General features: G+C 40.0%; 9 protein-coding genes across 14 annotated transcripts in view; 3 read left to right on the top strand and 6 right to left on the bottom strand.

Annotated features, from left to right (window-relative positions):
• The window catches only part of pacs2 (phosphofurin acidic cluster sorting protein 2), a 75,852-nt gene extending 22,567 nt beyond the window's left edge, over positions 1 to 53,285 (bottom strand). For 2 of the 3 annotated variants that reach the window (XM_034129074.1, XM_034129076.1), the window contains exons 1-14: positions 52,978 to 53,285; positions 12,088 to 12,175; positions 10,913 to 11,002; positions 10,061 to 10,186; positions 7,501 to 7,663; positions 6,503 to 6,576; positions 5,739 to 5,819; positions 5,354 to 5,413; positions 4,529 to 4,683; positions 3,081 to 3,171; positions 2,376 to 2,447; positions 1,892 to 2,016; positions 1,481 to 1,613; positions 192 to 296 (exon numbers count right to left, since the gene is read on the bottom strand). In XM_034129074.1, the coding sequence (XP_033984965.1) occupies positions 192 to 296; positions 1,481 to 1,613; positions 1,892 to 2,016; positions 2,376 to 2,447; positions 3,081 to 3,171; positions 4,529 to 4,683; positions 5,354 to 5,413; positions 5,739 to 5,819; positions 6,503 to 6,576; positions 7,501 to 7,663; positions 10,061 to 10,186; positions 10,913 to 11,002; positions 12,088 to 12,175; positions 52,978 to 53,096 (1,482 nt within the window). In that variant the 5' untranslated portion in view covers positions 53,097 to 53,285. The remainder of the gene's footprint in view (positions 1 to 191; positions 297 to 1,480; positions 1,614 to 1,891; positions 2,017 to 2,375; positions 2,448 to 3,080; positions 3,172 to 4,528; positions 4,684 to 5,353; positions 5,414 to 5,738; positions 5,820 to 6,502; positions 6,577 to 7,500; positions 7,664 to 10,060; positions 10,187 to 10,912; positions 11,003 to 12,087; positions 12,176 to 52,977) is intronic. The other variant, XM_034129075.1, reaches the window with a different exon arrangement.
• A 3,404-nt stretch (positions 53,286 to 56,689) lies between these two features.
• On the bottom strand, positions 56,690 to 64,943 carry srsf5a (serine and arginine rich splicing factor 5a). 2 transcript variants are annotated; one of them, XM_034129007.1, is made up of 9 exons: positions 64,836 to 64,943; positions 63,809 to 63,861; positions 62,801 to 62,932; positions 62,641 to 62,711; positions 62,151 to 62,333; positions 61,787 to 61,865; positions 59,192 to 59,265; positions 59,004 to 59,108; positions 56,690 to 57,894 (listed from the first exon to the last, which is right to left on the bottom strand). In XM_034129007.1, exons 3-9 carry the CDS (start codon positions 62,930 to 62,932, stop codon positions 57,330 to 57,332), a joined length of 1,209 nt encoding a protein of 402 aa, XP_033984898.1. In that variant the 5' UTR covers positions 63,809 to 63,861; positions 64,836 to 64,943; the 3' UTR covers positions 56,690 to 57,329. The 2 variants fall into 2 exon arrangements, with proteins under 2 accessions (XP_033984898.1, XP_033984899.1); XM_034129008.1 differs by lacking the exon at positions 63,809 to 63,861 and having other exon boundaries at positions 64,836 to 64,937.
• Positions 64,944 to 70,607: 5,664 nt separating this feature from the next.
• LOC117481409 (deubiquitinase DESI2) lies at positions 70,608 to 77,575 on the bottom strand. Its single transcript, XM_034129080.1, has 5 exons — positions 77,327 to 77,575; positions 74,392 to 74,464; positions 73,037 to 73,130; positions 71,810 to 71,951; positions 70,608 to 71,172 (listed from the first exon to the last, which is right to left on the bottom strand). The coding sequence occupies exons 1-5, from the start codon at positions 77,363 to 77,365 to the stop codon at positions 70,957 to 70,959; spliced, it is 564 nt and encodes a 187-aa protein (XP_033984971.1). The 5' UTR covers positions 77,366 to 77,575; the 3' UTR covers positions 70,608 to 70,956.
• Positions 77,576 to 78,557: 982 nt separating this feature from the next.
• Positions 78,558 to 84,930, bottom strand: synj2bp (synaptojanin 2 binding protein). Its single transcript, XM_034129086.1, has 4 exons — positions 84,751 to 84,930; positions 83,230 to 83,366; positions 81,628 to 81,723; positions 78,558 to 79,922 (listed from the first exon to the last, which is right to left on the bottom strand). The coding sequence occupies exons 1-4, from the start codon at positions 84,806 to 84,808 to the stop codon at positions 79,782 to 79,784; spliced, it is 432 nt and encodes a 143-aa protein (XP_033984977.1). The 5' UTR covers positions 84,809 to 84,930; the 3' UTR covers positions 78,558 to 79,781.
• Positions 84,931 to 85,514: 584 nt separating this feature from the next.
• lgals3a (lectin, galactoside binding soluble 3a) lies at positions 85,515 to 95,515 on the bottom strand. Of its 3 annotated transcripts, none has more exons than XM_034129022.1 (7): positions 95,335 to 95,515; positions 92,053 to 92,070; positions 91,407 to 91,671; positions 90,721 to 91,316; positions 89,113 to 89,201; positions 87,975 to 88,131; positions 85,515 to 86,811 (listed from the first exon to the last, which is right to left on the bottom strand). In XM_034129022.1, exons 2-7 carry the CDS (start codon positions 92,065 to 92,067, stop codon positions 86,656 to 86,658), a joined length of 1,278 nt encoding a protein of 425 aa, XP_033984913.1. In that variant the 5' UTR covers positions 92,068 to 92,070; positions 95,335 to 95,515; the 3' UTR covers positions 85,515 to 86,655. The 3 variants fall into 3 exon arrangements, with proteins under 3 accessions (XP_033984913.1, XP_033984912.1, XP_033984911.1); XM_034129021.1 differs by having other exon boundaries at positions 90,721 to 91,466; positions 91,497 to 91,671; XM_034129020.1 differs by having other exon boundaries at positions 90,721 to 91,671.
• A 1,036-nt stretch (positions 95,516 to 96,551) lies between these two features.
• Positions 96,552 to 105,797, top strand: gmfb (glia maturation factor, beta). Its single transcript, XM_034129018.1, has 7 exons — positions 96,552 to 96,645; positions 99,158 to 99,254; positions 100,475 to 100,524; positions 100,666 to 100,715; positions 102,103 to 102,185; positions 102,285 to 102,358; positions 102,826 to 105,797. Exons 1-7 carry the CDS (start codon positions 96,643 to 96,645, stop codon positions 102,895 to 102,897), a joined length of 429 nt encoding a protein of 142 aa, XP_033984909.1. The 5' UTR covers positions 96,552 to 96,642; the 3' UTR covers positions 102,898 to 105,797.
• Positions 105,798 to 106,105: 308 nt separating this feature from the next.
• Positions 106,106 to 115,831, top strand: cnih1 (cornichon family AMPA receptor auxiliary protein 1). Its single transcript, XM_034129072.1, has 5 exons — positions 106,106 to 106,299; positions 108,320 to 108,388; positions 112,587 to 112,699; positions 113,202 to 113,345; positions 115,493 to 115,831. Exons 1-5 carry the CDS (start codon positions 106,219 to 106,221, stop codon positions 115,518 to 115,520), a joined length of 435 nt encoding a protein of 144 aa, XP_033984963.1. The 5' UTR covers positions 106,106 to 106,218; the 3' UTR covers positions 115,521 to 115,831.
• A 2,905-nt stretch (positions 115,832 to 118,736) lies between these two features.
• cdkn3 (cyclin-dependent kinase inhibitor 3) lies at positions 118,737 to 126,095 on the bottom strand. Its single transcript, XM_034129071.1, has 8 exons — positions 126,037 to 126,095; positions 124,888 to 124,984; positions 123,584 to 123,639; positions 123,437 to 123,481; positions 122,241 to 122,463; positions 120,934 to 120,965; positions 120,739 to 120,842; positions 118,737 to 118,912 (listed from the first exon to the last, which is right to left on the bottom strand). The coding sequence occupies exons 2-8, from the start codon at positions 124,965 to 124,967 to the stop codon at positions 118,820 to 118,822; spliced, it is 633 nt and encodes a 210-aa protein (XP_033984962.1). The 5' UTR covers positions 124,968 to 124,984; positions 126,037 to 126,095; the 3' UTR covers positions 118,737 to 118,819.
• A 1,211-nt stretch (positions 126,096 to 127,306) lies between these two features.
• Positions 127,307 to 140,436, top strand: LOC117481359. The gene is made up of 11 exons (XM_034129016.1): positions 127,307 to 127,477; positions 128,106 to 128,150; positions 130,414 to 130,578; positions 133,442 to 133,527; positions 133,617 to 133,735; positions 136,273 to 136,393; positions 137,534 to 137,672; positions 137,751 to 137,846; positions 139,025 to 139,106; positions 139,870 to 140,009; positions 140,365 to 140,436. The coding sequence occupies exons 1-10, from the start codon at positions 127,307 to 127,309 to the stop codon at positions 139,902 to 139,904; spliced, it is 1,059 nt and encodes a 352-aa protein (XP_033984907.1). The 3' UTR covers positions 139,905 to 140,009; positions 140,365 to 140,436.
• Positions 140,437 to 144,179: the final 3,743 nt, after the last annotated feature.

Here is a 144,179-nt window from a genome sequence, read left to right as displayed (position 1 = left end):
TTCAAATTCTAGCGATCTCGAGCCGGTTTCTCAAACTTACCTACCCTACCTTTAAGTTATCCTTGTTACTTAAAAAATGTATAGTATATACAATATAATTTCAAGTAACAATTTGAATATGTATCCATCATGTTAAGAAGAACATTTAATAACGCCAGCATTGAGACGTAGGTGGTGCTTGTTTTCCTCACCTGGCCCTGCCAGTCGGAGGTGTTGATGAGGATGATGCTGTCGGGGAGCTGGTTATCAGAGACCAGGATGTGATTCAGCTGATCGTACACCGTCTTCCTGGGGATCTACGGAGGGAAAACAACCTGTAACTAACAGGTATCACAAGGGAACCCCTGACTTCATTACTGACATTAACACAAGTCTTTTTATATTATTATTATTATATTTTCTGAAATGTTCTGTTTAAATATGCAAATGAGGAAGGATCTTATTGGATACGAGCTACTTTGCATTCATTTCCGTCACAGAAATGTGAACATTGGATAAAACCAGGTTCAAAATCCCTGTTTTTTCGTTTTGTCGACATATTAGAGTCAAAGGTTTTTACAGAGGGGATTCTGGATATGTCTCGGTATCACTCCATTAAAATACTGCCAGTAAAAGTGATTTTCTGCATGTTTTCAGTAATAAAGTGTGTATAAATTAGTGTGTGAATGTTGTGTAAATCTTCAGAGTATATAGAGAGGAATGAAGGCGGACAGCTGGTGTCTGTTAGAGATTTCTGTTGAGAGACTAGGAGAGGAAACAGCCTTTAAAGATCTGGATGGTCAAATTCACACATGTTGCACACACTACATGTGAATAGGGTAGAACATGTACCTAACAGATATCACCATGAAACTTCCTCACCTAATTACTGACATTAAAGGTCACCTATTATGCAAAATCCACTTGTTCATGTCTGTTATACATCATCATGTGTCCCCTCTGTGTAAAGAGACTCTGAAAGTTTCAGGAACAAAGATTCTCTCTCTTTTTGTCCTGATCCATTTATATAAAAACCTGTCTGAAAATGAGCTGATCAGATTTTGGCCACTTTGTGATGTCATAACGATGTTTTGTCTTGTGTAACCATTAGCCAATCAGCAACCAAGGTAACCCCCCCACCTTATCACCTGAATCTCCTCCTAGAGCACCATTGAGTTCTTTTTAACCAAATATCTCTCAGAGGGGCGTGGGGAGGGGCTCCTTATTTTCATCTAAAGTAACAGACAGAGAATCAGCACTTTTGAAACAGGGCTGAAACAGAGGGGATTATGGGATGCTGCAATGATCTGTTTGGTGTTTGGAGCCAAACAGATCAGAGACATGTTTTGTATATATCTGAGACCTTTGATATATTGATGAAAAACAGTATAATAGGAGACCTTTAATTTTCTTTTAATGCATGCTTCTTAGTTAACATTAAGCTGGCTATTGCCCTCTGTGGGAATAATAAAGGTGATTCTGATTGTGTTCCGACTCCGACCTGCAGGTGGCAGCGTGTGTCCAGCGACCGCTCGTTGTCCAGACTGTTCGCTCTCTCGTTCTGCGGTCGGCTCGGCTGGCGCTCCTTCAGTGACGTGCTCCGACCGCGACGCCCCGCCAACTTCGGCTCCTGCCTGGAAACAACAACAACATTCAACACACAAATTGTAATTTAGGAAACAACATGTAGATATATAATACTAATAATATACATACACTTATGTTGACTAATTTATTTCCTATTTCTCCCCTTTAAATGACATTTATTTATTGAATAAAAAACCTGAATTGAAAATGTTTCCTATATATACAGTATATACAGTATACATGTCAGTTAAATGTCAATTTACCATCTTTAAATGTTTTTAATAAGCATGTTATATACTGTGTTATAGTTATATATGTATTTTACCTGTTTGAGGAGATTATTAGAGACTCTGTCTTCGTCATCTTGCCGATGGGAGGAAGTCTCTCCAGAAACGTGTCCATGTTGTCCATCTCCAGCTCCGTGGTGGGGGTCACCGCCTCCGGCTCATCCTGAGGGGAAACATGGAGAAAAAGAGATGATTTTTAGATAAGATAAGATAGAAATGTATTAATCCCGAAGAAAATTGTTGTGCCAGAGTTACAAAAATACAATAAACACAGCAGGATATATCTACAGGAAACATAGACAGACACATAGTTAATGTAAATATTAACAGAAAGTGCATTATTCCTTTTTCACACCTTAAATGTCATTAATGACTGCAGACCTAACTATTAACGGCTCAATAGGGTCTTCTTTCTGTATGTGACTGAATTTCTGCAGTTTTAAATGCTAAAAAGTGCTTATTTTCACTTGTTATTACATGACAAGAATAATGGTCTTGAGTTTGAAGAGTTAATATACTCACAAAGGAGATGATATCCGACACGGCGTCATCTGGAAATTTGAGCCCGGCACTCTTTGTTTTATCTGGGTCAATCTGCAACCACACGGTGGGAAATATAATAAACCAGAAGTTTTAATTTCACAGAACAAGTAAAGAGTTTGTTTATTTAAAACCTTGTGATAGATTCCTGTACAGCAGAAGCCTTGAGGTTCCACAAATAGACGTTATCAGGTGATAAATGGTGGGAAAATCTGGCTTTACACTGGTTACACAGATCCAGCTTGAACTTTATCACTGTCTTATTAAAGGGGCCCTATTCTGATTTCAAGGATTTTACCTCACCTGTAGAGTGTTCTGTACGTTTTTGTGCATGTCAATGGTCTGCAAAGGCTAAAATAATAATGGCCATAGAGCTCCAACACATTGTACGTTCTATGCTAAGGGGCGGGACATCTCTAAGCTGTTGACCAATCACAACAGAGCCAACTGGAACATGTTTAAGTATTATTTGTCTCATACTGTCTGTCTAAAAGGCTAAATGTTTGCGTCTTTACGCCCCCCTCCCAAAAAAAGGGGGTAGATCTCAAGCTGTCAGACTATAGCCTGCATAAAGTATGTGTTGTTAGGGACTCCACATATACAAATGCTTTATATACAAGCAATGAAAAAGTGAGTTTTTCATTAATGTCCCTTGAAAAAGTTGTATTAACAGCAGTGGTTTCTCACCGGGCTCGGGGGCTCTCGGTGACTCCGGACGCTGTGGAGGCTGCCGATCTCCGTCTGAGAGCTGGAGAGAGAAACACCCTCGAAATATGGCCTGAAACACAAGAAAACAGAAAATAAATTACTTTAAATCAACATGAATGCTCTTCTGAGTCTGAGTCATTCCTCATTCCTGAAGTTCTGTGGACAGGAATGAGTCCTAAACCCTGATATGACTCAGCATTTTGTACTGTAGTTCCTTTATAGCCCAACATTAGGCACCTTTAGCTTAGCGGTGGTGACATGAAGTCATGTGACCGTGCTGTAGTTCCTTTATAGCCCAACATTAGCCACCTTTAGCTTAGCGGTAGTGACGTGAAGTCATGTGACCGTGCTGTAGTTCCTTTATAGCCCAACATTAGCCACCTTTAGCTTAGCGGTGGTGACGTGAAGTCATGTGACCGTGCTGTAGTTCCTTTATAGCCCAACATTAGCCACCTTTAGCTTAGCGGTGGTGACGTGAAGTCATGTAACCGTGCTGTAGTTCCTTTATAGCCCAACATTAGCCACCTTTAGCTTAGCGGTGGTGACGTGAAGTCATGTGACCGTGCTGTAGTTCCTTTATAGCCCAACATTAGCCACCTTTAGCTTAGCGGTGGTGACGTGAAGTCATGTGACCGTGCTGTAGTTCCTTTATAGCCCAACATTAGCCACCTTTAGCTTAGCGGTGGTGACGTGAAGTCATGTGACCGTGCTGTAGTTCCTTTATAGCCCAACATTAGCCACCTTTAGCTTAGCGGTGGTGACGTGAAGTCATGTAACCGTGCTGTAGTTCCTTTATAGCCCAACATTAGCCACCTTTAGCTTAGCGGTGGTGACGTGAAGTCATGTGACCGTGCTGTAGTTCCTTTATAGCCCAACATTAGCCACCTTTAGCTTAGCGGTGGTGACGTGAAGTCATGTGACCGTGCTGTAGTTCCTTTATAGCCCAACATTAGCCACCTTTAGCTTAGCGGTGGTGACGTGAAGTCATGTAACCGTGCTGTTGTTCCTTTATAGCCCAACATTAGCCACCTTTAGCTTAGCGGTGGTGACGTGAAGTCATGTGACCGTGCTGTAGTTCCTTTATAGCCCAACATTAGCCACCTTTAGCTTAGCGGTGGTGACGTGAAGTCATGTGACCGTGCTGTAGTTCCTTTATAGCCCAACATTAGCCACCTTTAGCTTAGCGGTGGTGACGTGAAGTCATGTGACCGTGCTCTAGTTCCTTTATAAAAATCAGAAAGTGGTGTTAATATGTGGAGATTATCCTGCTGAACAAAACGTGTAAGTAGGCTATCATAAACGTTTGTTGGACACAGAGATTACTTCTGACATAATTCAAAATCACAACCAGGGAGATGCTGCCTTCAGGGAGCAACACAGAAACACCACATTCAGGTATGTTCAAACACACTCAAGTGAACACACACTTGAGTTTGGGTTTGGGCGTGCTCAGGACGCTGTCGTCGTCGTCCAGCTCCGGCCCGCTGTCGCTCGGGTTCTCAAACTCCACGCTGTCCAGATCCAGATCCTCCTCCTCCACCTCGGGGGGGGGCTCTGCAGGGTCCTGCTCTGAGTCCAGCACCTGCACACACACACACACACACACACACACACACACACACACACACACACACACACACACACACACACACACACACACACACACACACACACACACACACACACACACACACACACACACACACACACACACACACACACACACACACACACACACACACACACACACACACACACACACACACACACACACACACACAAAACACAGTTAGGGATCTAAACTTGAAGAGCAACACAAGCAGTGGTAAAAAGTAACTTTCACTTGAGTACTTTTTTTCAAGTTTATGCTACTTTCTACTTCTTCTCCTTGCAATGCAGAGGTGACTTTAAGAATGGCACCTATCCCTCACACTGCTCCCCATTGCTGTATAATAGCGGCTGCTCCTAATGTCAGTGTGGGGGCAGTGCTGTGTTTGGTGATAAAACGTGGATTTAATATGAATCCTATGCAAAAGAGTTGAAAGCACACAAAGAGTTATTTACAGCTTTAATAAGGTCCATTGGGTTATGGACGTGTCGCTGCAACTGTGCATTTATCCAGTCGTAGGCTCACTACTTCCCAAACATATGCATTTTTCCTATTGTAAAAAAAACCTGCTGTAAAACACCATGAACACTTTGAGGTAGACGGTATTTATTTTAGTAAAAGATCTGAACGCAGAAACACTCACCTCTTCTGAGACTCTGAAGCGCTTCAGCAGGGCGACGACTCTCTGCTTGAAGTTCTGCTGCTAAAACACACACACACATACACACACACACACACACACACAGTTAAGTGAGTGTGAGCCTATTATAATTTACTACAGTGCTCAGCTACACACAGCTGCAGATTTAACCGGCAGCAGAAGCCTGTATTGATTTCCCTGCATGTGCTCATGTGAGTCAATAATCAGAAACATCATCTGCTTTCTGAGGGTTCTGCTTCTACTGAGCTCTATAGAACCATGTTATTCACATACAAAAACACACGACAGCTGTCTCATCAAAGCTCATGTTTCTATGACTTTCTATTACTGTTTTCTACTTTCTTTAAACTCTATCTTGGTCTCTTACTCTGGTGATGGACGTCGTCCTCACGATGGACCTCCTCTGCTTCTTCGGCTTCCTCACGTCGTACTCGTCATCCTCCAGATCCTGAAACAACACAGGGACGTTTAAACACAGCCTCTCATGAATAGAATAGAATAGAATCCTTTATTGTCATTATACAGGTACAATGAGATGAGTAGAGCTACTCCTTTTTTTAAGGTGCCATCAAAAATACAAAAAACCAACAAGAGACGTAGAACATTCAGGAGAAGACAACCATGACGGCTTGAAGTTTGCCTTAAATGCTGCAGTGCAAATACAGATGTTGTATCCTAGCAGAGTGCTTGAAAGGTAGATTTGGTATTTTCCTAATTTGGACTTAATTTCGTTATGTTTTTATGTCCTTAAAATGTTGACTCAGTTAAGGAAAATTGATTTATGAGAGGTGTTTTCTTCCCTTAAGTTGCTTGTTAGTTTCAATTACTTAAGGGTGTTTTGGTGTCACTGATTTTACCTTAAGGAAGCTTTAACATTACATGACATGTCACTTGTTAGACGCTTTTATCCAAAGCGACTTACATACTCAATACTGTGGGCAATCCCCACAGGAGCAATTTGGGGTGAAGTGTCTCAGGGACACAACGACATGCTGACTGCAGTGGGGTTTGAACCTGTGCTCCCCTGATCCGAACACCAACGCACAACCCACTGCACCACACGCCTACCCAACTTAACTTAACCCGCACTTAAAGGTGAGTCTTAAGTTAAGGTGTTTTGTTCGGACTCACCTGTCCCTGCACGGCGTCGTCGCTGGCCTCCTGCTCCGAGGAGAAACTCTCGTACTCTTCCTCTGAGTAGTTATCTGAAGACGAGGAGGACAGGAAGAAGAACACGCCATTATACATACTTTAATTTCTCTTAAAGGTCCCCTATTATTCTGTTTTTCATCAATATATCACAGGTCTCAGATATATACAAAACATGTCTCTGAAGTGTTTGGCTCCAAACACCAAACAGATCATTGCAGCATTACCCATAATCCCCTCTGTTTCAGCCCTGTTTCCAAAGTGCTGATTCTCTGTCTGTTACTTTAGATGAAAATAAGGAGCCCCTCCCCACGCCCCTCTGAGAGAGATTTGGTTAAAAAGAACACAATGGTGCTCTAGGAGGAGATTCAGGTGATAAGGTGGGGGGGGGGGGGGTTACCTTGGTTGCTGATTGGCTAATGGTTACACAAGACAAAAAAACATTATGACATCATAAAGTGGCCAAAATCTGATCAGCTCATTTTCAGACAGGTTTTTATATAAATGGATCAGGACAAAAAGAGAGAGAATCTTTGTTCCTGAAACTTTCAGAGTCTCTTTACACAGAGGGGACACATGTTGATGTAGAAGAGACATGAAGAAGAGGGGACACATGTTGATGAAGAAGAGACATGAAGAAGAGGGGACACATGTTGATGTGGAAGAGACATGAAGAAGAGGGGACACATGTTGATGTAGAAGAGACATGGAGAAGAGGGGACACATGTTGATGTAGAAGAGACATGAAGAAGAGGGGACACATGTTGATGTAGAAGAGACATGAAGAAGAGGGGACACATGTTGATGTAGAAGAGACATGAAGAAGAGGGGACACATGTTGATGTAGGAGAGACATGAAGAAGAGGGGACACATGTTGATGTAGGAGAGACATGAAGAAGTGGATTTTGCACAATAGGTGACCTTTAAAAGGCTCTGAATGTGCATGATGAAAAGGACACTTATGGGAGTATAAGAGTACCAGAGCATTTGATCTTGGGCCCCTCGCTGAGCGCCGCCTCCTCGTGGTCGATGGGCTGGCTGCTCAGAGAGAAGATCCAGATCTCCGCCACCTTCCCCTGGAGCTCCTTCTGATGGGAGCAGAGCGGGAGAACCTGGCCTCCCTCTGGGGGGTGCTGCATCACCTGGGGAGGGGGGGGGGGGGAGATATCCAGTCACTTTGCATCCCAAAATCATGCAATACAGACCTGTTGGAAAAATGGCTGTTTAAGAGCTTTTCTACATCAAAAATGCAGAAATATGAAGTTCTACAGTACACCCTATGAAAGACTAAACAGTTGCTTCTTTAGTCCTTTATGAGTGTGCCTGTAAATTGCAGATATGCAGATAATTATTGACATCATGCAAATTGAACCACGCACAGATACAGAGAAAAAGGCAACGAAATATGTTGTATTTTATTATGTAACATAACAGAGAAGTCAAAAGCATTCAAAGAAACACCAAAAATATATTTGTGTTTTTGTGGCTTTTTAATGGGACTAGTATATATTAGATTATACAATACCTGCTTTATGTTTCCTTTGTGCACACACAATGAGGTGCTTCTACAGACAGTATTTCAGCAATAACTAATAGAAAAACAGCTGTAATTGCACACAGTTTCCATGGCAGTGGCTGAAGTAAAACCTCCTCCCACACACTTAATTCGTTATCACCTCGTTTTAATACAAAAGAAAAAGCAATAAAAACAGGGAAAAATATGAAATCAATTCTTTATTTGACCACCTACAGTCCTTATTATTATTAATAGACTGATAATGACTTTCTGTTAAAGTCTCTTTTGAGTTTTAAGGTGGATAAATCTTTCTCCTCGTACCTCAGCTGCTGATTGTGACCTTAATTATCTCCACTGAGCTTTGGGAGCCACATGGGGTCTGATTAGTGCATCGGAGATTCAAGATACAAGGATTTAAAGGCGTTATAGTCACATGAACAACAGATACTGAGTAGTTTGGCAATGAAACAAAGCAATATACAATATACTTAAAGGGAAAAGTCAAAATAGTGCAAGAGAGACAATGTGCCAAAAAGTAAATAAGTGAACTTTGCACATGTAAAACTGAATAAAATAGAACAGAATGTCAAAATGAAATCTGAGCGACTTATCCATGCTTTCATTTCCTCCCCCCTTGACTACTACAACTCCCTTCTCTACGTCATCAGCTCACCCCTCCCTCAATAAAATCCAAACGGTACAAAATGCACCCCCCCGACTCCTCACACACACAGTACAAATACTTTGTTACTGTACTTATTTTTCTGGTATCAGTACTTTACTCCACTACTTACGACTTTTTACTTTGACTTCTTACATTTTGAACACAAATACCTGTACTTTCTACTTCTTACATGTTGAACACAAATACCTGTACTTTCTACTTCTTACATGTTGAACACAAATACCTGTACTTTCTACTTCTTACATGTTGAACACAAATACCTGTACTTTCTACTTCTTACATTTTGAACACAAATACCTGTACTTTCTACTTCTTACATGTTGAACACAAATACCTGTACTTTCTACTTCTTACATGTTGAACACAAATACCTGTACTTTCTACTTCTTACATTTTCCAAACAGGCTGGTTCCTTTAGTTTGAATGTGTGTTTGGTGGCGTGATCATTATTATTTAGAGTCATTGCGTGCCTATTGATTTGAACACGATCCGTGTATCCATCATTTCCTGGTCTTCTCTAAAGAAGAGGGACCAATGAAAACGTTGTCATTTTGCCGTTGTTCAGCATGGAAACATTCATTAGCTAACAATGACATTATTGTTCTATTAATATAAAGGGAGGTCAGGTACTCTTTAAAACAGCTGCTAGTTATGGGTACTTTTTACTGAAGTACATTTCAAAGCCCTCTTTACTTTTACTTGAGTAAAGAAGTTTAGTCAGTACTTCTACTTTTACCAGAGTATTTTTAAACACGAGTATCTGTACTTCTACTTGAGTAAAGGATGTGTGTACTTTTGACATCTCTGCCCAATCCTCAAAAACCTTCAACTACAACATACTGGTCCTCACCTACAGAGCCCTCCACCATCTAGCCTAAAAAAGCGCTATCAATTTATGTTAGGAAAATCTCACTGGTCACCGGCTTGAGCTTCAAAATCAGGATCCATGTATTTGTGATCCTCTCCAGAATGGAAGTAGTCATCACATACAGAGCATCAACTAGTTCCTGAACAGTGTCCTTCACATGCTGATATCCAAGAGAGGGAGTTACACAGTCACAAGATGGAGGAATAGAAAGCAGTATTCAATGTTTACTTCAGATTAGCTCCACGTCAGAAATGATCATGCTTGTCATATGTCTATCTCCATAGAGGCTGAATCATCATGTTAATCACATAGCTATCATATGCCTAAAACAGTCCTGATGCTCTTCGAGGTAATCATACATCCTGTCATGTACACAGCTACAGTTGGGATACCTTTGTTATCATGTGGACTCTGATATTGGAAGAGGACATTCAGTGTTTTCCCAACAATATATAATATATTATTATTACCTCTGCCATGTCGATGGACCCCCCCGCGAGCGTCTTGTACCCCAGGATGGTTCTGTTCTTGTACCTCTTCCTCCTCTGCAGCAGGATCTGCAGCTTGTTCCCCTCGCGCTTCAGGAAGTGAGGGTACTGAGGGTCACATGACAAAGAGAAGCTGAATATCCTCTTATTTTAGAAGCTAGAATCAGATAATATCGGATGTTTGTTCTTGGAAAAAGACTGACAACGATTATTTGTATCTGCATTACAGTAGGCATGTATTCTTCTGTTGATTGACCAATCATTCAGCTCTATTCAAAACTAAAAACAGGTGTGTCTGATCTTGATTTGACTGACAGCAAAAAAGGAAATAACTGTCATACAGTTTTGATTTAAATGCAGATAATTAAAATGACATTTTGCAAATTGAACCACGCCGAAATACAGAGATAAAGGCAACTAAATGTAAAATAACCAAATCTGTTTAAAAAAGAGCAGAAAATATATCGTTTTTTGTATTATTTAACATAGATGAGAAGCCAAAAGCATTTAACATATGTGTTTTTTGAGCTTTTTACAGGACTTGTTAATAATAAAAACTATATATTATGTTATATACTACCTGCTTTTTCCTTTTAACACTTGTTCCTTAGTGCACACACAATGAGGTGCTTCTCCAGGCAATATTTCAGCAATAAACAATTAAAAAAAACAGCTGTAATTGCAAACAGTTTCCATGGCAGTGACTGAAGTAATACAGAAAGAAAAAGCAATACAAACAGGCAAATGTTTAATATTAATAAATGGTTTATTTGACCACCTACAGTTCTTGATTATAACTTGACTGATAATGAGTTATTTCATTTTATTGTGTACCTGCAGGGAGAAGGTGAGAGCGAGGTCGGTCTCCACGGAGCCTCCGGGCGGCAGCACAATCTCATGAGAGCGCAGGATACGCTTCGAGCCCTGCAGGAACATCATCAATTATAATAATTATAATAATTAGTTGGAGTGAGCCTTTCCTCTGGACGTTTTCTGCATCCCTGCTGATGTGTTGTGCTTTGTTATATTATGTTAAAGGTCCCCTATTATACTGTTTTTCATCAATATATTATAGGTCTCAGATATATACAGAACATGTCTCTGATTGGCTGAAACACCAAACAGATCATTGCAGCATCCCATAATCCCCTCTGTTTCAGCCCTGTTTCCAAAGTGCTGATTCTCTGTCTGTTACTTTAGATGAAAATAAGGAGCCCCTCCCCACGCCCCTCTGAGAGAGATTTGGTTAAAAAGAACACAATGGTGCTCTAGGAGGAGATTCAGGTGATAAGGTGGGGGGGGGGGTTACCTTGGTTGGTGATTGGCTAATGGTTACACAAGCCAAAACATCGTTATGACATCATAAAGTGGCCAAAATCTGATCAGCTCATTTTCAGACAGGTTTTTATATAAAAGGATCAGGACAAAAAGAGAGAGAATCTTTGTTCCTGAAACTTTCAGAGTCTCTTTCCACAGAGGGGACACATGTTGATGAAGAAGAGACATGAAGAAGAGGGGACACATGTTGATGAAGAAGAGACATGAAGAAGAGGGGACACATGTTGATGTAGAAGAGACATGAAGAAGAGGGGACACATGTTGATGTAGAAGAGACATGAAGAAGAGGGGACACATGTTGATGTAGAAGAGACATGAAGAAGAGGGGACACATGTTGATGTAGAAGAGACATGAAGAAGAGGGGACACATGTTGATGTAGAAGAGACATGAAGAAGAGGGGACACATGTTGATGTAGAAGAGACATGAAGAAGAGGGGACACATGATGATGTAGAAGAGACATGAAGAAGAGGGGACACATGTTGATGTAGAAGAGACATGAAGAAGAGGGGACACATGTTGATGTAGAAGAGACATGAAGAAGAGGGGACACATGTTGATGTAGAAGAGACATGAAGAAGAGGGGACACATGTTGATGTAGAAGAGACATGAAGAAGAGAGGACACATGTTGATGTATAATAGGTGACCTTTAAGAGAGCACATTATACCTGTATTTTGACGGCGATCACCACTGAGATGAGCTCCTTGTCGATTTCTCTCATCACCACCAGCTTCTTCAGAGTCAGCGTGCACAGCCTGCAGAGAAACACACAAACACAGGTTTAGTATACACAGCTGTGTGTTAGAAATATGTACACACACACACACATGCGTCACTCACAAACTCACAAACTCACAAACACACACACACACACACACACACACACACACACACACACACACACACACACACACACACACACACACACACACACACACACACACACACACACACACACACACACACACACACACACACACACACACACACACACACACACACACACACACACACACGCGTCACTCACAAACACAGCTGTGTGTTTATTAAACACAACAGAGTGAAACACACACAAAGCACTCCTACTGTAGCTTTCAGAACATAAAACTCAAATGTCTCCTTATTTATGCTTTCATATTCACACATTAGAGAAATTCTTTAATGTATTTTAACAGTGGCTTAAAAGCGGCATTCAGGTTCAGGTTGAGGTTATTTATTGGTACTCGTAGGTAGATTTAGTTTGCAGATAAAAACACAAGGGATCCATCCCGACACACATTCTCAAAACAACAAACAGACTCCTATAAAAGTAAACCCTGCTCCGTCACCTCTGAAAACATTTAAAAAATACAGTAGTACAAACAAGGGCATTCGAAGTTAATCAATATCGAGACCAAGAAAGAAAAAGTTTTCAAATTTCCTTTTTTTTTTTATCACACAAGTCTTTAGGGTGGTATAAACATAATGACTAACAAAAACTAAGTACAAGTATACAAGTACAAGTATACAAGTACATTTAGACAACATTAGAGCACAACAACTCAATGCAACAAATACTGAGCCCTCATTTGTAGTACTCCATCCTTTTTTGAAATGCAGAGATACATCTGACACTTGAGGCACTTGATGTATGTGTTCCCCGTGCATCCGTCTGCCATGAACCCTACAGAAACCTACGTGTTAGTTTGGCCCGTAGTGGACTCCATTTGTGTTGTGTAAAATGGGGGAATAAAAAGTTAGCAAATCCCCATGTCCTCCTCAGAGGACATTCATAAAAACATTTAGTTTTAGGTCAAATAATTATTACACTAACTCCTAAGATGTTCCTTTACTATAATTAATTAAAATATTGACCTCACAACACTGGTAATTACAAAATTACAAACTTACCATTTCTCTTTCTATAAATAGTGCTTGTGTTGATGGACGCCATTTTGAAATACAATACACCCCCACATATGTCACATGTCTGAAAAGCCCAGGAGTACAATTGGACTTAATGCTGTGGCATGTATAACCTCAAAGTAATGGACCAAAACCCAATGTGCTCCACAGAGGACAAAAATGAATGGGTGGGTCTCTGGAGGATAAATAAATAGGCATCTGTGTGACACTGCTACGACTTATTCCTCTGTGCGATAGCTGCCGATATAAAGCTGTTTTTATTATTTTGATCAAAAAGTGCATTTTGCGTGATAGGTCCCCTTTAATATGGCTTTTAATTTGGGTTAACTTTCAATGCTCAATAGTATCATTGTCCATGTTTTACTGTATTTTTTCTGTTTTGCTTTTATTTTACATTTTTAATTTAATTTTTTTAATTGTTTTATTTTAACCTATTTTAATTTCTTGTCAGCTTTCATTCAAGGGAATTTCAATAGGATGTTTTATCTTGTTCTGTATTGATTTTAATATTATTTTAATATTGTTGTTATGTTTTCTGTAAAGCATTTTGGGATGCTATGTGCATGAACGGTGCTATACAAATAAAGTGTATTATTGTATTTAGTTCTGCTACGTATTCTTCTTTCTGTGTCTCTGTATGCACCTCATATATAAAAGCAAATTCCTCCGAATGTATTGTGGATAAAGACAAACCAAATGTAAAAGACTAGTTTAATGTGTTAATGCATGCTGAGCTCATCCCTCTTCCACCATCATATGGGGGAGGGGGGGTTATCGTTGGGGCGACACGCTGCTTTAACACACCCGTCACGATTTTTTGAGAAACTTCATCAAAAGAGCAGAGTGAGAAACAAACAGAGGCTTTTCTTCTGAGGGTCTTTTGACTGAGTCCTGCTGTGAAGAGGCCATTTATCATCCGCTCTTTATCTACGGCAAGATCTCTAGAAACGCTGGAATGACATCACTGCTGAAATATTTTGGAGCAAAACAACAAACTATTCAGTGTTTTCTATCAGTGGGAAAAGATGTCCAACAACAGCAAAGGGTTATTTTACACAGAATGAAAGATGTTGGTCAAAGAGGACTCTTTAAGTAGAAACACTCCATACTGATATACACCTGAACATCAGCAGGAGAGGACTCTTTAAAGTAGAGACACTACATACTGATATACAACTGAACATCAGCAGGAGAGGACTCTTTAAAGTAGAGACACTATATACTGATATACACCTGAACATCAACAGGAGAGGACTCTTTAAAGTAGAGACACTACATACTGATATACACCTGAACATCAGCAGGAGAGGACTCTTTAAAGTAGAGACACTACATACTGATATACAACTGAACATCAGCAGGAGAGGACTCTTTAAAGTAGAGACACTATATACTGATATACACCTGAACATCAACAGGAGAGGACTCTTTAAAGTAGAGACACTACATACTGATATACACCTGAACATCAGCAGGAGAGGACTCTTTAAAGTAGAGACACTACATACTGATATACACCTGAATATCAGCAGGAGAGGACTCTTTAAAGTAGAGACACTACATACTGATATACACCTGAACATCAGCAGGAGAGGACTCTTTAAAGTAGAGACACTACATACTGATATACACCTGAACATCAGCAGGAGAGGACTCTTTAAGACTTTTAAAAACTAGCGAGCACCTTAATTTCACTTCACTGAACTTCAGATCCCTTCAGACCGTTTCATTTTAAAGACAACCAGCCCTACTTGACTCTTGCACCCAGTGACCTTAGCAACATGTCCGCCATGCAGCGTTCAGAGTGACATAACGCTGAGGGGCAGCCATCCTCCTGCAGAGAAAACATAGGGACATGGAGGGATAACAATGGCCGGTTTGAAGACTCCCAGCAGCTGAATGAAAACCTTTCTCTCCTGTAGAAACCTCAGGAACAATGGACACTCACCACAGAACGCTGCATTGTCTCCGGCCCTCACACGGACAATACGCAGCACTGTTTTATCCACACTGTTCCCACAACACCATCTATTCCAGTTATGCTAGGTGGCTGATGTTGGTTTGCAGAGGCGGGGAAATGATATCTGCTCTGTGGAAATCACAATGGGGTTTATCGTACGAGTACTGAGTGTGCCCTATGAGCCAATCTGCAGAAAGAAGCAGCTACAGATGTTATTTCTCATGAAACAGCACTTTATCTGTAAGAGGGTCTGTGCTGACTTACTTATCTTTGGTTGGAGGCGTAAAAACTCTGAGATGAGAGCGACTTAAAGGACACTTTGTTGACGTTTTCAGGCTCCAAACTGAATTCAACTGGTGTTCATTTTGTCAGCTATTTTTATTTAACCTATCCCTGTGTCAAAGGTCCTTAATAGTTTTAATATATTAGTACAGTGCCGGTTGGGGATGTGATTGCTTCCTTTCGTCTATGTACGTGTTAGCGATAGCATCTGATGAATGATTTGGACGAAAATCCAAGTTCAGACAAAGAGTCTCTTCGTCATTTAAAGCCACAACGTTGGATAGGAACTGTTTTAGTGATCAGATTATATTGAACAAATGTGCTTATTCTCCTTCAGTGCTGCCACTGTAGTCCTGATTTACTTATCTTTGTTCATAAATGAGAGCGACTTAAAGGTTTGTTTTAAGCTTCAATGATTGTAATGTCATGTTCAATGTCTGTTCCCTGTGTGTGTGTGTGTGTGTGTGTGTGTGTGTGTGTGTGTGTGTGTGTGTGTGTGTGTGTGTGTGTGTGTGTGTGTGTGTGTGTGTGTGTGTGTGTGTGTGTGTGTGTGTGTGTGTGTGTGTGTGTGTGTGTGTGTGTGTGTGTGTGTGTGTGTGTGTGTGTGTGCGTGTGTGAGTACAGACACACACACTCGACACACAGCAGCTGTTTCTGTTCAGCAGGAGAGCAACATGCTCAGGATCAGCAGGACTCTTTTTAACAGCAAACAACACTTCTTCTGCCAACAACAACAAAACTACAGGAGGCTGATTCAGTGTCGCCGGTGCAGGACAGGACGTTTTATGTAAATTAAATCAAATGCCAAGTGGATGAATAGCTGCACATATGTCGTATTGTCACTGCTACTTTCTTAAACCTAGTTTTTTAGTCAAGTTCTGCACATTCCTGCAATTTTTAGATTTGTTCATGCATGTTTATACTCCTATTCTCACTAAAGGATATATTCGATTTAAAATGAATGCAATTAATATTACTTTCAATGGTGGGAAATAACTGAGTTAAAACTTTAGGTTTTTATAATTTTCTTGAGCTTTTAAATTCGATGCTACTTCATAAAGTCCTCATGTTTCTAGGATTTAAAGACTATAGCTTAGTGTTGGTAATAGAAATCTCAAGTCCAAGCTCCTCCGACAATGCAAATCACAATATAGTTAAAACTTAAAAATTAAAAAACATATAAAATACTGCAATAAAATACTGCAAATGAGAAAATGGTGCAAATAAAATGCATGAACACAGTCAATCCTTATGCATGTCAAATCCAAGCAGATAAGACAGTCTGTGAAATTGAATACTGTAAAGTTGCATAAAATCCGGTATATTGTAATAACATATGAAATAAATATATGTATTAAAGCTGGAGACAAGGCAGCCAACTAAATTAAGTATTTAAATCTTATTATATAGTTGTTTTATGAGGGATAGTAGCTATAGAGAGAAGAATATAATATAATATATCTTTATTGTCATCATACAAAGTACAACGACATTTCTTTGGCAACTCTCACTGCAGTGAAAAATATACACAATAAATAAATAAGAGTGGTAAAAGCAGAGGTAGTGGCTGCAGTCTTTGAGGTGTGTGTGTGTGTGTGTGTGTGTGTGTGTGTGTGTGTGTGTGTGTGTGTGTGTGTGTGTGTGTGTGTGTGTGTGTGTGTGTGTGTGTGTGTGTGTGTGTGTGTGTGTGTGTGGTTGGGTTAGATTAAATGTGTGTGCGTGTGTTTGGGTAAAATTCAGTGTGTGTGTATGTTTCGGTTAGATTCAGTGTGTGTGTGTGTGTGTGTGTGTGTGTGTGTGTGTGTGTGTGTGTGTGTGTGTGTGTGTGTGTGTGTGTGTGTGTGTGTGTGTGGTTAGACTAAATATGTGTGTGTGTGTGTGTGTGTGTGTGTGTGTGTGTGTGTGTGTGTGTGTGTGTGTGTGCCTGAGTAAGATTCAGTGTGTGTGTGTGTGTGTGTGTGTGTGTGTGTGTGTGTGTGTGTGGGGTTAGATTAAATGTGTGTGTGTGTCTGAGTAAGATTCAGTGTGTGTGTGTGTGTGTGTGTGTGTGTGTGTGTGTGTGTGTGTGTGTGTGTGTGTGTGTGTGTGTGTGTGTGTGTGTGTGTTCACAGTTGTTGTAATGTGCTCTGAGGCTAGACAGGGATGTCAGTTGGATAACGTACAATTTTATCTCCTGGATTTGTTCACTTCTGTCGATAGTGAGGTTTTCACACTTCAGATAGAGCTTCCTGTTTTTCTGCCCGACCCCCCCCCCCCCCCCCCCAACACGAAGGCACTTAGATGCTTGGACACGATGTAAGAATTGAGTTAATGGAATATCAGATATCCTGAGAGGAGAAAATCAAAGAGAGAACGTCTGATACCCTGATGCAGGACTAGAGGTGTTACTCCATGAACCAGAGCAGTTTGTTATAGAGAGCCGAAGTCTCTCCCTTTCCGGGGGACCTCCATGGGACATTATTTCGGAAACATTATGTATTGAAGTCAATGGGGAGAGAAAGATTATCTCTCGATCCCGTTTGAATTGTGCCACGAATTACACATATGATGTTTGTCAATTTAAAAGATAATTTTACAAGTCAAAAAAATTAAAATGTGTCGTAAAACTGTGAAGTAACACTTGTTTTGTGTGAAACCGCTCAATGAACTACATCTCCCGTCTTGCACCACACACCAAGACGGCCGTCACGTTGGCACATTTCACTTCTTTCTTTCAGAATGAGGCGGAAAGTATTAAAAGAGGTGAGAATCACTCCAAGTCTGGGCATGTTGAGAGCTGTACATACACACAAGGGGAGTTAGTCGGTTCATAAGAGCCAGCATGCGGGACCGGGATTCTGGGATTTGTAGTCTTTCTAGTTGCGTATTTTTCATAGTCTTATATTTCAACAGTTTTACGACAAACTGTGACTTTTTTTACATGGAAATGATTTTTTAATATTGACAAACATCATATGTGTAATTCGTGGCACAATTCAAACGGGATCGAAAGATAATCTTTCTCTCCCCATTGACTTCAATACATACTTTTTCCGAAATAAGGTCCCATGGGTCGGAAGTAGATGGGCGGGACTTCACCTCTCTATTGTCTGAATCTGGAGGGAAATAAGTTATATTTTATGTGAGCTAAAAGGCTATTTTAAAACACGCTAAAGAGATGAGAGTGATGGAAAACAACAGAAAGAGCGCAAGAAAAAAAGTTCAAAAGAAAGTGAAAGAAATCCCACATTAAGTTAATATTGCAGAAACAAACAAACATGCAAACCTATTCTGGTTTATAAGACACGTTGAAATGGTTGTCTATAAATAGGCAACAGAACAAACAAGACGATTTAATATATTGTTTTATCTCTGCATTATTTCTGATTACAGCAAACAGCTCGAGGTGTTATTTCAGATCTGCAGCGGTCTGTAATGGGAAGGTCAGACTTCATCACAGAAGTTTTTTCAGCCTTTCATTCTCTGAAAGAAAATCCAATTTCTGAAGTGAAATTGGATTCGGACTGACGCTGTTCAACGAGGCTCTGCAGAATAAAGACGGACAAGAAAATGATATCAGCGCACAGCAGTCCTTCCTGACCTCCACAAGTTATTCTGTCCTAAAAAAAAAAGGACATTTGATCTTGTGTAGAAAAAACTAAATGATTCAGTTTTTCCTGGCAGGATTTCTCAGTAACTTTCATGTCCAATGTTCAGGTTCTGGCAGATTTGACGATCCACTTTCATTCCAGCTCGCAGTTTGTTTTACTTTGTCAAATATTCCCCAGTAAATGTTTAGCGATTGAAGGAAAAATCCACACTCTTATCTTTGGAAACGTGCAGGTGTTGTTTGACCCTTTTGCATGCATTTTGATAATGTGCAAATACAAATCCATATGTAAAATAATACATAATGTAGGCTATATGTACCCAAATCCTACCTCACTCTCTGCATATCATCATACAGTAAGAATGAAAATTGCACGTTATTTATTGATAATGTTCAATAAATAACGTGCATGTACGTAACTACCACTACGGTTTTTGCACTACTAAATACTGTTAATATTTACATTAATTATGCGACCATCTATGTTTCCTGTAGTTATTGAATTGCTCTTTTTACTGCACTGTTAGTGTAGAGTTTTATTATTATTGTGCTACTGTGTTTATTGTATTTTTGTAACTCTGGCACAACAATTTCCTTCGGGATAAATAAAGTCCTATCTTATCTTATCTTAAAATGGAAATAACAGTCTAATGGCGCATTTCCACTGCAGGGCCTCGCACGGCTTAGTACGGTATAGTTAGGCCTTGGTAGGCCAGGCTCACTTTATGCTGCGTTTCCATTACAGTTTAGTAGCTGGGGCAGTAACTATAGTAACGCAGTGTAGGCGGAGCCGTGACGTCATCTTCAATGTGAACCACAAAACCAACATCAGCCGTTAGCTGTTAGCACTCAGAGCTCACAGCTCCTCATATCTGTTCAGAAACTAGACAAACGTTAAACAAGTACAAACCACAGACTGCCTGTGTCATGGTGAATACAGTCGCTGGTTTATTTATGTCTGTATAGGCCGTTGTTGTGAGTGTGGAGGGTCGGAGCATATACTGCGTTAGCTTAGCCAATCTCCATTCAGAAAACACGCATTTTAAAAGGTTCTTCGCCTGCCGTCTGTCTGCAGACTTGTCAAAGCATGAATTCATGGTTTTTACTAAACGGTATCAGTATGTTGTTACTTCGGCATCATTTTGAAACGTGTATTACAATTAAATCACGGTCAAATATGTTCATTGTGTTGTAGTTGCCAGCGATTCTCTCACTAGTTTAGCATACTCAGCCCGGTTGTTGGCCCGGAAAGAACCTCGATTTTGGAGTGCCAGAAAACTGTGAAAAAGTACCCGCTAGCCGGAACTACGCCTAGTGGAAACGCAACCAAAAACGGGCCGGGCACGGCACGCTTAAACTGCGCTGTAGTGAAAATGCGCCATAACTGACTCCAGATCAGCACACAAACACTACATTAAAAAAAACAGAATTTAACCCCTGGGAGAAACATTGCGCCCAATAGCGTGCAAAATACGGGCATAAATATAAAAAAGAATGAAAATGGAAATAAAGACTACAGTAAATGCAGTTAACAAGTAATGTTTTCCAGGCAGAGAAGAAGAGGAACACTGAAGAAAAAGTGTTTTAGTGATTGCCTTATACTTTCATTTTTTTTATGATAACATACTATATCTATCGGCCTTTTTAAGACCTCGGTGAAAGAGAAAACCGCTTTCTATGCTGTCACACTAAACATTTATGCTGTTACTCTGTATTTATAATTCATTTGGCAATGCTGTTGGACTTTAAAGGCTGTGTTTATGGTTTGGCAGGGGAGCGTTTTGAGATATGGGTTTGACACTCTCTCCTAGATTACACACAGAAAACTGGCATGGCTTCGATCTATGTTTACGATTGTTTTCCTGCTTTAAAAAGTGTTCTTTCCTCAAAGCTGTGAGCCAGAGGGAATGGTTTTCCTCTGCAGATCTTAATTGTACTGCTATGGAGAGCTGCAGGTATGTTGTATTTCTGTAGTGGACCCTGAAAGCAGCATCTCCCTGGTCCAATGGGATTTCTCCATGTGATTTTGGATTATTGCAGAAAATAATTTCTGTGTCAAACAAACGTTTATTAATTACACGTTTAGTTCAGCAGGATAATCTCCACATATTAACACCACTTTATGATTTTTGAAGTAGAAAGCTAACTTTAGGCTATAAAGGAACTACAGCACAGTCACATGACTTCACATCACCACCGCTAAGCTAAAGGTGGCTAATGTTGGGCTATAAAGGAACTACAGCACGGTCACACGACTTCACGTCACCACCGCTAAGCTAAAGGCGGCTAATGTTGGGCTATAAAGGAACTACAGCACGGTCACATGACTTCACGTCACCACCGCTAAGCTAAAGGCGGCTAATGTTGGGCTATAAAGGAACTACAGCACGGTCACATGACTTCACGTCACCACCGCTAAGCTAAACGTGGCTAATGTTGGGCTATAAAGGAACTACAGCACGGTCACATGACTTCATGTCACCACCGCTAAGCTAAAGGCGGCTAATGTTGGGCTATAAAGGAACTACAGCACGGTCACATGACTTCATGTCACCACCGCTAAGCTAAAGGCGGCTAATGTTGGGCTATAAAGGAACTACAGCACGGTCACATGACTTCACGTCACCACAGCTAAGCTAAAGGCGGCTAATGTTGGGCTATAAAGGAACTACAGCACGGTCACATGACTTCACGTCACCACCGCTAAGCTAAAGGTGGCTAATTTTGGGCTATAAAGGAACTACAGCACGGTCACATGACTTCACGTCACTACCGCTAAGCTAAAGGAGGCTAATGTTGGGCCTGATGGCATTTAGTCGTCTCATTTAGACACTTGTTAGCAACTGCAGTTTTTAAACTCACCAGTGGGGTATTCACTGACGTATACTATGTCGTAGCATAACAATCTTGTGTTAACCACAGACCTTATTTCAGGCTAACGACCAAAAACACATTCAGAAAACCATTGACTTCTAACACATCCCTATGGAACACTCGCACTTCAATTGGCTAGTGCTCCAACACTAAAAACTAATATGAACCTGGACGTCAGCAGAATATCTCCTCTTTAATATCCTTTACAACACAGTGGCGACCTTTGGGTCACTTTGACGTTTCCACACTCAGAGCAAGACGAGCAGAAGGATCTGATTACCGTTACATCTGAAACACAAGACTGGATGCACATGAAGCAATCACACACTCAGAGCAGTATATTATGAGAGGACACACACACACACACACACACACACACACACACACACACACACACACACACACACACACACACACACACACACACACACACACACACACACACACACACACACACACACACACACACACACACACACACACACACACACACACACACACACACACACACACACACCACACACACACACACACACACACACACACACACACACACACACACACACACACACACACACACACACACACACACACACACCACTGGGAGGGGGCTAGCAGTGCTTTTGGGATTCGTCAATGTGAAGAAAACTGATTAATTGATCCAAACGGCACAGGCCCTGATAATGTTTCATTCAGACATAAATTATATATATTATTAATACTTTGGTTTGCTACTCACACCGCTGCATGGATTTCCAGAGGTTGCCATGGAAATACTTTATTTGTTCTCCTCTTCTGAAGTAGGTTAACCATCAGTCATGAATAAAGTGTGTGTGCGTGTGCATTTCTTCTGTACTGACATTTCCATCAGGGCTGAGATCTCGAGGGAGCAGCTGCAGCTCGACATCCATTCACTGCCACATTTTAACAGCTTCTTTTTCCAGTGTCTCCCTTTATTCTGCAGTACAAATAGTGTCCAATATGAGCAACAAACTGACGTAAATTGCCAAGGATTTTTAGAAATAAACCTATTGGGAAATGTTATTCCGTCTGTGTTTTTTTTTTTTAAAACAGTACACAGCTCTGTATTACATTGGACTGATAACAGATGCCACACACTGTGCTTCAAGCAGGAAGTGATGTAAGAACAAATATCCTGTAGTTTTGATCGGATTCACGATTTGTTCTTATCTTGTTTGCAATGTTGTCGAGGATTCACTGTTTTCTTATTTGAGTGATCGAAAGCACTCAATAACCAAGAAATGGAAAGACGTATTAAATATGAAAAACATAAACAAAACAACCCATGACTATCATATAATAAGATTTATAGCAGAGATAAAAAGGCCCTATTCTTCGTTTTGGGGTGTCCCCTCTCCTGTAGTGTGTTCTATAGGTTTTAGTGTATGTAAATGGTCTGCAAAGGCTAAAATCCCTGTGTTCCTTCCAGAGATAATTTCTCTACCTACACTCGCCTCCATTGGACTCATTTGTTTACTCGCAGAACATAGTGACATCACCTTGGAACACTCATACTCCTATTGGCTTGCTCATACAACACATTGTACGTGATAGGCTAAGAGGCGGGACATCTGTAAGCGGTTGACCAATCACAATAGAGCCGGCCAGCTAACCAATCAAAGGAGACTGGGCTCTGGTTTCAGACAGAGGGTGAAAAGAGGTGCTGCAGCACAGGCAGGATGAGAAAAATAAAGAGCTTTTGAACAGTAAAGCATGGAGACATGTAGAGACACTACATACTGATATACACCTGAACATCATCAGGAGAGGACTCTTTAAAGTAGAGACACTACATACTGATATACACCTGAACATCATCAGGAGAGGACTCTTTAAAGTAGAGACACTACATACTGATATACACCTGAACATCAGCAGGAGAGGACTCTTTAAAGTAGAGACACTACATACTGATATACACCTGAACATCAGCAGGAGAGGACTCTTTAAAGTAGAGACACTACATACTGATATACACCTGAACATCAGCAGGAGAGGACTCTTTAAAGTAGAGACACTACATACTGATATACACCTGAACATCAGCAGGAGAGGACTCTTTAAAGTAGAGACACTACATACTGATATACACCTGAACATCAGCAGGAGAGGACTCTTTAAAGTAGAGACACTACATACTGATATACACCTGAACATCAGCAGGAGAGGACTCTTTAAAGTAGAGACACTAAATGCTGATATGAAACCAAATTAGAATAGACATCATAAATTGCACGGGTATAAAAGCATGATGCAAGTTAAAACAGATTTCATCATTACTCTGTAGTTTAACATTTTATGGTCCAACAAGTGCTGAATGTGTAAAAGTCATAAAGTGATTGAGGAAGGTTCAGAGTGATGATCCGGCTCTTTGCTCTTTATTTTAGGGATGGGTTCGTTCCCAGACTGCAACCAGGAGCCAACAGTGAAGGAAGAACTCAGATATTGTAAATGTAGAAACACTACAGTGTAAAAATACTCTAATACAAGTAAAAGTCCTGCATTCAAAATCATACAATTATCTTCATATATCCTTATATATATATATATATATATATATATATATTGTAAAAGTACTCGTTGCATTAGCCTGCCAAATGTAACAGGGTAAAGGTATAAAATAGTATAATTTCAAAATACATTGAACTTTTAACTTCTATTTGTGACGGAGAGTGAGTTTTAGAGAGTCAAGAGACACAGCAGAAAGCGATGAAGGTGTGACATCTGCAGAAAGAGCAGCTTTTGCAGAGTCACAGCCTGATGAAAAACGCTATTTTTTATTGATCTGACAGGCGGACCGTCTCTCTGTACGGGTTCTGTTGTGAGGCGCTGACATCTGCCACAGAGAAAAACTCCCAATTAGTGCCGAAGCTGCAGGGAGGCAAACACTTTCTTTTTTTTCATTGAAAAAGTAGTTTTTACTCAGAGAGAGAATTAATCATTTTTCTGGACTGTTGCTTTGATTTCTGTAGTAAAGCTAAATAATGTTGGGCTGATTAGATTTTTTTATAAATATGTAAATAGTCTCTATACAATTTAAGAAATCGAGAGAATGCAGGTTTTAAGAACTTTTTGCACGTCACGGTTGCCGTTTATCTGAGTGTGTGGGAGAGAAAACTTCCTCTGGAGGGAACACAGGGAATTTAGCCTCTGCAGACCATTTACATGCACTAACTCACTACAGGAGAGGGAACACCCCAAAAAGCAGAATATGGCGTCTTTTTTAGACCCGGAGGTTGCCGCTTGATTAAAACCCAGATTTCTGCAGACATGTTTTGCCATATTAACTAAAAAGGTGATAACTTGTAAGTGTTTGCAGTTTAAGGCACCATGAATGTGCTCCTGCTGGTTTAAGAAGGATTTTGATTTCAGGACTTTTTCTCTCAGTATGATTGAATTGCAGCAATCTATTTGTACAAGTTCTTCTCCTCCCAATGAACTGAAGTAGATGAATCTCTTGTGCATGGTAACACATCTGTGCACAGTGTAGCCTTTCTATTCTCCTGGGACTCATGGTGCGTTCAGGTGTCGCCTTTCTCTCCGGTCAGATCTCTAAATGCTGGCATAAACGTCTTGGAAGAAAATGAGTTCAAGCATTTGTTTGTAGTGGGAGAAACCGGAGGTGTTGGTATGGCATGTCGGTCATTCCAGCCTGAGGAATGTACAGAGAGAGAGTGTGTGTTGGTGTGAAGCTGAATCAGCTTAAACCTCCTGCCCAATGAATGACTCATCAGAGTATATACTGATTATACTGTCCAGGGGTTTTTCAGACAAATACAGTATGAGGGCAATACTGTGGCGCTGATCTTCCACATAAGATATATCAATTCTCACAAGACCATGATACAAGATGGCGCCGCGGACGTAGGAGCAACGCGACGTCGAAGCTCCGTAAAAACAAAGCTGTCTTTGCCGTCTGGCGCTCTATTTGACACCATTTACTATTTTTGGAGTAATTATACAGTTTTTGACGAACATTAATATTGTTTTCTGGCATCACTTTAACATTTTATGGGGAAAATCTGCATTTTGGTACGAGGGAGCATGCCATATATATATATATATATATATATATATATATATATATATATATATATATTAGGGTTAACGCGTTAATAACGTAAAAACATTTTAACGTGCGATTAACGCATGTGTATTTATCCTCGGCCCGCCCCGTAGTTTCAGAGCCCAAAGGCTTGACGTTGTTGTTGTTGTTGTTGTTGTTGTTGTTGTTAGTTGGATGGTGGGAGATTCTAGCGAGAGATATGGATACAAAAAAAGGTGTTTTAAACAGCAAGCCAAGCACACAGCTGATGCTGACAGCCCCGCTCCTGCCGCTCGCTTGCGGCAGACCACGCTTGAAAGTTTGCCGGGGAGACGCCTGGACAACAACAGCGATAGCTAAATGGGTGGCTACAGCTGCGTTAGATCATTCGGATCGCATCCAACGTGTCGACTGCACATCACAGCGCACTATTTTGACCCTAGATGGGAACTTCAGTCTCATGCTTTGACTGAAGATGAAGACAGAGGAGCGGCATTTCGCCGACAACTGTAAACAGGCTTGTCTGTTTGAGCAACTGGCTCAGTGCAGAGAAGTACACAGGGTTGGGAGAGAGAGAGAGAGAGAGAGGTTCCAGGTTGTTGTATTGAGAATATTCATGAGAATATTTGTCATTGTTCCAATGATAATAAACAAACATTTGCATAATGCATATTTGTCTACTCATATGTTGATAAGAGTATTAACAACTTGAAAAATATTCCTCTAAGGTACATTTAGAACAGATAAAAAATGTGTGATTCATTTGCGATTAATCGTGATTAAATATTTTAATCGACTGACAGCCCTAATATATATATTTGATATATTTAGCCATTAACTGTCAAAAAGAAAATCAGCCCTTTTCTCTGCTGTTCCCTTCACATCTGCAGTAAATTACAGGCTTTATAGATGTTTTTCTGCAGCCTCTGTGAGAAACTGAATCTGATTATAATGGCGGCACTTTAATATTACCATCAAGGTGTGCAGACCGTTCACACGATCAGGTTTTTTCCAGGTGGGTTTTCATGCACAAATAAGTAGGGTACTTAACAAGAATAAGAGAGATATATTCAAAAAAAATCCACTAGAGTGTCAAACTATATTTTAAAGTGTTTTTTGTAAAAAAATAGTAAAAACTAAACTGTGTTTATGGTTATGTTTTTAAATGAGTCCGGTCAGAAAAATCTGTGAAAAAGTTAAAATACTGACATTGGAAAAATAATATATCTATTTTTCAGACCCCCCCAAAATACAGCTACTTTCCCCCTGCACTGAATCCATTGAATGCTGTCTTTAAAGCCCCCAGACTCCATTGATAAACTCTAATGTAAGCTTGCAGAACAATGCCTTGCTCCTCTGCTGCTGCGCTGAACTAAAGTCACACAATTTAGTTCAACTTCTGCAACAAATAATTTCCCAAATTGGGATAAATAAAGTATCTATCTATCTATCTATCTATCTATCTATCTATCTATCTATGCATCTCAATAACTGCATGCAAAATCTGCTGGGTGTTCCTCTGATCTGACATCTGAATATAATCATGTTTGGCTCTGAGCCTGCCGCTCATGCAAATCATATTTTCCCCTGTTATGAGCAGAAGTGACCTGATTTCTACCGTCTCCGGGGATCCTGTTAATGCTTCACTTTCTCTGATGCCAATCATCTCTCACTGTGTGACTCACGGAGGAACAACGTGAAAAACAATCCACCGGAGACACTTTGTGAAACTACTCCTCAGCTGCACAAAGTTTACAGTGTTTTCAGAAAAATGTTTTCAAAGCGGAAACTTGGAAGCAGCTTTGCAGGAAGGAGGGATATTGTCCCTGCCAGTGAATTCAATCTGTCACCTGGTACACACAGAGGCAAAACAAACTCTCTCTGCAGACATCTGCAGGAATTAAGGGTTTTGTAAACAAATATTTCAGAGCTGAGGTAACTTTCAGGAAGGAGCAAAACACTACTTTTGTTATTCAGATGCAAGTCATTTTAATAGCAAACAGAGTTTTCAGAAATGTTCAGGTTCATATCAGTATGTAGTGTCTCTACTTTAAAGAGTCCTCTCCTGCTGATGTTCAGGTGTATATCAGTATGTAGTGTCTCTCCTGGGACATGTCTCCATGCTTTACTGTTCAAAAAGCTCTTTATTTTTCTCATACTGCCTGTGCTGCAGCACCTCTTTTCACCCTCTGTCTGAAACCAGAGCCCAGTCTGCTCTGATTGGTTAGCTGGCCGGCTCTGTTGTGATTGATGAACCTCTTAGAGATGTCCCACCCCTTAGCCTACAATTAAGTGGAGCCCAATAGGAGTGCAAGTGCTACATAGTGATGTCACCTAAAAGCATAATAGAGCCTCCTGACAGTCTCACTCAGACATGTGAAACAGAAATATTGATTATTTACAAAATTCCCTCAGGAAATCTAATGGTTTATCAGAGATGTCACAATAACGCTTATTCATCTTTGACAGGTATAATCAGTGATTTAGATGTCAATTTTTTCTGATCGAAGAATCACATGACGGCTGCAAAAATGACTTCTGTCAAAATGGATTATTATTGAGTGAGGAGACGGCTCAGGCTTTAAATCAGACAGAAGAATATCCCAGAACGTCAAACTAACTTCAAAGATACTTTAATGGATGAGACCGATTTAGATTTCCGTTGCCTCTTTAAATCTTGTGAATCACAGTTGTCCTTGGTAATGTCCTTAGTGGAAATGTATGCATACAAGCCATGCCATAAAATGATTATATTTTTATATATTTTTCTACTTTCACCAAGAAATATCTTTCACTGTTGATATGTATATATTTAAAGTGCACTTGTTTCATGTGTAAAGTTACATGGTGCTGGTTACATGGCAAAGCTAAAAACTACAACTCCCATGATGCTACGCTGCACATCCACCACACTAAACTCTAGATTTAACTATTGTATTTCACTAAGCGGTTATATATTGAACCTTTAAGTCTCGCCTTAACATGTGGAACTGTTTCTTTAAGAAGATGCAGCACCTTCTTTTGGCACTAGATGAGCACATTAGCATATAGCTTATTATCTGTAGCCCCAGAGGGAGTGGACCTTCATCCACTGCAGAGTTAGCATCACTGAGCTAACACACACACACACACTTCCCATTGTTCAGACGTGTGCCGGGGGCTCTCAGCTGCTCTCATGCAATATTTAACTGTGTGTGTGTGTGTGTGTGTGTGTGTGTGTGTGTGTGTGTGTGTGTGTGTGTGTGTGTGTTTAGTAGATTTGAGTTTAACCTATCTGACAAGAGGAGACAGCTTTGACACAATGAGTGTAAGTCAGTAAATGAATGTATGCTGAAGTGCAGAGTCCACACACACACACACACACACACACACACACACACACACACACACACACACACACACACACACACACACACACACACACACACACACACACACACACACACACACACACACACACACACACACACACACACACACACACACACACACAATTTTCCAACTTGTTTTTGCCATTTTGCTACATTAACATATTTTTTATTAATTCATGCAAAGGTCAAGTGTTACAGTTAAATACATCATGCATGAATCAATGTTTTTCTCCTTGTTTTCCATTATCACACGCACTTCATATGCACTTTTCATCCCTTAAAACCAATTAGGAAATACCACAGCGGATATTTCTACTATGTCCTTTAAAGATAACAGTTTGAAGTTTCATTTTCATACAGAATCTCCTCCACATAAGGCCAAGGCCAAACCGCCCCCTCCACACTACCCCTCCGTTTGCGCGTTCCCGCGGAGGGTCCTCCACATTAATTGCTGTTCCAAACCAACGAGTGTGGAGGGAGAGTTGGTTATCAAGCCCTCAAACAGAGAGTCTGCATCGGTCCTGACTTCACGTGCTGCCCTACCCGACCGGACTCAACGCTGTGTGTGTCCGTCAGGGAGCAAGCTGTTCCGTGGAAACATTCACTGATAAACTGTACAACAAGAGCTATTTAATATCTTCATACAGATGTTAACAACTTCATGGTTACCTCGTATTTGTTTAAACTTAGCATCATTTACTCATGTCTAGTCTAGAAAACGGTAGAAGTTGTGTATATTCACACAGACCTTTGCTAAAACTAAGCGGCTTACATCAGATTTTAAAACAAAAATATGTTTACAAAAAATATATGCCATAAAAGATTTTTAGAGTTTTATTTTTGTTATTTTTAATCCAAGAGATGCTGATTTGAAACCGTTATTATGGCATTTCCTGTTTCAGCCGGAGAGAGGGGAGTTCGTCCCAAAGCTTGCCGCTGTAGCTACACCCTCCATCTGAAAGAAGGAAGCCTCGTTCAGCTGCGAGTGTGACTACAGACGGAGTTCACTCCATCACGGAGGGGGAGTGGGGAGGGTGTGGTTTGGAATTGGGCCAAAGTCATCCTGTGTTTGGTGCCTTGCAGGGAGGAGCCTCCACCTACCCTTTCAAAATAAGAGTGTGTTGTTGTTGTTGTTGTAGCCTCTGCAGCAGAGCGGTGTCTTTGTCCTTCAGAGATGAATCATTTACTGAGACACATTCAAAGAGCAAATAGGATGAGATTTAAAGTAAGCGAGTTTAGACTTTGCCTCCAGTTGTTTATTATTCAGAGGGAGTCTCACAGAGAGCGGGTACATGAGTACTTTTATTACGTGTTGACCTTCAAATGTTTAAAGAGACACTACAGGGGAATACAATTAACTAACAGTTAGCACCATGAAACTTCCGCACTTCGTGTCTGACATTAAGAAAAATCCTTTTTATATTACAAGTTTTCTGACAAGCCTCTACTGGGACATGTCTCCATGCTGATGTTCAGGTGTATATCAGTATGTAGTGTCTCTACTTTAAAGAGTCCTCTCCTGCTGATGTTCAGGTGTATATCAGTATGTAGTGTCTCTACTTTAAAGAGTCCTCTCCTGCTGATGTTCAGGTGTATATCAGTATGTAGTGTCTCTACTTTAAAGAGTCCTCTCCATGCTGATGTTCAGGTGTATATCAGTATGTAGTGTCTCTACTTTAAAGAGTCCTCTCCTGCTGATGTTCAGGTGTATATCAGTATGTAGTGTCTCTACTTTAAAGAGTCCTCTCCTGCTGATGTTCAGGTGTATATCAGTATGTAGTGTCTCTACTTTAAAGAGTCCTCTCCTGCTGATGTTCAGGTGTATATCAGTATGTAGTGTCTCTACTTTAAAGAGTCCTCTCCTGCTGATGTTCAGGTGTATATCAGTATGTAGTGTCTCTACTTTAAAGAGTTCTCTCCTGCTGATGTTCAGGTGTATATCAGTATGTAGTGTCTCTACTTTAAAGAGTTTTCTCCTGCTGATGTTCAGGTGTATATCAGTATGTAGTGTCTCTACTGGGACATGTCTCCATTCTTTAATGTTCAAAAAGCTCTTTATTTTTCTCATACTGCCTGTGCTGCAGCACCTCTTTTCACCCTCTGTCTGAAACCAGAGCCCAGTCTGCTTTGATTGGTTAGCTGGCTGGCTCTGTTGTGATTGGTCAACCGCTTAGAGATGTCCCGCCCCTTAGCCTATCACGTACAATGTGTTGGAGCGCTAGCCAATAGGAGCGCACGTGTCCGGAAGTAAACACAGGAGTCCAATGGAGGCGTTTCAGGTATCTGCTGATATGTTAGTATAAGTGTGTGTGTGTGTGTGTGTGTGTGTGTGTGTGTGTGTGTGTGTGTGTGTGTGTGTGTGTGTGTGTGTGTGTGTGTGTGGCTTTGTCTGCAGACTAATGGCTTCTTCTATTAATAAAAGATAAGCAGTCAAAGTGTGCGTGTGTGTGTGCGTGTCCTTGGGGTCTATATGCTCCCACTCTCAGGAGACCATGCTCTCCTCCATCTTTATCACCTTTAGTTAAAACTCACCTCGTCACACACTTTCATTTATGTGTAATTGTATTTGTTCAGTTTTTATTCATCTTTTAATTTACTTGTCATTGTCACGTTATTTCCCATCCTCCATAAGGGTTCCCCCTGCTTGACTTCTGTTCTAATTTAGTTTTGTAGTTTTAGTAATCTAAGTTTATTCTTAATTGTTGTCACTGTAGTTGTTTTCTTTATTCCTCTTTGAGCTTCATTTTCAGGCTTCTCTTATGTTTACGCCTCCTGGGGTTATTCCTTCTGAAGCTTTCACAATTCCTCCTTGTGCTCATTATCACACCCACACACACACACACACACACACACACACACACACACACACACACACACACACACACACACACACACACACACACACACACACACACACACACACACACACACACACACACACACACACACACACACACACACACACACACACACACACACACACACACACACACACACACACACACACACACACACACACACACCCTCTGGTCTCACATTATGTCCTCTTGATTAAACACAGAGGTGTCTCGTGTTGTTTCCGTGTTACTAAGAGAGATGGAAATCATTACCAAGCAGAAATTTAACGGCAGCTTTCCAAAAACATCTCCATAAAGTTTCTTCCTTTAAGATCTTAGTTTTAACAAATTGGTAAAACAGGAAACAGGAGAGTTTTCCGTCTGATATAAAGAAAGTGTTTCATTTTGATGTTTTTGCAGCCAGAAATAAAGCAAGAGAGACAAAGTGAGGACAGAAATAGACAAGAGACAGACAATGATCAAATGGAGAGTGTTGTAAGGCAGCCAGGTACATCAACATCCTGTTTTGTGTTTGTCAAAGTTCTTCCTACAGTTTCTACTTTTGAAATGCTTCAAATCTTAATTTCGAAAGTGTGTAGTTAGGGGCAACTTTTTCCAAATTGGATTGTAAACCCATTCTATGTCACTCTTTTTTTTTGCAGGAACGATCACGGTGGCCAACAGGTGCAAACCCGTTCCAACGGCCCAAAACACATCAGGAGAAACACGCCGCAGCTTCAGAAATGATGCTAATATAAAAACACAAATGTGCAAAACACATGAAAAAACATCTTCAGCAACTTGACAACACATGCAGCATTTAGCAAACATTCACCAACTTGAGGAAACATGCGCAGCGTTTACTAAAAGCTGCAGAAACCAAACACTGCAAATACAAAACGCTGCAAGAAGCTCAAAACACAACGGAGACCAGGGGACACTAAAGAGTGACGCACACAGCTGGGAGACCAGGGCCGTTTCTCAATGTCGAGTATACCTGCTGCAGAGCCACTATTTCAAGAATACTACGTCATTGAGTGGCGCCGAATGCTGGGCATTTAACATGCATTTAAACAGTCCTTCGGCACCACTCGATGACGTAGTATACTTGAAATAGTGGCTCTGCAGCAGGTATACTCGACATTGAGAAACGGCCAAGGGAACACTAAAAAGTGACGCACACACCGGAGCGCTTGATGACGTTCAGGATTATAAAGCTGAACAACTGTCTCGGAGTTAGTCGTCTCATAACTGTAAGTGTTCGTCAGTATATCTGAAATGACTAGGTTAGCTACGTTAGCTAACTAGCTTATAGCAGATCTGCAGTAACATCAGAAGGAGTCATGTGATCGCATTGTTAAAATAAGCCCATAAAACATTTTAGGTAAGTTTCCAACAACAGAGACAGTTGTCCAGCTTTATAATCCTGTGTGCGTCACTTTTTAGTGTCCCCTGGTCTCCCAGCTGTGTGTGTCACTCTTTAGTGTCCCCTGGTCTCCCAGCTGTGTGCGTCACTTTTTAGTGTCCCCTGGTCTCCCAGCTGTGTGCGTCACTTTTTAGTGTCCCCTGGTCTCCCAGCTGTGTGCGTCACATTTTAGTGTCCCCTCGTCTCCCAGCTGTGTGCGTCACTTTTTAGTGTCCCCTGGTCTCCCAGCTGTGTGCGTCACTTTTTAGTGTCCCCTGGTCTCCCAGCTGTGTGCGTCACTTTTTAGTGTCCCCTGGTCTCCAGCTGTGTGCGTCACTTTTTAGTGTCCCCTGGTCTCCCAGCTGTGTGCGTCACTCTTTAGTGTCCCCTGGTCTCCCAGCTGTGTGCGTCACGCTTTAGTGTCCCCTGGTCTCCCAGCTGTGTGCGTCACTTTTTAGTGTCCCCTGGTCTCCCAGCTGTGTGCGTCACTCTTTAGTGTCCCCTGGTCTCCCAGCTGTGTGCGTCACTCTTTAGTGTCCCTGGTCTCCCAGCTGTGTGCGTCACTCTTTAGTGTCCCCTGGTCTCCGTTGTGTTTTCAGCTTCTTCAGCGTTTTGTATTTACAGCGTTTGGTTTCTGCAGCTTTTAGTAAACGCTGCTCATGTTTCCTCAAGTTGCTGAATGTTTGCTAAATGCTGCATGTGTTGTCAAGTTGCTGAAGATGTTTCTTCATTTGCATGTGTTTTGGGTTTTTATATTTGCATCGTTTCTGAAGCTGCATTTTTCCCCATTGTCAAATCGAATGACATTAAAAGCATGTATAGCGATGTTACGGCCGCCGCCTTCTATCTGCCCATTAACCTGTCTTTGCAGCTGTGTATTATATATGTATATGAGATGTGCCGTTGCCCAGACGCCATTGGATGCCAGCTTCCTGTCCCTCCCCCAGTAGGCGTGACCGAAGATCTGGATTGGAGCATTCCGGGCCCGACTCTCCAATCCCCGCACACACCTTCCGGGGACAACTACAAGACCGTGTGCACCGTGTTAGTCGACAGAGGTCTGCATCTGTGGCAGACGTCTCTCTGCACTCTCCCAGTATATTATGTGCTTAACAGTGGTTAACTAGGTTGTGTGTGTATTTGTGCTTGTTAGTGTATCTTGTAATACAACATTAAAGGTGGGGTAGGTAAGTTTGAGAAACCGGCTCGAGATACACTTGTTGTTATATTCCATGGAATGCTCTTAACATCCAGATAGCAATGAATATCTTAAGTGCTTTGACAAAAAATCCATAAAAAAATATCATCTGTGGAAGCCGTGGCGCTGTAAAAAGCACGACCAATCATCTGAGCCGGCCCGGCTAAAATAACTGGATGGCCTACCTGCCTGTCAGCCTTCCATCTGGGCACAAACTTATCTCGTGCCCTCATTGGTCATGTGCGCGTTCGTGTGTGTTGGAGGAGGGGCTCTATAAGGAAGTGGCAGATTTTCTCCGGCTGTGTATTTTCAAATTCTAGCGCACTCGAGCCGGTTTCTCCATTCTTACCTACCCCACCTTTAACTGTGGTTAACTTGTACCCAGGCTGTGTTTTGGTAACTGCCTATTTTTGTTAGCCTTATTTCTTTTTATCCCACTTTAGAAGTGAGGTTTTCTTTAGTTTATTTTGTTGTTAGTTATTTTGTTTATACTAACTCTTATTTAAAGAGTCTCCCTTAGTTCTTTTGTTGTTTGTTTAAACTGGTGCCTTTGTGGCCTTTTGCTTTGATTGTGGCTGTTTGTTGCCAACTTTATTGAGCACTCTCAATAAAACAACTTCCAATTGACCAAGTCCAACTGGTTATATGTTATTTTCCACTTTCCACGAGCCGGGACGTAACAAGCTATATGACTTTACCAACGACCTGAAGAGTTAATGAACCAATAAAAGAATCAAACGTTCTGGTGGGTGTTTTTAAAAACAGAGGCTGGCGGGGTTTACGGCCTGTCGCCTGCAGACGCTGCTGCTGAATGAAACCCCACTAAAGAGAGGATCTTCCTCCAATAAAAGCTGTGCAGAGATAAAAGCTGAACACAGACCTGCTGCCTCGTTTCCAGACGGGGATTAACCTGACTGTTTACTGTAGACGGAGGGTGAGAGTCAGGGCTTTAAAAAAATGGTTTAATCTTAAATGATGTGATAACTGTGTGGTCAACTATTTCATGGAGGGCCATTATATTTGGAAAAGATCATTATACCAACCGTTGTTTTTAAATTGAAATCATTATTGTACATTGTATGTCAAGGGACGTAACTATTAACCCTTGAGAGACACACACACACACACACACACACACACACACACACACACACACACACACACACACACACACACACACACACACACACACACACACACACACACACCACACACACACACACACACACACACACACACACACACACACACACACACACACACACACACACACAACCCGATCAGTTTAGCCTCCAGCTGACTTTCCTCCTGCCTGTTTTTATTTTCTGTTACTATTTCCCTTCAGACTTTATTTCATTTGCGTTGTGTAACAAGAAATATTCAAACTGTCAGATTTAAATGCTGATAAATATTTGCATGTGTGTTCCTGAAATACTGGTGTACACACACACACACGCACGCACGCACACACACACACACACACACACACACACACACACACACACACACACACACACACACACACACACACACACACACACACACACACACACACACACACACACACACACACACACACACACACACACACACACACACACACACACACACACACACACACACACACACACACACACACACACACACACACACACACACACACACCAATTTTCTAACACAAAGAAAAACATCCTTCAACCTGTAGGGCAGCGCGTCTACTCATCAGGATTTTTCTTTTAGGCTAATTGGTCAGCATCAACTCCCTATTGTGCCTCAGAATGGACTCTTCCTGTTCACTGTACTTCCTCTTCTTCCTCTTCCTCTTCTGTCTGTATAAAGTGTCGCTGTGCGTGCTGCAGGCATTAAATTAATGATGCACGAATAAAATAAAACATCTGATGCAGAAATTGAAAGTAACTTAGCACACAGCGGATATTGAAACACACTAATAGATAATAGACTGGAAACGGTGTGTGTGCATGTGTGTGTGTGTGTGTGTGTGTGTGTGTGTGTGTGTGTGTGTGTGTGTGTGTGTGTACACTTTAATTTCCCTTCAGGTTCAGTAAGGTGCATTCAGGCACTTAGAGGTTTTTTTGAATAACACAATGTGTGTTTAATGCATAAGGTTCCCGTTTTGAACTAACAAAGGATGAAAAACGTTGCTATTAGTCTGCAATAAATTAGAAACATGTCGACCTTGGCTTCTTGTTTGCATTTTATCTGCAAAAATATACACTTTTTAAGAAATGCACAACAAAAAATCTCAATAATAAAATCTCTACAGCCTTTTTTATCCGTGACCATGACGTCTGAGTGGGAGGAGAGGCTAAGCCAGGAAAGGAAAATTCTTTTTTTATGTATAATAAATGCAGTCCATTAAAAATGCACGACAAAGAGAATTTAATTTTCTCCATCAGCTCAGAGTAACACTGACCTAGAAACCATTAAAGCCTCAATGGGTAGTGATGTTTCTCGCACACAAGCGTTTAGCACATTGTGTGAGAGAAATACAGGAAAAAGCAGACGAGAAAGACGCGGAGCAGGGAGGACGTTTCATATGTTCTTAAGGAGAGTGTTATCCACTTAAGAATAAACGATGATGGAGCAGCTTTGTATGTGCAGCACGACATTCCTCCCATGATGCAACTCTGCTGAAGGACACACTTTAACAATCTCTAAAGCAGGAACCTTAAAAAGGCTGAAGGACTTACTTGAGAGGTTTAAACAAAACCCTTCAAATGTTCCCTTAGTTAATGGTGCAATATGCAGCATCCAGTTATTGTGTTGAGGAGATGTCTACTAGTGTTAGCATGCTTACAATATATATGTTTATATAAGAACATCTTAACTCAAGGTTTTTTGTGCAACTAGTTTTTTTTTTTAAGGAAACCTTAACTGGGACTTAAGCAAAATCTTAACTTAAGGTGTTTAATGCAACTGATTTGAGTGTACGAATTAAGATATTAGGGTCAATCTTAACTTAAGGTGTTTAGTGCAGTAAAATCGGTTTTAATGCAGTGAAATACTTAATTAAGTGATTAATTAAAGAAAACCTTAAGGAGAACAATTAAGGCTTTTTTGTGCTACTGTTTTTTTTTTTTTAAAGGAGCCTTAAAGAAAAACTCTTAACTTAAGGAGTGCTATGCAGCAGGTCACAGGACTTTTATGAAGTTGTTATGAAGTGTGTTTACGTTGTGTAACAACAAATATTCAAACTGTCAGATTTAAACGCTGATAAATATTTGTATGTGCGTTCCTGAAATACTGGTTCACACACACACACACACACACACACACACACACACACACACACACACACACACACACACACACACACACACACACACACACACACACACACACACACACACACACACACACACACACACACACACACACACACACACACACACACACACACACACACACACACACACACACACACACACACACACACACACACACACACACACACACACACACACACACACACCTATTAGTGAAGCTTTCAATATCCGCTGTGTGCTAAAACAAATGTGGATTAAATAATAGAAATGTCTTCAGCTTGTGTTAACCACAGACCAGGCTATTCCAGGCTAGCAACCAAAAACACATTCGGAAAACCATTGACTTCCAGACTAGGGGACAGGAAGCGAGAAAATGCTGAGTCATGTCAGGGTTTTGGGACTCATTCCTGCACCCTGTATTAAAATGTGTGGATTTTATCTGCAGTCAGGTTTATGTTGACAGGTAAAGCGATGCTAATTTCTGACTCCCAGACATAATTTATGCTCATTTTGAAGCAGTAAAAGGTTTTATCTGCAGATGCAAACGTCAGGATTTTATCTCCCATGTCCATCTGTCCGGTAGAAACCGTCATAAGACTCGCAGCAGCTCTTTAATTACTGCAAAATGTTAAAGCGGCTAAGCTCTGCACTCTGCGCTCTGCTCGAGGCTGACCTACATTTCTGTTCCTCGCTCTGCATTCAGAGAAAGTTCCTCTCAGCCTCGGCGAAAACTGAAATAGAAACTCATGTTTTTCACACCGCCTGCTGCAGAAATCCAGCAGGGACCTTACTGCAATTAACCAGAAGGACATGAAGGTGAGTGCACGGGAGATTATGGTACATTAACAGAGAGTTAGAGGATGACATTATGAAAGATTTCTTACTTTTATAGAAGTAGTAAAAATATTTATTTATAGATGTTTTCTTATTTGTATATATTGTTTTGTTATAATTTGTTATAATATAATGGAGCAACAAAACCTAAGTTACCCCACGATAAAAAAAGTATTCTGATTCTAAAAATACTACATTGCAAGTAAAAGTCCTGAGTGACATCACTATGCAACACTCACGCTCCTATTGGCCACTGCCTGCATCACATTGTACGTGATAGGCTAAAGGGCGGGACATCTATAAGAGGTTGACCAATCACAACACAGACAGCCAGCTGACCAATCAGAGCAGACTGGACTCTGGTTTCAGACAGAGGGTGAAAAGAGGTGCTGCAGAAAAATAAAGAGCTTTTTGAACATTAAAGCATGGAGACACTACATACTGATATACACCTGAACATCAGCAGGAGAGGACTCTTTAAAGTAGAGACACTACATACTGATATACACCTGAACATCAGCAGGAGAGGACTCTTTAAAGTAGAGACACTACATACTGATATACACCTGAACATCAGCAGGAGAGGACTCTTTAAAGTAGAGACACTACATACTGATATACACCTGAACATCAGCAGGAGAGGACTCTTTAAAGTAGAGACACTACATACTGATATACACCTGAACATCAGCAGGAGAGGACTCTTTAAAGTAGAGACACTACATACTGATATACACCTGAACATCAGCAGGAGAGGACTCTTTAAAGTAGAGACACTACATACTGATATACACCTGAACATCAGCAGGAGAGGACTCTTTAAAGTAGAGACACTACATACTGATATACACCTGAACATCAGCAGGAGAGGACTCTTTAAAGTAGAGACACTACATACTGATATACACCTGAACATCAGCAGGAGAGGACTCTTTAAAGTAGAGACACTACATACTGATATACACCTGAACATCATCAGGAGAGGACTCTTTAAAGTAGAGACACTACATACTGATATACACCTGAACATCAGCAGGAGAGGACTCTTTAAAGTAGAGACACTACATACTGATATACACCTGAACATCAGCAGGAGAGGACTCTTTACAGTAGAGACACTACATACTGATATACACCTGAACATCAGCAGGAGAGGACTCTTTAAAGTAGAGACACTACATACTGATATACACCTGAACATCAGCAGGAGAGGACTCTTTAAAGTAGAGACACTACATACTGATATACACCTGAACATCAGCAGGAGAGGACTCTTTAAAGTAGAGACACTACATACTGATATACACCTGAACATCAGCAGCAGAGGACTCTTTAAAGTAGAGACACTACATACTGATATACACCTGAACATCAGCAGGAGAGGACTCTTTAAAGTAGAGACACTACATACTGATATACACCTGAACATCAGCAGGAGAGGACTCTTTAAAGTAGAGACACTATATACTGATATACACCTGAACATCAGCAGGAGAGGACTCTTTAAAGTAGAGACACTACATACTGATATACACCTGAACATCAGCAGGAGAGGACTCTTTAAAGTAGAGACACTACATACTGATATACACCTGAACATCAGCAGGAGAGGACTCTTTAAAGTAGAGACACTACATACTGATATACACCTGAACATCAGCAGGAGAGGACTCTTTAAAGTATAGACACTACATACTGATATACACCTGAACATCAGCAGGAGAGGACTCTTTAAAGTAGAGACACTACATACTGATATACACCTGAACATCATCAGGAGAGGACTCTTTAAAGTAGAGACACTACATACTGATATACACCTGAACATCAGCAGGAGAGGACTCTTTAAAGTAGAGACACTACATACTGATATACACCTGAACATCAGCAGGAGAGGACTCTTTAAAGTAGAGACACTACATACTGATATACACCTGAACATCAGCAGCAGAGGACTCTTTAAAGTAGAGACACTACATACTGATATACACCTGAACATCAGCAGGAGAGGACTCTTTAAAGTAGAGACACTACATACTGATATACACCTGAACATCAGCAGCAGAGGACTCTTTAAAGTAGAGACACTACATACTGATATACACCTGAACATTAGCAGGAGAGGACTCTTTAAAGTAGAGACACTACATACTGATATACACCTGAACATCAGCAGGAGAGGACTCTTTAAAGTAGAGACACTACATACTGATATACACCTGAACATCAGCAGGAGAGGACTCTTTAAAGTAGAGACACTACATACTGATATACACCTGAACATCAGCAGGAGAGGACTCTTTAAAGTAGAGACACTACATACTGATATACACCTGAACATCAGCAGGAGAGGACTCTTTAAAGTAGAGACACTACATACTGATATACACCTGAACATCAGCAGGAGAGGACTCTTTAAAGTAGAGACACTACATACTGATATACACCTGAACATGTGCGTCATATGTCAGTAAAAGTATTAAAAATACAACATGATAAAAGTCACAAAGTTCTTAATCTGCAGAGTGGCTACATTTCACAAGTGTTATATTAATGTAAAAGCAGGGCTGATTTTAACAAATGTATATATTTTATCTGTTTTTCACCATGTTAATATTCCTCTCAAAGGATCAATAACTGTGATTATGTATTTGAACGCTCTCCTTCTTTCTTTTACTTGTCTTTTGTTGGTGTTGCTATCTAGTTCACATTACATTTGTACTATTAATGAACAACCAAAGTCAGATGCACTAGATGTTATTGTTCTCCTGCCAAAGTGCACAGGAACACAAACACTGCTGCAGGGAAATCAGTGACTATAATGTGTAACAAGGAATCTCTCTGGAAGTCAATGTTTCCACACATACATCAAAACCACAGAGGCCTAAATATAATATTTAAACATCCAGCAACAATTACACACCTCTGCAGGAGAATTCACATTTCCACCAGCAAGATGAATCAGAACGAGAACGAGAGGACAAATCAAGACTTGAGGAAATAAATCAGAAGCACTGCGGTGAATAATAAAGCAGACTAAATGCCTCAAGTGCAAAATGTAAATGTCAGAATAACAACACAAACAGTTCAGGGTGGCAATTTAGCTGTAGAATAACAAGTGAGATGGAACATTTAATTTGAGCCACACAGAGATAATAATAAGGGAGAGTAAATGTGATTTATTTCCCGTGCATATGTGTAACAGTGTAGACTAAACAGGCTTTTCTGGATTCATTTACACCAGTGGCATTTACTACAAACAGGAATATCACACTGTAAAACGACTCCTGCTTTAAAAATCTTACTTAAAGGTCCCCTATTATACTCTTTTTCATCAACATATTATAGGTCTCAGATATATACAAAACATGTCTCTGAAGTGTTTGACTCCAAACACCAAACAGATCATTGCAGCATCCCATAATCCCCTCTGTTTCAGCCCTGTTTCCAAAGTGCTGATTCTGTGTCTGTAGCTTTAAATGCTAATGAGCTGCTGCTGGCCACGCCCCTCTGAGAGATGATTGGTTAAGAAGAACACAATGGTGCTCTAGGAGGAGATTCAGGTGATAAGGTGGGGGGGTTTACCTTGGTTGCTGATTGGCTAATGGTTACACAAGACAAAAAATCGTTATGACATCATAAAGTGGCCAAAATTTGATCAGCTCATTTTCAGACAGGTTTTTATAGAAATGGATCAGGACAAAAAGAGAGAGAATCTTTGTTCCTGAAACTTTCAGAGTCTCTTTACACAGAGGGGACACATGTTGATGTAGAAGAGACATGAAGAAGAGGGGACACATGTTGATGTAGAAGAGACATGAAAAAGAGGAGACACATGTTGATGTAGAAGAGACATGAAGAAGAGGGGACACATGTTGATGTAGAAGAGACATGAAGAAGAGGGGACACATGTTGATGTAGAAGAGACATGAAGAAGAGGGGACACATGTTGATGTAGAAGAGACATGAAGAAGAGGGGACACATGTTGATGTAGAAGAGACATGAAGAAGAGGGGACACATGTTGATGTAGAAGAGACATGAAGAAGAGGGGACACATGTTGATTTAGAAGAGACGTGAAAAAGTGGATTTTGCATAATAGGTTCACTTTAAGTAAAGAAAAGAAACCAGCCCCTTTGATTTTGAAGCTAAAGTCTTATTTTTACTTTAACATTAATACTAATGTATCAGCTGGTTGAGAACGAGAAATCAATCAATAGCAATACATAGTTAACTTGGAAAAACTAAAACTAAAAATTGAATAAATTATAAATCGAATATATATATATATATATATATATATATATATATATATATATATATAAGCGTTTGAACCGGACATGGGAAAATCATTGTGCTGTTTTCATAGGATTTTCAGGACTTTTATATTGCAGTTAAACAAGGCCAAAGTTTGTAAAATATGTTGAGTAAAAACACTCGTTCCTGTGTTGCTGTGCTGTTTCTCAATAGCTTCCTTTAAGCAACATCCTTGATCCTTGTTTATGTCTGTATTTAATCAGCTGTATGATATCAGGCCTTCACTTCAGACAGTCCAAACACATGCTTCACTAAAATCACTGTAAACTATCCCATAGTGTATGGGCTCAGAACAGTCTCATAATACACACATGCACACAGAAGGATTCACACTTGTATTTCCGGATCCACACTTGTGTTTTTCAACGCACACACAAATGTGTTCCGTTTCATATACATGTAAATAAAATCCAAATACAGAAAAAAGTTTTACATATGTATTTTTGATCCTCACATATTTGTTTTCCGTTTAAAACCGCTGCACCTACAAACACAAACCGCTTTCTGTGCATGGATCGCTGTGCATTCGTGTGTGGGATTTTTGAGACTCCCCTGACGGTCACCCGATTCGTACTTGTAATTTTTTCTATCTATAGCCAATCAGATGTCTCCTCAATTCTAAGCCAATCACATGAGCGCGCCCCCACGAGGGCAGATTTCTTGCGTTCATGACATAGCGCTTCATGTACGCATTTTGCGCTGTCCGGAGCAGGGTTTCCGCGGACAGAATTTATTTTACCGGACAAATTTGAAACTTACCGGTCCATGTTTCAATGATAATAATAAGAATAATAAGAATTGTGTAGCAGAGTATCCGTTAGCAGGTAATTACCGGACTATGACCGGATATGGCTAATAACACGGGAGTAAGGATCATCTCTTTTGTCCTCTCTCCCTCCCTCTCTCCTGACAGCCCGTCAGTTTCTCATGCAGCTCGCTAAAACTTCACTCGCGTTTATGTCCATATCGATCAGATCCAGCTCTCCTGATCGGCCTTTATAGAGAGCACCGATCAAACTATTAAGAGTGAATATCGGCCGATAATGACCGGCGGGGCTCCCCCCCGTTGACAGTTCACTGTCTAGCACTGGCTTCATAGTGCACTGATCGATTAGGCTAACCTGTAGCTGCTCCCTCCACACTCACAACAACTTCATACAGACATAAATAAAGCAGCTGTATTCGCCATACAGGAAACACACATTTAAAACGGTTTTGCCTGCCGTTTTTGTGTACACAAGCATTCATTAATGGTTCGGAAAGTGGCACTGTACCTTAATAATATAAAGGCTTGTATTTGCGTGCATTTCCTGCTCGGAAAGTGGCAATGTACTGAGAGTGGAAGTGTCCTGAGATTAGCGCCTGCAGGCAGGCTCCATGGACCTGTCAGCTCCGGACAGCGCAAAATGCGTACATGAAGCGCTACGTCATGAACGCAAGAAATCTACCCTCGTGGGGGCGCGCTCATGTGATTGGCTTAGAATTGAGGAGACATCTGATTGGCTATAGATAGAAAAAATTACAAGTACGAATCGGGTCACCGTCAGGGGAGTCTCAAAAAACCCACACACGAATGCACAGCGATCCATGCACAGAAAGCGGTTTGTGTTTGCAGGTTCAGGGGATTTAAACGGAAAACAAATATGTGAGGATCAAAAATACATATTTAAAACTTTTTTCTGTATTTGGATTTTATTTACATGTATATGAAACGGAACACATTTGTGTGTGCATTGACAAACACAAGTGTGGATCCGGAAATACAAGTGTGAATCCTTTTGCGGATCATGAAATACAAGTGTGAATCCTTTTGCGGATCATGAAATACAAGTGTGAATCCTTATGTGTGCATGTGTGTATTATGAGACTGTTCTGAGCCCATAATAGTGTGCCTGTGTTTTCAGAGTCATTGTGGATTCATATAGCAGCTTTATTTCTGCAGAGATGAACTGAACAGATATGATCATATGGTTATTTAAATGAAATAAAGTCTGAAGGGAAATAATAACAGAAAATAAAAAACAGACAGGAGGAAAGTCAGCTGGAGGCTAAGCTGATCGGTCTGCAGTGTGTGTGTGTGTGTGTGTGTGTGTGTGTGTGTGTGTGTGTGTGTGTGTGTGTGTGGTGTGTGTGTGTGTGTGTGTGTGTGTGTGTGTGTGTGTGTGTGTGTGTGTGTGTGTGTGTGTGTGTGTGTGTGTGTGTGTGTCCTGTCTGTCCTCCAGGACACGCTGCATCAGCAGGATGGAGGATATCTGGATATCTTACGTAACGCTCTGATTTACAAAAAGGCAAATTGACAAAAGGAAGTTATCAGCAGAGACTTTTATACTGAAATATCTCAACGACTGTGGGACATTCATGATGCCCAGAGGATAAATCCTACTGACCTTGGTGACCGCTTGACTTCATGAGCAGTTAAAGAAGAAGTATTCAGAATACCATACTGTGAAAGTACTCTTTAAAAGTAAAAGTCCTGCCTTGGAAAGGGCTTTTAAAGGTCACCTAAGAGACTTCTTCATGTCTCTTCTACATCAACATGTGTCCCCTCTTCTTCATGTCTCTTCTACATCAACATGTGTCCCCTCTTCTTCATGTCTCTTCTACATCAACATGTGTCCCCTCTTCTTCATGTCTCTTCTACATCAACATGTGTCCCCTCTTCTTCATGTCTCTTCTACATCAACATGTGTCCCCTCTGTGTAAAGAGACTCTGAAAGTTTCAGGAACAAAGATTCTCTCTCTTTTTGTCCTGATCCATTTCTATAAAAACCTGTCTGAAAATGAGCTGATCAGATTTTGGCCACTTTATGATGTCATAACGATTTTTTGGCTTTTGTAACCATTAGCCAATCAGCAACCAAGGTAACCCCCCCCCCCCCCCCACCTTATCACCTGAATCTCCTCCTAGAGCACCATTGTGTTCTTTTTAACCAAATATCTCTCAGAGGGGCGTGGGGAGGGGCTCCTTATTTTCATCTGAAGTAACAGACAGAGAATCAGCACTTTGGAAACAGGGCTGAAACAGAGGGGATTATGGGATGCTGCAATGATCTGATTGGTGTTTGGAGCCAAACACTTCAGAGACATGTTCTGTATATATCTGAGAGCTATAATATATTGATGAAAAACAGTATAATAGGGGACCTTTAAGTGAGTATAATCAGCTAAATGTACCTAGAGGTATTCACACCCAAAAAACACAAAATTATTCAAAATAAATTACAAAACCATGTTTCCAGTTGTATTATTATCTTTCAAACTGTTAATTGTTTAATTGCCTAAGCTGTTCTTGTATAAACTGTTGATTTATAACAAAATGTCAAAGACATTGACCTCCAGAGCAGGGGACAGGAAGTGATCAAATGCTGAGTAATGTCAGGGTTTTAGGACTCAATCGTGCAGCTTTTTAAAACAGCAGTGTAAAAATACAGAATATGAAAAAGGACATGGTGCCAAAAGTGACTCTGTTATTACTCTACTTTACTATAATACTACACATACTTTGCAAATCAAAGAAATATGTCTCTTTTATTAAAAAGGGAATACAGTAGCAACAAGAACATATGAAAGTTCCTCAGATCCATTTCGAGGAGCGTTGTATCTTTTGATATACGTCTGAAATCTCATCCCCATTACCAGCACTAACCTTTCGGTGAGCATTTATCCCCCATGCCGTTTATTTCAGAGACTTCTTGAAAAGCTGTTTCATCATTCTAATAACTGAGATGGTGAACTTTGAATTTTTCCTGAAGCACCCTGATCTATGACAGTAAATCTGCTATCAACAGCATGTTTAAACTCCCGAACTTTGCTAGAGAACAGGAACAGCAGAAGTTGAAACAAAGGGATCTTCAGGTCCTCTTCCTACTCTAAATTCCCGCAGTGTTTGCAGCGAGGACACAAAGCAGCGAGTGTCTCTGCAGCGAGGGGACGTCTCTCAGCCTGAAACACGACGTCCAGCTGCTGCTCGAGGGCCCTTCAAGATCCCCCCCGCCGTCCCCCAGATCCCCCCCGCCTGTGGGCTGATGTGCAGAAATGCAACCGCTGCCCACTGCAGAAATACTGAGGAAAAACGCCTTACTCAGTACTTTCATTTGAGTTTGATGCTTTTATTTATGGACACATGATGATTGCTTAATGTGTTCATCTTGGTTCTCTTGCTTTGAGGATCCTATTCTGTCAGCTTCCCTTTCCACCCTTTCACAATAAAAGCACTTGATATTTAGCACTTTGGACAGTAACATCAACCTGTAGTGTCTCGCCTTAAAACACAGTCTTTGTCTTTTTATATTTACTTTAAACTAAATTACAAAGAAAACTTGACGTCCTTAGGCGCTTTCACACCGCAGTACTTTTCCCACAAAGGTTAATCAGAACTAAGTTCATGAGAACTCTTTAGTTCTCATGAACTAAGTACAGATCGCGTTCACACCGGAATAAGTCCCTGGGGGAGGATTAGGCAAATGAAGCCGCTGACGTCACTTCTTCTTCTTCTGCTTTGGGGTTTACTGGCAGGCCGCAAACCACTTCACGGCGTATACTGCCACCCGAAGTCCCCGGCCGGAAGTCCCCAGAGTAAATCGCCAGAACGCCGACACCTCCTCATCTCCACCGCTCCCATGTTTTATTTTGTGTTGCCATACGTTAGTCTCTCTGCGTTTGTGTGCTGGGCTAATGCTAATGCTAATAATGCTAATGCGAGGATAATAAAATGGCGGCTTCACAAAACTTTTTGGGAGTTTTACGGGGCGTGGTTTGCAATCCGCCCAGCCAATCAGACTTAGGAACCTTTTTCTCCCACGAAAGGACGGAAAAGGGGGTCAAAAGGTTCTCATGAACTAATTTTAGTTCCTGATTTTTTTGGTGTGAACGCGACATATCGGAACTAAAGTGGGAAAAGTACTGCGGTGTGAACGCGCCTCATGTCTTTTTGACAAACTGTCTGTCTTAAGAATGACATGAATTCACACTTCATTTATGACCTGACAATTCTCACTAAGTCTTTTTAAAAATGTCGGTTAAATATTCAACTGTAGCCACGAGTTTGTTAGCTTAGCTTAGACACTGAAAGCGGATGGGAACAGCTAGCATAGCTCTATCTGAAGGTGAAACCTGCTCAAGAGCCTCATAAATGTATATTTTGTTTGTTTAATTCGTAAAAAAACAAGGATCTAGTTGCCGTTTAAGGAGTATTTCTTGGCGTGGATCAGAATTGATCTGCAGCTTCAGTTATGAGAGTGGTATTGATGTGTTTATCCAACTAATGGCTGGAAAGAAATGTCCTTAAAATGTTGAAGCATCCTTTTAACACGGCAGCACAACACAGACTGCTGCTGGCACACTAGCGTGATTATATATGAGTCCAGATAGATTTATACAACATGATTCATTACAAACTGAAGCATCAATATGTTACCAGCCGCTCTGATGAGTGAGCATTTGGCTGAGTGTGAGAATAATTGACCTAAAACAGATTTAAGAGTGAATTCAGTGTGAGAAAACACTGATCTCTGCACAGATTGTATGATGAGCTTCAGAGACAAAATCTGCAAAAACAGGATTTATCTCCTCTGAGGCTTTTCATGAGGATTGGTGGAAGGTGGCTTGGTCTAAAGAAAGCATATGAGCAGATCTGAGTCTTTAGGGATTTGGCAACTTTATCCTTAAAAAGGTTACGATTTTATCTAAATAAAAAATAAATAAAAAATCAAGTATATCCAAAGTGACTGAAGCACTGGGTGTTTCTCAATGTCAAGGAAGGATGCTCCAGAGCCACTATTTCAAGGATGCTACGTCAGCGAGTCCCGCCGAAGGACTGTTCCAATGTCCAGGATGCTTGGAATTCTACCAAGCCCGGCGTACTTCGTAGCGAGAAATTTCGAGGCTGCACATGTGTATCCTCCGCGGTCTTAAAATCCCCACAATGCTTTGCGCACGGACCAATTTCCCCAAATCTGTGGCGGAAAATTTAAGACCGGGCCTCTCATATGACGCACACCTGCACACTTGCTCGCCTGTTCCACTCTTCGTTTTCCGAATGCCAGGAAGGATTCTTGCCTAGCTTCTGAAGGAAGTGACATGTCCTACCAAGGAAGCGTCCTCGACATTGAGAAACACCCCCTGTGTGTTTGTCCTTGAGGTCTTCAAAACATGTTGAACAAATGTCTTTCTGCTTCACCTCTTTGAACGCTGTAAAGCTTCATTTTAGAAACTAATTATAAAATATTCTCCTCCACCAGAGAGGTTATATGATCGGTTTGGTTTGTCAGGATTACAGAAAAACTACCTGTCTGATTTGTATGAAATTTGGTGGAAGGGTTCAAAGAAAAAAGATATTAGCAGATCTGAATCTCTGGAGATTTGGGGATTTATCCTCAAATAAGTCATGACTGTATTCTTGTACTGATGGGACTTAATTTAAAATAAATTCCAACTTTATTCTTGAGATGTCTGTACTTTGTTTTGGTTGAATAATGACTTTATTCTCAAAATGTCCCGACCGTATCCTGGATAGGTTACGGTTTCATTTCCAACATGTTAGGACTTTATTCTTAAAACATTTCCAACTTTATTCTTCAGATGCTGCGCTTAAAATGTCACGACTTTCTCCTCGTCATGTCGGAATTTTATTTTAAAAAAAGAACATAAAATCACGTATAAATCCCAAAATATTACTATTATTATTGTTGAAATGTCACAAATCTAGCAAGAATAGATTCATGTTTTTTTTCCAATGGTGGCTTTAAAGAGAGCAAAGATTACATCAGAAAGGTTGTCAGACAGCAAGGCAATGCGGTGCAAATATTCTAAACATTGCGTACACTCAAACTGATATTGATATGGAAATATATTTGAATAAAGGTGATACACTGACTATGGTTAGGAGGCTAACCCTCCTGTTATCCTTGGGGTCAATTTGACCCCATTCAATGTTTAACGTCCGGCAGTGGCTCAGTCAGTAGGGGCTTGGACTGGGAGCCGTAGGGTCGCTGGTTCAAGTCCCCGACCAGACCTAAATATGGAGTGTGGACTTCTACTTGGAGAGGTCCCAGTTCACCTCCTGCCCTGCCGTGGTGCCCTTGAGCAAGGCACCGGACACCCCCCTTCCCCCCCACTCCCATTGCTCCCCGGGCGCTGTACAATAGCTGCCCACTGCTCCTAGTACTAGACTCCTGGTACTAGGATGGGTTAAAAGCAGAGGCCAAATTTCACTGTGTGTGCTGTGTGCTCTGCATGTGTGACCATTAAAGAGGGTTTCATCCCTCCCTATTCTATTCTATTCTATAACGTATCTAAAAAAATGGTTCACATGATTTTTTTTGCTTAGTATTTCATGACTTTTCCTAATTTAGTGAGGACTAATGCGTAAACATAAAATTAACATGAAAATATTTTTTAAATGTCCTGTACGCACTTTGTACGCATCGGTGTTCCTTGGGGTCAATTTGGATCAGGATGTTTTAGTAGTATAAAGCATATACAAATGTCAATATTTTACACATATTTGTGTTGATTGTGTAGGATGATATTGAGGTGACTATTAAATGCAAATGTATCATTGTAAAACAAAATTACCCTCTGCTTTAGTTATTGGTCCTTTAACAACGTCAACAAGATCTTACTTTAACATTTTATTTCAGTCAGTGAGATTTTATGGTGATTTATATATTTTTCGATAGTCACATAATAGGAATTCTGGATGTATAAAGGGGTCTGTAGGGGGGAAGGTTGGGGTAATGTTTTATTTAAATGGTTATTTAGGTAGTCAACTAAGATACCTAAAGCACAAAGAGACATACATGTTGGTTACAATTTGGAATATGATCATTGTCTTGAGTTTTAGGGTGTAAAGTAAATTTGAGGATAACAGGAGGGTTAAACCGCCACAAAACCTCCAAAGTATCCCTTCACGAGAGAAGTGACAGTGAAACAGAGGAACAGATCCTCCTCCGTAGGACAGCAGAGAGTTTATTTATCCATTTAAAGAGTCTGAATCTCTGAATGAAACGCTGATCTGACGCCTGATTAACAAACTGAGTTCCTCCTGCGGTCTGACGGACGGCGCTCGATGCAGAGCTGCAGACACCGCTGAGATTTACTGACAAATACAGGAAATGAAGTCTGTATTTAATCAAATCCTGCTCTGTGCATGATGCTAAAAGACGAGCAGGGTCACGGAGGATTGACCCCTGCAGAAACATCTTGTACGCTTTGCTGAAAAACATCACAGATATTTTATTCCTGGACGTCTTATTTCAGCTTAAAGTCAAGCAATGACACCCATTGATGGTACTAACTTAAGAGGATAGAAAGAGGCTAAGCAGAGACAGTCATCACTTTAAAAATAACTCTCAAAATAACTCACATACCCTAAATCTCATTTCCCCACAGGTACAACACAAATCTGACAGCCGCTAGGAGTCAAGTGGAGTTTATAATGTATAATATGCCACGTTTGCACTAAGACATTGATAACATATGTGTACCAACACTGGAAGAATTCAAACTACAGCAGAGGAAAATAAATTGTAAGAAATATAGTTTTGGTAATGATGAAGTGCCAACTACTTAGTAAAAAAGGATTAAATTGACAAGGTAACTAAAAATATAATTAAAAAAAAACTCTATTTGGAGAAAGTACATTTATTCTTTGCCTGCAAAAAGAGAAGCGGGATCATTATTGGGAAAAATGGCATTGTGATTGATTTTTTTAAATGTCTTATTTTTTTCTGAACGCTGTCATATCGCATGTCAAACAACAACAATCTACCAACAAACTAAGCAGAATAATTTGAGTTTAGGAGTTGTCGATGTTGAGAAGCCAAAACGTATTCCCTTTTTTAAGCGATGTGAAACTTAATACAAAAAACAATGTAATATATAACTAAATGTGGCATTAATTGAGTTAATTGTAAAAAAGTTCCCACTTGTTCACATGTTATGTATAAATGAAAAATGAATATATGAAAAAAATATGTATGCAGAGCTCAATGACAGTAATGAAAGCAGAGTTAACTTCACAAAAAATTGCAAATAAAAAGGGATTTTACTAAAGCAAGCAAACTCCAGGAGTAGTAGTAATAAACACCTTTATAGTTGTTGTTGTTGTTGTTGTTGTTGTTGTTGTTGTTGTTATTAATCAGTGTTTGTTTATGTGTTGTCTGTGTAAAGCCAAACTGTATATGCATATTTATTTATTTATATTTATGTGATACACAGATTATAACAACAAAAAGTGCCCACTTGTTCAAAGGTCATATACAAACCAATAAGTAAATAATAATAAAAAACAATCAAATAAACTCTGGCAAAACTGGTTAAACTCAACTACAGTAGAGAAGGGATGGTAAAAATATGTATAATGTAGCACTTAATTCATATCCAAAAATAAACTGCCAGGAAACAAATGTATAGTGCATGTTATGAGTTTTCTGTGCTACGCCACTTTAAACGCATGTTAATGACTGCATGTTCCCGGTGCAGATGGGTGCACGAGCCCTCTGCAGGCCTGCATGCCCCCCCCCATCCCCGGTATGATATCATGCAGCTAGCCGCCGTGCAGCTGCAGGTTAGCGGCTGCAGGATGACAGCTGCACCTTAAAGTTAAAAGGCCGGGGATCGGTGCACCTTACCTGGGGACGCAGTTCGGGGAGGAGCCGTCGATCTCCCATGTGGCGAACAGGTTCATGGGCACCGGTCTGTTGAGAGCCGCGCTGCCGGCGAAACTCAACCGGCCACTTCTCTCCGCCATGGTCCCGGTGAAGAGGGGTAAAGGGGGTCCGACACCGAGCTGTAAACACCGGGGCACGGTGTCCTGAGTGTCCGGTAAACAGAGCCCGTTCACGGTGCGATGTGAAGGGCGCAAGTGGAGCTCATGTCCCCGGCCTCAGGTCGGGTAGGAGCTGCAGAGAGAGCCGGAGCTGTGGTGCCTCAGAGCGGAGAGAGTGTTTACCACGCTGCTGCTCCGGGAGTATGAGGAGCGATCAGTGCCACACACAGAGAGAGAGAGGAGGGGCAGGAAGAGACTCATCTTTCATGAATTAAAGTGTCAGGGATTTCCAGTCTTCATGTGTTACTCAGTGTTTTGCACTCACCTCTTCAAACTGGCTTTTAATGTGTGATTGTTGTTTTGTTTAATTTAATGTGACTTTTACTATATTTATTTGTTGTCCTTTTTTACTACCTCTGTAAAGCGACTTTGAGCACCTGTAAAAGCGCTTACAAAATAAATGTATTATTATTAGGGCTGTCAGTCGATTAAAATATTTAATCGCGATTAATCGCATGATTGTCCATAGTTAATCGCGATTAATCGCAAATTAATCGCACATTTTTTATCTGTTAGAAATTTACCTTAGAGGGATATTTTTCAAGTTTTTAATACTCTTATCAACATATGAGTGGACAAATATGCTTTATATGTTTGTTTATTATCATTTGAATAATGACAAATATTCTCATGAATATTAAACACAACAACCTCTGAACATTACAAATATTCGCCTCAATTCAACCTGGAACCTCTCTCATACAATAATACATACTGTGTGTGTGTGTGTGTGTGTGTGTGTGTGTGTGTGTGTGTGTGTGTGAGAGAATGTGGAGAGCTGCCTGGACGCTGCAATCATGTTGCGCGCACTATCCGTGCTGAGTGTGCTGACTTTTCGTACAATGTCCCACTGTCTGGCTACCTGCATAAAGTCAAGTGCTCGGCGCAGTTGTCGGCGAAATGTCGCTCCTCTGTTTTCATTGAAACAGCTCCTTATATCCATTAGCGCAGCTAGCTAGCACCAGATGCTAACAACAACAACAACAACAACACGTAAAGTGTGCCTCGCTCACGCCACACATACACACACCCTCCCGGTCCTCCCGATGGCCAGTCCGGGCCTGCCGGTGAGCGTGGAAGTGTGGTCTGCCACAAGCGGGCGGCAGGAGCGGGGCTGTCAGCATCAGCTTGTAGATGGTATTTTAAACTCGATACGCTCTGAAACTACGGGGCGGCCGAGGACAAAAAATACACATGCGTTAATCGCGTTAAAATAATTAGTGGTAATGTGTCATATACTTAATATAATTGAGTTTATTTCAAATGTGCAGACTTGTACATAGAGAAGAGGATTAGGGCCACGTGAACATTTTCTACAGATCGGAAGAAATAAAGGTTTAGATTCTGAAAAAAAATTCAAATTATGAAGAAAATTCCAAATTGTGAGAAAAATTCTGAATTTTGCTGAAAAAGTCAAAATCGTAAGAAAGAAAAACAGATGATCTAAAAAAATGTGATTCTGAAATTCTGAAAAAAGTAAACTATATTATATATATATATATATACCAATATTCTGTTCGATGCCTTTATTCTCAGATCTAAAAAATAAGGCCCTATTCCTCCGTATTTTCACAGGGCCACATAAAAACCCAACAATATATATTATGTGGATGTGTCAGAAATAACATTATGACTAGATTTATTTTCAACTGGTGGCACTAAATCTTTCACCTTCACTGCTCTGAGTCTTCTTCAGCTTGCTCACCTGGCATCAATCACTCCTCATACTCTCACAGGACAACGTCATTGAAGGTCTCTCCTGAAGATGCGTTTTGCACACTCCTCTGGAACAGATATCCGAAACACACACACACACACACACACACACACACACACACACACACACACACACACACACACACACACACACACACACACACACACACACACACACACACACACACACACACTGCGAACTCACACACCTTTATGTCCGCGTGCCCCCTGCAGAGGAGGAAGAGCATCTCCTCCCTTATTACGCAGTGTGGTGCATTTGAAACCACCCACCTATGCCCACTGCACCTGCGCCAACACCTAATTATGAATGAAAGCAATCATTATAATAAATATTGATCATTTATGCACACAGACTTGTATTTTCTAGTTTGTTGAAATTTTACTGAAAGCAGATACTGCCACCATGTGGTTGAAGCTGAAATACTGAGTGACCTTATTATTCTCAAGTTCACATTCGTATATAATTATATATTTTTGGAAGAATTATTTACTGTTATTGTTTTCAGGGACTGCATGAACTGGGTCACTTCAAGGATTAAAACGAGCTGGTGTTTAATTTTCTCCTCTCAGTCTCCTTTCCCATGGCATAGGTCTACGGCACATGTGTCAAACTCAAGGCCCGGGGGCCAAATCAGGCCCTTGGTGGATTTAATTTCAGCCCGCAGGATAATGTTTAATTACTATTAGATCTGGCCCGCCGGTATATTGCACGCACACCTTCACTCCATCCTGAGGGTTTCCTCAGCTCAGAGCCTGACCCCAAACATTGATGAACTTGCACCCAAGATGAGATGCCAAGTATCTGGCTTGAACTAGCATCACAGAGCAGCACACTGAGTTTACATGGATGTTTCCTTCTGCACTTTCTTTCTTGAGACAACAGGGCATGTTTGGTTTTTTCTTTGAGGGAAATAGTTTTTTTGAAGCTGTTGTTGGCCTGTGGAAAAATGTAATCATAAGAAATGACTCTGGAAAAGCTGCAGATAGAGCCATAAGAAATGAATGAAACTGATTATTTAATGTTTAATGTTGTTTTTATAGGCAATCATTTAAGCTTTGTTAGTTCCAGGTTTAATGTGCAATAAGTTCATTTCAATAAGTTCTGCAATAAACATTGAACCAGTCCGGCCCTCGACTAGTATTTTTATTTTGGCCCACTGTATTTGTTTGACTCCCCTGTCTATGGCCTTGGGTTCTGCTGCTATCTCTCTTGAGGAGCAGCTTGGGCGCATTGTTGTTGCCAGTCTGACAGAGCACAAGCCGCCATGAGGTAGTTTACTATTCAGGGACGTAGGTTCCCTGGCGTACATTATTTTCTATGGACGAGAGCTCTAGTTAGATTCAGGGTCCATATTGCTTTAGTCTCACTGATGAAGAATGTTGATTATTACACTCCGAACTAGTTAAAACCTCGAGCAAGAGTTCTTCAGAATTGGTTTGGCAACTCGTGACACACCACCTGTCTTGTCAATTCTCCGGCCGTAACACGTGTTTGCCATCAAAGCTCCAGCTCGCCTCGTGCCTCTCTTGAGTCCTGTTTCCATTTTCCCCCACACGATGTATACATTTCCACTTAGTATGTCTGTGTTACATGCGAGAGGCTTTTGTTAAATTATTTAATAAGTTACCAATATTTCAATATTATGATTCCAAACAAATCTATTACATCAAATGTTCTGCCATTTAAGAAAAAACAAAACAATGTAAATACCAATCTAGTCCTTTATATGAAATTTCATTTTCAGTTTGTGACAGGACAGAATGAAACAGAGAACTTCAACAGTTTGTGAAAGCTTTATTTGTCAGAACTGCACAGACCAACATTCACAAAGTATTAAAAGAAAATTCACTGTTCCTTCTTACTAAAAAAAAAATGTAATGACAATACGCAGTGAGTGTTTTATTAGTATCAAATCAATAACCTTATTCAGAGACATTTTTTCCTGCTCAACTAAACGCCCCACAGGCCGAGGCTGCAGATAAAATAAGTAAAACGGAGACGCAGAGGTCCTGATTCAGCACGAATGAATGATCATTACACAAGAAATAAAACACAATGACGTTCACACAACAGGTCAGTGAACGTAACACGTGTCAGAATCACAGTTTCACGGCAATGCCAGGAGCTCACGTTACACACAAAAAACACGCATCAACATTTTCAGGGAGTAATGAATCCCTGCTAACGTCTGAACGCACAGGGGGGTGGATGGAATCAAACATGGCCGACGGAGAATCAGTGTTTTCTGTCGCTCTGGATTTCATCAAATTAGGAGAGGATTTGAAAAAAGGGCGGGAATTTCATGTTTCCTGTGGAAGCACATCCAAACTAACAAAAATAGCCAATGATTAAAAATAAAGATAAAGACACGCCCTCTACAGGCCTGTGGAGAGAGTCTGTTTCATGCCCCCCCCCCTTCAGTGTTTGCTGTCAGCGGAGGCGGAGCGGGAACGTGAGCGAGATCTGGAACGAGAGCGGGACTGTTTGTTAGGAACCGGCGCCGGGGGGGAGCGAGATCTTGGGGCGGGAGAACGGGATCTGGGGGGGGGAGTGCGAGATCTCGGGGCCGGAGAACGGGCGGGAGAACGGGATCTGGGGGCAGGAGAACGGGCGGGAGAACGGGATCTGGGGGCAGGAGAACGGGCGGGAGAACGGGATCTCGGGGCGGGAGAACGGGATCTGGGGGCAGGAGAACGGGATCTGGGAGGGGGAGAGCGAGATCTTGGGGCGGGAGAACGGGAACGGCGGGCGGGAGAGCGGGATCGGCGGGGGGCAGAACGAGAACGGGATCTGGAGCGGGACTTGGAGCGAGACTTGGACCTGGAGGGGGATCTTCCGGAGGCTCGGCCCCCGCCTGACGCCTTCTTCTCCGGGGTTCGGCTCATGGAGCGAGAACGGGATCGGCTCCTGGAGCGATTGCGGCTCCTGGAGCGGGACTTGGAGCGAGAGTAGCTGCGGGAACGGGAACGGCTCTTACTGTGACTGCAGGGGGGAGGAGAGAAAAGAACATTATTAATAAATATAATAATTGATTTAACTTGCAACAACTTATGGGCTATTCCTCTCGTTTTATCTAATCAATATGCTATTTTTAGGCAATAGCAAAAAAGTGTTTTGCTCAAAATACCAAACAGATCACCCATTCTAGCCATGCCTCATATCCCTCTATTTCACTTCCCGTTTCAAAAGTGCTGATTTGGGGTATAAAGCTTTTTTTTTTTTTTTTAAAGAAAATAAATTTGATTAAAAAAAAGGAGGGGTCTGAGCTCATGCGGGACCCGGCAGCTACTGTCTAAACTAAATACTGCCGTGATGAAACGCCATATCATGGATTATCAAGGATTGTTTCTGAAACAGTATGGAGCTCAAAGGCTTTCTCTCTTGCCGGTTATACCACAAGGTGAGTTCCTTTTTATTTCCTGCTTCTTCACACACATGCTCTCCAGTACAGGTTAGCTCTGAGCGTTAGCGATGCTAATGTAAACACCGACCATATTATGTCCAAAACAGTCGGGCATTGTTTCTGATAGCAACGTTTCTGATAGGGCCGTGGGTCCACATTTCAGATATTACGTCATATCGGACGCAAATCTGGATCAGCTCCGTTGTAGCCCCGTTTTTAGAGATTTGGGTACGGAGGAAAAGAGAGAGGGTTTTATTTTCTGACGCTGCGTGAGTTCCCTGACACACCGGGGACACATCTTTATGTATAAAATACATCAAAAAGTGCATTTTGCATGATAGGTCCCCTTTAAGTGCTGTAGTGAAAAATAACATTTACAAATTATTCTTTGCATTGAATAAAAATTAAACCGACTCGCTTAGTTGACCGATTGAGTTTTTTCATGATTATCAAATGCTTAGCTAGCGTATGGTTTGAGACAAGAAAAATAAATATAACATATTTTAAAATATCTTTGGTTTACATGAGTTAATTGTTTAAAATGCTTGATTTCACAACATTTTAAGCACATCCCTAACATTTAAAAGATATGTTACAATAAGTAACTTTCCAAACTTTTAACCATTGCTGCAGGCAGGGTCCGGCTGACTCCTAACCCTGCACTAAAAATGCTTAAAGAGAAACTGACCTCCTGCTGTCCTCAAAGATCTTGAGCTTGCGCCCGTTCAGGTCTGAGCCGTCCAGTTTGGAGATGGCGTTCTTCATGTCGCTGCGGGAGGCAAACTCCACCACTCTGAGGGGACACGGGAGAAACATTAGGGACAAACTCTTAGCGATATTTAAAGTTTTTTTTTTAAAAACAGAGTAGAAACTCACCCTTCATTTTTGTTGGGCCTGTGAGCGTCCACAAAGGTTACTTCACCTGCTTTTCTCATCAGGTCTTTGAGGTCCTGTGTAAAGCATAAAGCAGGATTAAACAGGCAGAATAAACACTTTAGAGAGTTAGAGATCCGTCTCTGACCTGCAGGAGAAAGGAGCAGCAAACAGTGAAACTGAGAGTTTTATAAAGCTCTGACGTACGTCTCATCCCAGTGGCGGTAACATAAAGAGAAAGCTTTGTGTCGCCTGGAACTGATTTTATTGGCTCCATCAAAGAAACAAAGTCAACTCCATAGAGAGACGCCTGACAGGTAACAGCAGCTTAATGTTTACATTTTTATCAAAACCCATGTATTTTTGCATTCATTATTGCGTCTGGGTATGTGAGATAAGCCTATGTATTTATTGGAGGTCGTTGAAAATAGTACTCTAGGTAAATCAAAGGGCTGTACCAAAGGTTTTTTGTGTTCGTTTGACTGTTGATGTAATCCCCACCCCCCAAAATAAATAAATGACTCTTGTTAGGCTATCCTAGATATTATACATGTGAAAACTTCTGTAACCAAATCAATTCATCTTCCAGGAAATCTGCCTCCCACTTCGAAAACATCTGTTCTTATCCTTATGTGTAACTGTGCAAAAATGCCAACAGAAACAATAACTAGTCATGCAAAAAAAGCAACATAGTAATCAAAATCTGATTTTGAATGTCACGTTATAAACGAAACGTCAAACTCTTCAGTACAGCCCTGGTGAGAGGACCAGATATTGGTCATGTGACCTAAAGATTTGGCTCTGCAGTCCTAAAGTGTTCACATGTTTTGAGCATCTACTCCCCCCCCCAGAACCACCCGACCCTGAACAAACCCAATCACATGAGTTTATGCTACTTACCGCTCCAAACCCAGGGAGATATTAGCATAGAGCCACTTGTCCAAATAGCAAATGGGAACCAATGCAGTGTTAAGCCTTTGAGAAACGACCTCGGCCTTGACCCAGCATCCGGCCTCCAAAAGCAAGGACCCACCAGACCAGAGAGCAAGTAGGGGGAGGGGTGTTTGCCCGACCCAACACCCCCCCAGCTCCATCAGCAACAGAAAAAGACCCAAACGAGAGAGTGTAGGGGGGGGTGCCAGCCCACAGAACCTCCAGACTGTGGCTACGGACCTCCTAAGGCTACCGTATCCTGCGCTAGACCACCAGCCAAGACTTTAGACCGGCGGCAACTGCGTGTAAGGAGAGGCACCAAATGGACACTATTCAGAAAAACAACCAGGAGAGGGCGCTACACACTTCTCACGCCTCCGAGGAGGGTGTGCATTCACCTCTGAGATATAGATTTAAATAAGGAAACTAAAGAGTGCCACGTCCTAAAACCCGGAAGTAAACTCCTTCCGGTTCCTTCGACAAAAAGCAATGCAATGTCTCCATAGGATTTTGGAAAATAGCTCGAAATAAGGTCCGAGACGGATCACGTTTTGTTCATTCGGATAATATCCACACGTCTACCCTACTTTTATAATTTTCGAATCATAAATCTAATCAATAGAAAATTATAAAAGTAGGGTAGACATTATCCGGCTGAACAAAACGTGATCTGTCTCTTAAATGTGTGTCAACCACAGACCTTATTTCGAGCTATTTTATGAAGAAATTCGAGCTATTTTATGAAGAAATTTGAGCTATTTTATGGAGAAATTTGAGCTATTTTATGGAGAAATTGCATTGGTTTTTGTCGAAGGAACCGGAAGTGGTAAAATGCTAACTTACTTCCGGGTTTTAGGACGCGTCACTGTGGCACTCTATATCAGAGAAGACTTTACAAAAAAAAATAAAAATGTTTTGGAATCCCTAGCCGTTAGCTTTTGTCTGGGAAAAATAGTAAGTAGGTGAAGTAAAAAATAAAAAGCCTAGGGGGGGGGTTCTATAACTATCTATTGGGGTTCTTTCTTGCCTTTATTTTATCTGTCTAGGGAAGGGACGATATGAACATTTTATGAACTTAGAAATATAAGTAACTAAATTACAATCATAGTTTCTTAAAATGGCAATAAAAGTTTACTGGACAAACCGTCCCCTTATATTTATTAAGAAAAATGATATATATATATTTTTTTAAAGGGTAAAAAAATCCTAAATTCTTAAAATGGATATCAAATAATATTAGAAAAAAATTATAGTTTAAAGTGTAATAAAAAAATAAAATCTAAATATGGGTAACGTGGCAATAACTAAAAATATTGCAGCGATAAAATAACTAAATACAATGATCAAAAAGGTTGCATGACCAAAGGTTATATATATATAATTAAAAATATAAAAATAAAAGTGTTAGTCTGTTTTTTTTCATTATAATTTTTGCATTTTCAAATCCGCTTCGCCTCGTCACTTGGGAGGGTAAACAAAACTTTATATGTGATAAAATCCCATATCGCCCCAAACCTAAATCTGACTTCAGATAAATAGACCCGGCCCAATCAAATGAAAGCTGCTAAGTTTAATTAATAAAAAAATATTACATTACAGTTTGATACATATACAGTTTAATAAGGTCTGTAATCAGATACATGAGAAGGTTTCGTGCTCTCTTACCTGCCAGCTGATTCTGGAGGAGAGGTTCTCCACTATGAGCCTGTGGTCCGTCCGCACTGGAGGGCCATACCTGTCCAGTCTACACAAACCAACACAAAAGCCTTTAATACGAGTACATAACAATAACACACCTTTCTTAATGTATCCTCACAGCACAAACAGTTCTGCTTCACAGCCCCGGTTGTATTTACTTTGTTTTAGAGCAGAGTCAACTTGAATCACTTGATTATAGCCATGTGTCAAATCCATTTTATGTTCAAAGTTTCCCTGACACCTGAATTAACAGAATATTTCCCTTTTCAATAAGTAAAACTCTTCCCTGGTTAATCAAGGTGTGAGGAAGCTATTTTTCAAGCAAACATACCTGGAACCACTGCTGCGAGATTGCCGGTAGCCTCCGCCGCCGCCGCCTCCACCCCCACCGCCGCCTCCACCTCCTCCCCCTCCACCACCACCGTTACGGTCGCTGCCACCGCCGAACCGCCCCCCCATTCCTCCGGGACCGCCACCTCTTCCTCTCCGGGAGCGAGCGTGCTCGATAGTGACCCTGAACACAAGATTATTTATTTTTAGGACAATATAATCGGATGAATAACAAACAATATATTCCCAATAGGTTTATGGGGTAGAATGTATGACTTCTCCTAGATATAGCCATAATTCGTTATAGGTGCATTTTGTGTTCAGTTTAATAAAAGGTAACCGCTTCCTTCTTGTAAAGTGAATTGTTGTATTAAGACACTATAATGAAAGCAGCAAAAAAGAGTGCTGGGTATCGAATGATGTGCTTCCATTTGGCCAAGTACCAACCATTTAGTCTGTGTGAACATGTTCAAGTATGAAGTCATTTTTACCTTTCACTGCACAACTCTTTGCCGTTCAACTCGTACACGGCATCATCTGCATCTCTGTGGTCATCAAACTCCTGAGAAGCGAAAACAACAAAGTTATTTTTCACTCAGGGAAAAGATGATCAGGACTCTTTGATCTGCAGCTTGTTGTTGGGCCACTCACCACAAAGCCAAATCCATTCTTCAGATTGATTTCCCGGATCCGTCCGTATCCTTTGAAGAACTTCTCCACATCTCGCTCTCTGGCGTGCGGGCTCAAGCGGCCGATAAAGACGCGACATCCACTCATTGTCATCTGGGGAGAAGGAAAAACAGAAGACCAGGTAAATATTTAACCAGAATAGAGATGAGTATTATGTTGACTTTATAATAGAGATCCAAAGTACAATCTTAAGCAGCAAAAGGTGAATTACTGATCCATTTGTGAACACTCTGTAAACATGGTTTTGGGAAACCTGTTTTATTTCATGCAAAGGATTAAAAGGAGTTTCACATTAAGCCAGGTCTAAATGAAAATTCAAGCGAAACTGAGAAAACCTTAACTAGATCAAAGACAAATGATATGCAAACTCTGGTGAAACCAGTTTCACTAGTAATTACTTTAAAACGACACTTGTACTGTCTTTTTAGAGGCCTCTGTAATCTCACAAGCTGAAATTTACCTCCCCCAACATTTAAATTTAAGCCACTCAATTGTATTACCATTGTGGATTGTTTGGCTTTGTTAGTGAAGTTATGCAAATCTGCAAGCCCTGCATATTTTAATAGCATTTGTCTGTCAAATGTTTAATCTAGTTGCCTGTAAAACAAGTCTCTAGCAAAATAAAGTACAAGTTATAAATCACAAAAGCCATACAATAATTTCCATCTACAAGAACACCATTATGTTCACAATAGTTGGACCAGCAGGGAGTTACATGTTCATTTTAGAGGTAGTACTGTAATCTAGGTAAACAAACAAAGGTTCTCAAATAATGTGTCTTCCCCGGTTGATATAGACTTAGTGGACAACGTATAAACACATTTTCTCCATCAACCCTAAACTGGGCCCCTTTCTTCCTAGATAAAACTAAATGCAGCATAATGAAAGTATTTGGTGTCTATGAACTTAAAAGTTGAACACATCTGCCGTGTAGACTTGTACAATGCACATTATCATTAACACAATTACCGTTGAATCTTCTTTTTCAAAACTCCTGACAACTGAGTGATGGTCGTTGTGATCTAAAAATGTAAAAAGTAATCACTGTAAATTAACAGATCACAATTTTATACAATTTGTTGGGGCATTGCGATGGTTAAACAATACAAAAGAATACTATCAATATAATTAATACGCCTCAAAACATAATTATGAAACGTTAGATACATCAAATAACTAGTCGTTTCAAAACATCTAATAGTAACTAATTAACAATATTCACGAATGGTTGAACCATCACTTGGGCCCAACTTTAGCTGCTAATGTATACATGTAGAAAACGTTACTAAAATGATCGTTTGCATTCCACCTTAAATAATGCTTCGTTGGAAATAACAAATGTACTGAGATGGAAACTACAATATTCTCCTAAATTAGCTGTATAGCATTGAGCTAAAACACAGGCATTTTTTGTAATTCAAACTTAGCTTTTCGTTGCATTTTTGGTTAACACAACAGCACCAAAATAAATCATATCGCAGTCGAACAAAATTACCATTTAGATACATATACACCTCGTCTATGATGTGATAATGTACCGTAATATAAATCAAACGAGCAATGTTTTAAATACGTCTTATAGTAGTTTATTAACAATATTAACGATAGGTTGAATCATCACTTGGGCCCAACTTTTTGCTGCTAATTTAGTCCTTAACTACTAAAATACACGTTGAAACCGTTACTAAATTATACTTTAAAATGCTCAACTACACCTTGAATAACGCATCTTTGGAAATAAGAAAAGTGTAGAGCTGAAATATATTAACCAATGTAGTCCTAAATTAACTGTTTAGCATTGATTTAAAACAGGCTAATAAAAGATGCTAGCTGTTAGCTCGCCTCGAGGTCGACTTCTCTTAGCTTCATGCTAGTTAGCCACCGACCGTTAGGTTAAAAAAGACACAATTTAACCGTTAAAAGCAAACATATCCCCACTGTTAGTTAATTGTAAGAAACATAGAATTATTTAACAGCATTTCAATATGATTCTTACCCAGAATTGGTCTCTGGTTGTCGCTGTTTTAGATGCTTTCGTTCCTGCAGCTTCAACTTTAACTGATTCGTTTCCAGTGTGCGCGAGCGACTTTATCAAAATGGCGAGAGATACTAGAGTCCAAAGAGGAGAGAACCGGAAGTGACGTGTTCAGGTTGTCAGGGTTGAGTTTTTCTTTTTTGTAGGTTGAACTGTATTTATTTTTTTGTGAAAAAGTAAAAGTTTTGTAATCAAAATAAGTATTAGCATCAAAATATACTTAAAGTATCAAAAGTTAAAGTGGTCATTGTGCATTTTGGTCAATTTCAGAATAATATATATGATATGTTTTATAATGATTGATTATTAAAGTGTTCTCAAAGCTGGTAAAGGTGCAGCTAGTTTGAATGACTTTGTAATGTATACTGCAGGGTAGCTTGTGAATTCATTACTCCAGGTGGAACTAAAGTCTGATTTAAGACTTGATTATATTTCACACATAGACTGTATGGATTTCACATCATTAATCCCAATCTGTGAAGTAACTAAAGGGATAGATTACATACATGTAGTGGAGTAAAAGTACACCATCTACCTCTGAATTGTAGTGGAGTAGTACAAAGTAGGCTAGCATAAAATGGAAATACTCAAGTAAAGAACAAGTAGGCCTACCTCAGTAGTACAGTACTTTAGTAAATCTATTTAGTAACTTTACACCACTGAAGTTTACCACTTTTGTGTTGTTCTAATCAACATTACACAGGTAGTTTTCACTCATTACATAGGAATGAACCGCAGCATTTTTGTTAAAACACGCTTAAATGTGAAAAAATAACCGAAAATGTTCCCGAGCTTTAAGGGGGATTTTGAGAAAAGCCAGAATTCCGAGATCATAGTCAAAAATAAAGGAAATCAAGATAAAAAAATTATCAGAAGATATATTTATTTTGTTCAGAATTCTGATATTAACGTCAGAACTCCACTGTTGTCTCCATGATACCTTCGTCTATGGATACCTTCCATCAGATGAAGTTAGGTAGTGCTTTAATTTTCAGTTTCGCCCCGAGTCCCCCGACCCGAATGAGTATTTGACCATTTAGTATTTAAGGTAAAAAGCGAAAAAGCAATTTGAAACGATAATATCAAACAATATATATATCGTAGACATTTATCATAAGTCTTGTTTAATTATATATAATGTCACTGTAACTTTAACAAGAGTTTACATTCACGCCTAGCTGCTAAATGTTCTCAGACAGACCATCGATTTGACCATTTGTCAGGCAATTATCATATGGATCATCTTAGGTTTGTTATGTATGCAAGTTTCGCCTGTCTGGCCAACATTTCAATGGCCTGTAATGTAAATTCCCTGCTGAGACCTCCCCCCTTTTGTCTTTTTCCTGTATTAAGTGCTTGTTTTTCCTGTTGTTTCTGTGTAACAGGGTCAGGTCTTGGTGCTATCTACTAGAGCTGGAAATATGATTGATTCTGTTAAAGGTGGGGTAGGTAAGTTTGAGAAACCTGCTTGAGATACACTTTTTGTTATATTCCATGGAATGCTCTTAACATCCCGATAGCAATGAATATATTAAGTGCTTTGACAAAAAATCCATAAAAAAATGTCATCTGTGGAAGCTGTAGTACTGTAAAAAGCACGACCAATCATTTTAGCCGGCCCGGCTAAAATAACTGGATGGCCTACCTGCCTGTCAGCCTTCCATCTGTGCACAAACTTATCTCGTGCCCTCATTGGTCATGTGCGCGTTCGTGTGTGTTGGAGGAGGGGCTCTGTAAGGAAGTGGCAGATTTCTTCCGGCTGTGTATTTTCAAATTCTAGCGATCTCGAGCCGGTTTCTCCAAAATTACCTACCCCACCTTTAAATGCTATAACTCTTTATAAAATAACACAACTTCGGTTTAAGCTTGTATATTTGTTCTTTCCTTTTCCAGAAGTAGGTGATTAAGTGTGGCATTTCCAACACAATATATATATATATATGCATTTAGTATTAAAGGTCCCATGTCATGGCCATTTCTGATCATAATTCCATTGTTGAGGTCTACTAAAATAGATTTATATTGTGCAATGTTCCAAACTCACATTGGTTTCTCATACAGCATCTCTGTATAGTATGTGTATTCACTCTCTGTCCTAAACGGCTTGTTGGAGCTCCTGCCCCCCCCTATGAGCCCCAGTGTACTTTGAGGGTTTGTGACTTTGCAGACCGTTTACATGCAGAAAAACCTACATAACACACAAGGGGACGGGTAATAACCGGAAAAGCATGACATGGGACCTTTAATACAGTTTATATCTATCTATATATCTATTTATTTGTATGTGTATATATGAAGTTGTCCCACATTGTAGGCCTCAGCTCAATAATCAAAACATGTTCTTTGTTATTCTGGCTCTTTATTCTAGCACTATATCATCATTCTTTAAATGGCCTTGGGTTAGGAAAAGGAAAAACAGAGTCAAGGTTGATCCAGAAAATAATACCGGTCCGTTCTGTGTAAAGACTTTGAGCATGGATCTCTGTCAACTCAAAATATACAAAAAATATACGAACAAAATACGCTTGGTGCAATGTAAGACGACATCAAAGTATAAATAAATATAGCTTATTTAAAATCATGGAGGAGAAGTCTGATTTCCTTCCTGAGAGAGGGATTAAAATCACGTATGAGCTGCTTCACTGAGCGTTTGCATTTCAGAATAAAGACATGAATACAAAATGACATTGTAATCACTACCAGGGGGGATAATAATCATTCATGTGTTTTTTACCTGCATGTCTGATACAAAAACAATGATTACAATTAATTATATGACATCATATTTTCCCTTAACGAGGATCTGAACGTATCAAAGTGATATTTAAAAGTCTGTTAACTCTAATTACAATGTATTCAGTTTAAATACGTAATAAAATATGCTCTTAAAGGAATGAGTTTGACATTTTGGGAGATTCACTGTCTTGTTTTCTTGCTATAGAGTAAGATAATGAGTTTGATACCACTCTCTACTGAGAGATACATATATAGTTAAAAGCTGCTTAGCTTAGCATAAAGAATGGTAACAGATGGAAAGTGCTAGTGTAAAGTATTTTACACTTTTTGTCAGGGTTAAGCTAACAAGGTATACTTGGTATTAGATAAATTATGCATTAGTCCCACTATTTTGATTTGTAGTGAATGGTTAATGTAGTTTTCCATGAAGAAAATGCCCTTTTCTGTTTTATATCATAATAAAGTGAATATCTTTGGACATTTAAATCACCTGAGACTCTGAGAAACTTGGATTGACATGTGTTTCACTATGTTCTGATATTTTATAGGTAAATAATACAAAAGTTATTCATAATAAAAAATAATATATTAAATTGTGAGCTTTTAGTGTGTTGGTAGGTGGACTTTGTTACCTTTGGACAGGCTAGCAGGTTCCCTCTGTTTGCAGTCTTTATGCTAAGCTAAGCTAGCCCAGTGTTGGCTGTAACTCCATATTTACTGTACATAATTTACACTCTGCAAGAAAGCCATGCAGTGGATTTCCCAAAGTGTAGACGCCATTACTTTTACAATGGTCAGGTCAGTTCACCCTAAAGTAAAAAAACAAAACATAAAATCCTACTTTTAAGCTTTTCAAAGTTTGATTTAAGACATGTTTTATTACCAGTAAAAGCCTTTAGGCCGCAGGACCCTGTTACATGAAATGTAGATTGATTAATTGAACAACAGGTAAAAGGAAAAAAAAATACTTTTGGGTTATGGGAACTGTGATTTAAAGGACAATACTGATAAAGTCTCAGGTTTCAGTGTTATTGTTGGAAAAGGTGAACAGCAGTATCACAGAGGAACATTTCCCGGGCGTAAATTCACTTTCCATATCCTAAAAGTTAACGCACCGTTATCATATAAAGACCATTTGTATATAAAAGCGTAGACAAAAGTTGTACTGCTTCACAAAGTCAATTATAGTCCTTGTAGCAGCTTCTCTTTGTGTCTCTGATGTTCTGAACAGTTCCCCTGTTTGGTGATGACTGTCCCTGTTTGTTGGTTTAAAAACAGAAATACTTGAATCTGTAATCAGAAATGTGGCGACCAGCGTTGCCAGTTGTACAATAACTCTCATATTTCTATGTGTTGGGGAATAATTTGCCCTGCATGTTCTCCTTCGCCCTCTGACGCAGATGACCAACCTTGAGCAGCCGTTATCTCCCATAAGGAGGGGCTGCCCTAGCATTTTGTTGATGTTGCCAGTTTGTGACCGGGCAGTTCTCGGTCAGAGATAGTTATTGTTGTGGGACACCTGGAACACATCCTTCTCGGGGTGTAGATGACCTCGAGCCATAAGCGACAACAGATGTGATTCAGTGTCCTCAGCTGTTTAGTTTATCTATTGAAGAATGTTGATTATTACACTCTGAACTAGTTAAAACCTCGAGCTACAGGAGGGTGCTTCAGAATTGATTGTGGCGTCTCAACCGTGTGGTCAGACCGTGACCCGTGACATGTCTTGTGAATTCTCCGGCCGAAGCTCCAAATAAACCGTCAGTGTTTGCCATCAAAGCTCCAGCTCTCCTCGTGTCTCTTTGAGTCCTGACTCCAATTGCTTCAGAAGTTTCTCCCACACTATGTTTTATGTACTTTTTTTCAATAATCTTGCCTTTTGTACAATGTACTTAGTACTTTTGTACATTTTGCTTAAAATTAGAACTCTGCAACGTTGCATTTCTTAAAGTTATACAATCACGGCCATTTGTTCTCGTGGTTAACAATCATTTTCTTTAAAATACAATAACTTATCATCTTATTGCAAAGTATGGTAAGGACCTTGATAATCTTTTACGTTTTTCGAATCATAGAATATAACATATCACATTTTAAATGATTGTTTCCCGTGTTTGTGACTTGTGTAAGTATGGAGGGACCATGGTCATTTTTACGTTTTCGACTTATTGTCCAGTATACGGATATATCGTCAATAATCTTTACATCATCGAACTGTATAGCTCAATTATTTTAAGTTATCAACTAATAGTACAATTTACGGATACCACCGCGACCCTTTTTACGTTTGGGATTTATCATATAATAATCTTGCTTTCTGTACAATCAATAATGCCAAAAAGTGCCATCATGTACGATCAATTTGTGACATTCACGGTTAAAGTCAGGACCAGCTTGATAAAATAATGACATTTCTACGTCTGTCTTTACACATCTGTCCTCATGGGACTCATTTCGAGCCAATCATGGGTCAAAAGTGTTTTTTGTAAAATGTTCACATATTGGTCCTCGTGGTTATGATTTGCGTACGATCATATTCCCATTTCTAAGCCTCCAGGACGATAGCCTAACATTCCCTCTCTGGCAATGCTGGTTATTTGTACGTTCTTGTGAAATTCCTTCAACATGCAACATCTGCCTACTGACCTCAAGGAATAATCCCCTCCTCGTTAAACCCTCTAACATGTCCAACCAGTAAACTAGTAAATTGTCAACGGGGGGGGGATGCTAGTGACTTATCCGACCGTCCCACCTCGGTTTCGCAAGTACATGCCGCTAGTAAATTGTCAATGGGGGTGGGGGGTGCTAGTGACTTAACCGACCGTCCCACCAAGGTACCGCTAGTTAATTCCGCTAGTAAATTGTCAACGGGGGGGGGGGGGGGGGGGGGGGGGGGGGATGCTAGTGAGTTATCCGACAGGCCCACATCGTTCGACCGGCCCACTTCAGTACCGGCCCATCGGGATTCGTCCCAAACGTCCCGATGGCCAGTCCGCCACTGTGTCCCAGGTTAACGCTGTGATTTCCACACTGAAAGAGATATCAGCTGAAGGCCACAGAGAGGTTATTGAGGACTTATTGGAGTTATGCAGATTCGGAGGTCGAGTCGTTCTACAAAAGCAGCTCTGAAGGCAGGGAGCAAGGCTGACAGAGGTTTAACAGTTTGTGGAAAAAGAGCTGAATAGTTACAAAGTTCAGATCTACAAGAGTCCGAGGAAGAGTTTGCCATCCTGTCGTACAGGGGTCTTAAATCCCAGTGTTATGAGTCTTTCCTTTGAGGACCATCGGTCTGAGGTCAGCTGGTTGTTCGATCCCACTAAATCCCCTCTGAGCGTCTGAGGGTGTTTCAGACCCTGGTGTGGCGGCAGCTGTGCTTGTCGGTGGGGGACGAAGGGTCCTCGTCGCTGGACTCGCGGTGCTCCTCTCTGTGGAGGCTGATGTGGGTCTGCAGGGCGGCGGGCGTCAGCCACTCCTTGGGGAGGCAGCTCTGCAGGAAGGGGATGCAGGAGGAGAAGTAGGCGAGGCGGTTCACCCAGCGCGGGGTCTCACGCCCACACAGCAGCTGAGGAACAGAGAATATGGGGATGGGAAACAAGATGTCTCTGTTTTATTTTATACAGATTTGAGAGACATGTGAAAACTAGAATTTCACAAGTAAACAACTACTTTTTTCTAGGTTACGCACAATAATAACGTTATTGAGTTATTGCACGATGTATATGACATTTCAATTATTGACTAATCTTTCGAGATATGGACACCCCAATTTTTACGATATTGAATAAACGTACAACATATAAACATGGCCTGAATAATAAGCAGAAATGAAGTATTATGATAATTGACATATTAATTATAATTGTAAAATGCTTTATATTGTGTTATAATTATTGTTATAAATCAATATGAATATTTATGAGTGCTTTTAAGCAGATTATGTGTTTTTACATAACTAAAACTTTGAATCAATAATTTTAATTTTGTGTTTTTATGCGAATAACCTGTTTAGATGACACTAACAACATAAACAAAATAACATTTAAACTTCACTGGTGGAGTGGAGCCTGATTATAATTCTGTAGATTTGCGCTTTAGACTGAAATGTCTTCTGGGTAATTTACTTACTCTGCCCTGTTCTGTATGTTATAGTTTCCTATCACTACGTGCATGTAGAATCAGAAGCGTGTGTGTTCTCTGACCTCGGACAGCGAGGAGGAGAAGTGGTTGCAGTTTTTGTGCATCAGGTGGTACGCGTTGCCTTTGAACTCTCTGCCCAGCTCCTCCATGACCTTATTCATGTCGTCCTCCGCGAAGTCCGTGGTGCCCAGAACTATGGCCTCCCTGTGGAGGAGCACTCACCATCAGCATTAAATACCTCTCAGAGCACTGTGTGTTAATGTGAGTACTGTGTGATACTGTGTGTGAGTGTGAGTACTGTGTGATACTGTGTGTGAGTGTGAGTACCGTGTGATACTGTGTGCGAGTGTGAGTACTGTGTGATACTGTGTGTGGACTGTGTGATACTGTGTGCGAGTGTGAGTACTGTGTGATACTGTGTGTGGACTGTGTGATACTGTGTGTGAGTGTGAGTACTGTGTGATACTGTGTGTGGACTGTGTGATACTGTGTGTGAGTGTGAGTACTGTGTGATACTGTGTGCGAGTGTGAGTACTGTGTGATACTGTGTGATACTGTGTGTGAGTGTGAGTACTGTGTGATACTGTGTGATACTGTGTGTGAGTGTGTGGACTGTGTGATACTGTGTGTGAGTGTGTGGACTGTGTGATACTGTGTGATACTGTGTGTGAGTGTGAGTACCGTGTGATACTGTGTGATACTGTGTGTGAGTGTGAGTACCGTGTGATACTGTGTGCGAGTGTGAGTACTGTGTAATACTGTGTGTGGACTGTGTGATACTGTGTGTGAGTGTGAGTACTGTGTGATACTGTGTGCGAGTGTGAGTACTGTGTGATACTGTGTGACACTGTGTGCGAGTGTGAGTACTGTGTGATACTGTGTGTGAGTGTGAGTACTGTGTGATACTGTGTGATACTGTGTGTGAGTGTGTGGACTGTGTGATACTGTGTGATACTGTGTGTGAGTGTGTGGACTGTGTGATACTGTGTGATACTGTGTGTGAGTGTGAGTACCGTGTGATACTGTGTGATACTGTGTGTGAGTGTGAGTACCGTGTGATACTGTGTGCGAGTGTGAGTACTGTGTGATACTGTGTGATACTGTGTGTGAGTGTGAGTACTGTGTGATACTGTGTGTGAGTGTGAGTACCGTGTGATACTGTGTGTGGACTGTGTGATACTGTGTGTGGACTGTGTGATACTGTGTGTGGACTGTGTGATACTGTGTGTGGACTGTGTGATACTGTGTGTGAGTGTGAGTACTGTATGCTAAAATGAAGTATTCCTCACTTGAAGTTGAATGTCTCCCCCAGCTCCGCGGTGTTCCCAGGAGTGATCTCAAAGATCCCGCTGAAAGGGTACGGATGGCCCCCGTATGCAAACTCTGAAACAAAGAGGAGTAATGAGTAACTAAGTACTTTTACTCAAGTACTGCACTTGAGTACTCATTGAGGTACTTGACTCGAATGTGGAGAATTGTTGTTTTTCTGCTACTTTATACCGATACATCACTACATTTAAGGGGAGAATATTCAAGTTTTACTGCACTACATTATGTCTTCTTTCTAGATTAAAGATCATTCAAACTAAATAGATGAAACTAGTAAATGACCATATGTAGAGGAATGAAAATTAGGCCGACAGTACACCTTGTTTTATCAGTCTTATACCCAAAGATTAAACAGAGAAAACTGCACTTCAATACAGTTTTGCAAACAAATACTTTAAACATTAGCACATTATCAAAATAGTTTGCAATCATTTTACTGTCAATCAACTTATTGATTAGTAGAAGATCCAAAATACATCATAGAAATAATTGCGAGTTAAAACTCTTAATTCTTAATCTCAGGTCACAAAAAAATGAAATTCTCTGACAATGATATAATAATAAACATGCAGCAACACTGGGCGGAAAATCTTAATACACCGTTTTACTTTTGACAATTAAAGAACATTTTGATGCCAACACTTTGGTACTTGAGTATACATAGTATACACTGTGGTATTTATACATATACTGTTAAACTCTCCAAATGGAGGAGCTAACAGCTGTAATCACACAGCACCAGTTAATCACCGAACACTGTGTTTAAATCATTAGTCTGGTTAATTACAGACTGCACTGTATTTACTTACAGCGGTATAATAAAGCAGGGAAGAACACGGTGTAGTGAATAAGGTGCATTACATAGTAAGTTTCATGTCATCTGAATTGTGCAAAAATATGCTGCAAACTCAAAACAATCTGCAGAAAATCCTCAAAAAGGAGGCACAGGCTGAGTGAGTGACACACACACACACACACACACACACACACACACACACACACACACACACACACACACACACACACACACACACACACACACACACACACACACACACACACACACACACACACACCACACACACACACACACAGAGTGACTCTGCGGTGACTCAACCCAGAGAAACGGGGTCACGGTATTATAAACACAACTCCATATTTAGTTTTTAAACCCAGACTTTATTTGTGTCTGAGAACACAGCCTCAGTCTCCGACGTGATGCACACACGCATACGCACACACACACACACACACACACACACACACACACACACACACACACACACACACACACAACCAATTAAAAGGGTCTTACCTCTGCCATAAATCTCGATGCCTGAGTGGAAGACTCCAATGCCCAGATTGGAAGTGTACTCGTTTATCCAGTACTGCAAAAAGAGAGAGATATCAATATACTGTATATCTTTTTTATTGATACCAACAGAACTGATGTGTGTGTGTGTGTTTAGACAGCTGGATGAACACATTAAAAGATCCCTGCCACACCCTGAGGAGGAAACATGTCCAGCTGTCCATCATTAATAATAAAACATGTTTCTGAGCTCAGGATGATCAAATCAAAGCTGATCCACCTCTCACTTTGTGTCCACAGAGAAATGCTTTCTACTGTTATTAGCCCTCTAGCTTTTAACGTTTTCACACCAGGAACACTGATGGGAATTTTATAACAAGGTGTCACCGAGAGAGAGAAGTATCAACCAGGAGAGACATACTTACTTTACCAGAGAAACATTTTAGCAGTGAAAAGCTGACATGACTTTCTCTTTGGTGAAAAAAAGTCCTGGTATCACACTTATGGGTGCTACTATGAATAATTTCACATTTCCATCAATCTCTCCTCAACCAAAGAAATTATTTGTCAAGTGAAACCTCATCAGAGTTTACTGATGATATACATGCATTTAAAACAATTACAGATGATTGAAGAGGGGAAATTGACATACACTCATACGATTATGTAAACTAATGGTTTAGCTTATTTAAAGGAACCCTGTTCTAGTCCTTCTCAGGTTCCATATCAGTATGTAGTGTCTCTACTTTAAAGAGTCCTCTCCTGCTGATGTTCAGGTGTATATCAGTATGTAGTGTCTCTACTTTAAAGAGTCCTCTCCTGCTGATGTTCAGGTGTATATCAGTATGTAGTGTCTCTACTTTAAAGAGTCCTCTCCTGCTGATGTTCAGGTGTATATCAGCATGTAGTGTCTCTACTTTAAAGAGTTCTCTCCTGCTGATGTTCAGGTGTATATCAGTATGTAGTGTCTCTACTGGGACATGTCTCCATGCTTTAATGTTCAAAAAGCTCTTTATTTTTCTCATACTGCCTGTGCTGCAGCACCTCTTTTCACCCTCTGTCTGAAACCAGAGCCCAGTCTGCTCTGATTGGTTAGCTGGCCGGCTCTGTTGTGATCAACCGCTTAGAGATGTCCCGCCCCCTATCATGTACAGTGTGTTGGAGTACTGTGAGTCGGTCCACATAGTGATGTCACCATGTTACTGAAGTAAACAAAGGAGTCCAATGGAGGCGTTTCAGGCAGGGGGGTTGGGGATTTGTGGGAGAGAAACTTCCTCTGGTATGATATAAAACAGAAAGAAGCATATTTTGTAACACTTTTTAGCCTGAAAAATTATTTCAGCAGCCCATTGTTTGTAGCTGTAAACACTCCTGTGATGATGTGCATGCTGACACTGCTGCAGCGAGCCATGCAGTCAAATTGATTTCATACCGAAGACGATCGATATCCCCCCCCCCCACTCACTGATTCACTCTCCGGCGGATGTTACGGCTTCTCTGTGTTTATTTCTTCCTCGGTAGAAGAAGTATTTAAGGCTGACTGATCACTTCCTCTCTCAGCAGAGACACGGCGGACATACATCTGATGTTAGAGCCGCTGCCACTCAGGGCCAGTGATGGGAGAAGTTACTTTACTGCAGTAAAAGTACTGTAGAAAATACTCTGCTTTAAAACCTTATTTACATAAAATTACAGGTAGCCTTTTATATGCAGAAATGTCCCTGCCGGTGTTTTTAATCAATCAATCAAATTGTATTTATATAATTTTCCAATTTCACACTTTATATTTATGTCTCAGGAGTATTTATGTTTTTAGTCTTTGTTACGAGATGTTTCTGGATTCATATTACTGCTGCAACAATGTGCATGATTCATTTTACTGCTGACAAAATCACTGCAAACATGTGGTGATGTGCTTTATATTGTGGCAGCTGTAGTAAAGATACTCTGTGTTTCTGCAGCCACATGTTGCATAATCTTATTTATTTACACTGAGGCCGTTCAGGGAGAGAGAGCAGGCAGTGGGCACAGGTCTGAATGAGCAGCTTTGTCCGTGGTGTGTGTTTATGTGCACATGTGTGTTATTGTATGTGTGTGCATCATGAGAGCAGTAGGCACAGCGACAGAGGGAAGCTCTTGTTTCAGAGGCATTAAGTTAGCCAGGCTTTTATCCAATCACTGAAGATGGATGAGACTGTGCTCACCAAACTCATATTCAAAAATCAGTCGATTTAAGGCGAGATACTACAGGGAAAACTCAGTTGTCAATGCACTGGTCTCCTTCCGATATAGTTGAAAGAAAACATCCACATTCAGGAATTTGTTTTATTAACTTTGAATGTTGAAACTGGAGAATTTGTTACACCAAACTCTCCAGTTTCTTTCCTCTCTATATTTTGAAGCTTTTTACAGAGTTCGATGCTCACACATCATTCACACACTCATTTATACACAATTTATTACTAAAAACATGATTTTTTTGCATGTCTTTTGACAGTATTTATGGACAGGTATTAACATGAAACTTCCCCAGTTTAGAACTTACATTAAGATAATTATTTTTTGTATTACTTGTTTTCTGCTTTATTTAGAAATGCAAGAGGCATTATCTAATGCTAACTTTTGGTGGATTTGGATAAATCTGCAGACACAAACAGACAAAGTTTGTAAAATAAACTCCTGAATGTGGACTTTGGATGCTTTCTTTTCACTAGTCTGAATGAAGACATTATATTGAAGCATAATAGCCAGCACAGAAATCTCAGAATTGGGCAGTGGCAGTGCATTAACATGTTTTTGCCTGCAGTGTCTCTCCTGAAAGTGCACTTATGAAACAGGTGCCTGCTATTTCTGGTGGTGCATTCACTTCCTCTGCTGGTGTCAGGTTACAAAGAGCCAGAAACAGTAAATAAAACTGAATAAAAAAGTGATTTCTTACCATATTATACACGTTGAGGATGACAGGTTCATTGGCCATGGTTTACCTGAACTGGAAGAGTCCACCCCCCCTCCTCCTCCACGTTTTCTGGTTGTCAGGACTTCCAGGGATGGAGGCTGATCATTCCCCCGCAGGGTGGCTGGAAAAAGCGAATAAAGCAAGGAAAATGTCCCCAAAACTACATCCAATTCTGGTTAAAGGTGTATTAACGAAATAAAAGCCACCACAGCAGGTCAACATGTCATTAAAGACGCGTTAGAGGTGATTACATTATCCACGATAAGGGCCTACAGGAGCGGGGATCACGGTCATCCCGGGCGGGAAAAGGCGACAGCTGGGGCGGGGAGATATGGACGATGGAGGCGGAGTGCGGGTCATTTTCTCCTGGAGGATGGTGGGAGAGAACCGGGTTAATTACAGCAGCATTCCCGGCAGATGAGGGTTCAGCATCCAGCCTCCTCTCCTCGGCAGGACTCCTCCAACACGGATCCGTTACCAACCGTTATTCTAAAGAGCCGTTATCATTAAATGAAGTTTAAGCCGAGATCCACCCGTGCTGCGCCGCTGTTCTCCAGCTCTGCCCCCCCTCCCTCTCTCCTGGTGGGGATTACATCATATCTGCCTCCGAGGCAACATCCTCCGACAGCTGATGGAGACGGGATGCTACTTGTGGGTGAACAGGACGGACAGGACCACATTTTATCACTTAAACACAATTTCTGTCAACCAGACACAAAATGCCTGATATAACCCCAGTAGTGTTCTGAGGCACGAGAACCGACCGTTAAAACCGTTAGAATTCAAAAATCACTTTGTTCTAACCGTTGCGGCCAGTTATAACGTGTATACAAGCAGTTTAGGTTTTTACAACATTAATTTACGTTATCCCTCCAATATATTATACTAATAAAAGCAGTATTACTAATATGGTAAAATATAATTGTACTCTGAAAGGAGTTTTTGTCGCAACAACGTCCACTTTTATTTTGAAGGTAGGCTAAACTGAGACAACATTTGGTATTATGCTACCGTTAGCTAACTTTATGCATTTAGCTGTCTCCAAATCTACCATTAGTCCAACAAAACTATTGTTCTAAATCCAATTTTTGTCATGTATTTAATTAACATTTTGCCTTATTATTAACATTAAGAGAAAACATGGTTATCTCATCATTTCTTTGGTAAGCCTACATTATGTGTGAAAAAAAACACCAAATGAGCCTGGAACAGATGAATTCAACATGAATTTTATTACAGTAGGTTCCTTAAATGTTAATCACAATATTTTGCATAATTTATTCATTAGTGCTTCCGATCTGTGTTTTTTTTCTGGCATAATGCACATATTCACAACCCCACTCAGCAGAGCGACATGACATCTATTTACAAAGAGGAGCCACGTACAGTCAGACATAAACACATGATGTTTGCACTGCAGACTACAAAACGTGGACCATTCACTCATTCATGTTTTCTATGGAAGTTACTGCAGGAGCTCCATGATTGTGGCTAGTGCAAAAAAACATTTAACATTTTTGACAGCAACTAATGAATCTTTTTTTTTAAAACTCCTTTACATTGAACTGGCTCAAACTGCACTTAGTGTCAAGCTGTCAATCCTTCACAAGAATGTTCCTCCATTACAATAAGCTCTTTATAATATATACTTAAGGAATGATTTGTTTCTCATATAAAGATTTGACGGTTCACCCTGAGTGACCGCGTGACACTGTATAATAATGAACTAAACGTGAAAATACCTGGTGATAGGTTGCTTTAAACAAAGGATAAATCTGGTGATAATCTATATTTTTCTCACTGAATACCAAGAATAAAGTGATTTTACTAAGATATAACGCCTGATATATGTTATGCCTCTGTGCCATAGAGCATTTTCAGTTTTTTAGGACTCAATCCTGCACCATTATGGGTGTTGATTTTCATTTGTATCATGATAATTGGAATGGGTAGAAAGCACTGAAGTCCATTTCAATTCATCGCATTAGCTGCAGGCTTTTTTTTTTTTTTTTTACTCCTCCCATGATTCTGTGCAACAGTGCAAGATGAAAACCATACCTATTTTAACCCAAACAAACGTGAAAGTAAAGCGTTTTCCACTTAGATATTTGTTTTTCAGTTTGTAAATGGACCCTAAAGCTTGAGGATTTATATTTTTCTGCATAAACTTTTTCTGTGTACGGCGGCCGTGTGTTTCTGCCTGAGCTCAGCCCGGCAGCAGGAATGCTTTTCCTTCCTCTGCTCCTTACAATCACTATTTAGTTACGTTCGTTTACATAGGGAAGGGTGTGAAGAAGCTACCATCACTTTATAGAGAAAGTCCAACAGCTGCTAATCTACAAAAAAAACATCTTAGACTTTGTTCCCTCTTTCTTTTCTTTGGCCTCTAGCAACGTTTTTTTCATCTTTAAAAAAATGATTTATTATACAGGCTGTGTTAAAAGGGCCTCCTTTGTTGCCGCATGTAAATGAAAGCACAGAGGGCTGCAGCTCCGGCTAAAACAACCAGGATCCCCAGAGCCGAGAGCGGAGCGTTGGGATCGGGCCCTGAGCCCAGCGGTCCGTTTGAGTGAGGAGGCTGCAGGAAACACAGATATAAAAACAAGAGTATTAAAACTGCACCACAACGAGGGATTTCTGCAAAAATGCACCTGTTATTACCGGTTTAAAACATGTGGAAAATACATAGAACACCCACCAACTTAAGGATTTAGAGGGAATCCCCTTTGAAAAATAAGATCTGTTTTGGTTTATTCATTTTTACAAGTATAAATCACATACATTTGAGTGTTTTTAAATAACATTTTATATCTTTGCTTTTAAATGAGTGTTTTTAAATGCCATTTCATAATATGTTTCTTAATGCTCTCTTAAGCCCCGGACACACCAAGCCGATTTTGGCCGTCGATGGATGTCAGGCCGACGATGAGCGTCCTGTCGCCCTACTCAGATTGGTGTGTCCCGCACCGTCGTGTCTTTTCGGCCGTCCCGACACCTTTTTGGCCGATTGACTACGGTAGTCAATCGGCCAAAGGCTGTCGGTCAAATAAATCACTCTGATTGGCTGTTCAGCTAGCGAATCAGTGCATGGGAAGCGAAACGGAAGTGAGGGACCCAAACAAACTATTAGGAAGGCAAATCTGAGATTTCATTTAACTCCAGCTCTCGACACAGGTTCGGGAAAGCCCCATGAGCTTCTCGCTGTAGAGTGAAAATGGAACGCACACGCTATTTGTTGTTTGTTTATATCACGCAGTCTGTTCTTCTTCTCTCGGTGTATCACGCAGTCTGTCTTCCGGTTGTTGCCTCTTTTGAATGACGAATACACACTACCGCCGCCTGCTGGTAATGCGCAGTTCGTACGTGCTACTTGGCCGTCGGCTGAAGTCTTTGCGGTGTGTTCCAATGCGACTGTTGGCCAAGACGCAGGAGACGTGAGGCGACACAACAGTCGGGTCCGTCTGTGTGAGTTCTTTGGTGTCAGCTTGGTGTGTCCCTACCTTTAATGTCTTTCATTTTTGTAAAGCACTTTGAATTGCCACCCTTGAGTAAGTGTGGAGTAGTAGATGCAGGGTTTGGGTTGGATTAGATTGTGTAAAATATCATGTTTTTAAATTAATATTGAATTTGTGTGTCGTTATAAATGTAACTTTCTGGCAATTACAATTAACGCATTAGTAGTATTAACGTCCCCTGAAACAACATCCTACCTTGAGTAACTACACACACACCATTTCCTCTCTTTGCTCTGCTAATATTTATATATTTGATCAAGGTGTGACATCTGAGAACAACTAGAGATTGTAGAACTTGTAAAACGCCACACGCAGGCTTTGTTGTTTGCAGAAGGACTACTAATGTGAAAATGGCGTTGGTTAGGTGTGACCCACATGTTTACATTTTGTTGGTAGAAAGCACCAAAAGGTTTATCCTATCATCATTGTGTTTACATGTGAAATACTTTTTATACCAAATCCTCTTTTGTGTCCTTGTGGATGTTTGTGCCAAAGTTAAAGAAATATATATAAAATAATATGACGTCAAAAGTGATTGATTGTAGTAAGAGCATAAAAGGTTTTGTATTTCTTTGTTAATGTGGTAACATTTCTACTATGATGGTTCTTTTTTTACCATTTCTGTTCTGTATGCTGTACTTTTTTGGGCAGCTTTTATGTTGTGTGAGCCAAAGACACATTTTCTATTGTTGTAGACAACAAAGAAAAATACCTGAAGAAAAAGAAGCAGGTCATTCCAAAAAAAAAAGGTACATCCTTAATTCTCACCCTTTTCAGAACCAAGAGCTGCACGTCCTCTCCGGCCATCCTGAACAGATCCACCGTGGCTTTGTGTGTCAGACCCTCCAGCTTCACCCCGTTTATCTAGGAAAACAAAAGCATTCTTTATCACCTTTTATCAAATGACTGCTCCTTTATACTTCTACTCCACTACACGTTACAAGCCAGATTTTTACTTTTTACCGCACTACATTTATCTTTATTTATACACAGGTTTCATACACTTTTTCACCAATGATTTTCAATTACTTTTCCATGACCTTTACCTAATTTTCCATGACCAAAGAAATTACTCTTTCTCAGCGGTACCACTGAAAATAGTTTATTTTAACATGGAACAGGAAAATAAGGTCTGCATATGAAACATGTTGTGCCTATCTAAAACAAATCAAATAGGCTTACTAGCTTCTACAGGATAAAGCAACTAAAATCTCTCACCAGCAAAATACCTCGTCAGTTAAATGCCATTTTATGTTTCATTACTATACGATACAGTATTTATTATCATTATAGTATTACTATTTCGGCGATTAGCTCAAATATGAATTATATTTTATGCAACTTTAGTTACATTTCCATGAAAAATATTGTTTTCCATGACTTTTCCAGGGCCTGGAATTTGCATTTTGAATTTCAATGACTTTTCCAAGTTTGTAATGACCTTAAGAACCCTGTATACAGCTTTTTACAGATTCAGATTACTGGTTAAAATATCCAGCAGCAAATTAGCTCCACCTTTACCAGCTGTGATGAACACTTTAAAACATCAATTATCATAATAATAATAATTGGTTATATATCATGCAATGAAGTACTTTTACTTTTGGTACTTTAAGTATAATTAGGTGCTAACAATCTTACGCAACCCTAAAAAAAAATGTATCTTTATTGTTGTGTTTTCTGTTTTCAAGGCCCGGGGGTCAAATCAGGCCCTTGGTGGATTTAATTTCGGCCCGCAGGATAATTTCTAATTACTATTAGATCTGGCCCGCCGGTATCTTGCACGCACACCTTCACTCCATCCTGAGGGTCTCCTCAGCTCAGAGCCTGAGCCCAAACATTGATGAACTTGCACCCAAGATGAGATGCCAAGTATCTGGCTTGAACTAGCATCACAGAGCAGCACACTGAGTTTCAATGGATGTTTCCTTTCTTGCGACAACAAGGGCATGTTTGGTTTTTTCTTTGAGGGAAATTATTTTTTTGAAGCTGTTGAAAAATGTAATCATAAGAAAAGACTCTGGAAAAGCTGCAGATCGAGCCATGAGAAATGAATGAAACTGATTATTTAATGTTTAATGTTGTTTTTATAGGCAATCATTTAAGCTTTGTTGGTTCCAGGTTCAATATGTGCAATAAGTTCATTTCAATAAGTTCTGCAATAAACATTGAACCAGTCCGGCCCTCGACTAGTACCCATTTTGTTATTTTGGCCCACTGTGTATTTGAGTTTGACACCCCTGCCCTAGTGGGACAATAAAGATGGACTGAACTGATCTTTGACTTGGGTAAGATTATGAATGCATGACTAACTAGGAACAGAGTATTTTCAAAATGTAGTACGAGTAGTATTATATATATGTGTCTCACCGCCAGGATCTTGTCCCCTTCATTGAGTCGTCCGTCCAAACCAGCCGCTCCATCGTCTTTAATTTTGGACACGTATATTCCACTGTCATTCAGCACATACTCCTGATCCATACCCCCCACTATATTGAATCCCAAGCCTATAAACACAACAACATAAACACACATTAGCATGAGATAGAGGATTTAAGTGTATCTGGGTCAAAGTTGATGATTCAATCATGATATCTATCTCAATGGATCAAAGTGCAAGAGGCTTCGGACACTGTAACCGACTGATACTGAGATAACTTCACTGATACTTCACTATATGTTACATAATGGGACTGAATCAAATACTCTCACTTGAAGCCAGTGATGTAAAGTAACTAAGACTGTACTCAAGTACTGTACTCAAGTACACTTTTGAGATACTTGTTCATGACTTTAGTGTTTCAACTGTATGCAACTTCGTAGATAGGTAGATACTTTATTTATCCAAAATTGGTAAATCATGTTGTCAAAGTAGCCGTGTTGTCAAGCATTACACTAGATTTTACAAGTTAAAAATATTTAAAAGATATAAGAAACAAATAAAAATAAACATTCATTTTAGCAACAACTATATACAAAATCACAATAGAAAGAACATATATCACTAGAGTATCTACATCATTGAATAAATTGAATACTCAATACAATATACATACTCACTAAGATACAGCAATATATAGAACTTGTACTTCTACTCCACTACAATTCAGAGGTAAATGGTGTACTTTTACTCCATTACATTTATTTAATACCTTTACTTACTTTACAGATTTTGATTAATGATGTGAAATATAATCAAGTGTTAAATCAGACTTTAGTTCCACCTGGAGTAAATTCACAAGCTGCCCTGCAGTATACAAAGTCATTCAAACTAGCTGCACCTTTACCAGCTTTGAGAACACTTTAATGATCAATCATTATAAAACATATCATATTTATTATTCTGAAATGGACCAATCTGCACAATCACTACTTTTGGTACTTTAAGGATATTTTGATGCTAATACTTGTGTACTTTGACTTGAGTAACAATTTTGATTGCACGACTTGTAACAGAGTATTCCTACACTTTGGTACTTCTACGTTTACTCAAGTACAAGATCTGAGTACTTCTACTTTTACTGAAGTATAAGATCTGAGCAATTCTACTTTTACTTAAGTACAAGATCTGAGTACTCCTCTGACCTCTGATCACTTCAAGCTGAATAAACTTTGAATGGAGAAACTGTCAGATAGCATCAGGCCAACAACACCGCTACTTTTAAAACAGCCCTGAAGTCATTATTTCTTTAATTAAACTAACACATAATAGTTTTACTATCTTCAACAACCTCACTGCAACAGTTTTAGTGCACTATAACACATATTATGAAGTTTTATTCGCACATTAGCCGTTAGCTTCACTGTTTGACAGCGTTGATTTGTAGCTGCTACTTAGCTAAGCTAACATGCTAACTGTGCGTCCGACTATTCAGTCCGTGGTCTTCTTACCCGCAGTGCCTCGCTTCAGCTTTATGTCCAACATGTTGGATGGCAGGGAGCCGTTCATGTTGTAAAAGATAGCAGACAGATGTTTAATAAGTAGAAGAAGGGACAAACTATTTATCTGAAGGTGAACTCATTGAGGAGTTTCGTTTTCTTCCTCCGGAGGATGTGCTGCCGCCTGACGGACAGAGGCGGAACCTTTGAATCACAGATAGGCATGAGAAAATAATCCGGACTGCTAGGAACCTTTCAATAAATGGATATTACCAGAGGTGGAATAGATACCCAGATCCTTGACCTGAGTAAGAGTAGAAATATGATAAAGAGTACAAATTAAAAATATCAAAATTCTAAAAAGCTCTGAAAAAAACGCCTGAATTCTATAATAGTCATAATAAAAAATAAAAAAAGGCAAAATTCTAAAATAATTCTGAAAATGTCTGAAGTCTTGAAAAAAAGTCAGCTTTCTGAAAAAACAGATTCTTTTTTTTTTAAAGTGAGAATTAATAAGAAATTCTGAATTCTGAAAAAAAGTCATAAATCCCCCCCAAAAAGCTGAAAAAAGTCAGAATTCTGAAAAAAAGTCTGAATGATAAAATAAGAATGTCAGAATTGAAAAAAATGCATGAATGTTTAAGGTCAGAATTCTGAAAATAGTCCAAATCTAAAAGAAAAGTCAGAATTGTCAGAGAAAGTCAAAATTCTGAAAAAAAGGACATCAGTGTGATTCTTTCTAATGCACAGAAATAAAACCCGTATAGAAACATTCGTAACAGGGAAAGTATTATTTATTAAGTGCACAGGCAAGAAGCTCATGAAGAGTGTACAATACTCTGAATCAAACAGTCAGTCCTTTTTTATTTGTTGCCCTTTATTTTTATTAGCATACATTATCTCAAAATATTGTTCCACCTTTATCTTTGGCAACATTAATTTGAGGCTCGCTTTTTAAGACTTCAACATGAAATCAATCATTCGTAAAACCTTGACCTCGGGAGGATTAATAGTGAGGAAAGCAGAGTATAAATATATTTGAATAAACTTCATTATTGACCTGCTGAATGTAAAGAGGGGAAAGGTTTCAGGTTCACACTCATGCATTAAAAGGCTGATCCAGATCCAAAATACAGCAAACTATTGGTAATATCCAGCTATTTCTTTATTAGGTATAAGTTAGTATTTCTAAAAGGGAAAGTTCACGGCAAAATTATAAACATTTCTCGACTAACTTCAGTGCTTATCATCCAAATCTAGAAAGTTAAAGTGTGAGTTGCAGAGAATTGAAGATTTCAGTCACAGGAGGAACTATTTTCTTTCGCACATGCTTCTTTCTGCGTAGTGAGACGTTAGAAATAAAATGATCCCGCCATGAAACGGCTCACATAATCTGAGGGTTATATTTGTTAACAGTAATGACTTTTTGGAAAGAGGCATAGCTGTTGAGTTTTGAATTCTTTTATTTTTTTTAACGCTTTGAGAACCACTACGATAAACTCAGACCTGATTTTGATCTTACATGCACACAAACCATAGACCACACTTCAGGAGAGGGAAAACACCAAAAGGCATAACAGAGCGTACATTCCCTCGGATCTCAACCACTCACACTAAAACTAATCTAAATTGATAAATAGCACTATAAGTGAGTGAACTGTCCGTTTAGACAGCCTGTTTTATATTCACTACTTTACTATTGTTAAGTCATAAAATATATCTGATTGTGAGTTGCAGAAAAACTAAAAATTCCTATCATCCAGCAAAAAAAAAAAGGGAGGACAACATGTGTAGACCTGCGTTAATCTGCCTAACGACCGAGTGCCAGGTGAGCACTTCTCTGAATCTTATGAAGCCTCCGTCAGAGGAAGGGTGTGTGCAGGTCTCCGGAGCAGCGAGTGTGTAGCAGCTCTGGGGTCAGATCATGTTGGGGGCCACGCTGTGGAGCACCATGTCCCCCTGCACCCTCAGCAGGGTCACCTCCTCCATGCCCCCCACTCTGTGCTCGAACTCCAGCAGGTGGGAGCCGTCCACCGCCACCTTAAAGCAGTCCTCGTCCACCAGGATCTTCAGCTGAAGGAGGGCAGAAAATACACTTTAGAACAGGGGGGTCCTAACCTTTTCTCCCCGAGGGCCACATAAAGAAAAATATACGAAGGTCTGGGCCACTCACTAGAGGTATGTTGCCTCATAAGTTCAGTTATAAGTTAGCAAAATCAACCAAATGTAGGTTCATTATGCTTGTGAGTGTTGGCAGCTCATCCCTTAAAGCAGAAGCCTCAGATTGATTATAATAAGGAGAAATAGGAAGTGTGTATTTCAAGCTTGTTAATAAGTCATTGGGCTTTTTTCTTATCAACTAAGATATGTGAGAACATTTTTCCAACTTTAATTGACTGAATTTATTTGAAAAGTGGTCTTATTAACACATGAATACTACTGTGTGATATATTTTTACATTTCTAGTTAAGAAGTACAATATAAGACAAGCACAAGTTTCATTTGTGGGCCGTATTCCATTATACTTTTTTAATTTGCTGAGGGCCGATTCAAAATGGTCCCCGGGCCGTAGTTTGGACACCCCTGCTTTAGAACAACAAGCCTAACACAGGTTAGTTGAATACTTGATTCTGATTGGTCAATTTGGACATTCATCAGTCTGCTAAGGATGCTCTGATCTATTTGCAGTCAAATCCATCCGCAGAAAGAAGTCCGGTCAATTAAACTTCAGCTGTGGCCAAAAAACATTAGTTTTCCTCCATCAGAAAAGACCAGGAAATCATTTTGAATATTATTTTTCTTATTTGTGGAGAGCAGGAAACTTTGGATTCATGGTGGCTCAAATTAGGAAAATACTTGGCGGACATATTTTAGAGTTATGATAGTTACGAGAACTCATGTTACTTATGTTATTATTAGAATCAGAAAGCTTTTATCTGTCCCTCAGTTGGGAAATATACAGTGTTGTAGAAGCAAGGTAAGGATAAAAGCAGATAAAAGAAATAATAGATATCTGTCTATTCGAGTCAGTGAACGTCTGCTGTTTAAGGTATAAAAGCAAAAGTGAAAACAGTTTAAAATATTGTGTTATATTGTCAATTATGTGTATCCCTCACTTGACCAAACGCTGTAATGTATCATAGAAAAAGGAAAAACAAGTGACATTGACATTTTATGTACAAAAATAATACGAAATATAAGTATATTTGGATGTTTTGAGATTTCAAACCCTTTACCTCGAAGCGGCGGCCCTGTCCGAAGGGGAAGTGTCCGTCCCGCTCCTCCGGGCCCCAACACCCCCCCAAGTTGGAGTTTCTGATGATGGTTTGCTCGGAAAATCGAGGATTGAAGTGAAAGACGACGTCTGAACCTTTAATGAAGTCAACCTGGAACCTGCAGGAGGTGAAATCAGAAAATTATCACTTATTTTAAAAGATTGTTTTAATTGTGCTCAAGAGAAGCCTCAATTCACTGCCAACAACAATCTGTTCTCGATCCAGGCAACGTCCTTAAAATCAAGTTAAAGACCCAACACAGCAGTTTAACACAAGAATTAAACTTAATGCATGCAATATAATATCATTATAATGCATTATAACTATACGATTTTCATACAAATGACCGCAAATAAAAGATAGAATTCTTTATAAATATTGTTTACGGATATATTATGTTAGATTTATTACATGGCTTAGTTGAATACTCGAAATACTGAAAATTAAGGCTATCAACTTTTAATACTTTCAAATCTGTAATCAAAAAGCTCCACAAAACGCTATTGAAGCAGTTCCTGCCGTTGCTACGTAGTTCAAACAGTAACAACGGACTATTTTTCTTAGCGGATGCATGTCATTTTAAATCAATAATAGCCTTCTATTTTTTTAAATCAATAAAAAAAAATTCTAAATCTATAAAAGCATTTCAATTAATATTGGGAGTCATATCGTTACTTTGAGAATGTGGCCGTGTAATAAGCGGGATAATGTGCAGCGACTTGGTCATGATGGGGAAAAGAACACCCTTCATGCTGGCAAGCCTGTCGGGTGTTCTTTTCCCCAGAATGACCGCCTCGCTGCACATTATCCCTTACGTATTGCTACAATGCATTATATTATAAGTAAGATTATAGAAATGGGCATCATAGAAAGTGATACTACTAATCACACCAAAAAAAAATAAAAAAAAATAAAAGGTAATTAAACGTAAAAGGTACCGACATTATTCACAATATAGTACAGTAGAAAATTAAAAATTAAAACAGTAGACTCTGAAAACACAATTAAAAATAAACCTGAAAATAAATAAAGCAATTTGAATTTGATAAACAAATAAATCAGTGTGAACAGCATAATAAAATATTTAAAGTGTGTATACCTTTCTGCACCGGGAACAGGCTCTGCTTCTATCGTGATGACGAGTTGTGGTAATATTCCAGAGTGAAGAGGAAGATCATACGGCATCATCTGCAGGAAATAATAACATTTAAAAATCACCAAAATACATTTAAATTCCTGTTTGGAAATTAAGTCAAATAAATCATAATGACAAATTGTGATTGACTTTTTATTAATCAAAATACAGAAACAAGTGAACAGTGTTTACCCCGTTATATGATAGTAGAATTGCTCACATTTTATCTCTGTCTGATAAACAGCCTTAGGAATACTTCTGAGTTTACAGATACTTCTTATGGAGGGTATTTTTAGTTAAACATTATTCAAGACTTCCACCCTGCCCACATTCCTGTGTACGAAACACCCAAATGATTCATCTTCTCCACTTAGTTCAAAACTCTGACGTCATCCATAATGACTAGACAAGAAAAGGTCATAAAGTAAAGTCAACATTTTAACTGCAACAAGTGAACAAAATGACACGCAACAAAAAAGACTTGTGAATTATAACCATGTACAAAAGTTACAAGGAAGTGTGGAAAGATATATTTAATCAAAACTGTGATTTTATAAGAGAATACAAAACATTGATATGAGTTTCTGTGTAAAAGTAAATCATATTGCACTTAATTCAAACAATACGTTGGCAGACTGAATTTAATCTGCTTTTTGTGTGAGTATCCACATTTCGTTGATTCTGGAGGTGACGTCCGTGTCCGACTGAAAACTTGAGTTCATTGCTTTCAATTATACGGTGGATTATATCTGGGCTGAAAGACAAGAATAAATGTTTTGATAACTATGCTTGAATATTTATTGATTCTGCTTCATGTATTTGCTTTGCACCCCAGCAGAGCCCAAGAAGTAGAAGAAATAATCAGAAGGCAGCCTCACTGAAAATATATAATCCCAAAGTAAATCCCAACAAGGCGGGAAAATAACGTTCTTCTTCCACCAGCACACACCACACCATCTCAAGTACTCAAGAAGAAACCTTATACTAGAGTAAAGACAAATATTTAAAATATATATATATGACCAATGCCGATAACTAAAGAGCAGGGCGGCTGGTTTTTTGCTGTGTTTTTTAAAACTGATAATATACTAATATTTATTAATAATAACACATTTCTGAATTTAAATACACATCTATAGTAGATCTGATAAATGGTATTATATAAAACTTTGGAATGTAATAAAAAAAACCTTTATAACAAAAAAATATGTACTTTCTTGCACTTAACAGCAAGCATCATTAATACAAGATTTGTATCTTATATAAATAAAGAAGTTGGTGGCTGAGTGAAATATATTTAATAAAATAATGGTCGGCATTCTGAGCGCAGGCATCAGATTATGTATTTATCTCAAAATTCTTTGTATTAGCCTGGTTAACTGGCCATTGTATTATTTGGTTAACCTCTAATCTAAATATGACAGCAGGGGGACTGCTAAAGTTTTTGGCAGTGACGCTGGAAGTAGTTTCCCAAAGACCTGAAACCATGAGAGTCTCCAGCAGAGTGAAACCATGAGAGAGAGAGAGGCAGCCGAAAGCAAGCAGCAGATTACTGAACAGAGAGAGACTCACCATGCCTCCTGGAGCGGGTGGACCCCCGTATGGACCCATGGGTCCGGGGCCGGGGCCGAAGCCGCCGGGGGCCGCAGGGTATCCTCCGGCTGCAGGGGGGCCCCAGGACCCGGTGGGCATGGGAGGGAAGCCTCCAGCAGGGAATCCTGGGAAAGCTCCAGGGCCGGCTGCGGGGGGGAATGCACCCGGACCCCCCGGCCCGTACATCCCGTTTCCTCCGGGCTGACATCCAGGATAAGGCGGCAGATTTTGATATGGACCAGGGGGGGCTCCGGGGCCAGAGGGAAAGGGTCCGGCTGGGTAAGGGGCAGGGCCTCCGGGGAGCTGTCCTGGAGCTCCTTCAGGGGGATAATGCCCGGGGTACTGAGGGGGGAACTGCCCGGGAAACTGGCCCGGGGCTCCAGGGCTAGAAGGGAACTGTCCTGGAGCTCCAGGTGCAGGGGGGTACTGTCCGGGGATCCCAGGCCCGGGGTGGAAGCCTCCAGGGGCAGAAGGGGGTCCCGGGTACTGCCCTGGTGCTCCGGGGCCACCAGACTGATATGGGAACTGCCCCGGGGCCCCCGGCCCGGAGGATCCAGCAGGGTATCCCCCTGGACCTGGAGCTCCAGCGGGATAACCCCCTGGACCTGGAGCTCCAGCGGGATAACCCCCTGGACCTGGAGCTCCAGCGGGATAACCCCCTGGACCTGGAGCTCCAGCGGGATAACCCCCTGGACCTGGAGCTCCAGCGGGATAACCCCCTGGACCTGGAGCTCCAGCGGGATAACCCCCTGGACCAGAGGATCCAGCGGGATAACCCCCTGGGGCAGAGGGCTGGGTGGGGGCTCCGGGGGCCGAGCCGGGCCACCCCGGGTTAGCAGGAGGTTGATGGTTCCCTGCCGGAGCCGACGGGTTGGTGTTTCCCATGTTCTTCGCTTTGCTCGGAGTGTCGTCTGCCAACGCGTCTGTCAGCTGGAGAGAGAAAGTGACAGGGACTCTTGATTATTTAAGATGGGGATTCTTTTCTAAATGAATCCATTAATTGTGTTGTCTACATGTCAGAAAAATTCATCTTTATAATGCATTGTTTTACAAGTACAAAACCTAAAGGTAAGATGAGACTGACCTAGGTACAGATATGAACTTTTCTAGAATATATAGAAGAGAAAAGCAGGAAATCTCCAGATTTCAGAAACTCAAAACAGCATTGACTGACATGTATACATTACTTAGATTAACCGATCATAGAAATAGTTGTTTATTTTCTTCTGGATACACTAACCATTACAGCTTTACTACGTTTACAATAAAGGAAGGTGAAACCATTTAAACGGTTCAATCCTTTAAACTCACCGAGAAATCTGCCATGATCTAAAAGAAAAACACAAGATGGAAACTTTCATTAGTTATATGAGTACGTTGTAACAACCAATTATACATTCCAATCAAATAAAACCTTGAATTACTTCTTGTTTGTTTGTAGCCTTTATTTAACCAGGTAAAATCCCATTGAGATCAACGATCTCTTTCAAGGGAGACCTGCAGCACGTTGGTTACACATAAAAACAACAGCAAACAAAAAGGACATCATACAACATAATTACAGGGGTACAAATTAGAAACCTATTCACAATGACAGGTATCAAATAACATTTCATCCAGCCGCGCTTTAAAATTATGCAAGGGAACCAAAATGCTCAGTTTCAATTTTTGTTGAAGAGTGTTCCAAGCTAGAGGAGCAGCGCACATAAAAGCTTTAGTACCTAAAACAGTCCTAGCACTTGGCACATGTAATAAAAACACATCCTGGCCTGGGATCTCAGGCAATAGCTACTTGCGACTCTCTGTGAGATCAGAAAGCGGATATAAGTTGGGAGTTTACCCAACATGGCTTTATAGATAAACATGTACCAGTGACAGAGCCTCCGTACAGTAAGTGAAGGCAGACCTGCCCTGGCATACAGGGTACAGTGATGAGTAAGTGCTTTACGATTAGTAACAAATCTCAGTGCACTGTGATAGGCGGCATCTAACTTGATCAGGTAATGGGCAGGTGCATTCATATTAGGGATGCCAGCGATTATTCGATTTTTCGAATATTCGTTACAGTCTCCATAATCGAAAATTATTTTTAAAATTCGATTTTATTTATATATTTTTTTATTATTATTTATGTTTTTCTTTTTTTTCCTGGCTTAGTTTCAACCAAAATATAGACTAATGCTAATAATAGTAATAGTATTAATAATTGTAAATGGCCATTGGTCACACCACCAGTTTGTTTTACTGTAAACTTGGAGGAAGCCGCAGAGTGCAGACTGCTGCTGCCTGGTGCAGACTGCTGCTGCAGCCTGCTACACACCGACCCCGCCCCCCCCCCCCCCCCTTCTCCGTCTCACGTGCGATTGATTTATTGGCGATATACAGAACAGTGAGAACAACACAACTAAAGAGGAACAAAGCGGCACGTTCAAAGAAGAGTTCCTCGTGGAACTACTTCGAACTGACAAGTGCAAACGAAGTAAAATGCAAGCTCTGCGAAAATACTTTTTGTTTTTTCTCTCCCGCGGGGGGGGGGGGGGGGGGGAGGGGGGTTGGGCGAATAATCGATTAATATTCGCCAGGGCTGTCCGATTTTCAAATTTGATCATGGTCAGTTTCTGGCATCCCTAATTCATATAGATCAGATCACCATAGTTCAGCACAGGTAAAAAGGTCACAGAGACTTTTCCTGGCCTCAAATGAGAAACAGGACTTGTTTCTGAAAAAGAAACCTAGCTTCACCCTCAGTTTTTTAAGCAGGTTATTGACCTGAAGTTTAAAAGAGAGGCAATCATCAAGCCAGATACCAAGGTATTTATAACAGACAACCACTTCAAGTATTTTTCCTTGCGTAGTTAAAATATCCAAAGCAGTCTCTGGTGTCTTTTTGGCTTTTGAAAAAAGCATTACCTTGGTTTTATCAACATTTAAAAGAAGCTTTAGTTCAGAGAGCTGAGTCTGAATAATATTAAAAACAGCCTGTAATTTAACAACTGCCTCCTTAATGGAGGGACCTGCACAGTACATCACGGTATCATCTGTATAAAAATGTAAAGTTGCTTCATCCACATTTTAACCTAAGCTGTTTATATAGATGGAGAATAAAAGTGGACCTAAAACAGAACCTTGAGGAACACCATTTGTAATGTTTAACCACTCAGAAGACAGCCCATCAAAATGAACACATTGGGACCTTTCAGAGAGGTAGTTCACAAACCACCCCACTGCATGGCTGGATATACCAATACTGGCCAGCCTCAGCTTCAAGATATGATGATCGACGGTATCGAACGCTTTGGAAAGATCAATAAAAAGAGCTCCACAACTCTGCTTTTTGTCTAAGATATTAGCAATATCATTCACCACTTTCATTGTGGCAGTGATGGTGCTATGTTGCTTTCTGAAACCTGACTGATGTTTACATAGGAATAGGATGTCATTTTTATATAAAAACACCTTTACCTGCTCACTCACTAGGCTTTCAAGAACCTTGGCCAGAACTGATAATTTAGAGATGGGCCTATAATTATTTAATAAGGTGGCCTCCCCACGTTTTAGTAGAGGCAGGACATAAGCTGACTTCCATACTTTTGGAACTGTGTTCGTGCTGAGGGAGAGGTTAGCAAGAGAAGTAAGAGGTGGTGCAATAAAATCTGCAGCTATCTTTAAAAAGAAAGGTTCTACGTTGTCCGGACCAGCCGGTTTCTTAGGATCTAACTTTGATAAGGCTTCATGAACGGCTTCAATAGAAAAAGGAGAACAACTGAAGGGGTTTTCCAAACCACGTTTTTCAGAGTCACAGACTGTGGTGTTCACAGTAGCAGAGTTAGTAACAGAATCAAACAGAGAGCCACAGGACACAACATTCACATCATTAAAACAATTGAACACAGTGGCCCTGTCCGATATAGTGCCAGATGCTGTGGTAAGGCAAGGAGGTAGCTCATTACGGATTTCACCGGTGGATAACGATTGTATGGCTTTCCAACATTTTCTAGGATTATTCAGGTTCTTTGTGGTAACTGACAGAAAATACTTAGACTTAGCACTTTTGATTTGTGATGTGAAGCTATTTCTTAGCTGCCTAAACACATTAAATGTTGAGGCCTTATTTTCAAAGATGCCTTAATTAAATTAAGCACCAAAAAACCCAAATATGAACAAAACTAAAACATGAAAGAATAACAATAAGACAGCCAATAAGAACACAATACCAAAAACAAGTAGTAAATAAAACAATCATATGCCACAACATTAACATTTATAAGCATATTTCTAAAAAAACACATTTATAATCCAAAGTGCGTTGTGTTTTTGGGAGTTTCAAAGCTGTCAGCAGGGCTGGTCTCAGGCTGACTAAGTGTTTCCATCCCCGCCTGCTGACCAAATAAACACATTTGGACACAGCCGAAATACATTCACTCAACTTAAATATCATTATGAGAAGTTACACAGACTGACTTTAGCTGCATGTTTTTAAATGATCCAGTTAACAGATAGTTGGCTATTAGCTGTTAGCAGCTAGCTGCTAGCTTGTGTGTTATATTAGCTCCTCGGTGTTAAAAGAGAGTAAAAACTGATATTTAATGTTACCTCTCAGAAGATGGACTCCTCTCAGGTGCTGTGTGGGTAAACAGGGAGGATTAGTGCAGCTGTTGGGACTCAGTTAGCCTGCTAATTTAGCCTCCCGAGGCAGAAAACTACAAGCTAACGTCAGCTCTGCTCTCACAACTACAACTCTGGAGCAGGAAGCGCGCACACGGTGATGACGTATTCTGATGGCTGGGCGCGTTCCCGAACACACGCAGATAATGTACACACCCCAACAAATTAAATACATTTAATTAAAGTAAAAAACAATTATAGTTGGACAATTATGTTATGAAAATGTTTCAAAAGTAAAAAACGCATTTGAAAAAACCATACGATTATTTGATGTTCCTTTCACTGGTGTTAGTACATTTACTCAAGTACTGTACTTAAGTACAATTTGGAGGTACTTGTACTTTACTTGAGTATTTCCATTTTATGCTACTGTGTACTTCTACTCCACTACAGTTCAGAGGTAAATGGTGTAATTTTACTCCACTACATGTATTTAATACCTTTAGTTACTTTACAGATCTGGATTAATGATGTGAAATATAATCAAGTGTTAAATCAGACTTTAGTTCCACCTGGAGTAAATTCGCAAGTCATTCAAACTAGCTGCACCTTTACCAGCTTTGAGAACACTTTAATGATCAATCATTAGAAAACATATCATATATATTATTCTGAAATGGACCAATCTGCACAATGACTACTTTTACTGTCGCTACTTTAACTATATTTTGATGCTAATACTTTTCTACTTTCAATTGAGGAACATTTTGAATGCAGGATTTTTACTGTAACAGAGTACTCCTACACTCTGGGACTTCTACTTTTACTCAAGTACAAGGTCTGAGTACTTCTACTTTTACTCAAGTACAAGAACTGACTACTTCTACTTTTACTTAAGTATAAGAACTGACTACTTCTACTTTTACTCAAATACAAGATCTGAGTACTTCTACTTTTACTCAAGTACAAGAACTGACTACTTCTACTTTTACTCAAGTATAAGGTCTGAGTACTTTTTCCACCTGTTTTTTTTGTAACCTCATTGTGTTGGATAGCTTAATTTTAAATAATGTACTTTTAAATGAAGCTTATTCTCCTTGTAAAACATGTCTAAAGCACAGTGTGTAATAATAAAGTATGAGCAGAGGTTTATGACCAAGTTATAAAGGGGGGGTGCTTGTTTCTGATTGGTCAAACCAGTCACAAGATGATGTGAAGTTAAAAAAAAAACATTGAAAGCGTCTCTACCATTCAGAGCAGCTGCAGAATCAGGGATTTCTCTTTAACGCTACAATAATGGTAAGTTATTCCATATTGTTCCGAGGTATATGAGGTAATTTCCCCTTCTGGTTTCCCACCGCTTAATAGTGTGTTTTTAATTAATGCAAAGTTCTGGGGATTATTGAGGAAAAAGTGAGGTTTGGCAGATTGACTAGCGCTAGCCTGTTAGCCTAGCATGAGTTCCACCCTCCGTCCATTGTATCAGCACGAAGCTAGCCATAATACAAAGGATGCGCTTCCGGTTGTGGATTTCAAAATGAAACTACGAAGAAACATTGAGGGAAATCATGAACGCAACAAATTAGAGCAAATAACACCATTTGAAAAAGAAAATCTTAAGTACAATTGAATACGTAAAACAGCGATATATATATACCTTTTTGAATACTGTAAAAACAAGTGAAGTAATTATCACAAATACATATTATAATGTGATTTACAATATTAAGAATACAAAATAATATTCAATATACAGATATACAAATTAATCTAGTTGTGCTATATATATCAGTAAACAACTCCTACTTAATAAACTGGTTAACTTTTTAAGTTAAGCATCAAACAAAAAATAATGTATTATGGCATCAGACATGAATGCTTTTATTTTGAAGTGCTTCCTGTAGTTATGTAGCTAAACCTGGTTAGTTTGTCGAAGCTAACAGTGATGTGTTTCAACACGTCTGGGTTCGGAGAGCTTTCTCACTAGATCTCTTATCATGATGAGTTATGTTTCTGAATACGTATCATGACAGCTCGACATTCTTCAGAGCCAAAGATGTGTCTAACTTTTACACATGAAATGCTTTAAATGAACAGAATAGTCTTATTTCCGGGCTGAATTAGCTGATAGCAGTGAGCTAGCTGTCAGTGTGGCTGCAGGAATGTACACCAGAAGTGAACCTGTGGCCACCTCCTGCTTTTACTGTCCTGCCCCATCATCTGCTCGTGCATGCATCCTGCTTCCCCTCTCCCTCTCTCCCAGCCACAGACTCTCCTGTTTAATCTGCAGAGATCTGTGTGAGCTCAGTGAAATCCTCACTCCCACCAGCCATCTGTGCAGGAAGGTGTAATTATAGAGGGGAGTCTGCAGAGAGTTTTAGGTTTTTTGTGCTGCAGTTATGTAACGTGACAACTCAATCCTGTTGAGACTGGAGTTTTGTGTGTTCTGTCTAAATAAAGCCTGTGGGTCAGACTGGAACTTCTGCAGAAAGATAGTTCAAATAAGATAAGATAAGATAAGATGGTACTTTATTGATCCCAATTTGGGATGTTGTTGTTGTTGCAGCAGCATAAAAGACAAGGCATTTTACAATAAAACAAAACAAGAAAAGAAAATAGAAAATATACATGTTGAATTTGACAAGATATTATATATACAAATATATATATGACATGGAATATTAATATTAAATATTGAACAGATTATATATGTGTAAAATGTACAACGTGGTTTTATTACAAGAGAAACTATGGAGCAGAGAGTTCTCTTCCAGCCAGAGGTGATTTATTGGACATTGTAAATAAGATTTTACTATTGCTAATTCAGATGCTGACGTATTGCTTTACAGACGGGCAATTAATTACATGAAAAACACTTGAAGCTACAGTACACATGATTTAATTTCAAACCTTTATTTATCCAGGTTGTATCCCATTGAGATCATTGATCTCTTTTTCAAGGGAGACCTGCTCAAGTAGGTTCCACATGAAACATTAAAAACATAAACAGAGCAACAAAAGGACATCATACAGTAGCATTACAGGGATTACAATTTACATACTATCCACATGAACAGGTACCAACAGCTTCCGATTCAGTAGCATCCAACCGAGCTTTAAAAACATTTAGTGGCACCAGATTGCTCAGTTTCCATTTTAATTGCAGACTATTCCAGGACAGTGGAGCTGCGCATCTAAATGCTATCTTCCCTAAAACAGTCCTAGCAGTTGGCACATTTAATAAAACCACAGCATGCGATCTCAGCCAGTAGCCACTTACAATTCGCCGTGAGATCAGGGAGCAGATGTAGGATGGAAGTTTCCCTAACATGGCTGCCATGATGCCATTAACATACAAATAACACAAATCCCAAGACTTAAAAATCATCTGTCAGTAATACAAATGTCTTTCGGTGTAAAACAAAGTAATGAAAACCCAAAGTTCAAAAAGGTATTTATCAGCGATACAAATTTCCATCAGTTTAAAATAAATGGATCCCAACACAAGTGCAGAAAAGGTTTTCATGATAAGATTCCCTAAAAAGAATGTCAAAGTGAACTTTAGTGTCAATCTTTCAGTTTGTGTGTACAGTACAGACAGAGAGATCGAAATGACGTTTCCAACAATCCCGAATACAAAAATACAATTATACAGATATGTATACAAATATGTATATCCTATATACACACAACAGACACATTTACATAAGGTCCACCAAACATGTGTCCATTACTGCAGCACCTTTCTCATTATTAATAATATAAGTCATTGTATTTAGTTGTAAGTGCATGTATTTCCTGTTTCCATCAGAGTGAATCACTGGCGGTGTGTGATGTGGACGAGGATCTGGTGAAGAAGCTGAAGAAGTTTCGTTTCAGGAAGGAGACGAATAACGCCGCCATCGTTAGTGAGTGCTACGAATATCTCATGTTTATAAATGTGTTTTAACCCTCCTGTTGTCTTCGGGTCAAATCTGACCGATTTACTACTTTCATCAATCATAACTTTTTTGTTTTACATTCGATTGCATCAAGGCTTCATGATATCCTTCACAGTAGACGTTTGAACATATAAAATAGCTGATCACCACTTTCATTGAACTTTGGATGATTTAGTCAACTTTGTAACACCCATGGTGTTCAAGGTCAAACATGACCACCATAAAGAAAAGGAATTAGTAACCATCCGGATCAGATAAAACACACACATGCACACACACACACACACACACACACACACACACACACACATGTATATGTATGTATGTATATATATATATGTGTATGTATGTATGTATGTATGTATATATGTATATGTATATGTATGTATATATATGTATGTATGTATGTATATATATGTATGTATGTATGTATATATATGTATGTATATGTATGTATGTATGTATGTGTGTATGTATGTATGTATGTATATATGTATATGTATATGTATGTATATATATGTATGTATGTATGTATGTATGTATATATATGTATGTATGTATATATGTATATATATGTATGTATGTATGTATATGTCTGTATATATATATGTATGTGTATATGTATATGTATGTATGTGTATATGTGTATATATATATATATATATATATATATATATATATATATATATATATATATATATATATATATATATATATATATATATATATGTATGTATGTATGTATGTGTATATATGTATATATGTATGTGTGTGTGCCCATCCCCCCACATGGATCACACCTGGCACACGCAATACATGTTCAGTGTCTATTCTTTGTATATTTACTGCAGTTTTTCATGTATACCAGTAGTCTGATACAATATGTACAGTTTGAAAGGGTGTTAAATGACATTTGGTGATGATTAATGTTTTTTGTGTTAATGTAATAGCAGTTAAAACAGGGCCGGTCAAATTTGACCGCAAACACCAAAGTAAGGGGGGGGAACGAAGACAATAGGATTAAAGTCAAACATAAATAGGATGGCTGCACAAAAATCTTAATATATCTTCTTTTTGCCAGGTTTCTTTTTAATTCAACCTTTTAGTATTTCATTATTTTTCATACTTAATTCTTACTATGTGTTATTTTTTTATTCAACATTATTTTATTATTTGTTGCCCCTCAGTGAAGATCGATAAAGACAAGCAGCTGGTCATTCTTGAAGAAGAGCATGAGGTAAGTTAGCCATTAAACTCACACATCGCTCTGCATCAGCTTTAAAAGTTAAACTTTGTGCTAATCTAGATAAAGTTTTACTCCGAACATGACACAACAGAGAGACTGTACTTTGAACATCTGTCTTTTTTTTTTTTAAAGGACATTTCTCCTGATGATCTGAGGGAGGAGGTTCCTGAGAGACAGCCGAGATATCCTTTCAATATGTGACTTATTTTAATAATCATTTTTAATCTTACCTTGCAGTCTGTGGAGTTAATGCACTCACAGCAGCTACTGTTGTTTATTATCAAGTAAAAATACATTTTAAAATTGATTCACTACAGGTGAATAGGGTAACAAATGTACCAAATGAAATCACCATGAAACTTCCTCTCTTCATTACTGACATTAAAGGTCACCTATCATGCTATTTTTAGGCAATACCATAGGTCTCAGATATATAAAAATATATAAAAAACATGTCTATGAAGTGTTTTGCTCAAAATACCAAACAGATCACCCATTCTAGCCATGCCTCATATCCCTCTATTCCACTTCCTGTTTCAAAAGTGCTGATTTGGGGTATAAAGCTTTAAAGGGCCCATGTCAGCTTTTCCAGTTATTACCCGTCCCCTTGTGTGTTATGAAGGTTTTTCTGCATGTAAACTGTCTGCAGAGTCCTGACCGATCAGAGCACACTGGGCTCACAGGGAGGGGGGGGGGCAGGAGCTCCAACAAGCCGTCTAGGACAGAGGGTGAATACACATGCTATACAGAGATGCTGTATGAGAAACCAATGTGAGTTTGGAACATTGCACAATATAAATCTATTCTAGTAGACCTCAACAATGGAAATATGATCAGTAGAAATGGCCATGACATGGGCCCTTTAAAAAAAAAAAAAATTTGATAAAAAATAAAAAAGGAGGGGGCTGAGCTCATGCGGGACCCGGCAGCTACTGTCTAAACTAAATACTGCCGTGATGAAACGCCATATCATGGATTATCAAGGATTATTTCTGAAACAGTATGGAGCTCAAAGGCTTTCTCTCTTGCCGGTTATACCACAAGGTGAGTTCCTTTTTATTTCCTGCTTCTTCACACCCATGCTCTCCAGTACAGGTTAGCTCTGAGTGTTAGCGATGCTAATGTAAACACCGACCATATTACGTCCAAAACAGTCGGGCATTGTTTCTGATAGCAACGTTTCTGATAGGGCCGTGGGTGTCGATATTACGTCATATCGGACGCAAATCTGGATCAGCTCGTTGTACCCCCGTTTTTAAAAGATTTGGGTACGGAGGAAAAGAGAGAGGGTTTTATTTTCTGACGCTGCGTGAGTTCCCCGACACACCGGGGACACATAGTTATGTATAAAAGACATCAAAAAGTGAATTTTGCATGATCGGTCCCCGTTAAATAAACTTTTGAAAGTGGATTTTTGATGTTGTCATTGACCAGATGTGTTGAGCCTTAACATGTTGTTTTAGTTATTAGGTATTAAGTGAAGACAGTTAAGTTCTTCATATCTATTTCTGTCTGGACTGCTCTTTGTTTCAATGAATTTCAAAGTGAACTGTCCTTAGCACGAGGAACATTTATCCTCTACAGTTATAAATACGTACACGACGACGGACGCGTCTCCTATCCTCTCTGCTTCATCTTCTCCAGCCCAGCAGGTAATAAAGCACTTTTTAAAAGAATGCAACATTTCGTTTTCTGCCATTTTCTATCATCAGGGACATGTTTGTTTATGTTTGTGTATTTGTGTTGGACAGGTTGCAAACCAGAGCAGCAGATGATGTACGCGGGAAGCTTGAACAAACTGGTGCAGACTGTGGAGCTGACCAAGGTGAGTGAGCTGCCTCCGACTGTGGTGCTCAATCATAAGTACCTTTTGTATTTGGGACTTTAATCTTTATAGTATTTTAGGTTTTTTTCTCATAAATGTGTTACTTTCTTCTTGTACATTTATCACTTAAATCCCAGGGAATATTTAAAATGTATTACTTTCTAATCTTAGAGAAAATGTGTGATACTTCCTCTTAAATATGTTAACTTTAATTTAATCAAATGTTATTTTTTTACCACTTTTATCCCAGAGAATATTTGAAATGTATGACTTGACAAGCTCAGAGAAAATTCCTGTTATTTCTTGTACATTTCTGACTTTAATGTCATACAATTAAGTGTTTTTCTCATGCATTTGGTAGTTTTTCTTTTAGATTTAACCTATAATGACCCCGATACGCCTTCCTACTTCTCCCTTATTGTGATAAATACATTTTATAATGTTTCTTTCAATGTTTTTTTCCCCAGGTGTTTGAGATCAGGAACACAGAGGACCTGACGGAGGAATGGCTCAGAGAGAAACTCGGCTTCTTCGGCTAAACTCCTCTCACCGGTGTTCGTGGATGGGAGGATGACGCACAACCTCTGGAGGAGAAAACAGTTAATGTCTCCTCCTCTGCACCAGACCTGATTCAAATACTGTTTCCAAATACCTTCAGTTTTACAGTTTACGGCACACTACAATTCAGTTTGAACTAATCCTCTCAAACTGAAAACACTATTTGACGCAGGTCTGCTTCGCTTTTCATACAATCTCTCCATGTGCCAGTTATGTGTCTGAATTAAATTAACACTCCAATAGCTCCTAAAAGATCTGAAATTAATCACTATCATCCGCCCTTATTGGCATGACATTCAGGAGAATGTAAAGGCATTATAACAACAGATTTACTTTCTTCCAGTCGTTTATTCACAGCGTTTCTCTAACTTACTTTTGGATTCTTTTTCTTTTTCTGGTGTATTTAGGGTTATATAATGTAACCAACACACTTCCTGCGAGAAGATAACATAGATAATAGAGTTTTAAGTCGGTCTCCCCTTCAGTATTAATTTAAGGGCATTTCAATTGTAACTTAGTTAGTTAGTCGACTAATAACCGATTATTCGTGGAGTAACAGGAAACCTCTCAAACATGGAGATTTGCTGCTTTTCTCATTTTTATATAATTAAATTAAAAAACAAAACATTTAAAGACATCACCTCAGACTTTGAGAAACTGGGATGGACATTTTTCTGACATTTTATACACTCAACATTAATCGATTAATCTACAGGATAATCTGCAGGTTAATTGATTTTGAAAATAATTGTAAATCCCCCCCCCCCCCTAAAACTGTCCCATAACTCTAAGAGCATTCCTAAAACGTGTGTGTTATGTGTTGTACCTCCTTCTGTGTTATCGCGTGGTGCTCATCACACTGCAGATCTTCTGTTTAGAGAGAAAACATGATGCATTATGGGTAAAGCTGTAATCTGCCTTTGACCTGCATATTTCTCACTCCTAAAAAAACAACATTTCTACTAAAGCATTCCAGATTGAACAATGTATACACACAACAAACCTCTGTCTATGACACACACACACACACACACACAGATTGTTAGCTAATATTGTGCATCATAGTTATTGCCGTTATTGCCGTTATTAGTGTTTCTGAATGTTGTTTCTCATCCTGATGTGATTTTGATCTCTTAGCACAGCGTTGACAATGTGACTTTATTGTAGGTAAAGGACGGCATCGGGGAAATTTACATTTTCCAACAGGGTTCGACCAATAAAGCTTTGTGACGGCTGATATTTCTGTTTCTGAATGTACCCAGCAGCTCCTATTCTGCGCCAAAAAAATCTAATATTTACAGTCCTGTCTCTTAAGTATTTTTACAGAAGCAGTAAATTCGTATTTAACGATTTTGTTGACTAATGGATTAGTACATTGAATTACAAGATTGCTTAAACTCCACAAAGACTCATGCAAAAGCTCCTCTAGTGTTGAAGCATTAAAGAACGATAAAACAATCTGTGAAATGACACAGAAACCAAAAAATTAGCTGAATAAACAAAGACTGAAATTACCTTTTATTTTTTATTTTCTAGCTTGAACACATTTCAAAGCGAATGCGCTGGATAACATAAATCGTGTCACTTTCCAAACACTTATGGACTCTATATTATGGACTATTGTATGTCAGTTTTTCCTGTGAAGCAGCATTTTAAACACACTTAAATGCATCTATTAACAGCAGGAAGACTAAACCCAGATAGTTGAAGCGACATGAAATGTACTTAACACAACTGTATATTTCTGGTGGTTTTATGTGAGAGAAACTTCCATTATCAAGATGTATACAGACAATAATTAGCACGAATGTATTCCTACAGTGACACTGCTAAGTCTACCATAACAAGGCCTTTCCTTAATTTTAGGTGTCGTCCTAAATACGAAAATGTAAAAAGGCCAAAAACTAAATATGTTTTGTAAAGGAGAAGCAGAAGGTTATGGGAAAAGCTTTGTTGGGATAATTTCGGTAGAGATTTGACTTAATGATATGTACGCACAATCACACATACCCATAACAATGGAGTGTAACTGTTATTTTATCTGCTGTTTACTGATGCCATCAAAGCTTAGATTTACACTGTCAGCTCAATATTAGTCAGTCATTAGAGTTAGTATCTTGCTGCTGTAGCAGAAAGTTAGTTTCTGTAGTCGAGCTGAAGTTATACAACATCCTTTAAAGGAATTGAACGTTTTAGCACACTACGACCTGCAAACCCCTTTACATTTTATTTGAAATGTGCAATCTGCTGATTTCAATGTGAATATAAAAACCTATTCTGCTGTTAACGAAACTCTTTGAAATGTGGAGAGCTACTGTAAAAGAGGTGCATGCTTTTAATGTGAAAGGGTTAGAAAGGCTTGAAAATAAATTTCACTCATACATGCTGCTCTGTTACATGCAATTTAAATGATTATGATCATTTTATAAGATTGAATTTATTTGCATATAAATTCCTAAAAAAGGGGGGGAACACCTGCATCTCAAACATCTGGTCTCAGCTGTTCTTGGAATATTTACAAGCACATTTTCACAGAAATGGGTTGAAATAGACTTCATTAAATCACATTTAAATACATTTTTTAATTTATTGTCTTTTTGGTTTTGTTCTTGGTTTTGTCCTGTGGATCTATAGCTGGCTTCCCTCCTCTGTTGTGACCTGTTGTATTTTTAACAGTATTTCCAAAGTGTTGTTCAGCTCTTGGTGTCTTCTCTGATGAAATGCTTACTTATTTTTCTTTCCTTTTGTAATAAAAAACACACCTGAGATGTATCATTACCAGCTGCCTCATGGCATCAGTGAAACTTGACATATTTGTATTTTCCATACTTGATAAAGTGTCTATTGTCCTGTTGTCCAAATAAAATGACAGTGATGTTTACCCCTCTGTTTTCTGGAGACTGTCGTGTGAACATGTTCCTCTATCAGATTCATCATTGACCTGAAAGTGAAAATATAAAATTAATATAAAACGAGCAATCATGGAAACAATTAAACCATGACAGGCCTTAGCAACAGTGATTTTACAGCTGAGTGGCGTTGTTAGGGCAACGATGTTCTTATATATTATATGTGTGGGAACCACCCACCACAGGCAATTTCAGTAACGTTGGAGTTGGAGTAGGAGAATATGCCCAGAAGCACATAAATTACTCCAGAAGATGGCAGTATTGCTACCAGCTAGCTAACTACTGACTGTAGAAGAAGACCAACCGACAAACCTCAGCCCGGTGACCGACTGCCTGCCTCTGCATCACCGCCACGGATCGAGCCAGGACCCGACCCACAGAACCGGAGGAAAAATGGCGTTCACATTCGCGGCCTTCTGTTACATGCTGGCTCTGCTGCTCACAGCGGCTCTTATCTTCTTCGCTATCTGGCATGTGAGTACACGTTTGGGGCCACTGTGAGATAAAGACTTTCGGCCCCTGGCACTGATTAAAAAAAGAGCCAGGAACGGCGATTTAAGACCGGGGCTAACGTGTATGCCAGGCCGTCTTTGGGGCATTTTCCCCGGGACATTTTTAACCGTTTTAACGTCTGGATTGGACGTTAGGTCCATAGCAACTGCCGCGTTTAGAAAAATACGTCACCTCAACCGTTCTAGAATGAATGGCATTATTACACTCAGCCGTTGGGCTAGGAGCTAACGTTAGCTAGCAGTAAAAAAAAACATCAACTAAAAACTATTAAATCGTTTTAACGTAACCCTCTTCTACTATGAATGTGTTATTAACCGTAGTTCTTATTAAATAACACATGTCTAATCATGTATCATGCCTGTTCAATTATTATAGATGAGATATTATTATCTGATAGCTTGTTAGCAGGCTTAGCTAACAGTAACGTCAAACTGTGATGGTGCTGTCAATCATCAGAGATTCTGTCTTTTTCCACAACATGTCACAGTTTCTTGTTTTGTTATTGTTTATTTTACTTTCACAATGTCAATATAATCAGTGCAGATTGTAAACTTTACTCAGTGGTGGGTAGTTGAGTAAATGTTCTTGAGTACATTTACTCAAGAACAATGTTGAGGGACTTGTATTTTACTTGAGGTAAATCAGTTACTATGGATTATAAACAACACTTAAATCAGACTTTAGTTACACCTGCAGTAAATTCACAAGCTACCCTGCAGTACATAATAATTACAACTAGCTGCACCTTTGATAACACTTGAATGCATCAATAATTATAATCAAGTAGTAAACTAAGTATATTTTGATGCTAATGCTTTTGTACTTTTACTTGAGTAACATTTTGAATGCAGGACTTTTACTTATAACATAGTTTTCCTACACTCTGGTACTTCCACTTTTACTTAAATTCAAGCTCCGAGTACTTCTGCTTTTACTTTAGTTGATCATTACTCAAAAGTTGCATTGTTAATGTAACACGTTTACCACATAAATATAGTTTGTTGGTGTAAATAAACATGAATTATGTGTCATTTAGAATAAAGAAAATTACATGGAATGTGGATGTGAACATATTATTAAATATCATGTCATTACGATGTTGTTACAGACAGTAGGTTTCAGTTGTAAACAACGAGAATATTTGGCCAATATGAGGCCATCTGTCCTACATTGCTATGAGGGGTAACGCTAAAACATTTAGTCTATAGTACAAAAATGTATCAAAAATATTTAAAAATAATTATTTGATTTCATCCTGGCATTTTACAGGATTTGCTGCTTTATTTATCAATTGTTTGTGACCATTTTGTCGGACAAAAATTACAATTAGCAAGCTTCTTTGCCTCTTGGAATTTATAATGGCCGTTTTTCACAATTTTCTTCCATTTAGTAAAATAGATTATGATTGATTCATTAGAGGGGAACATTACAGATAATTTCACAGTGAAAATAACCATTAGTTGCAGACCAATTTCGAAAAAAAGAAACATATCTATAGTATGAATGTTGCATATGAAGTTACTACTCTTAGTAAAAGATGTGGCATTACAATAACAAAGTGTCATATTGATGATACACACTTATGACCCTGCAAAAGATTCCACGTATACCATATTAGAATATCCAAAAACTAAGAAAATATCCAGTCTCGTATTATGATATTGTAAGGGCACAACATTTGCATCATGTACCAGACAAATGCTGGTAAAATATGCAAGTTGCTTTTAGATTTGCATCCCACAGGACAAAAAAACAAACAATGGTCGTCTATTGAATGACAGGTCAAATACAACATTTGCATTCGGTGATAAAATAGTTAATTTTACAGCCTGAAAACTGATGCATTTGCATTTGAACATACTACAATTCTCCCATCTTACTGAATCAATTCAAAGCCTTTTTTCATGTCATAAAAATGTACATTTACATTGAGCTGCCGTTTGTGATTTCTTACATTGTGATTGTCTTTCTCCCGCTCCAGATAATAGCATTTGATGAGCTCAAGACTGATTACAAGAATCCTATAGATCAGTGTAACACTTTAAATCCGGTAAGTGACTCCACCGTACCTCACACACCCTCCTTGCCTCTTTGCATGCAGTAAAAAGCTCTGTTGAAATGTCTTTTTATTTACTTTAGGAGGACTTTATCCGCCTATCTGTCTTTTTTCAATCATTTCTCTGCACTGTTATGCTAAATAACCTGCCTGTTGTGTGAATTCAGTGATCTTTCCAGCTGTAAAAACTCTAATGCTTTTGTTTTTTCCTAATCTGCTTCTATTTTTTATTTTTTTTACACTTTGTTAACGACAAAAAGACAATTGAAAAGGTCAAACAGATTAAGAGAATCAAAATTGCATTAAAGGTTTGTACCAGTCTTTAAAATGCCCGCTCAGTTCAACTCAAGTCTGCAGTCTTGTCATTTTGCACGGAGAAGTGTTTGCAAACGTCTTTTCAGTTCACTAATCTCAGAGTTAAAGCCGGAGTTTAGCCCGGGATTAGACGACTGGTTTATTTTTCCTGTCCTGTAGTATTTATTTATTTATTTGATTTTTTAGTGAGCATTTTAGACTGATGAAAGAATGATTTTCTTAAGCCTTTTAAAGTGTTGCTTTAAGGGTTTGAGCATTAATGGAAATCAAAGATTGTGCTTTCTTTTATTGTTTACACCTCATGTAACCTCATTTGTTTAGCTGCATATTTAGATTTTAAGAGCCACAGTGTGTGTTAGGGCTGTGCAATTAATCGTATTTTAATCTCGATTACGATTTTGGCTTGCAACGATTACGAAAACAACGTAATCGAAATTAAACGATTATTATTTTTATTAAAAAAAAAAGAAAATGTAATTTTTATTTTTGTATTGGTTTTTCAGTCGAATTATACTTAAAGTTCAGGGTAATCAACTGTTAAAAACATACTGTTCACATTTATTTTTCAATAAATGGATGTTTTCAAAGTAATCGTTTTTAATAATCGTGATATCAATTATTGACCAAAATAATCGTGATTATGATTTTTGCCATAATCGCACAGCCCTAGTGTGTGTAGACATTTGATTATTTTAAGTGTAGCTGTTAACTGAAAAGACTTGCAAATGCTCAAACATGCATGATCTTTATTACAACCTACCCTTTGTTGCAAATAGTGTTACAGTTATCTCAATAGTATATCCCCAGTCAGAACAATCTGAAAACTTGTCGTGAGTTTGAGATTAAAAAGTATATTGACCCCGGACCTGAAAAAGCTTTTAAATCACAGTATTATAAAGTAGTAAAGATATAAATTCAAGCAGGATTTTTCTAGCAAAGCTTTTTAAATAGCGGGAACTCTGAGCTGTGGATCATGGTACAGCTTGATTGTTGAAGTTTATGTCCTTTTAATTATGATTATTTATTTCAATGGATTGCAGGCTGCAGTTTGATTCATCAATTAGAAAAACTAAGCCACCATTTTGAACTCAATTCTGTCTCGGGCTGCACCGAAAAGTTTAAAACTTCATTAATTATCCATAATTTATGTAAGTTTAAAACATTTTGTTTCTAAGAAACCAGGAGATGCTGCTGTCTGCTAATACACGTTGTGCACTAACACTTTTTTTAAATTGTTTTATTTAAATTAATTTATATTAACATTAACATTAAACATTTATTTTTGTTGATACTAATTTTAAGTGCAATACAGATGAACATAATTAAATCAAGACAGTGACAGTGTTTAATACATTTTAATGTAAGTTCAGCAATTTTGTACCTAATTAGATATTATAACATCAGTGTTTCCCACAGAATTTGATTCCCCCGGCAAGAAAAGCCAAAGGCCCCTTAAAAAATACATACGAGTTCATGGCTACTGTAGACAAAGTTGTTGTTGCCATGTGTTGCGTTGTTAATGAGTGAGACACACCGGAGTTGAGGATCTGTGGGGTTTATTCTCCCAAAAATATAATTTACAATTTAGGCATTTAGCAGACGCCTTATTCCAAAGCGACTTACAATGACCAATTACATGGACGTTCTCCCTGGAGTAACTGAGGGCTAAGTGCCTTACTCAAGGTCACACTAGTAGTGGTGTTCCAGGCGGGATTTGAACTCGCAACCTTCCGATCATCAGCCCACCTCACTATCCATAGATTAGACCACCAAAAAAAAATGTAAAAGAAAAAAATATATTATTATTTTTTTTTTTTATGAGATCCATTTGTGGCGGAAGATATTTAATTGTGGCGGCCCGCCACAATTAAATCAATGTATGGGAAACACTGAACATTTTATTTATTTAAATATCGGTCGGTAAATTATTTGTTGCTTTTCAAAAAAAGCGTTTTCACTGCGTTCTAAAAAGCTTTTGCCCTCCCGCTTACCGTACATAAAGAACCGTGCTCTAATGAGTAAGGTTCATAAAGAAAGTTCGTATAATAAAATCTAATCAGATTCATCAAATTGATTTAAAATGTAGGTTTTTTTTCAGGATGAGGACAATCATTAATACCACGACAGACGTGTGCAGCTTCGTTGGCAAACCTCAAGCTTAGAGTGTGAAAAATAAGTAATAAAAATAAAGACATTCGGTGCAGCCCTAGTTTTGGCTCCAGCCTCGTCACCTGCGGTTCTGAGCAGATGGCGGCAGAATCCCAACACACAGCAATATTTGGCAGCAGCTGATTGGTTAGTGATTTCAGGAGTAGGAGGAGAGATTTTTCTGTTCTTGTTTTGGATTTGGCAGCACAGTGCAGGATTTCCACTCCTCCCTTTCCTGCACCTTTCCCTCACCTTTCCATCTGTGGACTGCCTCCCCCCTCCCCCTCACTCTCCCCCCCCCCCTCACTCTCTCACTCCCCCCCTCTGCCCTCTGCACTTTTTGAATGCATGGCTTCCATGTGGTGCCTCCATCTGCCCCCCCATTACAGTGAGCGGCTGCTGCTGCATCCTCACTGCTCTCAGCATGGTCCTGTTTACAGTGTGTTTGTCAGGACGCTCTGCCGTCACTGCATAAAAAAAAATAATGTGCAAATCTTCTGCAGAACAAGTCTTTGATGGGTTTCCCCTTTTGATCTGTGGTCAGATTTGATGAGCCATGACATGTAACCAGGGTGGGAAATAAGCCTTTTTTTATCCACCTGCAACAACCTCCTAGATTTTTTAATTCCACTAGTAACTCTCTTTAATTAACACAATTATAAGTCAGTGATAAAGCAGGATGCACGATGTCTAATATTTACATGTTTGCTACAGATAAGACAACTCATATTTTCAATGTCAAGTAAGGCAAATTAACAAAAATGCATCATGCCACAACTCTCTTGCTGCTTGATACAAAAGGATAACCATTTTTGATGACAAGTTTACACAATAATCTATATGCAAAAATCACTGCACATGTACTCTAATTGTAAGCGTCTTGGATACAGTTTGTTGCTGGTGTGAGACAAGCAAGCTTTATCCACATCTAACAATCACAATCCTTCATTAACGAATAGGAGAAACATGCAGAAAAAAGAAATGTAACAACGGTAATGTGGGAAAGATGTGGCTACAAAAGGATCGGCCAAATCCAAATCAGGAAGGATTGGTGCAATATCGTGCAGCCCTATCTTCCTCTGAAACCCAAAAAATATGTATTAGTTATAATTTCTCTATCTGAATTATATATAATAATGCACTTACTCAACATACAGTATATCGTGCATCCCTAGTGCTAAAAGCTACCTGGCTGCAGTCACACATTTACATTTTGTCCCACATTAAGCAGAGGACATCTGGAGGTAATGATAATCCTCGCTGTGGGAGATGATAGCCAGCCAAGTGGGGTCTTTTCTCCTCATGTTAGTGTTAAAATCACTCTCATTTTGCAGGTGGCAGGCCTTCATTTCCCTCCCTGTTAACTGTGTTACGCAGTATGTCAGATGGGTGCATGATGAAGCACTGTTTACATATTTAACCTGCAGCAGAGGGGCATGAGAGTGCGACAGGAGGCTTAATAACATATTGCATTGTTAAATAAAGCAGCTCATTAATATTTCACTCCTCCTGTCTCTGACTCTCTGTGGAGCTGACTGCAGTTTTTAAATAGCTCTTTGTAAAGAGGCCTCATTATCTCTCAATGAATGATTAAGTCTTTCGTGAGGCAATTTAAAGATTTGACTGGCAGTAAACGAGTATACAGGATTATAAGAACAAGGGGAGTTGGGTTCACGGTTAAATGCTTGTGTATTTTAACATGTTGTTTTTATTTTGCTCTGTTTTTAAGCTGGTTCTCCCAGAGTATCTCATCCATTTCTTCTTCTGCGTGATGTTCTTCTGCGCTGCCGAGTGGCTCACGCTCTCTCTCAACCTGCCGCTGTTCGCCTATCATGTCTGGAGGTGGGTATCGCTCATAAATAAATAACCAGTTAGAATGCTTCATCTATTAATACACGATGAGCCATTTTAGTGTGCAGGACAAAGTACAGAATAGTCAGATTCAAGGAGGTATATCATGTTCCCGTTAAAATGTCTTTTTAGGATAATTCACATCAAGTTCTGCTTTTCTCGATTTAATATCAAATTTAAAGTAATATATCTGGGATTTGGACTGACAACAACACATCACCTTGGACTCTGAGTAACAGGGATGGACATTTTTCAGTATTTTCTGACACTTTACACAACGAGAATAAATAAAACCAAACTGTCAGCAGATTAAAGCGATACTAAAAATAATCGTTAGCCGAACAGCGTGCAGGGAAAACTGATTTGTCAGAAGAGCAGTTAAAACCTCCTGAACCATGCAGGAATCCTAACTGGGAGAAGCTAAAGACTACAACTCCCATGATGCCGAGCTGCTGGCCAACAATGCCCCTGTCTTTGTGTCCCTGTGCTGCAGGTATATGAGCAGACCGGTGATGAGCAGTCCGGGGCTCTATGACCCGACCACCATCATGAACGCTGACATCCTGGCCTTCTGTCAAAAAGAAGGCTGGTGCAAACTGGCTTTCTACCTGCTGTCCTTCTTCTACTATCTCTACGGGTACAGAAACTCTTTTAACTTAAGTAATAAGTTATCTGGGGATATGTAGTTTGTAACAATCATGGAGTTAACTTCATCTTGGGCAATCTGCCATATTTCAAAATGTAAAAAGTCTAGAGCAAATTGGGTTTTCTAATTAAGTATGGTGCTTATTTGCCTTCGAAACTCACAATTATTGTGTTATTGAATTATGCTGCTGTAATTCAGCGGCAAATTAAACTGATTTCAGATGGGATTTAATTGCAAAAGTGGGTCGAAAAGGATGGCAGATAACGGGATAATGATTAAGAATAGTAAAAAGTCTGGTTGCAGGACGACAGCATTTAAAACGCTTCATTCAGACCGTGGCTAACATTCATGTAGCTTTATGGAGTAATGCTTGAACGCAGCATAATGCAAGTCAATCGCACTTCTGTCAATTTTACTTTTATATATATTTTAACAATATAGCATTATAATGTTAACAGGTGAGTTTACTCTCTCCTATCATTTTTTTAAAGCCTTGCTATCATGCTATAAGCTCCCAGGACCAGAGGTACCAACGCGGTTTGTGAATTTAAGCATCGACTTGCTATCGAATTATTGTTTCTTGTGACGTCCCTACACCTTATAATAGAACGTAATGACCCTTAGGTGAGAAATCCAACGTCCCTTTATGTTAAAATCCAACCCCTAATTGTTTTCTAGGACATAATGACACTGAATCTGAAATCTCTTAACTGTAGAATCCAACATCCCGTAACTGTATTTGAGGACATAACAACCCTCCGATGTTAAATCCAAAATCCCTTAACTGTTATATCCAACGTCCCTTAACTGTTTTATAGGACATAACGGCCCTTAACTATAAAATCCACCCTCCCTTAACTGTGTTATTTGACATAACGGCCCTTAACTATAAAATCCAACATCCCTTAACTATAAAATCCACCATCCCGTAACTGTATTTTAGGACATTATAGCCTGAGATTTCAGATCCAAAATTCCTTAAGTGTAAAATCAACATCCCTTAGCAGTATTATAGGACAAAATGACTCGAGATGTTAAATCCAAAATCCCTTAACTGTTATATCCAACGTCACTTAACTGTTTTATAGGACATGACCTCTAAAGTAAAATCCACGGCCCTTAACTATAAAGTCCAACATCCCGTAACCCTAAAATCCACCCTCCCTTAACAGTGTTATTTGACATTACGGCCCTTAACTATAACATTCAACATCCCGTAACCCTAAAATCCACCCTCCCTTAACTGTGTTATATGACATAACGGCCCTTAACCCTAAAATCCACCCTCCCTTAACTGTTATATGACATAACGGCCCTTAACTATAAAATCCAACATCCCTTAACTGTGGCCCTTAACTATAAAATCCAACATCCCTTAACCCTAAAATCCACCCTCCCTTAACTGTGGCCCTTAACTATAAAATCCAACATCCCTTAACCCTAAAATCCACCCTCCCTTAACTGTGGCCCTTAACTATAAAATCCAACATCCCTTAACCCTAAAATCCACCCTCTCTTAACTGTGGCCCTTAACTATAAAATCCAACATCCCTTAACCCTAAAATCCACCCTCCCTTAACTGTGTTATTTGACATTACGACCCTTAACTATAAAATCCACCCTCCCTTAACTGTGTTATATGACATAAAGGACCTTAACTATGAAATCCACCATCCCTTAACTGTGGCCCTTAACTATAAAATCCAACATCCCTTAACCCTAAAATCCACCCTCCCTTAACTGTGGCTCTTAACTATAAAATCCAACATCCCTTAACCCTAAAATCCACCCTCCCTTAACTGTGTTATTTGACATTACGACCCTTAACTATAAAATCCACCCTCCCTTAACTGTGTTATATGACATAAAGGACCTTAACTATAAAATCCACCATCCCTTAACTGTATTTTAGGACATTATAGCCTGAGATTTCAAATCCAAAACCCCTTAAGTGTAAAATCAACATCCCTTAGCTGTATTAAAGGACAAAATGACTCGAGATTTAGAATCCAACATCCCTCAACGCCCTTAAATGTAAAATCCAACATCCCTTAGCTGTGTTATAGGTCCTAATGACCCCTGAGATGTAAAATCCAACATTTGAAGGTGTCTAACTTGTTCTTTCTTGTTTCTAACAGGATGATCTATGTTCTGGTGAGCTCCTAAAGGAAGCTGAAGGATGCCAGAAAGCAGACTTCAAGGCGCTGATGATGTTAGTGCGGGAAACTGGACCGACGCTCAAACACCTGACAACAGACAAACTCTTAAAAAAAACAAAACACACACAGCGCATTTCTGGAAACATGAACCCCGATTTAAAGAGAATATCTCGTTGCAGCGTTCCTCTCATAGCACTAGTTAAAATGTTTTGGAAACCAAGGAAAAACCTGAAGGACAAGTTAATTTTTCTTCCTTTTTATTGGTGTGATGATTTTGATGCTTTGGGATTTAAATAAAGTTTGTTTTTTTCTCCCAGATTTTGAGTGTTTACAACTATAGGCAGACGGTTGCTGCGTTAGCTTTTCCTGTGAATTAGATTCTGGGCTTTTAGCAGCTAAATAATACCTGCAGCGTGATTCATTATCGTCACTAAAACCAGTAGTTAGCAGACGAGACTTAAGAAAATTGACGTTTTTTTGGAGTGTTGCACGGGGACAATCATAACGTGGTTGTCGCATCAGTTTTTAATCTGATGTATTTAGACGTATCATCACATCTTGTAATCCCTGTTAATACGGTGGCTGACGGGTGCAAACGTGTTACACCGGCCCAAAACTCTCCATTAGGACCAACACATTCAGAAACGATGCAAATATGGAAACATCAACAAACTCTGCAAGAAGCTCAAAACACAACGGGAACCAGGGGACACTAATAAGTGACGCACACAGCTGGGACCGGAGCGCTTGGTGAGTCACGTTTAATCCTGAACGTTCAGACGTTCAGGATTAAACGTGACTCACCAAGCGCTCCGGTCCTATCTGTGTGCGTCACTCTTTAGTGTCCCCTTGTCTCCCAGCTGTGTGCGTCACTCTTTAGTGTCCCCTGGTTTCCGTTGTGTTTTCAGCTTCTTGCAGCGTTTTGTATTTGCAGCGTTTGGGTTCTGCAGCTTTTAGTAAACGCTGCGCATGTTTCCTAAAGTTGGTGAACGTTTTCTTTATGCTGCATGTTTCCTCAAGTTGGTAAAGATGTTTCTTCACGTGTTTTGGCACATATGTGTTTTTATATCCGCATCGTTTCTGAAGCTGCAGCGTGTTTCTCCTGATGGAAATGTTTCAGGGCCGCTGTAGCGCGTTCCCACCCGTCGGCCATTGTATGTGAAATCCATGGCAATATGTTTAAGTGTGAATCCAGAGTAGCCAGCAATGTGTTTGTGACTTGTATTTCTGTACTAAATTACAGGTAAACTCAACAGTATATTCATATGTTCAGCATTATTGAGCAACACTGTTCTTCTGATTTAGAAATTTGGTAGAAAACTTGCTATACTGTTGACTGTACCTTTTTACATTTCCTATGTTTATGTGCTTTCTGTTCATTTCAGCACCAAATATTCCATCGTTAGGAACTCCAGTGTTTATTTATTCTGTTTTTTTTTATGTCTCCAAGATATCAAACACTCCTCGTAGTGTCGGGTCATTATCCAGCAGTTTAGAGTTGAGGCCGTTGGACAGGACGTTTTCATAAATACTCTGAGTATTTATTGCCATTTATCAGGGAACGGGACACTGAACATTTTTATGTATTCATTCATGTCACATCTAGAAAATGACAACTTGAGTTTATTTGAATCTAAATAAAAAAACTATCCCACTGTTTTCTGGACTCAAATCATATGTTTTTTAAAAGGAAATTAGTACATGGCTCCTACAGCTTGTTGCATGTTAGATTTAAAGGTCACCTATCATGCTATTTTTAGGCAATAGCATAGGTCTCAGATATATAAAAAACATGTCCATGAAGTGTTTTGCTCAAAATACCAAACAGATCACCCATTCTAGCCATGCCTCATATCCCTCTATTTCACTTCCTGTTTCAAAAGTGCTGATTTGGGGAATAAAGCTTTAAAAAAAAAAAATGTTGATTAAAAAAGGGGCGGAGCTTATGCAGGACCCGGCAGCTACTGTCTAAACTAAATACTGCCGTGATGAAATGCCATATCATGGATTATCAAGGATTATTTCTGAAACAGTATGGAGCTCAAAGGCTTTCTCTCTTGCCGGTTATACCACAAGGTGAGTTCCTTTTTATTTCCTGCTTCTTCACACACATGCTCTCCAGTACAGGTTAGCTCTGAGTGTTAGCGATGCTAATGTAAACATGCCCCGACCATATTACGTCCAAAACAGTCGGGCATTGTTTCTGATAGCAACGTTTCTGATAGGGCCGTGGGTCCACATTTCAGATATTACGTCATATCGGACACAAATCTGGATTTAATTTAAGACCAACTTTTAAGAAAATCAACTACTAAGGGTGAGGGATCATTTTAATTAAAGTTAAAATTACTAGGTTTTCTTTGGTTTATTTTGAGGTTTCTAAACAGTTATATTTTTTTAGATGAAAGAAAATTAAGACAAAAAGCATATTTGTATGTATTTTAAAGACATTTTATTTACAAATAATTTCTAACATACTTACATTTTATTATTTTATTTAAGGTTCTGTGGAAATTTTTTAAATAATTGTACTATTAAAATTATTACTGATTTGTGTTAATGGGAGAGGGAAATCGGTAAAAAATGTTTTGACCGCAGTTACGTTAATTATAATTGAAAGCTGTTTAAAAGGTAAAAGAAAAATGTAATGTAAAAACAACAGGAAAAGCATTTTTCAAAAGATATTTATTACCAAGACACGTCTAATCTTATGACAATTTAGTTCAAAGCCCTTTTAACTCATTTTAAGGATCTGTGGGATTGTCCTCTGGAAGCCAGTAGATATGCAATTAAAACAATGTATATAGCACCTTGCCAATAACATGTAACAGCTTGCTAAGTTACAGATATAGAGAATAATTCAGAACACACACACACACACACACACACACACACACACACACACACACACACACACACACACACACACACACACACACACACACACACACACACACACACACACACACACACACACACACACACACACACACACACACACACACACACACACACAACACACACACACACACACACACACACACACACACACACACACACACACACACACACACACACACACACACACACACACACACACACACACACACACACACACACACACACACACACACACACACACACACACACACACACACACACACACACACACACACACACACACACACACACACACACACACACACACACACAACACACACACACACACACACACCACACACACACACCCCATCCCCCCATGTGAATCACGTTTTCATCTAGTTTTCAGAAATAAATATTTAATTTTCACCGCGACACGCAGCGCTCTCTGGAAACAAACTCTCTGCTCTGCTGGTACGCTGCGAACCTTTCCCGAAACTCATGCAGGAAGTTGTATTGCTGCGGAAAAATGTAACGGAACGTTGTTAGTTCACATGTTTGCTCATTAAACATGAAAGCAAAAAAAAAATGAACATAGTCAAATCGATTATAAGAACATAACTAAATTATCTGGAGCACATTTTGAGTTTTTTTTTTTTTAAAATCACATACTGGGTAAAAGATGCAGCCTCAAAGGTCCCCTATTATACTGTTTTTCATCAATATATTATAGGTCTCAGATATATACAAAACATGTCTCTGAAGTGTTTGGCTCCAAACACCAAACAGATCATTGCAGCATTACCCATAATCCCCTCTGTTTCAGCCCTGTTTCCAAAGTGCTGATTCTCTGTCTGTTACTTTAGATGAAAATAAGGAGCCCCTCCCCACGCCCCTCTGAGAGATATTTGGGTAAAAAGAACACAATAGCCGCTTTCACACCAAGTACTTTGCCGTACTTAGTGCCCAGCACTTAGTGCACCGGCACTTAGTTCCCCCATGGAACTAATTACAGATCGCGTTCACACCGGAATAAGTTCCCTGAGGGAGGATTAGGCAAATGAAGCCGCCAACGTCACTTCTTCTTCTTCTGCTTTGGGTTTACTGGCAGGCCGCAAACCACTTCACGGCGTATACTGCCACCCGGAGTCCCCGGCCGGAAGTCCCCGGAGTTGGGGACTGGCTTCAGTAGAAGCTGCTGGGACTCCCAGCAGCTTCTACTGAAGCCTTCCGAGTAAATCGCCAGAAAACCGACACCTCCTCATCACTCCGCCGCTCCCATGTTTTTTTTTGTGTTGCCATAAGTTAGTCGCTCTCCGTTGGTGCGCTGGGCTAATGCTAATGCTAATAATGCTAATGCCAGCAAATACAATGGTGGCTTCACAAAACTTTTCAGAGTTTTACGGGGCGTGGTTTGCAATTCGCCCAGCCAATCGAAATTGGTACTTTTTTCTCCCCAGGAAAGTACCACCTCTCTAGCAGGCACTAAACATGGGGGTAAAGGTTCTCTGAACTAAGTTCTCTTTTTGGTGTGAACGCAAAATTCCAGGCACTAACGGAAATAAACGGGAAAAGTACTCCGGTGTGAACGCGCCTAATGGTGCTCCAGGAGGAGATTCAGGTGATAAGATGAGGGGGGGGGGGGTACCTTGATTGATTGGTGATTGGCTAATGGTTACACAAGCCAAAAGATCGTTATCATAAAGTGGCCAATATCTGATCAGCTCATTTTCAGACAGGTTTTTATATAAATGGATCAGGACAAAAAGAGAGAGAATCTTTGTTCCTGAAACTTTCAGAGTCTCTTTACACAGAGGGGACACATGTTGATGTAGAAGAGACATGAAGAAGAGGGGACACATGTTGATGTAGAAGAGACATGAAGAAGAGGGGACACATGTTGATGTAGAAGAGACATGAAGAAGAGGGGACACATGTTGATGTAGAAGAGACATGGAGAAGAGGGGACACATGTTGATGTAGAAGAGACATGAAGAAGAGGGGACACATGTTGATGTAGAAGAGACATGAAGAAGAGGGGACACATGTTGATGTAGAAGAGACATGAAGAAGAGGGGACACATGTTGATGTAGAAGAGACATGAAGAAGAGGGGACACATGTTGATGTAGAAGAGACATGAAGAAGAGGGGACACATGTTGATGTAGAAGAGACATGAAGAAGAGGGGACACATGTTGATCAAATCGACATCACACTTTTGGAAAATGGTCAGCTTGAAAGCTAAGTATGTGCATATTTAATGGGGATAAACATGCAAACGCTGCAGTGGACTGTAGTTATTTAAATGCATGAGATTGAGAGGATTGTCAGAGTAATGTCTCACCTTCACCGTCTGAATGGCTCCTCCTCCTCGGTGCTCCCTGAGGATCTCTATGGCTTTGTTAGGAGTCATCGTTACAGAGAGCTGCAGCAGCAGGCAGGCGGCGACTGGAAACAATAAAAAACGGTTATATTTAAACATTTAAAGAACAATTTGATCTTGATTTTCTAAATAAAAGCATGAGTGAAATATACTTACTTAATCCCGAGCGTCCCAGGCCTCCGTAGCAGCTGAAGAGGAAAGAAAAGTGTAAAAATATCTCGTCAAAACAGTGAAAGCTGGAGGAAAATTGTGGAATTGTGTAACGAGAGAAGTCCCGAGGGGAAATATGTCTTAGTTAAGAGACTTTTGGCTTTCCAAATGATATAAAAATAACTCAAATATTTAAAAAAACACTAGGGCTGCATTGACCTCTTGATTTTCAACAAACCCTCGTTAGAGGTTTACCTGCCTCTCTGGAGTCTGATGTCAGATATCCTGCAGACTAAGTGGCCTAGAAAACCTGGTGCATTGTATAAACAGCCATTATACCCTGCTTCACATTAAAAGGTTACTCTCTGATGCATTATGGGTAATCAGTTTCCTGGTGAACAGCTCTATCAGCTCTCTGAGGGATGGAAAGCCTCTCAGGAGAGTTTACAAGTCCTGGATTTACAAAGTGAAACCTGATCCAGCAGCAGCCTTATTATCACTGCTGGTTTTCAGTCTGCCTTTTTTTAAAGAGTCCTCTCCTGCTGATGTTCAGGTGTATATCAGTATGTAGTGTCTCTACTTTAAAGAGTCCTCTCCTGCTGATGTTCAGGTGTATATCAGTATGTAGTGTCTCTACTTTAAAGAGTCCTCTCCTGCTGATGTTCAGGTGTTTATCAGTATGTAGTGTCTCTACTTTAAAGAGTCCTCTCCTGCTGATGTTCAGGTGTATATCAGTATGTAGTGTCTCTACTTTAAAGAGTCCTCTCCTGCTGATGTTCAGGTGTATATCAGTATGTAGTGTCTCTACTTTAAAGAGTCCTCTCCTGCTGATGTTCAGGTGTATATCAGTATGTTGTGTCTCTACTTTAAAGAGTCCTCTCCTGCTGATGTTCAGGTGTATATCAGTATGTTGTGTCTCTACTTTAAAGAGTCCTCTCCTGCTGATGTTCAGGTGTATATCAGTATGTAGTGTCTCCACTTTAAAGAGTCCTCTCCTGCTGATGTTCAGGTGTATATCAGTATGTAGTGTCTCTACTTTAAAGAGTCCTCTCCTGCTGATGTTCAGGTGTATATCAGTATGCAGTGTCTCTACTTTAAAGAGTCCTCTCCTGCTGATGTTCAGGTGTATATCAGTATGTAGTGTCTCTACTGGGACATGTCTCCATGTTTTAATGTTCAAAAAGCTCTTTATTTTTCTCATACTGCCTGTGCTGCATCACCTCTTTTCACCCTCTGTCTGAAACCAGAGCCCAATCTGCTCTGATTGATTAGCTGGCCGGCTCTGTTGTGATTGGTCGACAGCTCTCACTCACTGTATGACGGTCCTCCTGCTGCTCTGCAGGCTGAGCTGCAGCTCCTCCAGGATCCTGCAGCTCAGCTCCAGCGGCGGTGCCTCTCCGTCGGGGAAGGGCGTGTGATGCACGGTGAAACCTCGCTGCACGTACACCTCCAGCAGGGAGGGAACCCGGTACTTACTCAGCTCTCCTCTGGTGCAGAAAACAAACACATCCTGCACCCCCTGGCTCTGCAGCTCCTCTGAGAACAAGACGAGATGTTAAAACAAGAAAACTCATGCACTGCTCAACTGAGAAGCCATTAGGTTCCATAACATGTTTTCTTTACACAATTTATTACTGAAAACGTGCAGAAAATGGCTATTTATGGCAGTATTTTCAGACTTGTAGAGTGATACAGGGAAGCCCCGAGCCTGTTTTCCAGGTCTCAGGCTCGAAAATGACATTCCCAGAACAAATGACCATAACTAGCTACTACAGTCTGGTGGCTACCATTAGCAGCTAATATTTATTCTCCTATTTTTGCATAAAAATTGAATTATGGATTATCAATACTTTTTTCAAAGTGACAGACACATTGGATTAACCTATGGATTAACCTTCAACCGCGTTTTTATTGTTTTAATGCCATTGAACACAACTTTTGATCAGAATAACAGCTAAAGGTGAGCATATCTCCGTGTTTTGCTACCTAAAGCTACGTTGTGTGTTGTCTGTATTTGCTTCCCCTGTCGCGAGTTCTGATCGCTCAGTGATGATACTTATATTTCTATAATCTGTGGAATCTCAGGATGTTAGCTAAACTTGTTTGTGCAGATCTAATAAGTATATCGATCGATTTATACGATTATACCTAGAGTTTTGTGCTAAGTGCGTTAGCATGTTTTCGCTCAGGGCTCATTTAGACCCTTCTTGTGAGACTTGTGTTTTGTTTCGGTAAAAATGGTTCATATCATCAGTTAGATGAGTTTCTTCCCGTTAGGAGGGTATGACACATTCATAGTTTTTTTAATATTAAGAAGCCCTGAGACACAGTGTCGTGAAAAAAAAAAAAAGACCCGCCGAGGGGGTCTTTGGGGCTTAACAGGTTAAAACCTTTGACTCGAATATGTCATCAAAATGAAACAAGGATTTTGAACATGGCTTTATCCAATTTTCACATCCATGACGAGAGAGTATTTATTTAAGCAGCAGTAAAGATGATGTCGTCTTACCAACGTCTCTCTCCAGATTCCGGCGGATGTCTTTGTATTTGCAGCCTGAAGTCAAATAAAGGAAAGAGTTTATATTATTGTTCGTTTAAAAATCGTACAAGTAAGTAAAACAAGATATATATAAAGTTATATATAGTTGGACTTTACCTGGTAGTGCACAAATCCCCAGAAACTGCGAGCTCTCCACTATGGACAGAGGTACCCTGAGAGACAATAAAGAAATATATAAATATAATACAAACGACGCAGTGAAGCTTGTTTTACATTTTTCATTTAAAAACAAGCTGACTTTCACTTTTTCAAAGATCAGAATCAGAGGTTTATAAATGTGTAGTACAAGTCATTTGCTAAGGTGTAAATACACAGTAAGATCATTTAAAATGTTGAATAAGAAGTCAATTGATGAAAAAAAGGAATATTATAAAAACTATTACAAAATAAAAAAGGAAATATAATATACGACAAAATTAGCTGTGCAGTTTTAAAGGGGACCTATCATGCAAAATGCACTTTTTGATGTCTTTTATACATAAAGATGTGTCCCCGGTGTGTCGGGGAACTCACGCAGCGTCAGAAAATAAAACCCTCTCTCTTTTCCTCCGTACCCAAATCTCTAAAAACGGGGCTACAACGGAGCTGATCCAGATTTGCGTCCGATATGACGTAATATCTGAAATGTGGACCCACGGCCCTATCAGAAACGTTGCTATCAGAAACAATGCCCGACTGTTTTGGACGTAATATGGTCGGTGTTTACATTAGCATCGCTAACACTCAGAGCTAACCTGTACTGGAGAGCATGTGTGTGAAGAAGCAGGAAATAAAAAGGAACTCACCTTGTGGTATAACCGGCAAGAGAGAAAGCCTTTGAGCTCCATACTGTTTCAGAAATAATCCTTGATAATCCATGATATGGCGTTTCATCACGGCAGCATTTAGTTTAGACAGTAGCTGCCGGGTCCCACATGAGCTCAGACCCCTCCTTTTTATTTTGTATCAATTTTCTTTTTTTAAGCTTTATTCCCCAAATCAGCACTTTAGAAACAGGAAGTGAAATAGAGGGATATGAGGCATGGCTAGAATGGGTGATCTGTTTGGTATTTTGAGCAAAACACTTTATAGACATGTTTTTTATATTTTTTTATATATCTGAGACCTATGCTATTGCCTAAAAATAGCATGATAGGTGACCTTTAAAAAGAGGTAGTATAGTGCAGAATAAATTGTGTATTTATTAACCACCATTAAAGAGATTAGCACCACATCCAATCTTATATTTAAAATATAGTTGTATTTGTTCTGTAGGAAAACCAGCACCGACCAGCCCTTTTGCTTTAAATGTAAGATGTATATTTTTTCAGTTTATATACGACAAATAAACTATTATAAAACAGTTTAAACATATATAATAAAAACAAACAAAAATGATATATATTATAAGAAGCTCTCACCAGGAGACTTGGAAGGGTGCGAGCTGCTGGTCTGCAGCCTCCTCTTCTTCAGATGAAGAGTCAAACTCACTCGTCCTCATCGCTGCAGAGCAACACACTGCAGGGAGGAAGAATGACATATATAAATATCACATAACATATATGAAAAAATGCATTCTCTACTGTGCATTTGACTATTAGACAGACCTGTTGGTTTAGCCCTGTAAACTAAATCTGATTAAAATGTTTAACTAAATACATCAATTTCGATTCATCTGCAGATTACTTTTTAGAATAATGGTTTGGATTAAAAAAGTATTACAGAAATATTGTAAAAACCTCAATGTCACGTTTTCAAAAGGAAGATATAGCAAAGGCAATAACTTCAAGACCACTTTGGAAACTGTTGCTGTGCTCCCAAAGCTGTGTTTGTTTCTTACTTTTTCCTTAAAGGTCACCTATTATGCAAAATCCACTTCTTCATGTCTCTTCTACATCAACATGTGTCCCCTCTTCTTCATGTCTCTTCTACATCAACATGTGTCCCCTCTGTGTAAAGAGACTCTGAACGTTTCAGGAAAAAAGATTCTCTCTCTTTTTGTACTGATCCATTTATATAAAAACCTGTCTGAATTATGGGATGCTGCAATGATCTGTTTGGTGTTTGGAGCCAAACACTTCAGAGACATGTTCTGTATATATCTGAGACCTATAATATATTGATGAAAAACAGTATAATAGGGGACCTTTAAGTTTGCATGTTTTATTTTTCGTGCACTCTTTATTTGATTAAACATCGGTCCTTTAAATAAGCTAACATGTCAAGAGCTAGGCTAAACACAGACCTTTAAATTAGGAATAAAACCTGCTATACTCTGGCTAAAGCTAGCTCTGATACCCAAAACATATTAAAACACAACACCTTATTTAACATTTACAGTTTTAATTATTATTATTTATATGAATGATGTTCAGAGAGACATGTGTTACTGACAGTCAGTTAGCTAACGTTAGCTCTACAGCTAATTTATGAGACAAAGTCGCCAAACAAAGAGGAATTATATCAAATATCTTTAAGTAGCTGTTATACGAGCTTAATTAGAAGCTGCGTAGGGTTAAACCCATACATAAATGTGGATAAATACAGTATTAATTGTCGTTATTTCTCACCTCGCTCACCGGCTGTTTTGACAGCTCCGTCAGCTGCTGTAGATTTGAAAACTAACTGAGCCAAGCGGCCAATCAGATTAAAGTACTGCCCCTTAACCACGCCCCTCCACAAAACAGTGGCGCTCCATTTATTCTGCGGACTGATCCACACGGGCGGAGTGAAGAAAATTAAAGGGAAATCATAGGCGACAAAATCATCTCTCCCGTTTTCTGGGACCTGGTGATAAAATCTGTTAACGTAATGTTGTTCGACGTGTCTCAACGATGGTCTCAACGTGAAACCGAGTAAAATCATGCAGTAAATATACACAATAACACAATATATGACAATACTATATTAGTTTATATATTCTGTACATAAATAACACTAAATATAGAATGTATTTGTATGTTATGTAGCCTTTGTAAATGTGTTAGGAGTTATTACACACTTTGGATTTAATTTCCATAATTATTTTGCACATCATATACACACATTTTTAATTTAAATGTAATAATCAAATGTCAGCATTTTACTCGTAGTTATAGTAGCAGGGGTTTAGTTAATTGATTTATTTGTAAACCAACTTTAAATATAATTATTATTACGATATTATTGTTTATTATTATTATTGCACTTGATGATTTAGTATATTCTTTTATTTTAAGTTTACATTTTTAGGTCCAAATATATACACGCTTAACGTCATGCAGAGGTCTATATTATTATAATACTACTCTGGATTTCATCAAACATGCAAAAAAAGGATTTCTATTAAATAAAATGTTGATAAGGATATCACATAGGACAATATACTGTTTTACAATAATATAGTAAAGTGTTTCCTGTACGGTGTGAGAAACACCTCATGTACACACAGTCTGCTACATAGGAGACACACACACACACACACACACACACACACACACACACACACACACACACACACACACACACACACACACACCACACACACACACACACACACCGCTCATTACTACATCCACACGTCTCCACAGAGGAGGAAGCACCGGATATTTGGGGTCTTTTTGGGGGATTTACTGCCTCTTTTCAGATGTCTGGAGGAGGGATATCTAAGAACTCCAACTGAGGTGAGTCCTGTTGCTTTTATTCATTTAACTTCACTCACTTGTTATCATGTTTAAAAATGTTATAAGATGCTTGTAGCATGAACGTCTCACAACCTGCAGGAAAAAAATAGATTTCTGCACATTTTGAAAGTGATATAAGGAGATTTGTTATTAGGCAGTTTAAAAGTGCGTTTAAATTATGCATTTTTGTAAAAACAAAAATGTGTTGCATGTTGGATGTTCAGTTGTTCTGCTGATCCTGCCTTCTGTCTATAAGCAGATCTTGGCTCTGGCAGATATTTCCTGCAGCTCTCTGGCAGCCGGACGCTTCCTCAGCAGAGCGGCTGCTGGCAGAGCAACATCTGAACAGGTACACACATGATGTAACTCCTTAAATCTGGGTTATAATGTGATTTGAACGCTTCTAGTTAATGCATACGCTTAAATATATAGGATGGGAGTATAACATGTGGAAGAAATTAGATGTTTTCAGTGCTTTAAACCAAAACTACTTCATTTTCCATGTACTCAATTTACTAAAAACTTAATTTTGTATTATTAAGTGGAATTTATTATCGTATGCTTATATTAATGCAATAAATATACATTAAATATGTTAAATTATAAATACACTTGGCTAAATATTCTGCAGAAAAGTATTCATAGGCTGTTTTGGTTTTAAATTCATTTGTGCTTAAAGCAACTGAAAATAAAGTTGGAGTTAATATCGTTTTTGTCCTTTTTCCACCAATTAAATATGCATTTAGTTCAGAAGAGGTTAAATATTTAATAGTTTATTTTTTTTATTTTTATGATATCTTATGTTTTGGAGTGAATTACACAAGAGAGCATGCCTTTCGCTGCACAGTGGACTTACTAACTCTACTTTACTCATTTCCTCAGCTTTAGACACTTGTGATGTTTGTGCAGATTATCACAGAGTTTGCAAACAGCCCTGTTGTCTGTGTTGTTTGTGTGCTGTTTGTGTGTCTCTGAAGGTCATGAAGCCTCAGGAGGCCGAGCTCGTCTCTGAGATCTCAAAGGTATTTATCCTGCAGCTCCTCTCATTATCCTCTCTTAAAGGTCCCATGTCATGGCCATTTCTACTGATCATAATTACATTGTTGAGGTATACTAAAATACATTTATATTGTGCAATTTTCCAAACTCACATTGGTTTTTCATACAGCATCTCTGTCAGTGGCGTAACAAGGTTGTGATTGGCCCCGGTGCAAATATTCTTTTGGGGCCCACCCCATCGCCCCAAACATAAGTGCACGCTGATGCGCTCACACACGCACGGACATACACAACCACTCAGAAGCGCCACATGTATAGGCTATCAACAACAGCCTGCCCTGGCCTCAGACCACCACAGCCTGACAACGGCACAGCAAACTAAGAAGAGGATTACACCTGTTTCCTTGATGTTTGTCTCTGGGGAATGGGCCGGTAGGCCTACATAGACCGGTTGCTATAATATAGCTTTTGATCTTGGCGTCAGGGGGTCTCAATAGCGCCATAGAGTCCCCTATCGGTTGGGGCCCTTGGGGGAACTGTTGGACCAACGCCGGGCACAGCCAAATCCAGCCTCTCCTCCTGGCTGGCTGGAGAAGAAGGTTGCACAGCCACGGCCACGGATACAGCTTCACTTGTGGAGCTAGATGGCAATGATGGTGGTGAGGCAGGTGAGCTATCGTTAGCCTCCGGCTCCGGCTGCCGCTGCACGGCAACATTGCTAACGTTAGCGCTCGATTTCGAGGACGATGTATGACCAAAAAAAACGTCTATTTTTGTCAGTTTAGCTGTTACATCTCCTTGTTCTCTCTTGTCCTTTCTTTATTTTGAGCGCTGCTCTTGTGCTTTGGTTTGCTGTACATTATAAATGCAAGCTATTACATTTTTTACAATGCTACCCAACTTGCTGCTGCTAGCTACAGTACAGTACAGGTTGATTAAACGGTTCGCTCGTCATGCAAGGTATCACATGACATGAAAGGGAGCAAGGTCATTGGACAGACAAATTAATTTAGGTTGCTAGGTTACTTTGAAGACTTTGCATGGGCCCCTGGCCGGCTCTGGGCCCCGGTGCGTTGCACCGGCTGCACCGTCGATAGTTACGCCACTGATCTCTGTATAGTATGCGTATTCACTCTCTGTCCTAAACGGCTTGTTGGAGCTCCTGCCCCCCCCCTTCCCTGTGAGCCCAGTGGCCGTCTGCGAGACAGCGAGACACAGCGAAACCCAGCCCGAAACACACACACACCCGCAGCCTGGCTAGGAGTGTGTGTGTGTGCTCAGGCTGAGTTCCGTGGTGTCTCGCTGTCTCGCCGACCCCACACCAGTGAGCCAGCTCACAGTGTCCCGCTCCTCGCAGCAGCGAGCCTCGCAACGTCCCGCCGAGTGTGTGTGTGTGAGGAAGTCCGCGGATTGGTCCAGACGTAACGGCTCCGAGGACGTTACGTTACGTCACTATACCCGAAAATACGTCACTATACCCAAGAAGTAAACAATGGAAAAAGAGAAATGTCCAACGAGGCGTTCTGGGGCAGCATAGACAGGTCTTTTCTGTGTTAGAGTTTTACTCGCTACAGGGTGGACTTTGAGGGTTAGTGACTCTGCAGACCGTTTACATGCAGAACAAGCTACATAACACAAGGGGACGGGTAATAACCTTTATATATACAGTCTATGGTAATAACCAGAAAAGCATGACATGGGACCTTTAAAGACTCACATTACATTACATTTAGAGCTCTTTTTACTTCTGTTTGACCAATGTCTCTGTCTGGATTATGAGACAAATGGTTTAACACCTTTAGTCACAAACACACACATATATAGTTGTTAAATCTCTTTTCGTTTTGTTTTTCACACCTTTGTATTCTTTTTGCATCATGTGTCCTTATTTGTCTTTCCAGTAGATTTCCATCTTGTGCGGTAGTTTTGTGTATTATTATGTACTTTTTATGTACGTGTGTCTCTGTAGTTATTTTTGTATAATGTCTATTTATGTCTCTGTAGTAATTGTTTTTCTTTAGTGGTAAATGTGTGGGTTTCTTTGTAGGTATTTCGTGTTGAGTTCGTATCCGTTTTGTTTCCTTTTTTGTCTATTATTTGGGCAGTCATTGTGTATTTTTCTGATGAACTTGTGTCTCATTTTGTGTCTCCTCCTGGTTGGTACGTGTCTATTTTAGGTTAGAGTACCCCTGTCAGTTTAAAATGCTTACAGCATCAGGAGTGTGAACATAATGTTTTATTGTGCCGCTTTGATAAATGTAATTCATATTGTGACTGATCTATCAGCTGCAGGGCATGGTGTCGGAGCTGAAGTCGGGCTTCAGCGGCGCCCTGATGGAGCTCAGTCAGATCCAGCATGGAGACAGCGACCTGAGGGAGGAGCTGCAGGAGAACCGGAGGAGCTGCAGGAAGAAGGCTCTGCGTGTGGAGGCGCTGGTGGAGGCTCTGAGGGTGAGACCATCAGATGATGAGGGACATGTTGATCATGTGGAGACAGAGGGTTGTGATCACATGATCATAATACATAAAATGGGTTATATTCTCTCAAAGATGTGCACCCATTACAGTTATTAGACGGAATAACTATATACAATTTTTTTAAATCTATGACTTTATTTATCGTATTTTATTTGCAGACATTTGATTTCTCTATTTATTTTTACTCACTAAATGTTTTTTCTTCTTCAAGCAATTCCACATTTTTTAATTTAATTTATCATAATTTTTGCACCATTTATTTATTGTTTTATTATTATTATTCATTTTTTACAATAATTAGATTACTGATTTAATATTAAAGGTAGGGTAGGTAAGTTTGAGAAACCCGCTCGAGATCGCTAGAATTTGAAAATACACAACCGGAAAAAATGTGCCACTCCCTTACAGAGCCCCTCCTCCAACACACACGAACGCGCACATGACCAATGAGGGCACGAGATAAGTTTGTGCACAGATGGAAGGCTGACAGGCAGGTAGGCCATCCAGTTATTTTAGCCGGGCCGGCTCAGATGATTGGTCGTACTTTTTACAGTATTACGGCTTCCACAGATGACATTTTTTTATGGATTTTTTGTCAAAGCGCTTAAGATATTCATTGCTATCGGGATGTTAAGAGCATTCCATGGAATATAACAAGTGTATCTCAAGCCGGTTTCTCAAACTTACCTACCCCACCTTTAATTAATATTTCCAAATTATGTTGTTATTTTTCTGACTTTTCAACACATGTACACAGTAAATTTCTCTGAGTAAAATTGACTCAAATTGAAGAAAATTTTACTCTAAAAATATAACATTTGGTCCCAACCTATATAGAGTAAAATGTACTCTTTGTTCAGAGTTGTATTTTTAGAGTTCATTTTACTCTATTATGTGCTTAGATTTGACTCTGCTTAATGGTTATTTACTCTATGTAGTGTATATTAAAAACAACTCTTCTGCCATTTTACTCATAATAGAAGGTAATTTTACTCCCAATAGAAGGTAATTTTACTCCCAACAGAAGGTAATTTTACTCAGAATAGAATAAATGAACCATAATGATCTTTACAATAAAAAAGGTCAATAAACCAAAGTGCTTAAGGAACATGAGTGGGCGTGTGTGAAGCTGACCATTGAGCGGCCCGACCAAGCAAGGAGGCAGAGGCAGAGAGTTCAAATACAACCCGGTGTGGGCATTTATTCCTCTTTGTGGTACAGGATACACAGCCTCAATATGAGTGTCTCACGTGAACACAGTCACCAGCACCAAGGATCTCACACACACACACTAACAGGAAAACAGAACCTAAATACACACAGGACTAATCAAACCAACAAGACACAGGTGAGGAGGGAGGAGAAACACAGGGCACCAGGTGAACGCAATCACCAGCAACAGACAAGACGGGAGAGGGAACACTTTTCAAACTAAAACAGGAAACAGAGACAGACAAACTAAAACATAGACAGATTGTGACAAATATATGCATAAATGACATATAATCACATGCTTCCTGTGCAATGTTTTAGCGTGGAACAAATGAATATACTTCGCCAATAATGAAGCTATATAATCCGTAACGGAGGACCGAGATCTATGGCCCCAGAGATCACCTCCGTTACAGCGTGGTCATGGTTTAACTCCAATAGAATTGACTCTGCATTTTTGATCGCACTCTAGAAGCTATGAGTAATAAATACACTCCAAAATGATTAAATATCACTATTTCAGAGCAAAATAGTAATTACTCTGGAAAAAATACTCACCAATATTTCCTGTGTATTTTCCTGTTCTTTATGTCACACTGTACCTTTCACTCCATAGTGAACTCTCATAGTGTTTGCTCACCTTCGACAGCATCCGGCACTTTGCAGAAGTTTCCTCTTTAAATCCAGTGCAACCACAATAGTCATATCCATATCAAAAAACATGTATCATCCAAAGTTCAAAGGGACGTAGGAGATAAAAGCTGCACATTTCAGAGTGGTCTTCTGTTGAGGCACACCTGAAGCAATCATCTGTTTAACCCTCCTATTGTCTTCGTTCCCCCCCTTACTTTGGTGTTCGCGGTCAAATTTGACCGGCCCTGTTTTAACTGCTATTACATTAACACAAAAACCATTAATCATTACCAAATGTCATTTAACACCCTTTCAAACTGTACATATTGTATCAGACTACTGGTATACATGAACAACTGCAGTAAATATACAAAGAATAGACACTGAACATGTATTGCGTGTGCCAGGTGTGATCCATGTGGGGGGATGGGCACATAAGAGCGGGAAATGTGTCAAATTGTTCTGTGTGTGTGTTTGTGAATCACATGGGGGGATTGGGCACATAAGGGGGGGGAACATGTGTGTGTGTGTGTGTGTGTGTGTGTGTGTGTGTGTGTGTTTTATCTGATCCGGATGGTTACTAGTTCCTTTTCTTTATGGCGGTCATTTTTGACCGGGAACACCATGGCTGTTACAAAGTTGACTAAATCATCCAAAATTCAATGAAAGTGGTGATCAGCCATTTTATATGTTCAAATGTCTACTGTGAAGGATATCATAAAGCCTTAATGCAATCGAATGTAAAACAAAAAAGTTATGATTGATGAAAGTAGTAGATCGGTCAGATTTGACCCGAAGACAACAGGAGGGTTAATCAACGCCCTGACACACCACACCTGTAACACCGTCAACTGAACATCTTCTAGGAATACAACTTTATGGTGCATATAAGGTCATATATATTTGTATTTGTACATAAAGAGCAAAAGCAAGTGTTTGTTAATAATATTTGTTGGTGTATTTCCTGAGTGTTTTGCTTGTTTTCCTGTAGGAGGAGCTGGGGGTGATGAGCGGTCAGATCCTCCAGCTCTACAGACAGAAACCTCTGCAGGAAGACAAGAGCGCCACAGCCAAGAGGTCAGTAAAACAACAACAAATACTTCAATCATTAAAAAGATTGATAAATAAATAACAGTTGTTTCCATGGTTCCTTGTGTTTCGTTCAGCGGTGATGTGTGTGAGCGCAGGACGCAGTGTGTGTGTGCTGCGTCGTGTGTGTCCCGGGGGAAGCTGCTGCTGCACTGCTTCCTGCAGGGACTCAAAGCCGGACTGAATGAGGGCACTGGTGAGAAAAAGATCAATAAATGTACTTGACTCATTTTGTTACAGATGTCAGATATGTAAGGCATTTGTTTTTGGTGTTTTTACCAAAAGTGGCATTTTTGGGAGTTCTGAGATTTTCAGAAAAAGAAAAAGAATATTCTGAGAGAAACGAAAACAGTGCATCGGGAAAGTATTCATACCCCTTAACTTTTTTCACATTTTGTTATGTTACAACCTTATTTCAAAATGGATTAAATTCAATTTGTTTCTCAATATTCCACACATGATACCCCATAATGACAAAGTGAAAACGTTTTCAAATATATTTTTGCAAACGTGTTAAAAATAATCAAATGAAATATCACAAGTATTCACACCCTTTGCTTTGACACTGAAATTTGAGCTCAAGTGCATCCACTGATCATCCTTGAGATGTTTCTATAACTTGAGTGGAGTCCACTTGTGTTCAATTAAATAGATTTGACATGACTTGGAAAGGAACACACCCGTCTATATGAGGTCACACAGTTGACAGTGCATATCAGAGCACAAACCAAGTCATGAGGTCCAAGGAATTGACTGTAGACCTCAGAGACAGGATTGTATCAAGGCGCAGATCTGGGGAAGGGTACAGAAACATGTCTGCAGCATTGAAGGTCCCAACGAGCACAGTGGTCTCCATCATTTGCAAATGGAAGATGTTTGAAACCACCACGGCTCTTCCTAGAGCTGGCCGCCCAAACCAAACTGAGCATCGGGGGAGAAGGGCCTTGGTCAGAGAGGTGACCAAGAACCTGATGATCACTCTGACAGAGCTCCAGTGTTCCTCTGTGGAGATGGGAGAACCTTCCAGAAGGACAACCATCTCTGCGGCACTCCACCAATCAGGCCTTTGTGGTAGAATAGCCAGAAGGAAGCCACTCCTCAGTAAAAGGCACATGAAAGCCTCCATGGAGCACCAAGAGAACTCTCAGACCATGATGAAAACAAATTGTCTGGTCTGGTGAAACCAAAATTGATCTCTTTGGCCTGAATGCCAAGCATCATGTCTGGAGGAAACCAGACCTGGCCAACACCATCCCTACAGTGAAGCATGGTGGTGGCAGCATCAGAGATCCTTGATGAAACCTGCTCCAGAGCGCTGTGGACCTCAGACTGGGGCAAAGGTTCACCTTTCAACAGGACAACGACCCTAAGCACACAGCCACGACAACAAAGGAGTGGCTTCGGGACAAGTCTGTGAATGTCCTTGAGGGGCCCAGCCAGAGCTCAGACTTGAACCCGATTGAACATCTCTGGAGAGATCTGAAAATGGCTGTGCACCGACGCTCCCCATCCAAGCTGATGGAGCTTGAGACGATCTGCAAAGAAGAATGGGAGAAACTGCCCAAAGAAAGGTGTGCCAAGCGTGTAGCATCATACTCAAGAAGACTTGAGGCTGTAATTGCTGCCAAAGGTGCTTCAACAACGTATTGAGTAAAGGGTGTGAATACTTATGCACATGTGATATTTGAGTGTTTTATTTTGAATTCATTTGCAAAAATTATTTTAAAACTTTTTCCAATTGGTCATTATGGGGTTTTGTGTCTAGAATGTGGAGAAAATACATTTAATCCATTTTGAAATATGGCTGAAACATAACAAAATGTGGAAAAAGTGAAGGGGTATGAATACTTTCCGGATGCACTGTATATATTTCTTTTTTCAAAAAAGGAAATTCTGATTTCTGAGATTTTCTGGCAACATTTTTTCTGAGAAAGAAATCTGAATACTGAGATTTGCAGGATAAAAAATGAAAAAAACATTTCTCAGAGAAAATAAGAAAAATTCAGAAGAAAAAAACGGAAACAAATAAATGATCAGAGATAACTCATGAGATTTAAAAAAAAAAAATCTCTGAGAAAATGTAATTGTTTTTTCTTCAGACTTCTAATAAAAAGTCAGAATTTGGACAGTTCTCAGAATTCTGAGATTTTCAGAAGACGAAAAAATTTAATTTTCACAAAGTAAATTAAAGGGCGTTTTATGTTGTCGTTGCTGTGGACCTTCTTAATCTACCTTCTTTGGGGGCCCCCTTCTGGTCCGGGGCCCCAAGCAGTTGCCTGCGTTGGCTGTTCGCAAGGAGCGCCCCTGTCCACAGATATACATAGCACGATGAGTGATCATTAAATAACTAACCCCCCCGAGCCTACAGGTGGAAGCTGGGGTGGAAGCTGGGGTGGTGGTGGGATGGAAGCTGGGATGGTGGTGGGGCAGACAAGCAGCAGCGACGTGGAAGTAGCTGCAGCGATAGCAGCAGCAAGCAATGCATAGAGAGAGATCTGGCAGGTTAAGGAGACTCTGTTTGGTTGGTTGTAGAGTGGCAAGGGGCGTTATGTATGAATGCAGCATAAGTGCTCGAGTTGACTGCCTGAACTAGCTCGCAGGCTTCACCCCATTTCTCAGAGAAAAGAAAATTAAATGTTTTATTTTCTTCAGATTTCCCCCCCAAGAATATTTTTTCAGATTTGTGATTTATCGTTAATTACACGCCTTGAAAATGTTTCTCTTTTCTTCCAGACGCTCGTCATCAGGTGGCGATGCAGCTGCTCCACTCAGAGTGGGAATACGTGTCGACGTTAAACCAGCTGCACGACAAATACAGGAAGCCCCCGGACCACCTTATGACTCTGGAGCCATAGTGAGTACACCTTCATATATACAAACATACAAACACAACTTTACTCATCATGGTTTCTGTATGAATTCTGCAACTCAGAGGGAAGTTTGGGGTGTTTTAAAATAACAAATAAAACTATAATTAAAGGTGGGGTAGGTAATTCACTTCAGAAACACTTGTTGTATTCCATGGAATGCTCTTAACATCCCGATAGCAATGAATACATTAAATGCTTTGACAATAAATACATTACAAAATGTAATTGTTATATAAATGTATAAAATGTATCATCATCATAAACAAATTGCAGAAAATGTTGCTCAATAAAATAATAAACAAATAAATAATAACATAATAATGTACTTAACTGCTTCAAAAATAAAATGCTAAAAATAAATAAAATAAAAGAATCAACTTGGTACTTCTGCTCCATAGAAAATACCCAAAATAATGCTAAATAAAATAAGATAAATAATAACAAAATAGGTTAAAATAAAATAAATGAATCTGATATCTAATCAACCTAATCAACCTATTACTTCTGCTGCACATTTCTATATATTAAAGTGGACCTATCATGCAATATTTGAATAATATAGTGTAGGACCATACCTATATAAAGGCATATTTATACTTTTTTTTTTTCAAAATACCAAACAGATCATGCATTTTAGCCATGCCTCATTTCGCTCAATTTGACCATTTCTAGCTCCGTTTGTGCAAGGGCTGATTCAGTGAGAACAGCACCACCTACAGGCCTGGCATATGTACTACAGCATCTCCAGCGCTTTCGAACGGCAATGGCCGTGGCTGTCTCCTCCTGATTGGTGGAGTTGGCCCAATAGCCGTAGCGCCACCGTCCTGACGTCAGGACAGTGTTCAAATCTGGATCAGTTTTTATCAGATCTGTTGCAGCCCCTTTTTTAGAGATTTGGGTATGGAGGAAAAGAGAGAGGGTTATGTTTTCTGACACTTGGTGAGTTCCCTGGAACACCGGGGACACATATTCATGTATAAAAGACGTAAAAAGTGCATTTTGCATGATAGGTCCCCTTTAAGTTAAAATATCCCCAAATCACCTGAAACATCGTGTTTACCTGCAGTTCCGCTCCTCTTGTTGTGAAATCAGAAAACGTGTGTGTGTGTTTTTGTGTCTTTCAGTCAGACGTTTGTGAGTTTTGTGGAGCAGCTGCTGCAGAGACACCTGCTCTTCAGGAACACCCTGCAGGAGAGACTGTCTGCAGAACACTGGAAGTCTCTGATCGGAGACATCGTGGTGCAGCTCATCGGACAGAACGACGTGAGTTTCTGATCTGAGAATGATTTCCGTCCTTTACTCTGAACCCTGAACTGAGTCTCTCTGCTTCGTGTCGTGCAGACGGCGTTCTCAGAGATGTACCTCGGATACACAACCACGCTCGCCTCCTTCCTCTCGCTGGAGTTCAACAGGATCAACGTCTCTGAGAAGAAGCAGGTAAACTTCATCAAACTGTGTACGGATCATTTAGCACGTTATTAACTATTTAAAACTGCACAACTCTTTCACTTCTAATTCAGATAGTATGTATATATTCTTTTACAGTATTTGTCAAATTATTATGGAGTTTTTTCAAAAGGTGCAGACTGGTACCAAATATATATAACTTGTTTTTTAGAAAAGGGGGAGGTGCTGATTTGTTTGGGTTACATTACAGAAGAAAATCAATACACAGCAGGGGAACGTTACTTCCTGTTAAAGAACCTGAGGAACGTTACTTCCTGTTAAAGTATCTGAGGAACGTTACTTCCTGTTAAAGAACCTGAGGAACGTTACTTCCTGTTAAAGAACCTGAGGAACGTTACTTCCTGTTAAAGTATCTGAGGAACGTTACTTCCTGTTAAAGTACCTGAGGAACGTTACTTCCTGTTAAAGTATCTGAGGAACGTTACTTCCTGTTAAAGTATCTGAGGAACGTTACTTCCTGTTAAAGTATCTGAGGAACGTTACTTCCTGTTAAAGTATCTGAGGAACGTTACTTCCTGTTAAAGTATCTGAGGAACGTTACTTCCTGTTAAAGTATCTGAGGAACGTTACTTCCTGTTAAAGTACCTGAGGAACCTTTACTTCCTGTTAAAGAACCAGAGGAACCTTTACTCCCTGTTAAAGAACCTGAGGAACGTTACTTCCTGTTAAAGTACCAGAGGAACCTTTACTTCCTGTTAAAGTACCTGAGGAACGTTACTTCCTGTTAAAGTACCAGAGGAACCTTTACTTCCTGTTAAAGAACCAGAGGAACCTTTACTTCCTGTTAAAGTACCTGAGGAACGTTACTTCCTGTTAAAGTACCTGAGGAACCTTTACTTCCTGTTAAAGAACCAGAGGAACCTTTACTTCCTGTTAAAGTACCTGAGGAACGTTACTTCCTGTTAAAGTACCTGAGGAACCTTTACTTCCTGTTAAAGAACCAGAGGAACCTTTACTTCCTGTTGAAGTACCTGAAGAACGTTCCTTCCTGTTAAAGTACCTGAGGAACCTTTACTTCCTGTTAAAGAACCAGAGGAACCTTTACTTCCTGTTAAAGAACCTGAGGAACGTTACTCCCTGTTAAAGAACCTGAGGAACGTTACTTCCTGTTAAAGAACCTGAGGAACGTTCCTCCCTGTGTTCCTCAGAGCGGTCAGGAGGAGATGAAGCTCCTCTCTCTGCTGCTCGCTCCCCGTCTCCAGAATCCACGCCTACCTGAGCCACATCCAGGTGAGTCTGTAGCTACAGGTAATCAGGTCAATTTAGGCAAGTCAAATGTGTACAATAATTAAAAATGTAAAAGCTGGAACCATGAAGTATCTCATTCAATATAATATAATTTAATAGAATAGAATTTAAAGGTAGGGTAGGTTCAGAAACACTTGTTATATTCCATGGAATGCTCTTCACATCCCGATAGCAATGAAAACATTAAATGCTTTGACAATAAATACATTAAAAAATGTAATCTGTGGAAGCCGTGGCGCTGTAAAAAGCACGACCAATCATCTGAGCCGGCCCGGCTAAAATAACTGGATGGCCTACCTGCCTGTCAGCCTTCCATCTGTGCACAAACTTATCTCGTGCCCTCATTGGTCATGTGCGCGTTCGTGTGTGTTGGAGGAGGGGCTCTGTGAGGAAGTCTGAAGGAAGGGGCAGATTTCTTTCGGTTGCGTACTTTCAAATTCTAGCGCACTCGAGCTGGTTTCTCCATTCTTACCTACCCTACCTTTAAGGTAATTTAATAGAATATAATATCTAGCAGTGTTGAACCTGATTTTTTTCACATTTAAAGCACAGACTTCAGTTAAGCAGTATTTATATGGTTACCTAATGTTCTATAAAGTGAAGATGTGTTTACCTCCTTGTGATAAAACAGAAAATAAATAACTTTAATTATTTCTTTAGGAGTTAAAACAAAAATAAAATAAAGTGTTGTTTTTTTAAATGAAATATAATACTGTGGCCTCCCTCCCTCCCTCCCTCCCTGCAGAGCCTGCTGCAGTGGACGAGGCCGGAGCACCCTGACTGCAGTCTGCTGCTGGGAGCAGAGCGCGCGCTGAGAAGCGTTCTGACTCGCTGCCATCAGATCCTGCAGGAGGACGTCCAATGGGAGGAGGCCGGGGGTCAGAGGTCAGGAAACACCAACATATACACACTGTAGTTATACTCAAACATCCACATCTCCTCTGGCTGGAAGAGAACTCTCTGCTCCAGAGCCTCTCTTAATAACTGGACTTAACAAATGTAACATTTGTGATATTGGGCTATATAAATAAACATTGATTGATTGATTGATTGATTGATTGATTGACTCCCACTGTTCATTTTACATTCATATTATATTTATTATTGAATAATCCATTCTTGCACAATAATATCCTGCATTATATCCTTAGAAAACAAATCTCTTTGCATTGAAACTTTTTGAAGTTAAAAAGTGAACATGATTTGAAATGTGTATTTAAATGTGTTTTCCTGTCAGCAGTGATGCAGAGTCCGCAGGATGCTCTGAAGGCTGCAGGAGACAACAGACTGCAGACAGCAGCTCAGTGAGGAGGTCAGTGTCGCCCCCTGCAGGCTGGAGGCAGCACTGCAGGACTGTTTCAGTTAAATGTGCAAAAATGTTGCACCATGATCTCTGTATCTTTTGCACAATTTAGAGATTACGAGTGCAGGGAAATGTACTTGCAGACAAATGCAAGATGTTAGCTTCTTATTGTTGCATTCAACTAAAAAGTGGATATTTTTTGTGTCTGTAGTAATTTCACATTTTTTACTTTGGCCAAAAAAATCGTTATGACATCAAAATCTGATCAGCTCATTTTCAGACAGGTTTTTATATAAATGGATCAGGACAAAAAGAGAGAGAATCTTTGTTCCTGAAACTTTCAGAGTCTCTTTACACAGAGGGGACACAGAGGGGACACAGAGGGGCACAGAGGGGACACAGAGGGGCACAGAGGGGCACAGAGGGGACACAGAGGGGACACAGAGGGGCACAGAGGGGACACAGAGGGGCACAGAGGGGCACAGAGGGGACACAGAGGGGACACAGAGGGGCACAGAGGGGGCACAGAAGGGACACAGAGGGGACACAGAGGGACACAGAGGGGGCACAGAAGGGACACAGAGGGGACACAGAGGGGACACAGAGGGGGCACAGAGGGGACACAGAGGGGGCACAGAGGGGACACAGAGGGGACACAGAGGGGACACAGAGGGGGCACAGAGGGGACACAGAGGGGACACAGAGGGGGCACAGAAGGGACACAGAGGGGACACAGAGGGGACACAGAGGGGGCACAGAGGGGGCACAGAGGGGACACAGAGGGGACACAGAGGGGACACAGAGGGGACACAGAGGGGACACAGAGGGGACACAGAGGGGACACAGAGGGACACAGAGGGGGCACAGAAGGGACACAGAGGGGACACAGAGGGGACACAGAGGGGGCACAGAGGGGACACAGAGGGGGCACAGAGGGGACACAGAGGGGACACAGAGGGGACACAGAGGGGGCACAGAGGGGACACAGAGGGGACACAGAGGGGGCACAGAAGGGACACAGAGGGGACACAGAGGGGACACAGAGGGGGCACAGAGGGGGCACAGAGGGGACACAGAGGGGACACAGAGGGACACAGAGGGGACACAGAGGGGACACAGAGGGGACACAGAGGGGACACAGAGGGACACAGAGGGGCACAGAGGGGACACAGAGGGGACACAGAGGGGACACAGAGGGGACACAGAGGGGACACAGAGGGGACACAGAGGGGACACAGAGGGGACACAGAGGGGACACAGAGGGGACACAGAGGGGACACATGTTGATGTAGAAGAGACATGAACAAGTGGATGTTGCTAGGTGACCTTTAAGTAAAAACTAAAACAGAGTGTTGAATGCATTTCCCTCTCCTCCCCCTGCAGAGAGGGGGGGTCCGGCCTCACTAACGGCCCCTCGATGCGGGTGGAGTGCTTGTCCTGCAGCCCTGTGAGGAGGACCTTCCCCCCTCACCCGGACTGTGGGCACGCCTGCTGCTCCCTCCTCGCCCCCTCCTCCCCCGCAGCGTGGGGGGAGAACAGCGACTCGGGGAAGGGCACCTACAGGCAGGAGCCCCCCCACCCTCACCCTCACCTGCAGAGCGGGGGGGAGACGGACGCCGACGACACCTCGGGGTTCAGCTTCTCCTCCGTGTCCTCCTGCAGCCCCGATGGGACCCTGACGGGGGGCAGGCTGGGGGAGGAAGAGGAAGAGGAGGAGGAAGAGGAAGAGGAGGAGAGCCAGGAGCCAGTGCTGCTGAAGAGGGAGGGGCCCCGAGAGAGAGAGGGAACCAGAGAGAGGGAGGGTCCCAGAGAAAGAGAGGGTCCCAGAGAGAGAGAGGGAACCAGAGAGAGAGAGGGAACCAGAGAGAGGGAGGGTCCCAGAGAGAGAGAGGGAACCAGAGAGAGGGAGGGTCCCAGAGAGAGGGAGGGTCCCAGAGAGAGAGAGGGAACCAGAGAAAGGGCGATGTGTCTGAGGTGGCAGATCCCCAGATTGACCCCCCACCCCCCCCCCTGCCTGGTCAGCTCCTATGGGAGGAGAGTGGTCAGCGTGAAGAGAGGCTCCCCCCCCCCACTCCATCCCAACAGCGCCTTCAGACCCATCTGGGACGACCCCAAACAGGTGGGTGCTTTATATTCATAAAATAATAATAAATAAAATATAATAATATAAAATAAAAAATAATAACAAGATGGGACGACCCCAAAGCAAGTGTTTACCTTTTTAAACATTTAAAATAAATATAAATAAAATAATAAATACAAATCTCCCCTGCTCTGTGCGTGTGCAGCAGGTGGACTCGGCTCCGGAGAAAGACGGTCGAGGATTCATCCCGATTCAGACAGCCGCGGCAGGGAGGAAAACCTCCAACAACCCCCCCCCCAGCCGGGAAAACATCAGGTACTACAAACACACACTTCAGACATAAAAGGTCATCCATTATCTTTTAGTTTGAGTCTTTTCCTTAAAGGTCACCTATTGTGCAACATCCACTTCTTCTTCATGTCTCTTCTACATCAACATGTGTCCCCTCTTCTTCATGTCTCTCCTACATCAACATGTGTCCCCTCTTCCTCATGTCTCTTCTACATCAACATGTCTCTCCTACATCACCATGTGTCCCCTCTTCTTCATGTCTCTTCTACATCAACATGTGTCCCCTCTTCTTCATGTCTCTTCTACATCAACATGTGTCCCCTCTTCTTCATGTCTCTTCTACATCAACATGTGTCCCCTCTTCTTCATGTCTCTTCTACATCAACATGTGTCCCCTCTTCTTCATGTCTCTTCTACATCAACATGTGTCCCCCTCTTCTTCATGTCTCTTCTACATCAACATGTGTCCCCTCTTCTCATGTCTCTTCTTCATCAACATGTGTCCCCCTCTTTCATGTCTCTTCTACATCAACATGTGTCCCCTCTTCTTCATGTCTCTTCTACATCAACATGTGTCCCCTCTTCTTCATGTCTCTTCTACATCACATGTGTCCCCTCTTCTTCATGTCTCTTCTTCATCAACATGTGTCCCCTCTTCTTCATGTCTCTTCTACATCAACATGTGTCCCCTCTTCTTCATGTCTTCTTCTACATCAACATGTGTCCCCTCTTCTTCATGTCTCTTCTACATCAACATGTGTCCCCTCTTCCTTCATGTCTCTTCTACATCAACATGTGTCCCCCTCTTCTTCATGTCTCTTCTACATCAACATGTGTCCCCTCTTCTTCATGTCTCTTCTTCATCAACATGTGTCCCCTCTTCTTCATGTCTCTTCTTCATCATATGTGTCCCCTCTTCTTCATGTCTCTTCTACATCAACATGTGTCCCCTCTTCTTCATGTCTCTTCTACATCAACATGTGTCCCCTCTTCTTCATGTCTCTTCTACATCAACACGTGTCCCCTCTTCTTCATGTCTCTTCTACATCAACACGTGTCCCCTCTTCTTCATGTCTCTTCTACATCAACATGTGTCCCCTCTTCTTCATGTCTCTTCTACATCAACATGTGTCCCCTCTTCTTCATGTCTCTTCTACATCAACATTAGTCCCCTCTTCTTCATGTCTCTTCTACATCAACATGTGTCCCCTCTTCTTCATGTCTCTTCTACATCAACATGTGTCCCCTCTTCTTCATGTCTCTTCTACATCAACATGTGTCCCCTCTTCTTCATGTCTCTTTCTACATCAACATGGGTCCCCTCTTCTTCATGTCTCTTCTACATCAACATGTGTCCCCTCTTCTTCATGTCTCTTCT

This window comes from Trematomus bernacchii, unplaced genomic scaffold (genome assembly GCF_902827165.1).
Source record: "Trematomus bernacchii unplaced genomic scaffold, fTreBer1.1, whole genome shotgun sequence".
NCBI lineage: Eukaryota > Metazoa > Chordata > Actinopteri > Perciformes > Nototheniidae > Trematomus > Trematomus bernacchii.
This window is presented reverse-complemented; position numbering and strand designations above follow the sequence as displayed.

Coding starts and splice junctions, on each gene's coding strand:
- srsf5a (XM_034129007.1), bottom strand. CDS start 62,932: ATGACAATGAGTGGATGTCGCGTCTTTATCGGCCGCTTGAGCCCGCAC. Junction 61,866..62,150: donor TCTCGCAGCAGTGGTTCCAG/GTATGTTTGCTT, acceptor TGGTTTGTGTAG/ACTGGACAGGTATGGCCCTC. Junction 59,266..61,786: donor CCTCCAGAATCAGCTGGCAG/GTAAGAGAGCAC, acceptor TGCTTTACACAG/GACCTCAAAGACCTGATGAG.
- LOC117481409 (XM_034129080.1), bottom strand. CDS start 77,365: ATGGCCAATGAACCTGTCATCCTCAACGTGTATAATATG. Junction 73,131..74,391: donor CATCGAGATTTATGGCAGAG/GTAAGACCCTTT, acceptor TCTTTGTTTCAG/AGTTTGCATACGGGGGCCAT. Junction 71,173..71,809: donor TCTCCTCCTCGCTGTCCGAG/GTCAGAGAACAC, acceptor TCTGTTCCTCAG/CTGCTGTGTGGGCGTGAGAC.
- synj2bp (XM_034129086.1), bottom strand. CDS start 84,808: ATGAACGGCTCCCTGCCATCCAACATGTTGGACATAAAGCTGAAGCGA. Junction 83,367..84,750: donor GCTGAAGCGAGGCACTGCGG/GTAAGAAGACCA, acceptor TTGTGTTTATAG/GCTTGGGATTCAATATAGTG. Junction 79,923..81,627: donor AGCTCTTGGTTCTGAAAAGG/GTGAGAATTAAG, acceptor TGTTTCCTGCAG/CCTCCTCACTCAAACGGACC.
- lgals3a (XM_034129020.1), bottom strand. Junction 88,132..89,112: donor CCTGTTCCCGGTGCAGAAAG/GTATACACACTT, acceptor CACCTCCTGCAG/GTTCCAGGTTGACTTCATTA. Junction 86,812..87,974: donor GACAGGGCCGCCGCTTCGAG/GTAAAGGGTTTG, acceptor GCCCTCCTTCAG/CTGAAGATCCTGGTGGACGA.
- gmfb (XM_034129018.1), top strand. Junction 99,255..100,474: donor GAATAACGCCGCCATCGTTA/GTGAGTGCTACG, acceptor GTTGCCCCTCAG/TGAAGATCGATAAAGACAAG. Junction 102,359..102,825: donor AGACTGTGGAGCTGACCAAG/GTGAGTGAGCTG, acceptor TTTTTTCCCCAG/GTGTTTGAGATCAGGAACAC.
- cnih1 (XM_034129072.1), top strand. CDS start 106,219: ATGGCGTTCACATTCGCGGCCTTCTGTTACATGCTGGCTCTGCTGCTC. Junction 108,389..112,586: donor AGTGTAACACTTTAAATCCG/GTAAGTGACTCC, acceptor TCTGTTTTTAAG/CTGGTTCTCCCAGAGTATCT. Junction 113,346..115,492: donor TTCTTCTACTATCTCTACGG/GTACAGAAACTC, acceptor TGTTTCTAACAG/GATGATCTATGTTCTGGTGA.
- cdkn3 (XM_034129071.1), bottom strand. CDS start 124,967: ATGAGGACGAGTGAGTTTGACTCTTCATCTGAAGAAGAGGAGGCTGCA. Junction 122,464..123,436: donor GAATCTGGAGAGAGACGTTG/GTAAGACGACAT, acceptor TCTTGTTCTCAG/AGGAGCTGCAGAGCCAGGGG. Junction 120,966..122,240: donor AGCAGGAGGACCGTCATACA/GTGAGTGAGAGC, acceptor TTTCCTCTTCAG/CTGCTACGGAGGCCTGGGAC.
- LOC117481359 (XM_034129016.1), top strand. CDS start 127,307: ATGCATTTTTGTAAAAACAAAAATGTGTTGCATGTTGGATGTTCAGTT. Junction 128,151..130,413: donor TCGTCTCTGAGATCTCAAAG/GTATTTATCCTG, acceptor CTGATCTATCAG/CTGCAGGGCATGGTGTCGGA. Junction 133,736..136,272: donor CGGACTGAATGAGGGCACTG/GTGAGAAAAAGA, acceptor CTTTTCTTCCAG/ACGCTCGTCATCAGGTGGCG.